This window comes from Podarcis tiliguerta (genome assembly GCF_965153285.1).
Source record: "Podarcis tiliguerta genome assembly, chromosome: 10".
NCBI lineage: Eukaryota > Metazoa > Chordata > Lepidosauria > Squamata > Lacertidae > Podarcis > Podarcis tiliguerta.
The window spans coordinates 11050197-11194375 of record NC_139543.1 but is presented as its reverse complement, the minus strand read 5'-3'; positions in this window follow the sequence as shown (position 1 = coordinate 11194375).

Here is a 144179-nt window from a genome sequence, read left to right as displayed (position 1 = left end):
AGTGAGATGGGCGCACAACCCTAGAGTCTGTCAAGACTGGCCCGTACGGGCAGGGGTACCTTTACCTTTTAATAGCCGCTAATAGCCGCTAATAGCGCTAATCCGCTAAGCCGCTAATAGGGTTGCTTTGCAAGACGAAAAAACCGCTAGACGAAGAGACTTGCGGAATGAATTAATTTCGTCTTGCGAGGCACCGCTGTATTTACATACAAATTTCTCCTGCCTCAACCCAATTGTTAGGGCATTTTCTCTTCTCTTCCCCCCCCCATCACCCCCCGCCCCCAGTGAAAGGTCAAAAACTGCTCAGCTGAAAAGATCAGTTTGGTGCTTTATGCAACACATCTCATCAGAAATTATGTGCATAGCCCTAAATGATCGGACCCCCCCCCCCATCATTCATTATACCAATACTGCTCTTCAAAGTGTAATTTCAAATATTTTATATGAATTTTTATCCTTTCATTTTTCAGCTGCTCACATAAACTGGTATCAACACAATACTTGCAGCATCTGAATGAAATGTACTTCTAGGAATAGCAAGCACTAGGCAATCTCTTGCTATTCTTAATAACCGTCCTTAAGTGACATTTTTAAAGAGTGCTCTCATCTGAGTGCTTTGCCGTTTATTGCCATCAAATTGCTCCTCTTTATATAGTATTATTCTACACGAGCCACTAAAAAGTGAGATGGTGATATAAACACTAATACACATATTTTCAGATATAGTATGGCATTGGGTTGAAAAAAAATGAGTTAAATATACCCTTTGGGCATTTGGCAAGGCTAATTAAATGCCAATTGCCTTGTAAAATACTCTGAGGATCATTCCAGGTTTAGAGCTTTTTAGAGGTCTCAGAGTGACACTCAATGGAAAATTGTACATGCTGGAGCACAACAGTGCTTTTTTTTCAGTTCATACTGTGCTGAAACCCCCTTGTAGTTTGGAATATATGTGAGAGCAAGTGTCCGTTTTGAACACAACCTGCAGCTGTCTAGATTTAATTGGCAAGTTTTATTAAGAGAGCTGTTACATAAGAGGGGAAGTGATAGCATCAAGACTAGAGGTGATCTGAAAGAAACACAACTCCACCCACAGAGAGTGTGACTGTGTGCCCCTGCTTCACAAAAGAGTGTCCTCTATTTGAAGAGCTGCCTAGTCTAAGTCTAATTAAAGAATACACTGCTGGAAAGAGAGATTTCGTACTCTCTCACAGCAGAGTTAAACAAAGTGGTGATTGCTGCAAACCCATTTGAATTTGATTAGATTTAATTTTGCCCTCACCCATCTTTAAGCAAACATTCCCTATAAAATACTTAGGCTAGAATAAATCACAGACACTTAGCTTTACTCAACCATTGAATGTTTTACTTACAGAATTACACCAAACCAGTCTCCATCTACTCCATCTATCAGAATCCCCAAACTGCAAACATGATCCTTTAGGGGGCATACAGTTCTGATCAGAAAAAAAGTTGAACTATGCTATGGAGAAGCATAGGTGAATATCAACAGTGTGCTGATTACACTTCACTCCAAATGGTCTCATATCATGGTTTTTTGGCTGGGTTAGGGAGCCTCTGGCCTGTAGACCAAACTTGGCCCACCAGACCATTTCTCCCAAGCCCCACCCACTTTTCCCACACCTGATGATATATGGGATGTCAGGTGTGGAGTAGATAAAGACACAGCTGCAGAAAGTACGATTAAACTCCCCGCACATCAGCTGAAAACAGGTCTGAAATGCAGGTGTTTGGGGAATATCTTCCCCAACCCTGCCGGCCAACTTTGACAGGTAGACAGGACAACCCACCTGACAATGTTGGCCCATGGGGGTGGCAAAGGTAAAGATCTGGTCCCAGCCCGTTTCATGTAAATATTTAAACTCATTGGAGAAAGGATAGAAGCCTCCTAACATAGATACTACAAGGCCAAACCTTAGTCTCTCAGCACAGTTTCTTGGAATCGCCATCCTAGCAGGAATGGATTCACTGAAACGCAATAGGCCCAACCATTGAAGGAAAGAGTGGTTGAGAGGTCCAAGAGAATTAACAGGGTTGCCCTTCCCCTACCCTTCTTCCAGAATTGGTCATTCTCAGGGCAGTCTCGGTGCCCAAATGCAGCTGGCAATCAGATTGAAGTGGGTCTGCCATTTTTCATACACTCAACTTCATGGACCACTGCAGTTATACTTCTCTTTAAGTATCTGTGTGTCAGTTAAAAAAGAAGCTAAATAGTGTTTCACTGAAGCTGGGCAAAAACTTTGTAAGAGAGCTAATAAGGCAGTCAGATGCTAAATAGATAAGAGCTATGCATCACAAATTCCCCCTGGAATTCCTAGCCTTTTATAAGTGCTTTCATTTTACAGTATATTAATGAGATATCACTGATCAAATTCAATATTGCATTCTTAATTACATTAGAAATACAGCTTTCAGATTTTTAATTATACAAATTATCCAAGGCATATTAAATGCACGTCTCCCATATAAGAATGATGTTCCACAGCCTATTGACTTACAATCAGTGTTGCGTCCTTGTTTAACATTCTGTTTCTTTATTAGGTTAAAATATCATGCAAATTTGATTTGTTTCCCACTAAACCTATGTTCTTGGTACACTGGCCTTAATCAAATCTGAAATGGCATAGTAGTAGAGTCCTAACTACCACTGAATAATGCAGTGAAAGCTTTCTGGACTTGTTTGTTTTGTCTCTGTTGATGATGCACCAAGAAGCATCATGTCATGCAATTCAGGCAGATGGATTCCTGGCCTCCTTCAGCAATACATTTTCCCCCAATCTGAAGGAAAACAGATCTGGAAACTTAAAAACAGGCAGTGAAACAGGATTGACTCTCAAATGCCATCAGGCCCCTAGGGCTGGGGCAATGCGCTGAGGGCAGACTGGCGTTTCCCTCACTGCGAGAAGTGAGGTTACAGGGAACCAGGCAAAAAACAGTTAAAATCAGCTGTAAAGAGAGGTTAAAAGATGTCAATAACTATGTGTCTGCATAGACTTGCCTGAACCAGGCAGAGGGCCTTCTCAGTAGTGGCGCCCGCCCTGTGGAACACCCTCCCATCAGATGTCAAGGAAATAAGCAACTATCTTACTTTTAAAAGACATCTGAAGGCAGCCCTGTTTAGGGAAGTTTTAAATGTTTGATACTGTATTGTGTTTTTAATATTTGTTTGGGAGCTGCCCAGAGTGGCTGGGGAAACCCAGCCAGATGAGCGAGGTATTTAATGATGATGATGATGATGTATTGTGTTTTTAATATTTGTTTGGGAGCTGCCCAGAGTGGCTGGGGAAACCCAGCCAGATGAGCGAGGTATTTATTATTATTATTATTATTATTATTATTATTATTATTATTAGTTGCATTCTCCAAACAGTGGACCTAATCGTACAGGGCCAGTTACTGACTCACAGCCACCCAGTTCAAGGACCATAGCTCCTGACATGAAGCTTATGGGTGAATATATCAGAGAGGATATGGATCTCCAGCAGGAAGCCCAGAGACCCAAACCTTCTCTGACTCCTTAGCTGGTGGCTCTGTAGCCTCCAACTCTGTGTCCAACTGCTGGACTCAGTGGTCATGATATTCTGGGGGGACCCAAATTAACTAAAATCTGAGATCGGGGGAAATTGAAAACCTCATACTAAGGGCCCTTAAGGAGAACCCACAAGAAAACCTACTGGAGAACAGAGCATTACTACATTATGTGTAAGGGACCCAGGTAACGCTGTGGTCTAAACCACTGAGCCTCTTGGGCTTGCTGATCAGAAGGTTGGTGGTTCGAATCCCTGCAATGGGGTGAGCTTCTGTTGCTCAGTCCCAGATCCTGCCAACCTAGCAGTTCGAAAGCACGTCAAAGCACAAGTAGATAAATAGGTACCGCTCCAGCGGGAAGGTAAACGGTGTTTCCGTGCGCTGCTCTGGTTTCAGTGTTCCATTGCGCCAGAAGCGGCTTAGTCATGCTGGCCACATGACCTCAAAAAACTGTCTGCGGACAAACACCAGCTCCCTCGGCCTGCAAAGTGAGATGAACGCTGTAACTCCAGAGTTGTCTGCGACTGGACTTAACTGTCAGGGGTCCTTTACCTTTACCTTTTTACATTATGTCTGCCATTACTCAGGTTGTATTTTACCTCCTACAGTATAATTCCCCAGGTTGAAAGAAGAGTGAGCCAAGAATGGTTCTGCCCATAGGGCCTTTTTTTCGCCCAGAGCAGTTGTCTGTTAACTAGCTGTACTTAGGAAGTCCTGCCCTGAGGTAATGCTATTGGGACATGTGCTAATGAGTTAGTAATTAGTGACTTACATAAGGTTTTTCTCCAGCCCCTTTTCTGTACTGCTGCTACTGTACAATCAGTCAAGGGAACCAAATCAGGCCCACCCATTTTTGAAGACCAAAGCTTGTGCATTTTTAACTCCTTCATTAAGACTGCACAGGTGGGGATAGACACACACCTAGGAGGTTACACATGGACAATTAATTTGATTTACTGTTCTATTAATTTTGTATTTAATGGGTTGCTTCACACTAATTGATCTTGTTTTCGGCAAGACACATACCATTTTCCTTTGTAATTAATAGCAATTGCTCTAACGATTTTATAAATCTTTTCATCCTTTAAATGACTTTCAGAGCTTGACTGATCGCCTCATGCTCCCAGCATGCCTCAGGAGGTGGGGGGAAACATTGCTTGCTGTGGAGCTGTTTCAACCTCAGATGTTTCAAAGCGGCGACCTAACTTTCAACCTTCACCATGGTCTCCTTTTCAAAAAATGTTGTTTCTTTTCTAAATATAAGGCCTGGCAGCCACCCCCAATGCAGAACCTCATGGCACACATGCATAAGACTTGACAAAGGCCAGTGTTGTACAGTAGATGTGTTTGTCATGGTTGCTTGTTCAGACCCAGAGACCTCCCCCTTAAACAAAGACGCATTTGACTCAAATTTTAGTTTTGGTTTTTGGCAGAATTTAGGCCACAACTTCATTGATTACAGAAAAGTGAGTGGTTGCATAGGCTCTGAGGGAGAAAGGTTGTTTTCTGCTGCTCCAGAGAAGCGGACACGGAGCAATGGATCCAAACTACAAGAAAGAAGATTCCACCTAAACATTAGGAAGAACTTCCTGACAGTAAGAGCTGTTCGACAGTGGAATTTGCTGCCAAGGAGTGTGGTGGAGACTCCTTCTTTGGAGGTCTTTAAGCAGAGGCTTGACAACCATATGTCAGGAGTGCTCTGATGGTGTTTCCTGCTTGGCAGGGGGTTGGACTCGATGGCCCTTGTGGTCTCTTCCAACTCTATGATTCTATGATTCTATGACTAGCTCCCTATACCCTTGCAGGTAGCGCTGACCCAGAGCTCTATCATAGGTCAGCTGAGGCAGGTGAAAAGCCTGGGAACAGACTCTGTTCACTCCCCTGGACTCAGGCACGGGCACAACCCCCTTTTGGGGGATGACCAAACCAAGTTGAGTCCTTGGATTCCTTCAACAAAATACCCTTCACATAGGGATGGCGGGACTGTTCTCCCATCCCTATCACATGAACCAGTGCCTAGCCACAACCTTACAAGTTGTGACGATTTGCTATGTGGCAGGCGAAACCCAATTGGCAACAGCCAATCAGCCAATGGGGATAATTCCTTGCCGTGCCCCTGTCCCAATGACAGACGACACACGACGGCATAACAAGGTCAAGCGCAAAATGCCCTAAAATTAGGGAGAGGTGGGTGGGTGTTCTGAATGCATGAGCTGAAAGAGGAAGCTCTGGGTCACATACATAGGTTTATATAGGTCCCTTGGCCCATCTAGGCAGCTTCCCATTGGCCAGATTAAACCCAGCAACAAGGGACCTACCAATCGGGTGTTGTGGCTATCCAATAGACCCACCCACAACCAGGAGGTCAGTCTCCAGGTCTCACCACAACATGTGCCCTCTTTTAGGGAGGATACGATTTATCAGAAACACTGGCTCACTGATCTCCTGATCGCCATGCCCTCCAAGTGTCCCTATTTTCCCTGGACAGTCCCGGAGTTACAGAAGCCATCCTGGCCTGTGATTTGATCCTGAAATGTCTCTGTTTCCCCCACCAATGCCTCCGTTGCCAAGCCTGCAGAGCAGGATGAGCTGGCACTTGTCCCAAGCAGTGATGGCTCCCATGGCCTTTCCATGGTCTCTCCGTGGCTGCTCTACTGGCTTCATTCCTTGGGCAGAATGTGCCAGGAGTCGGCTTCACCTGCTGAGCAGAAGCCTGAAGGAGCAGAAATCGAAGTGACTCCACCTGCTGCTGATCAGCCTTCTTGCTCCTGATGAGAGCCAGCTGGCTCCAGATTTCTTAAGCAGGGTTTCCATCCTCAGTCAGTTGCTGGAAACAACATTTGTTGTTCCTGGCCAGACCTTGCTGCCTCTTGCTTTTCGTGACCTTGGACTCTGTTTTCTTGACCCCTGGACCGTCTGACTGAACTGAGATGCTCCTTAGTTTAGGACTGGATGGAGTCTTGCATTTGGACTCTGCACCCAGGCAAGTAGCCCCCTGAGGCTTGGCTGGCCTCACCCGCCACTCAGTTCTGCCATGGCTGTGCTCAGGCACTACAACACAGAAGCACCATTTACCTTCCCACCGGAGAGGTACCTATTTATCTACTTGCACTTTTTGGCATGCTTTCAAACTGGTGAGTTGGCAGGAGCTGGGAACGAGGAATGGGAGCTCACCCCGTTGCGGGGATTCGAACCGCCATGGCTGTGCTCAGGAACTACAACAACCTGTAGTGGCTGCTAAAGAGTGGGTGAGGAGGAGGAGGAGGAGGAGGAGGAGAGGCTGTGGCTGCCGAGGCCCAGCCCTGTGTGATCCACGGACTCTAAGGGACAGGAAGAAGGTAGGGCCACTATGGGCAAAAAGAAATGGGGAGCTGAGTGCAATGTCTTGATATTTTTTTTTAATGCTTTGTACATCTGTATCTTTTCTTGCCCCTTTATAAAATGTATTTATAGATGTGTGTTTTTCATTTTATAAATGAAAAATAATAGAATAAAGAATAAAATAAAGTCAGGATTTAAAGGGTTTTCTCAGGGCGGTGGAAGAAGAAGAAGAGGAGTTTGGATTTGATATCCCGCCTTTCACTCCCTTTAAGGCGTCTCAAAGCGGCTAACATTCTCCTTTCCCTTCCTCCCCCACAACAAACACTCTGTGAGGTGAGTGGGGCTGAGAGACTTCAAAGAAGTGTGACTGGCCCAAGGTCACCCAGCAGCTGCATGTGGAGGAGCGGAGACGCGAACCTGGTTCCCCAGATTATGAGACTACCGCTCTTAACCACTACACCACACTGGCTCACAGTGGAGGGCGGTTGTCCTGTGTCCCGTTGGTGTAGTGATGGTGATACCTGCTCTTCTTCTCATAGGAAATGCTTCTATGGGAGAGGAGGGGAGATGACAAAAAATGAAGTTGAGGAGGGTCAGCTGTGGGCATAAGAAATGTTGGAGGAATGTTGGAGAATATGCCACTGTGTGTTTGTTAGGGATGATCCTAGACCTTTGTCGAATTCACAGCTGGCCTGTAAAGAGGACAGTTTTATTTCATGTCTTGGTGACATCAGGAAACTAACCTGTAGGTGGTCTCAGTGTCAAAGTGGCCTGAGGAGGCTTGGGGACACCAAGGTTTCAGCTCACGGGCCAAATCCAGTCCCTTCCCCCCACCCGACCCAGAGTAATTGTCCTAAGCTGTGGAATGATGTTAGATTTAATATCTCTAACTGTTGTACTAGGTAAAGGTAAGAGACCCTCAAGAGTTAAGTCCAGTCGCAGACGATTCTGGGGTTGTGGCGCTCATCTCACTTTACAGGCTGAGGGAGCCAGCGTTTGTCTGAAGACAGTTTTTCTGGGTCATGTGGACAGCATGACTAAGCCACTTCTGGCAAAATGGAACTCCGAATCCAGAACAGTGCACAGAAACGCCATTTAGCTTCCCACTGGAGAGGTACCTATTTATCTACTTGCACTTTTCAGCGTCTTTTGAACTGGTAGGTTGGCAGGAACTGGGACCGAGCAACGGGAGCTCACCCCGTCGCAGGTATTCAAACTGCTGACCTTCTGATCGACAAGCCCCAAAAGCTCAGTGCTTTAGACCACAGCGTCACCCACGTCCCTAACTGCTGTACTACCCTATGTATCAACAAAAGTTATGAATTGGCTACAATGTGCAACTATAACCCGGGAATGAAGTATCCATGGGTTAAATGAGGTCAAACAAATAGGGAAGCAACTGAGCAATGGAAAAAGAGAGAGAATGACTCACACTATGAAATTGTGATGTGCTAATATTTCAGAACAACATTTGACATTTCAGTGTACAACATTTTTTTAAAAGAAGCATATAGTTAATTACATGCACAGTGCTCTGCATAATGAGCCAGAAAGTTCAATTCCTTATAGTTGCCCTTTTGATACCTTAGAAGCATATTTTCTTGCAACTAATTTTCCAGTTTTCATTTTCTCACATCCCATCTTAAATCAGATTAGTCTTTTTTGAAACAGCAGATGCCATTAATTATGCAGTTGTAAAATTTTGACAGAACCTTTATGATGTGCTACCAGATCTGTTTGTGTGTGTGTGTGTGTTTGGGGTGGTGTCATTTTGCTGCATTTTTATTAGGTAATTTCACTAGGCAAACTTGTTAAAGATTCAGCAAGGAAAAAAGATACAGGGCCCTGCAAGAGCTTTGGAAAAATCTTTTATACTTTTAGGTAGCATTGTCCGTTGCAAGGCCTTTTGTCAGCCTTCACTTTTCAAAATACCCCACAACTCAAATATTATAGAAAAAAGGAAGAGTATGGAGTTTAGGCATATGTTTCTTTTGGAAATTCATAATATTTGTTCCAGAACCTGTATACCATGTGCTATGCATGTATGTGAAATAATGAACTGCTACTTCTGTATGCCACTGTATAGTAGATCTACCTTGGGACCTCATTAGTATATGACTTTTTTTTGCAGTCAATGAAAGCACATCTTAGAAAGTTAAAACTCTCTGAAGAATTTACTAAGTTAAAGTAAGAGCTTAATACTTTCCCTTTCATTTTTTCTCGTTTGTGCCAACTGCAGCGGGGCTAAATGCAAATTGGTCTTTTAGATCCCCAGTCGATACAAAAGAAGCACCTAAAAATAGCTTCGTACAACATACGGGGGTGCAGGCTTGTAATGCGAAATGAGTTACACCGCAGATGGAGCAAAAAAGGGCTCGGTGCACTTTGTGAACATTCACAGCTGTATCAAAAAAGCATCCCAACTTTTGCTATGTTTCTCTTTCTGTTTGTTGCTTTGAAAGGGTTTTCAAGAAACACTGGGTTGTAGCCAATGCTAGTCCTACTCAGAGCAGACCTTTTGAAGCTATTGACTAACTTAGACTCATTCATTTCAGTGTGTGTACTCTGAATATTGTATGCAACCTGCTTTGCTGTATCTCAGAAACAGTGTCCTTATTTTGAATTTACTTCACCTTTCTGGCAAAACATCAGGAAGAACTTTCTGACAGTGAGATCTGTTCAACCATGGAACAGACTCCCATGAAAGGCGCCGGGCTCTCCTGGAGGTTTTAAGCAGAGGCTGGGAGGGCATCTGTCATGTATAATATAAATAACTTTCATCATCACTGACAGCTGGTCATCACTGGTCTTGCTAGCTAGGGATGATGGGAGTTGTAGTTCAATAACAGCTGGATACCCAAGGTTGGGGAACACAGATATAGATGACCCTCAATGCCCAACTCTACAATTCCATGAGTCTATGGCTCAACCCCGATGTTTGTCTCATAACCAAAAACTGATTGGCTCTGCAAGAGTGTGACACCATCCTGTTTGCTACATGATCTCCCCTTGGTGGGGAATAGCAGTGACCAGGAATACTGAAACGATGAATATCATCAGAATTAATGGGACGTGGGTGGCGCTGTGGGTTAAACCACAGAGCCTAGGACTTGCTGATCAGAAGGTCGGCGGTTCTAATCCCCACGACGGGGTGAGCTCCCGTTGCTCGGTCCCTGCTCCTGCCAACCTAGCAGTTCGAAAGCACCTCAAAGTGCAAGTAGATAAATAGGTACCGCTCTGGCGGGAAGGTAAATGGCGTTTCCGTGCGCTGCTCTGGTTTGCCAGAAGCGTCTTAGTCATGCTGGCCACATGACTCGGAAGCTGTACGCCAGCTCCCTCGGCCAATAAAGCGAGATGAGCGCCGCAACCCCAGAGTCGGTCATGACTGGACCTAATGGTCAGGGGTCCCTTTACCTTTACTAAGGGGTTTTCAGAAAATGTTTTTGAACTCTGCCCTACTCTTCTTGCCATTACTATATATGGAAGCTAGAACATCAAACAGGAACTTGTTGGATGATCTGAGCAGAATTTTAGGGAGGATATGAATAAATAAACCTAAGATGAATGAATGAATCTTTATTTGTGTCACCCATCAGCCATAGCAACAAAACAGCAATGCAATATTCAAAGAACAGAAATAAAAAGTTGATTATACAAAACACACTTTAGGGTGCTGAATCAGCAGTCAAATAGTGGACTTTATTCTGATTGCCTCAGATAAAAACCTTGCACCCTTTGCTGTCACCTGCTCATCTTGATCTGCCAAGAGAAAGGACACTGTGGCAGTGGCTGGGCAACCCGGAATGGACAATAAGAGAGGGGCGATAATCTCATTCCTCAAGTCTGTATAAAGAGTGCAATCCAGAAGGGCATGCGCCATCTCCACAGGGACATAAGCGAAACCTAAGATCACTTCCTACTGCAGTCATTTGCTCCAAAAGAAGAGTGATGCTGGCACAGGAAGTAATCAAAGCATCTGCCTATCCAATGTGATTACCAGTTCCACACACTATAGCTATGGCATAATATTCCATCCACTTAAAATCAGTAACAATGCTGCAGACATATTAGAAATTCCTTGCAAACCTGGCTTGCAAATAGATCTTAAACATACTGACAGCATTAGGCCAACAGAGCGACTGAAATTCCCAAGTTCAAATGAAATTAGGAATTCAGTTTTGGAAATATTTAGGCTGGAAACGCAACAAATATTTCCTCCGGCTGTGCAAAAATGTTGCAGCCCTATGAAATCTTCTAAGAAAGCACATAATCACAGTGTCTGAGATGATGTCTTATTTCTTTACAGTGCTTGCTTCTTCATTACAGCTGTACCTTGGAAGTCGAACGGAATCTGTTCCGGGAGTCTGTTCGACTTCCAAAATGTTCAGAATCCAAAACACGGCTTCTGATTGGCTGAAGGAAGCGCCGTTGGACGTTCGGCATCCAAAAATAGTTCACAAACCAGAACAGTCACTTCCAGGTTTGTGACGTTCAGGAGCCAAAACATTCAAGAACTAAGCTGTTGGACTTCCAAGGTACGACTGTATATCCTGCAAATGCTGGTGTTCCCACAATGGTAAATAATAGGGATGTGTAACAGCTCTAGAACTGCCATTGGTTCTAGGTCCACCTAGGTAAGAAGAAGAAGAAGAAGAAGAAGAAGAAGAAGTTATTTATATGCCACCCATCTGGCTGAGTTTCCCAAGCCATTCTGGGCGGCTCCCAATTGAATATTAAAAACACAACATAGCATTAAACATTAAGAACTTCCCTTCAGATGTCTTTTAAAAGTCAGATAGTTGTTGACATCTGATGGGAGGGCATTCCACAGGGTAGGCGCCACCACCGAGAAGTCCCTCTGCCTGGTTTCCTGTAACCTCACTTCTCGCAGCGAGGGAGCCACCAGAAGGCCCTCAGCGCTGGATCTCAGTGTCTGGACTGAACGATGGGGGTGGATTATTTATACAATTGTAAAATTGTAGAGTTGGAAGGGACCACAAGGATAATCTTGTCCAATCCACTGTAATGCAGGAATCTCTCACCCAATATGGGACTTAAATCCACAACCCTGAGATTAAGAGTTTCATATGTGATGAACAAACAACATTTGTGGGATTTCAAGAAGCTCTGTGAAAGGTTGAGGAGTATTGTAAAAAGGAAAATAAGATTAGGAAGGCATATAAAAAGGCAGTATTAAATTTAGGAAATGCGTGACTAAGATTTAATTGCGGATGATTGGCAGATAAGCTGAAGGAACTCCATAATATATAACTTGTGATAAACCTTTGATATGGCATTATATGTATATTGTATTGAAAATTAATAAAAACTTTATAAAAAAAAGAGAGAGAGATTAAGAGTTTCATGCTCTACCGACTGAGCTAGACTTGGGGGCCCTACCAGTTCAAAGGGGCACCAGCCACCCCATGTTAAAAATGTGTGTTTTAGGGTAAAATATATTTAGAGATGTGTACGTTGAGGTGAGAAAAAATACGTATTTTGTGATAATGAAGACAGGAAATAGCATCATGCAGACACAAGGAGAACAGAGAGTCAATCAAGTTTTTCAGCTACAACCGGCTTCACAAAGCCTTAGACCTGAATTGTTGACATGTAAACATACATCTTGGCATCCAACCTACAGAAAAGGAATTCTTCATTGGGATAAAGATGCTCAGTCTTTCAATTCCATCGTCTCTTATTTAGCAGAGTAAAGAAACCGTCATGCAATACCTACAGATCTCTAGAGGTTATGCCTCAGATCTCGTATATTGTTCCCCTGTCTGTGTGCAAATAAATAAATAAAAGCCAGGAAATATAACACGGTATATCTTACTAATACACAAACAATCCACCCACACACATGATTTTTCATGAAGGCATTTCCCTACCCCCAGAAATCTCTGCCTGATCTGTTTCCTCACTGTTTGACTCCTTCTCTAATTATACTTTCAGGGTTTTGTGTGGGTTTTTTTTTTTTTTTTGGTTTTTTTTTGCCTTGAAAGCTAAATATAAAACTGGTGCACCCAAAAAATTGACAAGCTGTAGTCTCAAAGCCTTTTCCACAAGAAACATTCATTTCCTCACACTCCAGCGATTTTTACAGCCCTTATTAAGAGAACCGAGAATTCAGTCTATTTGATTTATAATTGGAAATCATAAACTATAACATTCACCTGCTGTTCTTATGTGCAGGGAAAAATTACACAGAGCAGTTTCATCCCTCACCATTGTAACAGGCGTGAAGCACAGCCTAGATGCATCTCACTCCCAAATAAACACTAACCAGTTGATCCGACAAAAGGGAACTGGATAATTAAAAGGGAGACAAAGGACAGAATCACACCATATATTGAAAGCACATCCAACATACATTTAAAGCACATGACAACCCCCCCCAAAGAATTCTGGGAACTGTAGTTTCTTCCTCTTAGAGAGCTACAGTTCTCGGTCCCCTTAATGTACTACTGCTCCCAGGGTTCTTTGGTGCAAGTCATAAATGCTGGGGTGCTTTAATGTATGAAGTGGATCTGCCCTTTATAGCAAGCAAGGTAACTTATGTGTCGATTTGGTCACCTCTAGGTCACCATTAGTTTGTGGGAGGGATTCAGTCTCATACCAGAAGTTTTGAGGTGCACCATTAAAGTGGATTAATGTCGCAACAAATTCACTTTAATGAATTAAAAAACCCCCCGTCTTTCTGCAGTTAGGAAAGTGATGTGCTCAAGAGATAATAATAATGACGCAGCAATGGTCAGATACTACTGTTAGAATTCCTGCTCCGTGATTGCAGTCATGGGATTGGTGTCTATCACATGACGATATATGTTTTGACTCCACAGAGTAGGAAGTGACGGAGACAGGATGTTTGTGTTACTGTGTTCCGTGAAGTGGGACTCTTGCCTTTGTTCTTTCTCTTTGTTGTCTGATGCTAGAGAGAGAGGGAGCAAGGTTGCAGTGTTCCGTGTGTGTTTATATGTAAATAAAGTAGATTAGCCAAAATGCTGAGTTGCTGAGGTCTGTCACGCAAGCTGCGAAGACTCTGTGGATCCCTAAGTGTGCCGATGTCTGTTGGCATCAGTCGCTGTGATGTTCAGACTGAAGAAAGCTTATGAAGCTCCTGAACGATCGACCAGGAGGAACAGAACATGCCAGTCAGGCATGTGTCTCTGCCAGGGTCCTACTCGAGTGTAGGACGAGCTCTTGACAATTACATCCACACCTGATACGCCACTTCCAGGGGGCCCCAGGGGCTCAGGCACCCACAACATGTTTGCTGTTGGGGCATGTGGGTACCCGGCCTCTGCCCCCTGCAGCTGTCACCTGCTGCCTCCACATGTCACACTCAGGGCTGGATTTAGGTTTGATGAGGCCCTAAACTAATGAACGTAATGGGGCCCTTTATATGTCCAGCTGTCCTTTGTCAACAACAAATTGTCACTGTTTTTTGTGTTGAATATATGTCATACGGTAATTTATGGACCTAATAGGTATCTAAAGCCATTTGCACATAACAAAATAGGTATTTTATCAAAGTAATGGTTGAACTTATATTTTGGAAATGTACATCCAGTTTTTTTCCTGCAATTTTTTTGGGGGCCCTCAAGAGAGTGGTGCCCTAAGCTATAGCTTGTTTAAAGGTAAAGGTACCCCTGCCCATACGAGCCAGTCTTGACAAACTCTAGGGTTGTGTGCCCATCTCACTCAAGAGGCCGGGGGCCAGCGCTGTCCGGAGACACTTCCGGGTCACGTGGCCAGCGTGACATCGCTGCTCTGGGGGGCCAGAGCCGCACACGGAAACGCTGTTTACCTTCCCGCTAGTAAGCGGTCCCTATTTATCTACTTGCACCTGGGAGTGCTTTCGAACTGCTAGGTTGGCAGGCGCTGGGACCGAACAACGGGAGTGCACCCCGCCGCGGGGATTCGAACCGCCGACCTTTCAATCGGCAAGCCCTAGGCACTGAGGCTTTTATCCACAGCGTCACCCGCATCCCTTATAGCTTGTTTAGCTTATACGTAAATCCAACACTGGTCACACGCCACCGCCAACAGAGAGGACATTCCTCGTTCAATCTTGTGCCTGAAACTGCATGGGATTATTCCTTAGATTCCTTTGTAGCCTTATTAGACTTTACCGATTGGTAGGGTGAGCGTTGCTCCTAGAATAGGGAGGAAGGAGTCAATTGACACTGAGGTTGATTCAGAGAAAGAGTTTATTCTGCTCTCCGGATAGCAGAAGGCACTTGCGTGGTCAGTTCACAGCAAGTCCAAAGAAATGAGAGATTCCATGCAGTATATTTATCCTCCAGGCACCCTCTCCCCCCTTCCCCAGGAATCCAGCCACGTAAGCTTATACACGTAAGTTGACATCACAGATGTTCCTGCCCCTGTACTCTTAAGCATAAAAGGGTGTTCCTGTTCCTGTATTCCTTATCTTGGGGTAAGAAGGTCACCAACTCTAAGAGTACTCCTAGCGCCATTCCCGGGGGGCTGACAAGGTCTGTGTGTCAGTGTGGTCAGGGGGTAAGATAAGACTCAGATGTGTCATCCCTGTTCCACTTTGGAACTGACAAGGCCATTCATTAGGCGTCATGGACTGATAAAGGAGAGAGCTTTGTTTATACAGCTGTGTTCTTCTTAAGCATTTGCTCAAGTGCTCAAGTTAATGGTTTTTAGCTAATGCACCCTTGGAGAAGGAAAAATGAGGATTTTGGAGCCTGTTTCAGACTGCCTGCACAGTCAGATTTTAGATTTTGGAAACCCATTCCTTCACCTTAATATGAATCTAGCCTGCTTCCCATTGCAATCTGATGACCACACGCAAACACCTCAACCTGAAATGGCACTTTTTCGTGGCATGCGTTAAGGCTTCTGGATCTATGGCAGGAATTGCTTTGAATAATATACTTAAATCTTTTGGACTTTGTAAGTTAAATTTATGCCATGACAATTGTCGGCCTAAGGACTTCTAGATGCAAATTGCAATTCTGATTAATCTCCAATGCTTTTTGACTTTTTTTTAATTATTAGTCATCGTCACAAATGTGTTGGCATTCCCTAGAAAGTGGGAATTCAATTTGCTTTAGAAAGTAGTGTCAGAAAAATGGGCTCCTTACTCAGCTTTCCTTGTTTATTTGCCTGTCTCCTGTTATTTTGTATCAAAAGAAACAAGTTTAGAACCACTGCACTTTGTGCAATAAACCCTTGGGGTTGTTTTGATCCGAGCTTAAGAAAGGAAACGTGTTGAGCTAACACATTTGCTGGAGTGATTCTCTGTCAATTGAGTTGCTGCCGGAATAACTTTGGCCCCTGATCCCTAAACAGCATTGTGGGTAAACAATGCCCATTGCTTTTGATCTCAGCAGGAACACGAAGAATATCTTTAAGCAAAAGATGTGTGAGTATCACTGATTCTCCTGTTATTTTTCCACTGTGGTGTGTGTGAGCACTTGCACTAATGCATCTGGAATCCTCTTTATCATCCCACAATCTTGAGAAAATAGCACAACTCCATTAAGAAGCCATCCTACTTTTATAGCATGCTGATTTTTTCTTATTTCTGTTTTATATGTACATTTTCTCATTGACTGCATTTCTTGCATACCTTAAAATGGAGAGAAAGAGGTGGAGTGAATGCAAAACAAATATGAGATTTCTCACCGATAAAATACTATATATTTTAGTGAGTTTTATAACGAAATTGGGACAAATGCTGCAAATAACAGCAGAAGCGTGTGTGTTTTGTTTTTGTTTTTTTTTAAAAAAAACATGCTTTCATTCTGTCTTGCTGAGAATTTCCATTTAAGACATACTGAGGGGTTTGCGTTTGATATTCCTCTGCTGGTAGGAGGCATTCATCAGTAGAACAAGAAAGGAGACAATTTTTTAGGGTTCTGCTCAGCGTAGACCTATGAAAAGTAATGACTAAGTTACATCCGTTAAGTTCAATGGGTCTACTCTAAGTAGAACTTAGTTGAATATAATTATCAGTGAAGCCCCTCTCTAAATCTGCTCCCAGGGTCCTCCACTCCTCCAGAACAGATGGAAATCTGCAGGTGAGAGAAGCAGTTGCTGAAAATTGAGTAAAGCCAAGTTAGCGGCCTATCAGCAGAGAGACACCAATTGTCCACCCAACTTTTCATTTTCTGGAAATGGAATGTGACCAGATCAAATGCAATAGTAACTGATGAGAAACTGAATTCTGTTCATTTAAAGTCTTTGATTTTGTTTCGATATTTTATACGAGTCTGTTTAAAAAATGTTGAATTCTAAGAACTTTAATAATAGTGACAAGATATTAAACAGAGCCAGCCTAACAGTTTGAAAGCATACCAACACGAGTAGATAAATGGGTACTGCTCCAGCGGGAAGGCAAATGGCGTATCTGTGTGCTCTGGTTTCTGTCATGGTGTTCCGTTGCACCAGAAGCAGTTTAGTCATGCTGACCACATGACTTGGACTTAACCATCCAGGGGTCCTTTAATAATAATAATAATAATAATAATAATAATACCCCACCAATCTGGCTGGGTCTCCCCAGCCACTCTGGGCGGCTTCCAACAAAAGATTAAAAATACATTAAAACACCAATCATTAAAAACATCCCTAAACAGGGCTGCCTTCAGATGTCTTCTAAACATTGTTTATTTCTTTGACATCTGATGGGAGGGCATTCCACAGGGCAGGTGCCACTACCAAGAAGGCCCTCTGCCTGGTTCAGGCAAGTCTATGCAGACACATAGTTACTGACATCTTTTAACCTCTCTTTACGGCTGATTTTAACTGTTTTTTGAACTTATCTTGAACTGTTCCATTGATCATTTTAGTATCTCTTGTAAGCCTCTTGGAAGTTTTGTTATCATCAAGTGGTATATACATCCTACTACATCATAGCACTCCATAATCATATGGTGTTTCTTGTCCACATCCATCTCTATGTGCATAGGTGCCCTTTTACATGCAAGAGGCAGGACCCACGGGCCGATTCCCTCCTTCTTCGTTTGGGGTGGGAGGGGAAGAAGGCTAATGTTTTGTTCTTTTTCACAACAGTATTCTGTTGCTCTTGCCGGTCCTTCTTTTTTAAAGAAACACCATCCGTCTTTCAGCCTACAGTTCAATCAATTGCCCAAAGATTAAGAGCTACTGACTGATAAGCCAGTGGTGCGTTTTTCAGTCGATTCGAGTCCTTGCAAAGTCTATCAGCCTACAGTCCCATGGTGGAAGCCACTGTGACAGACACATCAGTCCCAGCCATGCCTGGTGCCATCAAATCTACCATATCTTTTTAAAGAGCAGGATGCCGGGCTGAGTACATGTTAATTCACTTCTGTTACTTTGTATTCCTGTATTCACAGTCGTACTGCATGTTTCCCCCCCACACAGAGGAATCATCCAAATTCATTATGTATCTCCAGCAGGGCAAAACCATTCCTATGCATTTCTAATGCACGGTTGAAGTTGAGCAGGGCGTTTGTCTGGATTTTGTCCTGCTAGCTCTACGAATATCCTTAAATGCTAGCTGCTGCGGAGAGGAATGGGAACAGCTGGAGGAAGCAATGTGGCGGGTTAGACTCAAAGTACGCTGCTGCTAACGATTTATAAAGCAGGCCTCCATTTTTCATTTCATGTGTTGCTTTAGGAACAATGCCATGCTTAGAAAGGGTATAAGCTATGAGGCTGGATCTTCCCTTTTCAAATCTCATCTTTTCTTAAATAATTTTTTATTAAGTTTTCCATTTAACAATCCAATCATATCACATTAATTAATCCTAATTATACCAATACATATCATAAAATCATAAAATCCAAATATTTTGCTGAATTTCTAAAAATTTTGTTGGGGGTACCCATGCTTCGAGCTCAGTAAGGGTCCAATCATCTCACATTTCTGCTGCTTTGATGTTCACAAGTCCCATCTTCCAATCTTCTTGTTGTTATCATTTTTCTTCTTAATAACCTCTGAGTTGTTTCACAAGGGAGTTGAAGCAATCATTATTATGTTCCTGTTTGGCTTTCCACGCTGATCCAAAAGTCCTATTCGGGTGGCAGGCGCCATTTCAACAGTTCCGATGAAATAAAGTCTAAGCGTCTGCTCAAATCTCATCTTTTCAATGAGTTCCCTTGGTCATCTTAAGCAAGCCTCAATCCCTCCCTGGAATGTGGTCAGAGTTGGTGCCAGGGCCAAAGATGAGCTCACCACAGGGCATGACCCATCCTTGCTTTTGTTAGCCACAGTGGCAGCCAGCATGGTGTAGTGGTTAAGAGCGGTAGACTCGTAATCTGGTGAACAGGGTTCGCGTCTCCGCTCCTCCACATGCAGCTGCTGGGTGACCTTGGGCTAGTCACACTTCTCTGAAGTCTCTCAGCCCCAATCACCTCACAGAGTGTTTGTTGTGGGGGAGGAAGGGAAAGGAGAATGTTAGCCACTTTGAGACTCCTTCAGGTAATGATAAAGCGGGATATCAAATCCAAACTCTTCTTCTTTCTCTGCCATCACCACTTTAGGTGATGGTGCCACCCAATGCCCTTCATTGGGCCTTCAGACGAACTTCAGAAGTGGAAAGGTGGCAGTGCTTTTGAAGAAGAGCTGAGCCCAGTTCTCATCTGTAGTGGCTGCACACCAACTTAAGTTACCCACATAGCATGTATAGATCTATATAGATCTCACAAATCCAGGGCTTTTTTCCCCAGCCAGAACTCAGTTCCAGCACCTCTCAGGTGGGCACCATCATCATTCTAAGAGAACAAGGGTGGAGTTCTGACACCTTGTGCTTGCCGATCGGAAGGTCGGCGGTTCGAATCCCCATGACAGGGTGAGCTCCTGGTGTTCGGTCCTAGCTCCTGACAACGTAGCAGCTCGAAAGCACGTCAAAGTGCAAGTAGATAAATAGGTACCACTCCGGTGGGAAGGTAAATGGCGTTTCCGTGCGCTGCTCTGGTTTGCCAGAAGTGGCTTAGTCATGCTGGCCACATGACCCAGAAAAAACTGTCTGCGGACAAACGTCTGCTCCCTCGGCCTGTAAAGCAAGATGAGTGCCGCAACCCCAGAGTTGTAATATTTTATTAAGATTTTCCACAACATCACAAAAAGAAAAAAGAAAAATACAAAAATAAAAAACAATTGAAAACAGTTCAATCTTTCATAACATATCTTGCATTTGCTTGTTTCCCGGACCTCTCCACACCTCCCCTCTTTGTATTCCAGTTCAATTTATTTATTCAGCAAATCCTTTCCCTCTTTACCTTTATCCTTATCTTGATCTTAATATATTATAACTTTAACTTTTCACCTGTTAACATTCCATTTTTGCATATTCCTTCATAACATTATTACTAAAACCCGTTAACCTCAATCCAACATCATTCTAACATTCATTAATTTTGTAATATTTCTGTAGATAGTCTTTAAATTTCTTCCAATCTTCTTCCACCAACTCTTCTCCCTGGTCTCGGATTCTGCCGGTCATTTCCGCCAATTCCATATAGTCCATCACCTTCATCTTCCATTCTTCCAGAGTGGGTAGTTCTTGTGTCTTTCAATGTAAGGCTGTTTAGATGAGTACAGTATTTCTGTTGTTTTACTATTAACCACTTGTAGTTTCCAGCTCAAAAGCAGGATACCAAATCTCCAAAATAAAGAAACTCAACTGTAGCTCATGCTGCCTGTGGATTTTCCTGCACTACTGCTGTGGGAGGTCATGTCTGGAGCGCCTAGGATGTGACCCCTTTCCACAGCAATGTGTCTCCAGTCCCAGGAAGAAAAGCACAGAGGCAGGGAGCCATCCTGTTACCAGCTCATTCTAATGCAGCACCTCGAGGGCTGCTTAGTGCTGGCTATGTGTTATAATAGTTCCCCTTCACAAGTGGAGTGCTCATAGGTCCTGTTCTCAAGTCAGCACTCAGCAGAGACAGGTAGGCTCTCCAACAGACTATTCTTTTTTTGCAATTGTTTTTATTGATTTTCATAGTATATCTTTATACATTCTTACAATATTAGTAACCTAAAACTCTCAGGATTACCACTTCCCTCTACTCCTCTTCTGGTTTTCTTGTTTCCACACTATAATATTTACACATTGATTTATATCAGCATACTGTTCATATCTATACATGGCTCTTTCTATAATCTCATATAGAATGCTCCATCAATTATACGTTGTAAGGTTTATCTCAGACCTGCCAGTGTTCTTATATGTAAACAGTGTTTCTCAAGGTAAGTTATAAATTTCTTCCAGACTTTTTGGAATGTCTGGTTGTCCTGCTCATGAATTAGTCCCGTCATCCTGGCTAATTCTGCGTACTTTACCATCTTTGTTTGCCATTCCTCGATAGTCAGCAGATCTTGTTGTTTCCATCCTTGAGCTATCAAAACTCTGGCCGCCGTTGTCGCAAACAGAAATAGTTTTTCGTCTTATTTTTGTATCTCATCCCCAGACATTCCTAAAAGAAATGCCTCCGGCCTTTTAGGGAAGGTATATATAAACATTTTTATTATTATTATTCATTGTATATACTGTCCCAAAATGCCTTTGTTTTTTTTTACATAGCCACCACATGACTGTTCTTAATTTGGGAAAAGCCTTGGCAAAATACAGATAACCAAAAGCCAGTCAAAAAGAAAGTACCGTAGTTTTTGCTCTATAAGACTCACTTTTTCCCTCTTAAAAAGTCAGGGGAAATGTGTGTGCATCTTATGGAGCGAATGCAGGCTGCGCAGCTATCACAGAAGCCAGAACAGCAAGAGGGACTGCTGCTTTCACTGCACAGCGATCCTTCTTGCTGTTCTGGCTTCTGAGATTCAGAATATTTTTTTTCTTGTTTTCCTCCTCCAAAAACAAGGTGCTTCTTGTGGTCTGGTGCGTCTTATAGAGCGGAAAATACGGTAATACTTAATTATATTTGGAGAGAACGTTTCAGAACCACACCCAGTGGCACTAAGCTTTCCAGGAAAATGGCAAAGAGGAAATTGGACTGCTTCTTAAATAGCTAAATAGCTCAGTTGGTGGAGCATGAAACTCAAAAATCTCAAGGTTGTGGGTTCAAGCCCCATGTTGAGCAAAGAATTGCAGGGGGCTGGACTAGATGGTCCTTGTGGTCTCTTCTAACTCTACAATTCTATAATTCTTTAAAATAGCTATTAGATCTACCCGCCCATTCTCCAATTTCTGCTTTTTAAAGTGTCCCACCATTGTACATTTCTCACAACGCTCCACTGGAATAACGGTATGTGCGCCATTGTGGGCTATTTACAATGGTAGCTGTGGCTCACAGACACCCACTTGAGATTGCCCTGCTAAGACTGGCTGGGATTGGTGGAGTCCTACAGATGTTGGAGAATTCCATTGGAACACAAAATGCCACAATTCACATCTTTGTTGTAGGTCAGGAATAGAAACCACACAAGCAAATACAAGCATTTGTTATTGTTGGGGGGGGGTAGCCTGCAAACATTATGTAAATAATTGTGTTATTTTTCTCTGCTTTGTTTTTGAGGTTTCCCTTCCACTGAAATTCATTGACTAATTGATGAAGTAATTCATTACACTAGTTTTGACCACAGCACACAGCAAGATGAACAATGTAAGTTTCAGCAGAAGCTGAACTGCAGTGGAACGGAAGCAGAGCTGATTGTGACAAATACAGGGTGAAAATTGTTACCCCTTGTATCCTGGAGGGGGGAGGCTGCTGTTATTGCTAAGAAGGCTTAACAGGGGGTACTTTGCCAGGGTCCCCCTCACCTGGCATGAACCAGGAAAAGGGCACATGCTGCAGTTGCCCCATTGTCATTGAATACATGAGTAAGAATGGGTAGGCAAACTAAGGCCCGGGGGCGGATCCAGCCCAATCGCCTTCTAAATCTGGTCTGTGGATGGTCCAGGAATCAGCGTGTTTTTACATGAGTAGAATGTGTCCTTTTCTTTCAAATGCATCTCTGGGTTATTTGGGGGCATAGGAATTTGTTCATTATTATTATTTTTCAAAATATAGTCCGGCCCCCCACAAGGTCTGAGGGACAGTGGACCGGCCCCCTGCTGAAAAAGTTTGCTGACCCTGATCCAAAGAGTTTGTACCTTTAATACCTGTCTACAATATGTCCTGGATGTAAAAATAAGAATAAAAAACCCCAGATCCCTTATTTATATCCATTTTGACGTATTTAATGCTCAGAATTGACTGTTAGCAAACAAGGAAGAACAGAGTCTTTAGGATAAGTAATATCTCTCCAGTCGCAAAGTGACATCCTAGCTCATTATCCGTATTTTGCTTGGTGCAATTTCTGCTCTTCGTCTAAGTAATTAATAAACATAATGTTGTTGGTGCATTTAGTTGCTATGGAAATGACTACATCATTTTCAGGTCTCCAGAGAACTTTGAAGAAATCTGCTGTAAGTTTCACCTGACTTTCTCACCTTTTACTGTCTACAATGAAATAAGTTATGACTCCTGGGAGGGATGTTTGAATTTCTCTCCACCAGCAAAGTTCTATAAATCTGCATAGTAATTATCCCTATAGAGTGTTGCCAAATATAGTTCCAAGACCTTATTAATTATATTCCCCAAAGGAATATTATTAAGCTTTCCAGCATTACATAAAAACATTCTGCTTTGGAGAATGAAACATGATTCGCTTAAATTTCCTGTTAAGGTAAATTAAAGCATAAGAGATTGGTGACTTAAAACTGATAAAGGGGTATATTTAAATTCATTAGGCACCTTGGCATGGTAAATTAACCTAAACATTTGCATTGGTGTATCACCATATGACCCGGAAGCTGTACACTGACTCCCTCAGGCAGTAAAGCGAGATGAGCGCCGCAACCCCAGAGTCGTCTGCGACTGGACCTAACAGTCAGGGGTCCCTTTACCTTTATATCCCACAAACCTCCCCTTGGTTTGTGGGATAGTTGTGGTGCTTTAATTGGTGTGCCCTTGCTTAACCATTTAATAGCTGACACAGAAGGTCATTAGATCGAGTAATTTGTTCTGTGGAACTTAAGAGAGGTAAACTGATTTAACACCAGTAATTATTTAATCTTCTTGAGATAGAATGGTGAATACAAGATTTAAACTGATAATGACTGTGGCTATTTGTGTGTGTGTCTTACTACTACTGTAGAACAAGCAAAATGTATCCAACATTATACTAAGGACTCATTGCAATTAATGGTCATGATTAACATAGGTGCATTAATTTCAATGGGTCTAACTTTCAGAATTAACATAGTTTGGATGCAACCCACTGATAATAAAAACTGCGCAAATACCAGGATAATAAATGGATCTAGTGCAAAGATATGCACACCTGGGGTTTAAAACAACCAGCACATGTTAATGCCTTGTATCTGTACTTAATTTCAAATCCATTTGAAAGATCATTCTTCTTAGGTTTATGCCAAGGAAAAATATTGTGCCTGAAAAATGAACAATGAAGTTTTACTCAAAGCACAACCCTTGAAATGAACGAACTTGTGTTAGGTCCATGAATTTCGATGGGTCTGCATTGAGTAAAACTTAGTTGAATGCCATCTATAATTTTTGGTGAATTTTCAGAGAAGGGATATAGACCGGGGTGGAAAAGTCTGTGTATTCAGAATAAGGGCTGGAAGGATTTCGCTCATTGGATTTGGCTTCAGTTGGTACAATAAGCCTGTCAAGAGTGAGGTCAGAGTTTCTTGCCCTTACTGGTTCTGTTTTGTGACATTGTCATGTGGCTATGATGGGGGCCAACCCCAGGCCATCACATTTGAAGATGTCAAAATAAGCCCTGGTTATCTTAGGCAAGTGGGTTAATATTTTAAGCCCTGTCCCATGCCCAATAACCATAGGACGCCTTTGCCTGGTGCCGCTGTGGGCCATAGATTGCAGCAAAATACTGGTCAAGGTTTTGTCCCGTATCTTCTCTGTGTGATGGGCTCATGGGAAAAAGCTGTCCCATGAATCCCTGCTGAAGAAGGGAAGGGAGAGCCTATATAAGGCTGCTTCCCCTGGAGCTTACAGCCATTTTGCTTTGAGAGCTTCCCAACTGCCCTCAGGTTAGAGCCTTCACTGAGCAATTTTGGGTTGCAGGTTGACAGGACCAGAAATGACCCCCCCCCCAACCTGATTGGCACCTTGTTGGGGTTTTTTTCACCTTTCCCTCAGTGAAATTATGGCTTTCCTTTGTTAGATGGGAGAACATTGTTTGTATGAGGGCAGAAATGGCATTGGTCAGGATCAACATAGTAAGGGGACTGAGGGGAGGATTGACCACAGCAAAAGCCAAGATTGGGTTCGGTATCTGCCTGGATGGAATCTGCACCCTGGTCCCCCAGTGAGAGCTTGCTTGCTTGGCTTGCATCACAGCAACACTGGCCGACTCCCGACGTACAGACTTGGAGCGATCCAAACCCGGGGGGTCCATTCCATCAACATGGGTCTTGTGGAACGATGTTTTAATCCTGGGACACAATCCCATGCCAACCCTTGCCCAGCCTGCTGCTGTCAATAAAGATTGAGCCTCATTTTATCCCATCACCATCGTACAGTCTGGTTATTTTGCTGCTCTCATGGGTCACATCATTCTTGGGCAAAAAATGGCATTGAAGCTGTTTTTGACCTTTAAAGCCCTATGCTGCCTTAAGTGACGTTACGCTTTCTCTCTTCTTCCCCCTCTCCTTCCATTAGTCCTGTTAATTTGCTAAACAAAGAAAGAAAACTCCATCTTCTGCAGTTAGAAACTTTATAGAATAATTGATGTTGTTTCAGACGATGAGTCCATTGACAAGTACTTTATCCACGTGCATTTTTCATAAGATGTTGTTTCTATTTCTATCTTTCATACACAGAGTGAACTGAGGATTTGTGCAGGTCTCTGTATCACAGAGCAATTATCAGAGCATATAATGAAGTTCCTCCTTCTCCATCTCCCTATTAGTTTCGTTCTTTTCTTGGTTGAAGGAAGGCTTGGCTGTTCTGCCCCCGTGATCTTTTATGAATAATAGGTGATCTTTCCTCTCATTGTTTTATTTGTTTAAATGGGGAACGAGTATGACTGAATAGACATACCCTCCAAATAGACCCAAAATGTCATTATATCTGATGCTCTTGTCATCAGAGGCATGGTGTCATTTGAAACCAATAAATGAATAGTATATAGAAGGGCTTACATTAGATGGCACAAAACATCGTGAGGACGAGAAGGTTATTTTCATCTTTCCAAACAATGATTGAAATTACTGCTGGGGTCACAGGGTCAATTTTACATTGTTATTTCAGAGTTCATCATATTGAAGAATCTCTGCAGGAAGAACTCAGGAGATACATGTATTAGATCTGGCAAAAAAATGGTTATTGTTCAGCATAAAAATAAGACAATACTATAATCTTCCCAATTTCCTTCTAAATGCTATTACTATATCTACTGTTGTGATACTAAAGAATGAGATCACCTTCTGTGCTGTCAGGACTCTTCAAGGAGCCCAGTGAAATTCATCAGTCGAGCTATCAAACAGGACTAACTCAAAATCAAAGAATTTGATGGTAACTACTATGCAGGAATTATCTCCCAGTATGTTCTTATATACTTGCCATGGTACATATTCTGCCAGAGCAAGATAAAAAAAATGCAGGAATTAAATTTCTATGAGAAGAAATTTAACCAAGAAAAATCTAGCTGAAGTTGACTTAACTGTCGGCACCAAACTCTTGACATACCAAGTCAGATGCCAGATTGATTGATTGATTGATTGATTGATTTGAGGGAGGTGCCCTATCTTGGAGTTTGTGAAATAACCCCGGCCTGTTGTGCTGGAGTGATGATGTGGCAAATTAACCCAAACCTTAAGGCTTCAAGGAATGTTGTGTCACCAGTTATGTCATTTTGGGTGATGGTCCCAAAGAACCCAAACCATAAGTGCTCTTTTTCTAGAAAAAGAGGTGCCAGAACTCACAATGAATGCCTCCCTTGTTCTCTTGGTGCCCACCAGAGAGGTGCCAGAATTGAGTTCCAGGGAGTTCCAGCTGGAAAAAAGCACTGCTTCTTGGCTGGCTATGTCATCAGTGATGCCATAAAACATGGGAAGAAGCCTAGAGCCCAGGAATATAATCAATTTGGGCCCACAGTTGGATGAACTTATCCCTTCACGTGGAAGATCTCCACCATGACTGCACAGCTGTAGCAATTTGATCCGATTCATTATAGTGCCTCCAGGTACTATGAGCCAGCCATGAGACCAGCAATGATCCAGAACTAGTTTCATGCAATACTAGAACTGGAACTTGCTTTATTGAACTTTGCTTCTTCAGCTAGTAAGCTCTTTATTCACATGGTACTGTAGCTGCTCATTTCTCTCTTTTTGTAATTAGAAGTGGCTTGTTTTAATAACCCATTTTATTAATTTCATATTTTTTATCATTCTAATGATGGGATATTCACTTTGTTCCACAATGTAGTGGAATAAATAATGCAAAAGCAGATGAGGAATTAACTAAATGGGGGAAGGAAGGACGATCGAAAATCATAAGCCTGCCAGCTTGGCGCCAAATGAAAGTGTTTGGGGTCAGGTCACCCACAGTAGGAGGTCTGTGCCAGTGATATACCTAACTCTGCAGGGGTATTCTGGCGTTGTCTTGGGCTGCACTTAATGAAGGAGTCGAGCTGTGTGATTTAGTGGAAGAGAAGATCGAGGATTTGCAAACACAAAAGTCTTCCTCAAAGTTTTCTCCCCTCACACACACACTTTCGAGTCTCTGAGATGGTACTGTGATGGAAGTTCTAACCAAGCCTTGTAGATCAATTAGAATTCTGTGTGTTTTACCCTTAAGAATTGGGGCTCCATTGTTAAGAAAAAAGGGGGCCAAAAAGTAGGTCAAGGATTATTCTGTACCTATGTATGAGAAAAGTCGTCCATCCAATGAATTCTAATGTGTGAACAAGAAGATATTATATATAAGCACTATATATTTCTAGAACTTGCCTGCTTTTGGGGGGGGGGGGGGATAACCCTGGCCCTGTAATGCTAGCAACCCTATTATTACAATTTCCTGAATGTCATTATTCAAGGGTGTTTTTGGTTAACATTAAAGCTCCAGGTTGTTAAACTTACAGATTTTGTGAATGCACAAGCTGTCAAACTTGATATTGCAGTGGATCCCATGTGTGGGGCTGCGTTAGTAACCATTTTGCTCATCAGGACAAAAAATATTATTATAGATGTGCCATTTTTTAGTTACTTGGGAATCAACTTTATTTTCCTGTGTTAGCTCCGCAACATGACTGCCTGGCAGTGAGGTAATAAAATCTTGTTAATGGACTATAGCTAGGCAGTCATTGTAGCATCCTTTGGGTTTGGGAAGGATATTCACTCCATTGGGAAGTCTCACAATGGGTCTGCCAGGAAGCAGCAAGTGTCCGGAAAACATCACTTTTTGTTGTTTAATCATTTAGTCGTGTCCGACTCTTCGTGACGCCATGGACCAGAGCACGCCAGGCACTCCTGTCTTCCACTGCCTCCCGCAGTTTGGTCAAACTCATGCTGGTAGCTTCGAAAATACTGTCCCACCATCTCATCCTCTGTTGTCCCCTTCTCCTTGTGCCCTCAATCTTTCCCAACATCAGGGTCTTTTCCAGGGAGTCTTCTCTTCTCATGAGGTGGGCCAAAGTATTGGAGCCTCAGCTTCAGGATCTGTCCTTCCAGTGAGCATTCAGGGCTGATTTCCTTCAGAGTGGATAGGTTTGATCTTCCTGCAGTCCATGGGACTCTCAAGAGTCTTCTCCAGCACCATAATTCAAAAGCATCAATTCTTCGGCGATCAGCCTTCTTTATGGTCCAGCTCTCGCTTCCAGTGATGTATGGAAGCAAGAGCTGGACCATAGAGGACATCACTAGTTGTATTTATTGGTAAGCAACAGATTTCAAAGCAGCCAGGGCATGCTACATAGACAAGACTAAGACTCCAACTGGTCCTCACTGAGCTGTGGAAGGAGCCACACCCAGGGATGGAGGTTTCTGCTACAGACAAAGCATGTCTCTTAAAGAGGCAGGCTACAAACACTGCAGTTATGTTGGAGGTAGTCTAAGAAAATCTAAAATTTAGACTTTGGTCTGTCTGTGGTGTAGGTGGGGAAGCTTTGTAGATGATAAATTTTTCTAAGCCTTCCTTGGTGCATTGTGCCAACTGAGCTATCCCCAGACTGCCAGCTCATTCTTCTGCACATTTCTGTCCTCAATGTCTTGCCCAAAGTGCACCAACAGTTCACAAAACTATTTCACCTGGGAATAGCTCAGTTGGTAGAGCACGAGACTCTTAATCTCAAGGTCATGGATTTGAGCCCCACATTGGGAAAAGATTTCTGCATTGCTGGGGGTTGGACTAGAGCAGCGGTTCTCAACCTGTGGGTCCCCGGATGTTGTTGGACTACAACTCCCATCATCCCTGAGCTCTGGCCTTGTTAGCTAGGGGTGATGGGAGTTGTAGTTCAACACATCTGGGGACCCACAGGTTGAGAAAGGCTGGACTAGAGGATCCTTGTGGTCCCTTCCAACTCTATAATTCTCTGATTTATTCTACTCAGAGCTCACCAGATCCCTTACTTGTACTATTATCCCCAGACCAGAAAATTCCCACTTGTTAAATTTCCACTGCTGTCAAAGGCACAAGATGTGGATCAGTTAAAAAATAAGGGACCTTGACAACAGACACTTGAGTCAGTCCTCATCATTTATCACCCTCTCCACCTAGTTTCCTGAATTCTATCTGTGGAGGCCTTGTTGCTAATGATGATGTGCTGGTTCATCTTTAAATGTCAGACCATGTCCTTGACTTCATTCATGCTTGTATCTCAATAGCAGAAGCACAAGCAAATGGCTGGAATTCATTTCAGGGGGAAACTAATTGACTCACCTTGTCCACCACATGCCTGTTGCTTTTGTATTTTGTATTTAAATTCACCAGTGAGTCTCCAAAGGAAGCATCGCAAAATTGATCGGTATCCTAAAGATGCATGCTAGTTAGTTAGCTAATTAGTCAGTGTGCATGGTACTGACTTAACAAACATGGCACCTTCCATGGTATTTTAGTGCACATGGCTGTGTTGGACTAGTGGTAAATTTTTATTGATGCTTGTGATCTGTTTTAACTGATATAGGTTTGTCAAGGACGGTGAACACTGCTGCTACGGTTAATTTTTAGCAAATATGACTGAGCACTAGCATAGCATGGTTAGGTCTGTGAGGGACTACCACAGCCCTTGGTGTCTACCATACAGGTCCATTGGTTAGGAAGCTGATCAGTCCGGGACATAAAACAGCCTATCCGGCCCTTTGCCCTTTTCTCCACAGTGGCCAATCGGATGCCTATGGGAAGCCCAGGAGTGGAACATAAGGGCACTCTCCCTACTTTCCCTTACCTTTCCCACCCGACCTGGCCACAGTGATCCATGCGACGGTCACCTCCAGGCTTGACTACTGTAATTTGCTCTACGCGGGGCTGCCCTTGAACCTGTCCCAGAAACTCCAGGAGGTACAGAATGCTGCAGTGAGGCTCCTCACAGGGTCTCTGCCATGGCAGCATATTCACCCAGTGCTTTTCCAGCTGCACTGGCTCCCGGTGGTGTACAGGGTCAGATTTAAGGTGCTGATTTTGACCTTTAAAGCCCTTCACGGCTTAGGACCCTCGTACCTACGGGACCGCCTCTCCAGGTATGCCCCACAGAGAGCCTCAAGGTCCATAAATAGCGACACTCTAGAGGTCCTGGGCCCTAAGGAAGTCAGATTAGCCTCAACCAGAGCCAGGGCCTTTTCAACACCGGCTCTGGCCTGGTGGAACACTCTGCCTCATGTTTTTATATATATATATATTTTATTAAGGTTTTTAAGACAAAATAACAAAGAAATACAAAAAAAATACAAAAATACAAAACAACAGGAAAAACAACACGAGAAGAAAAAGAAACAGAAAAACAAATAAAAACAATTCCATTTCATAATATTCCTTGCATTTACTTATTTCCCAGACTTCCCCATACCTCCCTTCACTGTATTCCAATTCATATATTTGATCAGCAAATCCCTTCCCTCTATCTTACCTAATTTTTGTCTTAGTCTTAATATCCTAATATATCTTAATCTCCTTAATATCTTAACAAATCAAAGCCTTTTAATTTTACACTTTTTAATCTTTGAATTTTCTATACTCCTTCACCACTTTATTACTAATAACCTTTTACATTCAATCCGATGACATTCTAAGATTCATTAATCTTATAATATTTCTGTAGATAGTCTTTAAATTTCTTCCAATCTTCTTCCACCGTCTCTTCTCCCTGGTCTCTGATTCTGCCGGTCATTTCTGCCAGTTCCATGTAGTCCATCACCTTCATCTGCCATTCTTCCAGAGTGGGTAGTTCTTGTGTCTTCCAAAACTGTGCGATAAGTATTCTTGCTGTTGTTGTAGCATACATAAAGAAAGTTCTATCCTTCTTTCGCACCTGTTGGCCGACCATGCCCAGGAGAAAGGTCTCTGGTTTCTTCGGGAAGGTGTATTTAAACACCTTTTTCATTTCATTATAAATCATTTCCCAGAAGGTCTTAATCCTTGGGCATGTCCACCATAGGTGAAAGAATGTACCTTCGGCTTCTTTACATTTCCAACATTTATTATCGGGCAAATGATAGATTTTTGCTAGCTTGACTGGTGTCATGTACCACCTGTATATCATTTTCATAATATTCTCTCTTAAGGCATTACATGCCGTGAATTTCATACCAGTGGTCCATAACTGTTCCCAGTCAGCCATCATTATGTTATGTCCAACATCTTGTGCCCATTTTATCATAGCAGATTTTACTGTTTCATCCTGGGTATTCCATTTCAGCAGCAAGTTATACATTCTTGACAAAATCTTAGTTTTGGGTTCTAGCAATTCTGTTTCCAATTTTGATTTTTCGACCTGGAAGCCAATTTTTCTATCCAATTTGTATGCCTCCATTATCTGATGATAATGAAGCCAATCTCGCACCTTCCTTTTTAGTTTTTCAAAACTCTGCAATTTTAGTTTATCTCCCTCCTGCTCCAACGTTTTCGGTTGGCATGCATATTTATAGTATGAAAAGGTTAAAGTGCACAGAATGTTTAAAAATCACATTGTCAGGAAAGCATTGTTTAATGTTTGGACAAGGTATAAAGATCTGCTTGAAAATAAAACCCCAAGGTGGCTGTCACCAATGGAAGCAAAAGCTCTAAAAAAGCTTAATATGGAGGCCAAATGGCCAAAATATTGGGAAATTTTGGAACGCTCTGCCTCATGAGACCAGGGCCCTGCAGGATCTGCTTTCTTTCCGCAGGGCCTGTAAGACAGATTTGTTCCACCTGGCCTTTGGCTTGGAGCCAATTTGATTCCCTCCCTCTCTTTCTTTTTTCTTTTCCTTCTCCTCCTGCGAGGAGGCTACATTTTAATATTTAATGTTTCAATATTTTAATGTTGTATTTTAATTTTGTTTTTAAGTTGTATTCATTCAACTTGTTTTATTATTGCTTGTTAGCCACCCTGAGCCCGGCCTTGGCTGGGGAGGGTGGGGTATAAATAAAAATTATTATTATTATTATTATTATTATTATTATTATTATTACTTGAGTTCTCCAGCAACTGGAATTCAACAGTGTGTTCCCTCTGATCTTGAAGGTAGCATTGTCATCATGACTAGTACTTACTGGGGGAAAATTCCTGCATTGTGGTGGCGACTGAATTCTTTGATTTTTGGTTCTTAAGATCTTCTTCAGTGCTTCCAATCCCCCATCTCAAAAGTCTTTGGGGACCACTGTACTTACGGTTTAGGGAAATTGGCCACTTCCCTTGCATCTGCCAAATTACTCCCGTCCTGTTGCTTCAGGCTTCTGCATTTGAAAAGGTGCTGAAAGAACTCACTAAGAAAGGAGAGAATAATCCCATTAGTTACAAGGTCATCTCTGTTTTCTCAGATAATTGGAATGGTTCTGAAGCTCATGGGACATTGCAAGCAGCCATGCTAAAAATGTTCTCCCTTTAAATCCTGAGCTGTACACTTTTGTTCTGAAAACTTGGCATCTTTCTTTAGTCAAAACTTTTTCACATGTCGCAGAGTGCCACAACATCGTTAGCCGAGTGGAGGAGCATTTTATTTTGAAGTTATTGGATAGATATATTGAAATGAGTGTGGGGAGGGGCTGGACATAAATTGCCCCCCATAAAATATGACTACCCTGTGGTCTGCTTGGTGAGATATATTGAAGTGGCAGCACCTTCTAGATTAAATTTTTAATGCTGTCTCTCCTCATATTCTAACATTCAGATCATCTGCAACTTAGGAAAATTCCTGACATCAGTCGTCCTCTGTCCATTGGAAGAAGGTATCATATTGACCAAAGGGGTTTTATTTGTTTGTTCGCTTGTTTAATTTGTATACCATCCAAATATCCCAGGGTAGTTCACAACACAAAAATACAAAATGAGAATTCAAAACACGTACTGTAATAAAACAAAAACAAACCAATAACCTCTTTCACACAAAAACATTTTAAAAACCATAGACTATTAACTGATTGAATGCCTACTCAAAGAGAAATGTTTTCACCCTGACACCTAAAGATATGTAATGAAAGTGCCAGGTAATCTCGACATCCATAAAGATTCTTGCTTAACTATGTATAAATTAATACATATCAGGGGTTCCCAAACTGTGGTCCTTGGACCACCAGTGATGCACAAACTTCATGCAGGTGGTCCATGGCATGTTTGCAAATTTGTGGCTGAAGATGGGAGATAGCACGTCCATCATATTAAACATTTTTGCTACTTTTTAATTGTATTTTTAATTGCTTCTTTTATTTCTTATATTTCTTACATTGAATTCTATGGAATACAAATTGTAATATGCTAAAGCAGTCTATATGAGTGCTTTGCACAGCCGGACAGATAATAGCTCTGGGTCCCATGTACTGCTTCAGGTGATGCTGAGAACTTCTGGACCTGGTACCAGCATTAACGGCCCTAAATCTATTCTTATTCCATGACAAAGAGACCACTGGGGTTACTTACACAGCTGGATTGGCTCTATAGATCAGCAGGGAAAACACTTCATTACTCCTTCTACTTTTCCTGTCAGTTTATAACTCTACCTATGCCATGCTCAGATGTTAGTCCAAGATGATGATGATGATGATGATGATTGATTAGATTTTTATTCTGCTTTTCCTCCCCAAGGAGCCTATGATAGCAAACAGCTAAACAATAAGTGATACATTTTTTTTTTCTTTAAAGCAACAGCAACATTGAAAACATTGTGGTATATGAAGCATAAAAGGTAAAGGGACCCCTGGCAGTTAAGTCCAGTTGCGGACAACTCTGGGATTGCGGTGCTAATCTCGCTTTACTGGCTGAGGGAGCCAACGTTTGTCCGCAGACAGTTTTCACAGGTCATGTGGCCAGCATGACTAAGCCTCTTCTGTCGAAACCAGAGCAGCGCACGCAAACACTGTTTACCTTCCCGCCAGAGCGGTACCTATTTATCTACTTGCACTTGATGTGCTTTCGAACTGCTATGTTGGCAGGAGCTGGGACCCAGCAATGGGAGCTCAACCCGTAGCGGGGATTCGAACCGCCAACCTTCTGATCGGCAAGCCCTAGGCTCTGTGGTTTAGACTACAGTGCCACCATCACCTCATATGAAATATACCCTCCACCATTTCTCTGATGAACGTTCCATTCCATAATGTTAATTTTACTATTTATACCCCGCACATTTTACTGGGTTGCCCCAGCCAATGAAAATAGGGATGTCCTAAGGAAAAGCAGGACATTTGGGTATCAAATCGGAAACCAGGAGGGATTCTCTAAATCAGGGACATCTCTGGAAAATAGGGACACTTGGAGGGTCGCTGTGAAGATGTGATCACACATTCCTCCCTCACCTTATCCTGTCTTATCACCCTGCTTTGTTAAACAGCATCAAGCCAGAGATTTTAATTGGGGAACCTATGGCTTAATGCAAGATAGGAGCAAAGCACTGAAGCTGTTTCTAATAATGGAAGCAGGAAAGAGGAAACAAGGGGGACACATGTGGCCAAGTTTGTGTGACCCACAAACCGCGGTTGATGCTGCTGTAGATGAATGCATGGACCCAGCCCTCATTATCAGAACAGCCTAATGCAAATTATTGACTTCTGTGAAGGATAAATGCTGCTCCTTTCTGCCTCTGTGAAACCACTGCCTTTAGAATCAAACATATGGAGCCTGAATTTTGTGCTTTGTGCTTTGATGACTAACTTGTTCCCTGCTTCCTCCTTACACCCCTCGCCTTTGCAGAAGGAATATTTCACCTGAGAAATTACAAACGCAATGTCTGCTGTATGTGGCAAGGACATTTAACGCAAGGGGGCGGGGAATCGGCAATATCTGTACAACCGCTAATGAAATCAATCTGGCAGTGTTCCTGTTAGGCGTGCGATGAATTAGCGCTAAACCGACGTGACATACTTTTCAGCATTGGCTGTTAGCTGAGGTAACACATTTATCTCTTAGGTGAAGACAATCTACACCTCTTTGACTGAATGGGTTTTTTTTAGTACTACACTCTCAAATTCATGATTGCTCCGGGTGTAACTTACCAATCCCTTCTCTTTCCTATTAGTAGGACTGAAGTTTTAATATAGCTCGCTGCCCTCTGGTCAATTGAAATTCCCAGCTGTTATCCATCGTTGTGGCTCAGTGATGGACTTCTCCTTTAAAGAGAGGGGGGGGGAAGGGAAAGCACATTCTTCCTTTATGGACCAGTGGCACGCCATTCACAAACTGGGATCCTGTCGTTTAAGAGTGCTGGTGGAAGGGGGGACCATTAATGTTACAGCAAGCAGCAGAGAACTCTCGCTTTCCCTCGCACCTTTACAAAAGCACGGTTTGAAGCTTATCAACCCACAGCACTGCTCAACTTAAAATGGAGCAGCTACTGCCAACAGATTTTCAAAGCCAGCAACGGATGAAGGTCTCTAGCTATGAATTTAACATTTCGTTGCAGTGTCTTTTTTTTTTTTTAAAGAATAAATGTGAAGCCACCCTGCTGGCCCGGTACTGCAACTTCAAATTGATTATTTTTCTTTAATGTGCTGCCTGATATTCATGGTTATTGCAAGCCTTATATCTGAAGCAGCGTGTTTTGGGTTTTTTTAAAAAAGTTAGTCAGCATGTCTGGTGAGCTCTGAAACATTCCCTCTTTACTTTGAACAACTAGGCTAAGTCATTGGGGGAGGGAGTGCTTCAGCACATGTCTTTTGATCCGACCAAACAACTCTCTCACCTGCGTGAAATAAAAGGATATCAGCATGCATTGTTCTTTATAGAGAAGCCAGGTAAGAGTAATTTAAATTCCACCAAAAAAAGAAAATGGTATATTATTGTTGAAGGGGCTCCAAGCCTTATTGGTCTTTAATTGTAACAGAAATGTTCCTTTTTCTCCAGAATTGTCTCCCCATCCAGCATGGTGCCTTCATTATATAGTTTCAGATAAGAGGCAAAAACGTCCATCTTCAACCAGGCCTTGGGCTGATTAATATTCTACAGCCTTTTAAATGTGTCCGTGGGAAGGGGGATTATTGTTTTGCTGTTTTGGTTTACTTGTTTTCATGTTTTATCTTCTATTTTATTCTGTGAACCACCCTAAGATCTTATGATGAAGGGCAGTTTATAGATTTAATGAACGGATAAATGAAATAAAGGTATATAAGGCCATAGCTCAGGGTAGACCACCCAGCTTGCATACAGAAGGTGTCAGGTTCAATCTCTTGCATCTCCAGATATTATTGGGAGAGACCCTTGTTTGAAACAGTGGAGAGCCACTGCCAGTCAGTGTAAGCAGAACTGGACTAGATGGACCCATGGTCTTAACTTGGTATAAAGCGCCTTCCTGGGTCAATATCCAGGGCTGTGCAACTGATTTGTCCCAAATCCTGAACCAAATCGGCACAATTTGTGCCAAATCCAGTTGGGGTCGAGGCAGCTACAGAGCGGGTCGGGTGAATCCAAACTGAATTGTAATGATTTGTGTCAATGTGGAACTAAAAAAAGGAAGTCTCTCTAAAGCCAGACAGACTGTCTTCATAATGTTTCAATTATTAAAACACCATATAAGGGGAACACCAAGGTGGTGAGAGAGGAAGAAGAGGAGGAAGAGGAGGAGAGCTGGACTTCACCCATTGAGATCTCTAGGTTCCAATCCAGGACTAAAATCTCACAGAACCCTCTCCAATCACAATGCTTCGTTGTTCTATTGCACACAGTCTTTTCATAACTATATTCCTTTTTTACAAAAGCAAAACTTAAAGGTGGCTAGCACAAATATCCCTGGAGCTGCCTGTCCAAAGTTTGGCAAGTTTAATCCACTCTGTAGGCGTGACCATGTTTCCTAATTTCATGCACATCCATAAAGAGACCAAAAAAAAAAGGCTATGGCTGTTTTGGTTTCCCAATGTAAATTGATGGGATTTCTGAACATTGCTTTTTCTTTGTTGCAAGGGTTAGGTTGTGCCAGGGCCAGGTCATTCCCAATTGGGCTGGGGCTGATCTGAATTGCTGAACTGGTCCCCAGTGAGATTGAATGTGGGCATGCACAGCCCTAGTAATAATAGCCACAAATTCCTCCTCCTTGTGCAAAAAGCAAAGAAAGAGGTAGCAGAGATGAATTCTCAAGATAAGCTTATTTCAAAAAGTTGGAAGAATGACAAGAGGGAAAAGGCACACACATTCGCCCACCCCAAATCCTCAGAAGTCATTATCTGACATTGCAATGCAGAACTGATCTTATGCAGTCGGGTCTTGGAAATTGATAGTCAATGAGTCACAGCTACAGGGAGCTTTTTGCATATGAAGCTGAATGTGACAGAATCCTCACAGGAACTAAATATTTCAAGGAAACATTTGAACCTTGTGTTGTTAAAGTAATGTCAAATGTTTAGCTGGCAAAGGACAAGCAACTCAGAGGGGAGGAGGTAATCCTATAAGCTGTTCTCTTTTGGTCTTCTCCAACAAATGTAGCTTACATGCACCAATGCTAGCAAAATATATATATTTCCATTATGCAAACAGAATGTCACTATTGATTTAGGATCATTTGTATGACAGCTGCCCGGTAAGGGTATGACATGAACTCTGAAGCTCTCCTTCCCCACAGGAGAATTTATTTAATTGCAGCCATTAAGTTAGAAATCTCTGAAGAGTACTTGAATAAGTTATTCCAATAGAGCTCTCCCATTGATTTCGGTAGAGGATTATCTGCTTAAATTGGTGTGGGGGACCTGTGGCTCTCTAGATGGTGTTGGATTGCAACTCCCATCAGCTGTAGTCTGCATGACCAATGGTTAGGAATGATGGACGTTGTAGTCCATCTACAAAAACATCTAGAGGGACATAGGTTCTCCATGTCTGTTTTAACTGGGCTAGGAATTCTCCCACCCCCCAATAAATCACACATTTGTTGTTGTTGTTTAGTCGTTTAGTCATGTCCGACTCTTCATGACCCCTTGGACCAGAGCACGCCAGGCACTCCTGTCTTCCACTGCCTCCCACAGTTTAGTCAAACTCATGCTGGTAGCTTCGAGAACACTATCCAACCATCTCGTCCTATGTTGTCCCCTTCTCCTTGTGCCCTCCATCTTTCCCAACATCAGGGTCTTTTCCAGGGAGTCTTCTCTTCTCATGAGGTGGCCAAAGTATTGGAGTCTCACCTTCAGGATCTGTCCTTCCAGTGAGCACTCAGGGCTGATTTCCTTCAGAATGGAGAGGTTTGATCTTCTTGCAGTCCATGGGACTCTCAAGAGTCTCCTCCATGGATCACTGCCTTGCTGTGGCGAAGGGGCTTGAATAACTCAGAGAAGCTATGAACTATGCTGAGCAGGGCACCCAAGATGGACAGGTCATAGTGGAGAGTTTTGACCAAACGTGATTCACCTGGAGGAGGAACCGGCAAGCCACTCCAGTATCCCTGCCAAGAAAACTCCATGGACAAAGACAACAGGCATATAAATCACTCATAGAACTTTGTAAATATTCAAACTATCAGACTTCCATATTGAAATTTCCTTTCAAAACAACAACAATATAGGCTTTGTCCAAATGGTGGCTGGATTTAAAAGCCATCCCCATTCCAGAGCAGGAAGAGAAGTGGTCAATAAAAGGTTGAAGGACAGCTGCTGATTGGTTTGCAAAGCAACAAAATTCAATGTTTTAATCCTCAAAGCAGCTTTTCCATTTTATGAAGTAGCAAAAACAACAACCCACACCTAGGATACAAGTCGTTTCCATGTCTGAAAAGCAATGTTGGGTAGAGGAAGAGATGAGAATCTATTAGAGAGAAAGGATAGATAACCTGAGAATCCAGAAATACCTGAGACAAAAGCTATTCAGAGAACTTTTGTTTCAGCACCAAAACAGGGAGCTGGGAGTGGGATGGAGAGAAATGTTCATTAAGCCAAGGCTCCCTGCTTCTCTCTTTTTCAGTTATATTCTATTATTATTATTATTATTATTATTATTATTATTAATTTTAAAAATCACATACATTGCAATACATAATATTTTTTTCTTTTCTTTTGTCGACTCCCCACCCCATTTTCCATGCTGTGTTTTATTACTCCTCCATGCTGCACCCTATCTTCTTTCTTTTATGTCATAACAATAATACAATAATCTCTAAATCCTTCTGTTGCTCATAGTTCAAATCCTGCTCATGAATTCATCATACTATAATATTTCTTTAAATAGTCCAAAAAGGGCTTCCATTCTTACGCAAAACAATTGCCATTGGGTTTTCTTATTTCAGCTGTTAACTTTGCCAATTCTGCACTTTACTTATCCTTTCTTCCTTGGTGAGAAATCCTTCCTTCCATTTTTATGCGTGCATAAAGAATCCTGGCTGTTGCTGTTACATACATAAAAGGTGTAATCATCCTTTTTGGAACTTCAATCTCTCTACTTCCCAAGAGAAAAGCTTCAGATTTGTTCACCCCACTACCTGCTTCTCATGTTAGCTGTAACCACTGAAATGTAGGTGGGTTCCCACAAAGGAAGACTCAGTGATAACAGCAAGAACCTTTATTGAAGTAACAGAACTAGGCAATACTGGCAAAGCGTGTTCTCATTAAAAGAGAGCATGTGTTGCGGTGGGGGCAGCCAAGACACCCTTCTGTTGCCAGGCAGTTTGGGATGGGATACCTCTGGCAGGGATTGGTAGCCTGAATTGCTGGTGTAATTTTGATGTCGCCAATTTGGGGGTGGGAACATAGGTTTTTTAAACAGTGCTCGCAGTGATCTGCTTTCTCTTTCGCTGCGTGCACCGGATCACCTGCCCACCCTCCCTTAATTTGGGTCTTGTGCGTTGACCTTGCTATGCCTGTCATAGGGTTGTCTGCTTTTGGGGCAGGGGCCTGGTAGGAATTTTGTCCATTTGGCTGATTGGCTGTTGCCATTTGGTTTTTGCCTACTGCGTAGCAAATCGTCACAACTTGTAGGCATTGGTTAAAATTGGTTGGAGGAGGGGTAAGGATAGGCTGTGCCTGCCCCTCCAGTGCTGCTGCTGCAAGGGAATTCCATTAAAGGAACTCAGGGGCTTGCCATCCTTTCATCTAAACCCCTGGAATCGGGTTCAGGCTGTGTAAGCCCCTGGGAGCATGCAGGGAAAAGCTGAGGGTCTGTGTCGCAGCTCCAGTTATCCCCAACGTTGTTTCACCTCACTGACTTTCGCTGGAATCCAGAAGTCAGTTCTGTCCCCAGGCGGAGGGACAGATAGTCCTAACCAATGCCTAAGCGACAACTCACATCCATGTACATTAATAAAGTTGTGGCCAAAATTATGCCAAAAACCTTAAATAAAAATTCTGCGTGAAGTGTGTGTTATTGGGGTGGGGGTGTCTTGGGGACCTCGACATAAAAAGCAACTGCTGATATACATTTCTGAAGGCCTGGGCCACTCCCACTCTCAACGTGATTGGCTGTCCAAACTTCCAAGCTGCGAGTCATAAATCAGAGTTTAGAGGTCAATGGCAGCGGCCACAATCCTGAAATGTACTGGGATTGGATATCATGTGTCGAATCAGAACACAGGGGCTCAGAATCCTTAGTCCAGACTCAAGCTCAGGCAAACACAGGCCACGCAATACATAACACCAGTCCTGAAAGATCTTCATTGGCTCCCAGTATGTTTCCAAGCACAATTCAAAGTGTTGGTGCTGGACCTTGAAAGCCCTAAACGGCCCAGTATACCTGAAGGAGCGTCTCCACCTCCATCATCCAGCCCGGAAACTGAGGTCCAGTGCCAAGGGCCTTCTGGTGGTTCCCTCGCTGCGAGAAGTGAGGTTACAGGGAACCAGGCAGAGGGCCTTCTTGGTAGTGGTGCCTGCCCTGTGGAACGCCCTCCCACCAGATGTCAAGGCAATAAACAACTATTTTACTTTTAAAAGACAACTGAAGGCGGCCCTGTTTAGGGAAGTTATCAATGTCTGATGCTGTATTGCTTTTAATACTCAGTTGGAAGCCGCCCAGTGTGGCTGGGGAAACCCAGCCAGATGGGTGGGGTATAAATAATAAATTATTATTATTACAGTGGTACCTTGGGTTACATACACTTCAGCTTACATACGCTTCAGGTTACACATTCCGCTAACCCAGAAATAGTACCTCAGGTTAAGAACTTTGCTTCAGGATGAGAACAGAAATCGTGCTCTGGCGGCACGGCGGCAGCAGGAGGCCCAATTAGCTAAAGTGGTGCTTCAGGTTAAGAACAGTTTCAGGTTAAGAACGGACCTCCGGAACAAATTAAGTACTTAACCTGAGGTACCACTGTATTAAGGGACGCGGGTGGCGCTGTGAATTAAACCACAGAGCCTAGGACTTGCCGAGCAGAAGGTCGGCGGTTTGAATCCCCGCAACGGGGTGAGCTCCCATTGCTCGGTCCCTGCTCCTGCCAACCTAGCAATTCGAAAGCACACCAAAGTGCAAGTAGATAAATAGGTACCGCTCTGGCAGGAAGGTAAACGGCGTTTCCGTGTGCTGCTCTGGTTCGCCAGAAGCGGCTTAGTCATGCTGGCCACATGACCCGGAAGCTGTATGCCGGCTCCCTCGGCCAATAAAGTGAGATGAGCGCCGCAACCCCGGAGTCAGTCATGACTGGACCTAATGGTCAGGGGTCCCTTTACCTTTACCTACTTTACTACTACTACTACTACTACTACTACAAACAACAACAACAACTGCTGTCTCTTCTTTGCCAGCTTGATTGGTCATGGGTAGCAAGCACCTTGATTCGGAGGTGTCTTGCTTCAGGCAGCAAAATGTCTTGGGCTGGCCATATGAGTGCGTGCTGTATATGTGTTTGGCACCACTGACTGCTGGCACACCCCCCCCAAAAAAATATATATATAGCTCAGCTATGTGGGACCGTGATCTTCGAGCTGAAAAAGATTCCCGGTGTGAAGTATCGAAAAAGCATTGCATTTCTCCGCCTGCCTTCCTTTTACAAGTGCTTTACCTTGTCATCACATTGACCTTTGCTCTTCTCATGTAAATGCTGTGATTTTATGAACTGGAAGGAGCAGGTTTATTATGCTAGCCCTGTGTCTAATGACACTTGGATAATTGGCTGGCAGATAGCACCTGATCTTGCAAGATTCTGCACAGCTCCTCTCTTTCGGAGCTTCCTGGGGCTAGTTCAGCATTAATCTTTTTCAAAAAGTGTTACAGTCAACTGCCCTTTCCAAGCTGCAGCCATTAGCCTTAATTCCATAAGCAAGTCCTCCTGGAAGATGTTTAGTGTGGGATGTTAACTGCACACACAGCTTTAAATCCCTTTCCTCCCTGTCTTCACAGCAGGGACACCTCCTATCTAAATTAGTGGACTGGGGTCTAGGGAAGGTCAAAGAACTTTCTGTAATTTTTTTTCCAGGTTTATTGCCTGTCCTGCCCCTGAGGGCTTGGGGCAGGTAATAGAATTTTTAATTGAAGATGACAGATCTTTGTCCCCCCCAGGCTTCCCCAGAACAGAAAGAGCCAGCTCATGCAACGATTTTGGACTGCCAGGAAATCTAAATTGCTTCTTTGTTCGTGAGGAAGGAGCACACTGCACTCTTTCTGCTGGGGGTTGCAAACGATGCAATTTATGGAGGCTCAGATTGCTTGGGTAGGAAATGGTGGAGGAGGAGACTTAGGGAGCTGTGGGAAGGTTGAGACCTTCGGTCTTCACAGCTGCCTCGTAGGGGCTGGGCAAGTTTTGCCAGGAAAGCTTCTGTGTTTTCAAATCAGATGGAAGCTAGTTTGGGGAAAATGCATCAAACAGGAGTATTTCTCAAGAAATTTCAGGATAGATATGGACTGTGGTGCTGGAGGAGACTCTTGAGAGTCCCATGGACTGCAAGAAGATCAAACCTATCCATTCTTAAGGAAATCAGCCCTGAGTGCTCACTGGAAGGACAGATCGTGAAGCTGAGGCTCCAATACTTTGGCCACCTCATGAGAAGAGAAGACTCCCTGGAAAAGACCCTGATGTTGGGAAAGATGGAGGGCACAAGGAGAAGGGGACGACAGAGGACGAGATGGTTGGATAGTGTTCTCGAAGCTACCAGCATGAGTTTGACTAAACTGTAGGAGGCAGTGGAAGACAGAAGTGCCTGGTGTGCTCTGGTCCATGGGTTCAAGAAGAGTCGGGCACGACTAAACAACTAAACAACAACATTGACTGTGGCTAACATAATGTGTTCTCTTCTTCAGACACCAGTGGTGGGAATGCACTGGAGCCAGAATAAACTAATGTGTGCACAGTCTAAATCAAGCTATCATGGCATTTTTCGTAGGTAAACATGAAAGTGTTAATTGAGATTATTGTCTCGCAGCTGGTTTTGTTGATATTATTTTGGCCAGAACGTTCCTTGGAAAGCATCCGTTTCCTGCCATGTCTTCTGAATGCTCCTTTACGCTCTTGAAATGTTTTAATGAGGATTTCTGGTTTATTTTCACGTAATGGAAGAAAAACAACTCGAATGGAGAAAACATGACTTGAATGTTGAGTGGATCCATCATGGTACAATATTATTTCTGGCAAACATTTTCTGCCCGAGGGCATTCCTCTTTCAGATCACTTGATGAATCCAAACACCCCCCCCCCCCCCAGAGATCCATTTCCTGGCAGAGCTGTCAACTTTTCCCTTTTCTTGTGAGGAATCCTATTCGGAATAAGGGAATGTCCCTTAAAAAAAGGGGAAAGTTGACAGCTATGTTTCCTGGTGGACTACACATCGCTGAAAACTGACAGGAATCCTAAACAGTTGTTCACTTCCATTGCAAACAATGGAGAAAGAGAGAGTTTCCATCCGCCCTTCCCAACAGGTGGGCGGGGTTTGTGACACTGAGTGGGCTTACCTGGTCCAGTACCTCCCACCTGGGTCAGGGTGGCTATCGTCCCGCCCCCGGCCTGGGAGGACAATGGATGGCCGGCAGGGGGCACGGTGAGGGCCAGGAGAAAGAGGCCGACCCCTTTGGCCAAACCTCACTTTGTTTCCTCCTCTTCCAGGTTCACCCACCCATCCCTCCCAAATTAATGATATTTTCTTGCAGCCTAATATTTTGCTGCGGGTACTGCTATGGTCGTAAGATGGTTGCTGTACAGTCATACGTCGGGTTACAGACGCTTCGGGTTGCGCGATTTCGGTTGAGCACCGCACCGAACCCAGAAGTACCGGAACTGGTTACTTCCAGGTTTCAGCACTTGAACATGCGCAGAAGCACTAAATCACGCTTTGCGCATGTGCAGAAGACCAAATCATGACCTGCGCATGCACAGATGCGGCCCTGTGGGTTGCGAACGCTGCGGATTGCGAACGTGCTTCCCGCACAGATCACATTCACACCCTAAGCGTCCACTGTATTCAGAACCAGAAAGGAATTTTCCCTGCATTGGCAGGTTTCACCTTCCCAGTAGCATTTCGTCAGAACTTTGGCAGCTTTTAGGCCTTGGCGAGGTATCCTTTAGTCTATCTATCTTCAAGATGGGGGGTGACATCGTCACACACACACCCCACGCGGCAGCATTTGCAGGGCCCATTAAAGGGTTGATTGCGGCAGTCCCTGGCCCTAGAGCATTGGCATGCAGGTCACACTCCCGGCTGAGGTAAGGTAGGAGGGCACACTGTGTAAGTTTATGTTTTACAGTCCCCTCTGAGTACACCTCATTGCCCTGAACATCCTCAGTCCTGGACAGACTGAGGGGGTTATGTTGCTGGGGACCACAGTCCAGAGCAACAGGATCCACCACAGGGACAGAGTCCAAGGCAGGGACAGCTCAGGATCCCTCAGAGGGGGGAACCTAGAACACCTCCTCAGGCAAGTTTGAGCCAAAGAGTGAGCCTTTTTCACCTGCTGAACCAGCTGCATTGTGTGGTAGCAGAGGATGGGGCTTTCAGTCAGCCCTAGGGAGTTTGTTGTACTTGTCCCAGTGGAGCAGACCTGATATAGCGTTTGCTGTCAATCTGCTCAGCAGGGAAGCTTCAAACCCTAGTGTGCAAGCCTGGAATGGCATCAAGAGAGTTCTGAGGTATTTGCAGGAGACCAAAGACTTTTGTCTTAGGTTACCAGCAGAAGAAACGTTTTGGGAACTGCTCTTTCAATCACGCGCCTGCTACGCTACTTTGCTAATTGCTTTACGACCTGCAGAGGCTCGCAGGGGGAAGCGTGCTGGACGCCGAACAATAAAGCAATAAATCTATCCAAGAGGTCATGGAACAGGTTACATGCCAAGGCCTATGCCAAGTTTCCCACATTCTGAAGTTGAAGAAAGTTGTGGCCAATTTTTACCCATACTTGGGTCTCTGGTCTCATTCTTTGTGGAGGTAGGCTCCATGGACAGGGTTCAGAGCATGTGCTCACAATGTGAATAGCACTGCTTCTCTGGGTAACAAGGACAGAAGTACTTTTGCAGTATTCTGGGCATGTTGGTGCCATTCCATATTTCTTCTAATAAAGCCACTACAGGTGACTAGGTAGATTATTTGTTGTTGTGGTGTGGTGGTTGTGGTTGTGGTTGTTTTCAAATCAAAGCACGCTAGGATGGTTTTGTCTTGCCTATGAACATCAAACAGTATCACCTACACAATTAGTCAGTAGGAGATCATGCATTGAATATGAAGCTTCAGCTTTCAAAAATAGAGATCTTTTGAATTGATGGAAGATGACTCAACTTTCTTTTGATTATAAAGGTTTTTGCATCCTTAGAGCAACTTATGCTTCATTTGGTTTGCTTTGCTGGATTTCTTTTTCCTCCTTTTCTTTTTTGTCCTGTCCAAGTCCGATACTATCCATCATGGGTAAAAAAAATTCAGTTTAATTCATGACATACTAATATCTCCCTCCATAGAAACATAGAATTATAGAGTTTGATCAAAACTCTGCTGAGTTGCATTCCTCAGTAGTGTGGTTTTTTGAAAATAATAAGAATAAGGAAAAAAAACCTTGATAAATGCTTTAGGTGGCAATCATGTTTTGTTACTTAAGAGTAAGCCTAAGAGTAAGCCTCAGTCAAGCTTACCTGAGTAGACATATATAAGACTACACTGTTGGAAAAACGCCTGGGAAGGCCACCACCTTCCCAAGACACTGGAGCGCCTCTCCAGTGTTCACTCTCTGGCTGTAAATCTTCCTCAGTCCAGAGAGACCGGTGATAAGCGACCCCTCCTTCCTGAGAGGAGCATGCTCGTCTTCTGGCATCTCATTGCAGAAGAAAAAGACAATCAGTAGCTATAAACTACTTTATTTACAGTCCATATATACAGAGAACCCACCAGCATGTCTGTTCTCTCTCAGCAGCAGTACAGAACAAATTCTCACACAAAAGTGAAAGTACCGTATTTTTCGCCCTATAGGACGCACCGTCCCATAAGGCGCACCTAGTTTTTTGGGGGGGAAATAAAGGAAAAAAATTATTTCCCCCCCAGGCGCGGGGTTGGGGAAGCCCGAGCTTCCCCCGACCCCAGCCCCCAAACAGGCAGCTCTCTGCAAGCCGTGGGAGCCCAGTGCTGGCTCCCGCTGCTAGCGGAGAGGTCCGCGAAGCCTGGACGTGCTGAGCTCAGCGCGCGCAGGCTTCGGCATGCAGGCACCTCTCCGCCAGCAGCGGGAGCGCTCCCGCTGCTAGCGGAGAGGTCCGCGAAGCCTGGGCGCGCTGAGCTCAGCGCGCGCAGGCTTCCGCATGCAGGCACCTCTCCGTCAGCAGCGGGAGCGTTCCCGCTGCTAGCGGAGAGGTCCGCGAAGCCTGGGCGCGCTGAGCTCAGCGCGCGCAGGCTTCGGCATGCAGGCACCTCTCCGCCAGCAGCGGGAGCGCTCCCGCTGCTAGCGGAGAGGTCCGCGAAGCCTGGGCGCGCTGAGCTCAGCGCGCGCAGGCTTCGGCATGCAGGCACCTCTCCGCCAGCAGCGGGAGCGCTCCCGCTGCTAGCGGAGAGGTCCGTGAAGCCTGGGCGCGCTGAGCTCAGCGCGCGCAGGCTTCGGCATGCAGGCACGTCTCCGCCAGCAGCGGGAGCGCTCCCGCTGCTAGCGGAGAGGTCCGCGAAGCCTGGGCGCGCTGAGCTCAGCGCGCGCAGGCTTCCGCATGCAGGCACCTCTCCGCCAGCAGCGGGAGCGTTCCCGCTGCTAGCGGAGAGGTCCGCGAAGCCTGGGCGCGCTGAGCTCAGCGCGCGCAGGCTTCAGCATGCAGGCACCTCTCCGCCAGCAGCGGGAGCGCTCCTGCTGTTTGCGGAGAGGTCCGCGAAGCCTGCATTCGCCCCATAGGACGCACCCAGATTTCCCCTTCATTTTTGGAGGGGGAAAAGTGCGTCCTATAGGGCGAAAAATACGGTAACTTCTCTCAGTACTCCAACAGAAATGTGACTTCCTACCAGAGGCCTTTCTCTTGGGCATGGTCGGCCAATTGGTGTCAAAGAAGGATAGAACTTTCTTTATGTATGCCACAACAGCAGCAAGAATACTTATCGCGCAGTATTGGAAGACACAAGAACTACCCACTCTGGAAGAATGGCAGATGAAGGTGATGGACTACATGGAATTGGCAGAAATGACTGGCAGAAGCAGAGACCAGGGAGAAGAGACGGTGGAAGAAGATTGGAAGAAATTTAAAGACTACTTACAGAAATATTGTAAGATTAATGAATGTTAGAATGACATCGGATTGAGGTTAAAAGGTTATTAGCAACAAAGTGGTGAAGGAGTATGGAAAATTCGAAGGTTAAAAAGGGTAAAATTAAAAGGTTTAATATATTAAGATATTAAGAAAAGATTAGGATACATTAAGATATTAAGATAAAGATTAAGTTAAGATAGAGGGAAGGGATTTGCTGAATAAATATTTGATATGGAATACAGTGAGGGGAGGTGTGGGGAAGTCTGGGAAATAAGTAAATGCAAGGAATATTATGATATATAGTGCTATTTGCTGAGCAGCTGGTGAGATAAAAATCCTAACATACACTGCCAATATTATGAGGAATCTGATGGAATGCATTATCTCAAACTTTTGCTGTCACTTATAGCAAGACATCCATGGGGAGGAGACAACTTTATTGCTCAAGAACTCCAAAGAAGACTAGATAACAGCAGACTTGATGGGAACTTCAGAGTAGTTTTTAATGTTTGATGTCGTATTGTGTTTTAATTTGTTGGAAGCTGCCAAGGGTGGGTCAGTCAGATGGGTGGCATATAAATAAATTAAATGTTGTTGTTGCTGAAGCAACTTAATTGCACAGCCTGAATTTGCCAATTTCTGACTTGAACCCCCTCCTGACACACACACACAAAATAGTGACAATTTGGAATTGCCCTAAGATTCAGCTGCTAGCCTTGATCACTCTAGTACCTGAGATGTGGGGAGGTGCAGCTGTGCCCATTGCACAACTACCATACAACAACCATGAAACTATGCTAGTATCTGTAGGGACACGGGTGGCGCTGTGGTCTAAACCACTGAGCTTCTTGGGGATGCCAATCGGAAAGTCAGCGGTTCAAATCCCCACAACAGAATGAGCTCCTGTTACTCTGTCCCAGTTCCTGCCAACCTAGCAGTTCGAAAGCACACCAGTGCAAGTAGATAAATAGTTACCAATGTGGCAGGAAGATAAACCGCGTTTCTGTGTGCTCTGGCTTCCGTCACAGTGTTCCGTTGCGCCAGAAGCGATTTAGTCATTTTGGCCACATGAGTCAGAAAGCTGCCTATGGACAAACGCCGGCTCCCTCGGCCTGAAAGCGAGATGAGCGTCGCAACCCCATAGTCGCCTTTGACTGGACTTAACTGTCCAGGGGTCCTTTACCTTTATCTTTTAACTATGCTAGTAACAATTCCTCAAACTTGTCCTGTTAAATGTAGCTAGAGGAGTTTGTTTGTTTGTTTGTTTGTTTGTTTATTATTAATACACATGGCCTTGTGGCTCCCACTCCCACCCCCATCCTAATCCGACGCAATCCCAGTTCATTTTCCTTTGTTTGTTGTTGGGTAGATAATGATAAAGAAACTGTGCTGCCAGAACTGACAAATGCTAATGAAGACTACTTAGCCAGTTTATGCAATGTAGCAGGAAGCATTGCTGGAATGCATAGCTTCAAAAATGCAGAGACGTACAATGTAGGCCAGTTGTTTAGTTGCTACCGGCATGCCAGTGAACAACTCGGCTATTTTTATCCACCAGCTCAGCCGTAGAAGACTGTAGCAGTTCTAAATGATCAAACCTTACAGTTCCGGGGAGATGCCAATTACAGGCAGGCAGGCAATAAGTACACATGCCACAAAACAACCACCCCTGTCCAAATGCCTGTTTGAACTTCCTGTATCAACACATCCTTTGGCTCTTTTTGAAATTTTATTTCACAAAAGGGAAATTGCAATATCACAATGTTGAGTACTTCCCCATAAAAACTCCATTCCAGCTCTTTTTTTTATTGTCATCCATCTTGGATCTAGTACATGGGTAGGCAATCCCCATCTAAATCTGGCCCGTGGTTGGTCTGGGAATCAGTGTGTTTTTACATGAGTAGAATGTGTGTTTTTATTTAAAAATGCATCTCTGGGTTATTTGTGGGGCATAGGAATTCGTTCATTTCCCCCCCAAAATATAGCCCAGTCCCCAACAAGGTCTGAGGGACAGTGGACCCGCCCCCTGCTGAAAAAGTTTGCTGACCCCTGATCTAGTAGCAAGGTTCATTACATATTTATGTTCTGCTTTTCTGTGAAGGTAGTTTACAGCCATAGAACAATGAAGTCTCCGTACAAAATAAACAGAACAATAAAAAGAGTAACACAGTCGTAAAGATGGATTAAAAGAGCAGATAGAAGCAAACCCAGCCAGAAGCAGGAGTAATTAATTCAGAAATAATGTCAAAACGCCAAGAAAGCCCAATGAAAGAAAGTTGCCTTCACTGCCTAATTAAAGTGGGCAGGAATTGGGTACTTGAGGTCTGTTTCAGGTAGGAATGAAGACAAAAGAGCCACAGCTCAGTGGTTGAGAATACATTTTGCAGGGAGAAGGTTGATGCTTTAATCCCCGGCAACTCCAGGTAGGGCTGGAAACAGCTTTGATATGAAACCACAGAGAGTTATTGCCAGTAGCTGGACGACCAGTGGGAAACCTCTCTCCCCTGGGTCAAATTAGGCCAAATTTTGCTCATCTCCCCCAAACTATGTTTATCAGTCCCATACCTGACATCACATGGTAAAGACTTGGCTGCAAAGGAGCAATTAGGAGCATAAGGCATGCCCTGAGTTGGCCTTGCTGACCAAAGTGGAAGGCAAGCCCCTTTGAAGTACAGTGGTACCTCGGGTTACATATGCTTCAGGTTACATACGCTTCAGGTTACAGACTCCGCTAACCCAGAAATAGTGCTTCAGGTTAAGAACTTTGCTTCAGGATAAGAACAGAAATCGTGCTCCGGCAGCATGGCGGCAGCAGGAGGCGCCAATAGCTAAAGTGGTACTTCAGGTTAAGAACAGTTTCAGGTTAAGAACGGACCTCCGGAATGAATTAAGTACTTAACCTGAGGTACCACTGTAATCCTTTTGCTAGTCTGCAAAGGAAAAAAAATCTTGATTTCAGCCACAGTTTGAATCCAAGCTGCACCTGCTAATGAACCAATGGTCTGACTTGGGTAAAAGGCAGCTTCCAAAATTCATAAATGACTACAGTGGTACCTTGGTTCTTGAACATAATCTGTTCCAGAAGTCCGTTCCAAAACCAAAACATTCCAAAACCAAGGCACACTTTCCCATAGAAAGTAATGCAAAACGGATTAATCTGTTCCAGACTGTTGAAAACTACATCTAAAATTCTTTCTTTTTTTTAATAAAATTTTTATTAGGTATTTTATAATTAAAAGAAAAAAACAATGAGAGGGGAAAAAACAATACATAAATTCAACAAACAGTACATTGACAACAAAAAAAGAAAAAAAAGAAAACAATACAACATAAGAAAAAACAAAACAAAAACACACATCCAAATTTTTATATCCAAATCTTTCGTTAGCTTATTTCCTCAACTTCCTCGCACCTCCCTTTTTTGTATTCTAGTTCTAATTATCTAATTCGACAAATCCTTTCCCTCTTCTCCAATTTTTGTTCTATAATTTATCTTAACACAATTTAACTTTCAATTTTCCAATTTAACACATTAGCACTTAATATTCAAATTCTTAAATAACCCTTCTGCTAAAACCATATAACTTCATTCCAAAATACTTCTAACATTCATTAATTTTGCAATATTTCTGTAAATATACTTTAATTTTTTTCCAATCTTCTTCCATTGACTCTTCTCCCTGGTCTCAGATTCTGCCAGTCATTTCCGCCGTTTCCATGTAGTCCAACAGTTTCATCTGCCATTCTTCCCGGGTGGGTAGTTCTTGTGTCTTCCAGTACTTTGCAATAAGTATTCTTGCTGCTGTTGTAGCATACATAAAAAAGGTTCTATCTTTCTTTAACTGAAAACTACATCTAAAATTCTTCTCCCCACTGCCCCAATCAGCACAATCTTTTGAGATCTCTCTTTCTCTCTCATGTCAAAGCAGCTGGGCTGCAGAGCACTGAGAGCCAGCGTGGTGTAGTGGTTAAGAGCGATAGACTCATAATCTGGTGAACCAGGTTCGGGTCTCCGCTCCTCCACATGCAGCTGCTGGGGGACCTTGGGCTAGTCACACTTCTCTGAAGTCTCTCAGCCTCACTCACCTCACAGAGTGTTTGTTGTAGGGGAAGAAGGAAAAGGAGAATGTTAGCCGCTTTGAGACTCCTTTGGGTAGTGATAAAGCAGGATATCAAATCCAAACTCTTCTCTTCTTCTTCTCCCCACCTCCCAAATCAGTGTGATCTCTCACACTGGGCTGCAGATAGGTAGAGCGCTAGTTAGCAGCACAACACTAAAAACGGAAGCCAAACACTTTGTTTAAAATGGTAGGATGCTAATTAGTAAAAGGTAAAGGGACCCCTGACCATTAGGTCCAGTCGTGGCCGACTCTGGGGTTGCGGCGCTCATCTCGCTTTATTGAGGGAGCCAGCATACAGCTTCTAGGTCATGTGGCCAGCATGACTAAGCAGCTTCTGACGAACCAGAGCAGCACACAGAAACGCTGTTTACCTTCCTGCTGGAGCGGTACCTATTTATCTACTTGCACTTCGGCGTGTTTTCGAACTGCTAGGTTGGCAGGAGCAGGGACTGAGCAACGGGAGCTCACCCCGTCGCGGGGACCCCACCGACCTTCTGATCAGCAAGTCCTAGGTTCTGTGGTTTAACCCACAGCGCTAATTAGTAGCGCAACTCAAAACAAAGTGTTTTCGACTTCCAAAAAAATTATAATTGAGAACCAGAACGCACACTTCAGTGCTTGCGATGTTTGGGTTCAAAGTTGTTCATGAACTAGGCTGTTTGAGAAGCAAGGTACTACTGTAATCCAGGGGTGTGGAGCCTGTTGACTACAACTCCCATCATCCCATTAGTTGAGGCTGATGGGGATTGGATTCCAGCGTCATATCTGGAATTTCACACGACAGATTTCACACTCCTGGGCTAAGTCAAAACTTCCTGGCAGGTTTTAAAGGAGAAGGGAATGTGGTCTCACATAAGTTTTCTAGGAAGAGGGTAACATTTGAAGATTTTAATTTCAGAAACACTTTTGAAACATGAGGCCCTGTTAGCATATGAGTCGCTAATGAGATAATGAATCCTCTCTTATTGTTCCTTCTGTCTATCTTCACTTTTATTATTGTTCTGGAGGACGTGCAAGGGACCAAATTCTGAAATTTATAGACGGCATATTTATAGCACATGTCAGTGAACAAGCATCAGGAAACATCAATTTTATAGAGGAATTAAATGAGGTTGTTATAGTCAAATTTATTGTTTAATCTGTGGAAGCACCATAGACCTATCTAAAGGTTAGACCACCGAGTCATAAAGAAAGAACATCACAATCATCATCTCAATAAGCACTATAACATGGCTGTAAAATAAGACAGGACAGGAAGTGATAGAAATGTCCTAGAAATGCACCACACACAATTTACACTTTCAAAGGCTTTGTCAGGGAATTTAAGATTACAAAATTACAGAGAAGCTATACCAAATGTTAATACAGGCTTGGCTGTTTGTTTGTTTCTTCCGTTTCCTGAAATACTGATGTGAAAGTATGCTGTCCTATCCAGGGTTGTTTTTTTTTTTTTGCAAGAACACTCTTGGAACAGTTTCTTTAACTGTAGTGAAATTACGGCTACTGGACAACCTGTCAGATTTTTATTATGCTCCAAGCTAGGCAGTATAGAGTGCCCTATAGATCATTATGAGCATGATCCTTGGTAACCAATATAAATTATGTCCATTATATGAAATACAAAAAGTAGTCAGACTTTCTTTTAAAATAAGACATTTTGAGATATACCAAAGATCAAGTTCCTGCCATTCAAGCTGCTCAGAACATGCTGAATTAAAAAGGCTACTCAGTTACACTGTGCCACAGGAAAGCACTTCAGGAGTATACCATTCATTTGGTGATAATAATAATAATAATAACAATAATAATAATAATTTATGAGTTTTACCCTGCCCATCTGGCTAGGTTTCCCCAGCCACTCTTCCCTAAACAGGGAACTTCCCTAAACAGGGCTGCCTTCAGATGTCTTCTGAATGTCAGATAGTTGTTTATTTCTTTGACATCTGATGGGAGGGCGTTCCACAGGGCAGGCGCCACAGCCGAGAAAGCCCTCTGCCTGGTTCCCTGTAACCTCACTTCTCACAGTGAGGGAACTGCCAGAAGGCTCTTGGTGCTGGACCGCAGTGTCTGGGCAGAACGATGGTGGTGGAGACGCTTCTTCAGGTATACTGGGCCGAGGCCATTTAGGGCTTTAAAGGTCAGCACCAACACATTGAATTGTGCTTGGAAACGTACTGGGAGCCAATGTAGGTCTTTCAAGACCGGTCTTATGTGTATAATATTCCAAATAAATAACTGTGGTAGTCTAGTTAGACAGTACACATCCATCTAGCTGCAATCTGTTTGACCCAAAGTCAAGACAATGGGCATGATCCAGCCATTGATTTGAAATATAGAAATTTAAGTACATGCTGAACTTACACCTAGAAGTCAATGGGGCCTAGAAATGTTGATTTTGCCTTCATTTCCCATTTCCAACCTTTATATTATACACTCCCTACTTTTACCTTGTTGAACCAAAAAAAGGGGGGCATTGTAGCATTTCTTCCAGCAAGAGATGAAACTGAAAAGCACAGTATGTTTCTCTGAAAACTGGAAGAAGAAACAAATGGAGGATTGCTTAAAAGTGAGAAACAATGTAAGAATAATGTACTGCACCTCTAGTCTATGAATATTACAACACCCAAAGGTAAAAATAATAAAATGTATAAAACATGGGTTTGGGAAAGACTTTCATCTGACTGAATATTTTTGTATGAATTAAGCGCCTACAATTATATAGGCTTAAAGGCAACAAATACAAGCCGATATAAATAGAGTTCATTTGTTGGGCTTTTAAAATGAATCCCACCTTAGAAATTCATGGCACAGGCAGAGATTTCTAGTTGTAACAACTAAATAATAATAATAATAGAATAATCTATTAGGTTGGATCCAGTCTAGTCATGCTCAGAGTAGACCCACTGAAAACAAGGGGAGATTTTTTTTAAAAGTTTTTATTGACTATTTCAATATAACAAATTATCAAAACATATCATATTCATTATTTTCCCCCTTTTTCCCCATCCCCCCTTCAAACCCTCCCCCCCCCGAGACTTTCCCTCAGGTCCTCTCTCTGATTTCTCAGCACATATTATTCTCTGCATGTTATAAAATTATACATATCCTTACATTATCTATCTACCATGTTATCAACCAATAAATTTGTGTTCGTTTATTCAAAACCTGCGAAGGAGTCCAATTCATTTTGTTGTCTTTTTAGATAAATTGTAAAAAGCCCCCATACTTTCTTGAAGTCACAGTTGTCCTTGTCCCACAATTTGTATGTCAATTCAGCCAGCTCTGCATAGCTTGTCAGTTTTTCTTGCCACTGTTTTTTCGTTGGGATTTCCTCATTTTTCCATCCTTGTGCTATCAAGACTCTTGCCGCTATTGTAGCATACATAAATAAGGGGAGATTTAAGCCTTGTTGATTTTAATGAACCTAATGACTAACTGTGCAGTCCTACCTGACCATGCCTTCACGTTACAACAAAGGAGATTCCGACTAAACATCAGGAAGAACTTTCTGACAATACCGTTGAAATATACTCAGAGTCGCAAAGTGATTTCATGCTCTTTATTCAGCTCATAGTGGTGAGGAGGAATGAATGAAAGTCCCCTCAAAGTATCTGCTTTATATACATTATTTACACAATGGGCTGCACATGATTGGCTAATTCTGGAATTCTACTGTAAGCCAATCAGGTTGTGGATTCACTTAGATCTGGAGCATGATTGGGTGGTTCCTGCCAACCAATCATACTGCTGCATTGTTCTAGGACCAATCAGACTGCTGCATTCTGAATCCTATTGTTCTAGGACCAATCAGACTGCTGCAATTTGGATCCTATTGTTCTAGGACCAATCAGACTGCTGCAGTTTGGATCCTATTCAACTCAGTACATAACACCTGTATTGGCCCGAATATAATCCGCACCCAAATATAATCCACGCCTTTAAAATTCATGGGGGGGGGGGGGTGAGAGAATACCTGAATATAAGCCATTCCCTTAAAAGTCCGCAGGCACTCACACCCGTTCCATTTTACCATTTGTCTGTTTCAGCAGCGATATCGTGAAAGCCCATTTTTGTAAGGTTGCGAATTTAAGCCGCACTTTTCACGGTCGGAATTTGGGTGGGGGAGAGTGAGGCTTATATTCAGGCCAATACAGTAAGAAGTGTTCGACAGTGGAATGGCCTCCTTCCAGAGGTTGTGGACTCTCCTTCCTTGGAGGTTTCTAAGCAGAGGTTGGACGGCCATCTGTCATGAATGGTTCAGCTGAGATTCCTGCAGTGCAGGCGGGTTGGACTAGATGACGCTTGGGTAAGGTTACCAGATGTCCCCGGATTTACAAATCAGTCCCCATACAAAATCCATTGAAGCTGAAAAGTGTCCCTGGATTCATTGAAAAAAATCTGGTCACCTTACGCTTGGGGTTCCTTCCAACTCTACAATTCTATGATTCTATGTCTATTCAGAAGCCATATTGGATACATTGCATTTACTTCCAATGTATCCTGAGCCTGGATCGAACCCACTGGCTTCTTGTACTAACTCATCCCACAACAAGATAGAACTACATATTTCAAAGGAACAAAGAGGCTCTCAATACTATATTTTTCTCTCAGGACGCTCCCCATAAGCACAGTGACCCTGAAAATGCCGAAGGAAGTAGCATCCACTGTAAACAGAAGTAAGATTCTGCAACACAACTGAATGCATGTAAATTGGTTTAATTTGCATATTTAAAGGGCCTGCATAATCCAAAGCATCTCATTTTAACTTAATGCTCAGATTTCCCTGGCTGCAAAAGACCTCATTAAAACAATGTCTTAAAACTATTACTGGAAACGTGCTGCTAAGTTTTATTATTAAATTTAAGTTTTTTTCTCCTGTGTTTTGTATGAATTGTAGTTTGAGTGTTTTATCGCCTTTTTAATGTCTTAGGCCAGAATGGGGAAACTAGTTCATCTCAAAGCCACATTTCTTTCTGGGTAATGGGGAGATGGGCACTTGTCGGTGGTGGGTGGGGCTAGTTACAAAAGCAAGCAGGGCACGGCATGGAATTTTTCATATTTTTACAGTAGGCTAGTTTATACACAAGCACTAACACACCTCTCTCTGTTCTCCATCCAGACAAGTAAAGGGCATTATCAGAGTTCAAGGACACATCCTGACCAAGCAAAAACGCTCAAGGAGGGTTTGAGGCTGAGCAGTAGGGAAGGAGGCATAGCCTTGAGAGAATTGCAAGGGTCAAACTGAGAAGCTTGGAGGGTTGCCTTTAGTCCTCAGGCCTGACTGTTCACCTCCTTGTCTTAGGCTGTTCTGCTACTAGTGGAGTGGTACATCATACAGTGGTACCTCGGGTTACAGACGCTTCAGGTTACAGACTCCGCTAACCCAGAAATAGTACCTCGGGTTAAGAACTTTGCTTCAGGATGAGAACAGAAATCGTGCTCCAGTGGCGCGGCGGCAGCAGGAGGCCCCCATTAGCTAAAGTGGTGCTTCAGGTTAAGAACAGTTTCATGTTAAGAACGGATCTCAGGAATGAATTAAGTTCTTAACCCGAGGTACCACTGTATATATTTTTAATAAAACAAATGACTTTGCTTCTATCTTTGCTACACCACCAATCCTTTGATAAAGAAATGCCAGCCAAAATTGCATTTTTTGAGTCCTCACAAATATCTGAAGTGTCTTAGCATACAACATATACTGAGAACTTACAGAGTAACATCTGGTAGCTAAACGTAGGGTACTATAAATGGAGTAAAGAGCTTCCTCGTTATTCAACCCACCTTTTGCTTTAGTGGAAGAAGCAGATGTCTTTGTTCATTCCTTTGGGTGCCCAAGTTTGCAGACCATCCAAGTGTCCCAGATTTCTGATTTGATCCCAGAATGTCCCACTTTCCCTTAAAGGTAAAGGGACCCCTGACCATTAGGTCCAGTCAAGGATGACTCTGGGGTTGCAGCGCTCATCTCGCTTTACTGGCTGAGGGAGCCAGCGTAGAGCTTCCGGGTCATGTGGCCAGCAGGACTAAGCCGCTTCTGGTGAACCAGAGCAGCACACGGAAACACCGTTTACCTTCCTGCCAGAGCGGTACCTATTTATCTACTTGCACTTTGACGTGCTTTCGAACTGCTAGGTGGGCAGGAGCAGGGAATGAGCAACAGGAGCTCACCCCATCGTGGGGATTCGAACTGCCAACCTTCTGATTGGCAAGTCCTAGGCTCTGTGGTTTAGACCACAGCATCACCCGCATCCTACTTTTCCTTAGGACATGCCTATTTTCATTGGAGAAATGTTGGAGAGTATGGAGCTATGTGACCCTTGAGCCAAGTAGATAAGTAACTATACAACCAGTAGAAGACACCTAGGCAGTTCTGTATAGGGAAGTTTTTAAATGTTTAATGTTTAATTATTTTTATATACAATGGTACCTTGGGTTACATACATTTCAGGTTACATACGCTTCAGGTTACAGACTCCACTAACCCAGAAATAGAACCTTGGGTTAAGAACTTTGCTTCAGTATGAGAACAGAAATTGCGCACTGGCGGCGCGGCAGCAGTGGGAGGCCCCATTAGCTGAAGTGGTGCTTCAGGTTAAGAACAGTTTCAGGTTAAGAACAGACCTCCAGAATGAATTAAGTTCTTAACCTGAGGTACCACTGTATATTGGAAGCCACCCAGAGTGGCTGGGGCAAACCAGACAGATGGGCAGGGTATAAATAATAAACTTTTATTTTATTATTATTATTATTACTACTACTACTACTACTACTACTACTACTATTGAATAGGACGTCCTTATTTTCATCAGAAAAATGTAGAAGTTTGCTCTGTCTCTCTGAAAGTGAGCAGGCAGGCCCTTTAAGAGTGAGTTCTGCGTGTCCACCGTCATTATGGATCGGTAAGGTTGCAATTTGCAAATGAGAATGGGATTCTTTACAAGACAAAAACAGGCAAAGCATTTTTAACAACTCTGCTCTGCCTTGAATGTCAGCTATCTTAAATCTTAAGCAATCCTGTCCTTTTTATGCTAATCATAGAAAAAGACACACAGAAGAGTTTGAGTGAAAGACAAAGACTGAAGTCAAGAAAAAGACTTTCCATAAAGAATGGAGAAAGACCCTCAGACAGGGAATGAATGGAAGAACGTACATCAATCAAAAGTGATAGAAGCAGTAAGATGTTAGGGCAAGAAGAGGAGAGATGAAGTCCTCTCCACAGAGGTCAGGCAAAGTCAATCTCTTCCCTTCTAAACAATCACTACGCCAAGTAAGCCAATTGAAGGAGAAATTTAGACCCACAAATTTATGGCTTTTCAACAACACTGGGACTTCGGTCTTATATTTATTTCACATTTACAGCAAAGTGCTGGCTGTCCCAGGAAAGAAAGCTATGGGTAGGCTTGAGCAAGAATGGGAAAACAGGAACAAACAGAGCAAGATATAGAGGGAGTCTGCACATGCTTGTGTTCTAAATAGACATGGAACCCAGACAGAAAGGTGATGTCAACATCTAGGGACAGGCTAGAATATTTGACTCATAGATGGTACATTCATTTGGCATCTGGAGTGTTGGTCAAAATCACATGTGGTGTAAGGGAAACTGTCAAGGGGCCAATGGCATTTGAGTTATATCACCTCATATGGGATCCAACGGTTAAGAGCTGAGGTGATAGATAGATAGATAGATAGATAGATAGATAGATAGATGATAAATAGAGAGATAGAGAGATAGAGAGATGTATTAAATTTTCTATTTTACAATTTAGAATATTCATTTAGACAACCTTAAGATATCAATGACTTCCCTTCTTCTCTTTCCATGGTTCATTTTGCATAGCATAAATCCCTGCATATTTTATATAAACTAAAAACCACTCAGTATTCCATTATTACTTCCATCAAAACTTTTTTACACTGTTGAATTTATCTTAATGCTGCTATCGTTTTCAGGTGTACACAATTTCCCCCCATATATTCAATAAACATTTTCCAATCACCTTTAAATGAATGTTCTTCTTGTTCTCTTATTCTGTAAGTTAGATCCGCAAGCTGCGCATATTACATCAGTTCAAGTTGCCATTCTTCTTTGGTTGGGACCTCACTCGTTTTCCATTTTGGGGCTTACAAAACACGGGCCGCTGGGTGTGGATGATCCTTTTGGATGTGGACCACCACCAGTCCTGTGGGCTATGGGCTGGAGAGTATGACAAGGTTGTTACTTCAACATTAGGAATGTAGGAATGTAAGACGTGTCTGTTTTGGGGTATACTTTATATGCTTTGTGGCTTTATTCTTTTAAATGTATGTGCAAAGCTGTGCACGTTATGTTCCAATAACACTGCCAAGGACCAGGTAAAAGTGGCAACAAAGTTTTGTAGGGGGTTCCTGAGCAAACTTCTGTTACCTAATTAAAAGAAATTAAATTCTTGCAGGGCCAGCATGTTCCACTGGGTCAGGTTTGGACATCACAGTAAACCATGGTTTATTATGACAGGAATAAGCAACAGAGAGGGATGAGGGTGGCACTGTGGGTTAAACCACAGAGCCCAGGGCTTGCCAATCAGAAGGTCGGCAGTTTGAATCCCTGCGACGGGGTGAGCTCCCGTTGCTCGGTCCCTGCTCCTGCCAACCTAGCAGTTTGAAAGCATGTCAAAGTGCAAGTAGATAAATAGGTACCACTCCGGCAGGAAGGTAAACGGTGTTTCCGTGCTCTGCTCTGGTTCGCCAGAAGCAGCTTAGTCATGCTGGCCACATGACCCAGAAGCTGTACACCGGCTCCCTCGGCCAGTAAAGCGAGATGAGTGCTGCAACCCCAGAGTCGGTCACGACTGGACCTAATGGTCAGGGGTCCCTTTACGTTTACCTTTAAGCAACAGAAAGCCTTGACATCCCATACTTCCCCCACCTCTTCCTTCTCTACCATGGCTGCAGTGAGGAGATTGAACACTTTTCATTCCATTTTTTAAATCAGTTCCTACCAAGGTAATCAAGGTTAAATTATTAAGCATACAAAAATGGAATGGAATATCAGAGGTGAGAAAAGAAATGTACTGCAAAAAAGCATTCCTTTTTTGCAGTCTTTTGCTTTACTGCAGTGCAGCATCAAAGCTTTTCGTTGAATATCTGCAGCTGATTATTTCGCACCTCTTTTTTACATTTCTTTGTAGCAGCTTAGAAGGATTAAACAAGAGCTATTTACACCCTTGCGCCATTGCAGCGTGCTCTCTGAACTAATTAAAGGACCTCAGAAAGCAATCCGAGTCTCCTGATTTTGTAACACAGTTCAGTCAAAAGTTCATCTGTTTGAAGAGGCGCAGTTAATATAAATCCATTTTTAAAAATCCATTTTTATTTAGCTTTACAGCTGAGGACAACAGGTCAACGGTGCACGCAGATAAACCTTCCAGGTACCCAAAGACATTGAACGAAGAGAGTCAATGTTGGAAATACTTCATCAGCCCATGGGGAACTGCAGTCATTTCCATGTTTGGAATAAGAAAGAAAGAAAGAAAGAAAGAAAGAAAGAAAGAAAGAAAGAAAGAAAGAAAGAAAGAATTTAACAATTCTCCCCTGATTCATTTGGGGAAGGGTTGGGTGATCGATGGCTCTCCAATGGCTAATCAATGGGCTCCGATTGCCACCAGCCCCAGCAAGCATGGCAAAAGTCCATGGTGGAAGTTGTAGTCTAGTAAGTTCTGGACCAGAAAGCTGCACATTAGATCTAGGGATGCACCAAGCTGCACCAAGATCTAGGGATGAATTACACCTGGAACATCTTCTGCCTGCATATCCTCAGTAAGATGAGGAAGCATTTGGCACCAGCATATGTGATATGTGTGGTCCTAGCTGCATTCATAGAACTCAGGTTGGGTTCAGCTGTTTGAAATGTGTCCCCTCTCTTCGCTAAACACTCAGAACTTCACTGAACTGATTAGTATGATGCCTGCTTTTATAACAGGCCTCTGAATCTGTGCGATTTCATCAGGGCCTTCTAGGCTGCTGTTTGCCCTGCTTTGTTTGTAACGTATTTCGAGGCAAAATTTGAAATATTCATGTCTCAGTCAAATGCCTTCTAGAACACAGTCGATGGCATGCATACATGAAAGTAGCTGGGCAGAAGAAGAGACATCCACATTCAAATATTTTTGAGATGAACATTTGACTTTTGAGGCATGTGAAAGAATTTTTTGAATAGCCACATACATCAATGGGTCTTTTGTGGCTTCACTGCAATTCGTATGATTTCTTACTTCTCTGTGATGCAAAGCCAGATTATATGGAATCATGTTGTGGCTGTGATAAGCTCATGGTGCCATACAGCCAATCAGATCTGGCTATGTGACAACACAGAGCTAGGACTAATTATGACCTTACATTACCCTCACTTTTCACTGAGAGATACTATCCTTCTTGCCAAGATGTGTTGTATGATACTATTGGTTCCATTATTCACCTGAACTGAACAGAAAGATTTTCACCTTGATCCACCCCCAGATATACATAGCTATGCATTACTAGCTACAGCCATGGATAGGGATGGAAACTGGTTGTGCATCTGAATTATCATCCCATTGAAAGATTGCAGATGGGTGACATCTGCATTTGATGTTCATTCAAATGTGGATGCTGTCTTTGTGCTGCCTTAATTTCAGAAGGATGATCATTTTGATATACCTCTAAATGCACATTCCCACCCACGCTCTGTCATAATTAGTTAACTAGCCACGATGACACTGTCACAATTTCTGCATGTGTGTGCTCCCTCCCTTTGATACCCAGAGCATGACCTGAACTCTGAAGTTACTTGAAACTCCCACCTGGTTGTAGCTAAACAGATCTAGGCCTGGATGTGAGATGATGTGAGAACCACGTGGATATTACCTTGGGTTCAAGGATGAAATAAAAGTGGGCATATAAACCCAATCAGTTAATTAAATAAACAAATTATTTTTTAACAAAAGAAAAGAAGTGTGTGACATATACCCCAAAAGAGCCCGGCACGTTGCACTGGAGGTCAGTTGGTCTATATGCAATGTACCCCCTTTTCATTTCCGTACTATATTCAACATTTTGTACAAGTCAAAGCTTAAGTACTAATTATAGAAGCTTATCTACTTCCTGGATTCCAATATCAAGCATTGTTTTGTGGTACAAAACGAACAATCCCCTTTCCAAAAGATGAAAGGACACACAGGGGTTTTAATCATTAGATAGTTACATCAAATCATTTAAAACAGTGGGGCGCCCGAGTAAGTAAACAACCCCTCTCCAAGAATAATTTTAACTGGAGCAGCCTTTCTTCAACGGAGAGGTGTATAGATTTTCTTTTTTAATTACAGAAATTGATTACTCATTTTTCATTAGCCCCTGTTCTTTTCAACACAGCTTTTCAAGAGGGAACAATAATGAAGGAGCAATTAATGTGAGATGAGAGAGAAACGCAACACATCACTGTGGGGATAGATATACTGGACAAAAGACACAATAGGTCCAGTGCAACATTTAAGAAATCGAGTCAATGCTCTCAAAAGCGTTAGGGCGATAGGTTACGTTTGCCACCTTCTGCAGATGAGCAGACCTTTCGGCTGTGGCTGCGGCACAAAGGAGCTAGCAAAAAAGTTGGATAAATTCCTCTGGTAAGCAAATAATTTTTTTGTACTCACTGAGTGAACCATGGTTCCCTCTGAAGGCATAAGGCAAAGCAGAGCAGAACCCTTGGCATTTTATTTCCAATAAAATGTCCATGGTCCTTCTATCCTGGAGTCTTCCCCCCCCCCAAAGGTGGCAGCTGCTTCTGCTGTTGTTATATTTTATTATATTCATATCCCACATATCCTCCAAGGAGCTCAAGGTGGCGTACATTATTCTCTCCCACTCCATTTTATCCTCATAAATACTCTATGTGGTAAGTTTGGCTGAGGCAGTGGTTGGCCGAAGGTCACCAGGTGCCCTTCATGGCTTGCACATTGTTTCTGCTCAAACCCAAATGAGCCTGAATTAAAACTGGTCTTGAAGTGAATTGGGGATGTACACTTCGCTCCTGAAAGTGACCATTTAGTGACAGACAGTTCTTCAATTTGAAGCAGAACGATCTGGCACCTTCCACTAATGGTGAGGAGCGATCACCAAGCTAAGCATGCAAATTGATCTGCTGTGTCCTGACCATATATTGGTGACAGGTTATGGAAGTTTAGCTTTAAGGTTCCATCCTGAATGCTCCTTAGCTTGGAAAATAAACACCTATGTTCAGATTTGATGGGCAGACAGTGGGAGGAGATGTTGCTCAAAAGATGTCCTTCAGTCATCCCTTTCTAGATGTTCCAACCTGCGGTGGCAGTAGTTCTCCTCCTCCTCCCCTGATTCTCCTCTCCCATCTCTAAGGGTGTTATGGTCACATTATGTTTTTGCATTACTGGCAACACTGGTCCTTGTAGCTCATTATTCGGTTGAATTCAAAGTGCTTTTCTGCCCTTCATGGCTTAGGATGAGGATACAAGAAGGGATGCTTTTCTCCTCAGATACCTGCCATTCTTTGCCTGCTTCTGCCACCTGAGATGTGTTAAGTGGCTATGGACAAAGGCCCACTTGGTGGTGGCAAAGCCTGACAATGGGTGCTCTCCCAGAGAATGCTCACCTGGCATGTATTTCGATGTCATTTTGATGCCAGGAAAAGACCTTTGTCTCTTCCTACCCATTTAAATCCTGTCTACGTTGCTGTTATTCTAAGGTGCTTGATTTTCTGCTTGTATTGTCTGCTGGTTTTATATTGCTCTTTTATTTTGCAGCATTACAATGTCTGTTTTAGTCTGTTTATACTCTAGGGACATGGGTGGCGCTGTGGGTTAAACCACGGAGCCAAGGGCTTGCCGATCAGAAGGTTGGCGGTTCAAATCCCCGTGATGGAGTTAGCTCCCGTTGCTCGGTCCCTGCTCCTGCCAACCTAGCAGTTCAAAAGCACGTCAAAGTGCAAGTAGATAAACGGGAAGGTAAACGGCTTTTCTGTGCGCTGCTCTGGTTCGCCAGAAGCGGCTTAGTCATGCTGACCACATGACCCGGAAGCTGTATGCCGGCTCCCTCGGCCAATAAAGCGAGATGAGCGCCACAACCCCAGAGTCGTCTGCGACTGGACCTAATGGTCAGGGGTCCCTTTACCTTTATACTCTGGAGATAAATCAGAGAGAGACGGTGGCGACTGATTCATCTCCAGAGTAGGAATGCTGGAGAATTCCATTGGAAATGGTCATGAGAGTGGAAATTCACATGTTCACCTGCGGTCAGGAATGAAAATCACACAAGTGAATAAAAGCAGTATTCACTATCGTTTTTTAGTTCACAAACATTACATAAATAATTACAGTCATTTTCTGCATTGTTTTTCCCCACATTTTCTGTCCACTGAAATGCACTGAAGTTAATTACATTAGTGTCAGATAGCAAAAAAATGAATAGCACAGGTTATATTGGAAATCGAACTGCAGTGGAACAGAAGCATCGCTGGTGGGATAGAAATCACTGCCCCCTTGCATCCCTAGCCCAATTGTTTCAGCCCTCAGCAGCACTCCCCAAACACGTATTTCTAGGAGTCTCCTCTATGGCCAGGGATGGCTTAGCTCCTCCCTATTGTCAACCCATCCCTGAGTCCTGAAAGAGTCCACTTTTGGTGGCTGAGCAGGATTTGCCCCCCACCTTTGTGGAGGAGAAGGAGATAACACTAGCAGAAGGGGTGAAAGTGTCATCATGGATGGCAGCATGAGAGGGCAGCAGCTAGGGGGCAGTGCTGGGTCACCTGCCAAATTGTGCTGCCTGGCGCTGCTGTGCCCGAGTGGGCCCTATAGTGATATTGGGACATTTGCACCTGCCCCACATTGCCAACCCCTGTTGCTGGACCTGCAGTCAGCACCACAATAAACTCTCATGCTAATGAACATTCTCATTAAAAAATGCTTGGGTGGGAAAGGAGTAGCCTTTGTTATTAAAGGGTTTTGTTTTTTTAAATATAACAATAACATAGGGAACCTTTTTTATTATATGCATTTTTATAAAGGTTAAATTAGTAGAGCTCTACCATAAAGAACACCTGCCCACTTTATGCACTGAGAAATTAATATGGCCTCTTCATATCAGTATATTATTTCTGGAGGTTGGATAGGAAGAAGAGATATTTTCCCTTCATAAAGCTGCAGTTTAGCTGGAGGTGAGGAGAGACTTTAATAAATGGCAGTTTCATAAACATGTCCCAGCTAACTCGCTCAGGCTTCAATCAAAGCCTTAAGGTACGAGTGGATTAGTTCAGATCAAGTTAGGCTTGTGAGGAGCTGTAAGAGTGAGAAATATGAAAAGCGGGAGAACATACAGGGTGGATTAACTATATTGTTCTTGTTTATGAAGAACTTTGTATAGCAGGATTCAGATAGATACACACGTCTTTGGAGTAGCTTTGACACTTCTATGAGTAGGCACAGGATGCAACTTGAGAACGACAGCAGGAATAAATGCATGAGTAAAGGTAAAGGTAAAGGGACGTGGGTGGCACTGTGGGTAAAAGCCTCAGCGCCTAGGGCTTGCTGATCGAAAGGTCGGCGGTTCGAATCCCCTCGGCGGGGTGCGCTCCCGTTGTTCAGTCCCAGCGCCTGCCAACCTAGCAGTTCGAAAGCACTCCCGGGTGCAAGTAGATAAATAGGGACCGCTTACTAGCGGGAAGGTAAACGGCGTTTCCGTGTGCGGCTCTGGCTCGCCAGAGCAGCGATGTCACGCTGGCCACGTGACCCGGAAGTGTCTCCAGACAGTGCTGGCCCCCGGCCTCTTGAGTGAGATGGGCGCACAACCCTAGAGTCTGTCAAGACTGGCCCGTACGGGCAGAGGTACCTTTACCTTTTAAAGGTAAAGGTAAAGGGACCCCAGACAATTAAGTCCAGTCGCAAACGACTCTGGGGTTGCGGCGCTCATCTCGCTTTAAAGGCCGAGGAAGCCAGCGTTTGTCCGCTTCCACAGACAGTTTTTTCTGGGTCATGTGACCAGCATGACTAAGCCGCTTCTGGCAAAGCCAGAGCAGCACATGGAAATGCCGTTTCCCTTTCCGCCGGAGCAGTACCTATTTATCTACTTGCACTGTGCACTTTCGAACTGCTAGGTTGGCAGGAGCTGGGACCAAACAATGAGAGCTCACTCCGCCGCAGGGATTTCAACCGCCAACCTTTTGATTAGCAAGCCCAAACGGCACAGTGGTTTAACCCACAGCGCCACCCATGTCCCCTTAAAGTGCATGATTAAAGCTAAAGGTAAAGGGACCCCTGACCATTATGTCCAGTCATTGCCAACTCTGGGGTTGCAGAGCTCATCTTGCTTTATTGGCAGAGGGATCTGGTGTACAGCTTCCGGGTCATGTGGCCAGCATGACTAAGCTGCTTCTGGCGAACCAGAACAGCGCACAGAAATGCCGTTAGCACTCTGTAACTGGTGTTGTTTGCTCTGTAGGCACCATCAGATTTGAAGGATGGTCTGGCTATTGACCAATGAAATGGAAGTGCATCATCCGAAAAGGGAGCACAAATTTGCAAAAAATGCATATGCTAATTCATATGTATAGGTGCCCATTTAGATATAGCCACTAGAATTACCACACATCTCATCGCAATGGAGTAAGAATGTGACCCGGTAACCTGTGTGTATGTTCAGTTTGTTGTCCTGGTGAGAACTGATAACGGCAACTACAAGCCTCCTGCTTTTCCATTGTGTTCTTCCTTTATGGTTTCAGGAACTAAAGAGACAAAGATGAGGTCTTTCCAAAATTGAGGAGGTCTTGTCCTCTTCACTTCAAACCTATCTCACAAAATACTAGAAGAAACAAACCACATTTCAAAGGATTCAGTGTCCTGTTATTCACTCACTAAGGAAGTCCCCTTCCTTCGTAATAGAAAGAATCAAAGTATACTTAAAGCCCAGGTTTTCAGTGGTTAGTTAGTTCCAATGGGACCCCCTCTTTGCTCCTCAATGAACTAAAGCATCATCTCTACACTTCATTGGACCATGGACCCAAAGAAAGGGTGAAAGACTCTGTTGCCTTTGGCATAGGATTTTGAAGGAGAGAGCTTAACTCTTGCAGATAGCACAGATCTCAAATCCCTGACTTAGCACTCTGCTTATGCTAAGATCAGGCATACCGCTATTTTCCCTTATTTTTCTTTTTTTAGTGTGAGTATTGTGACTCGCCTTTTCTTGGCGTTGAGTAGTTAGGGACTCTTTTACTATATAGAATTAAGGAGTGTATATTAAGTGAATGATTATTTGCTGCCTATATATTTGTAAGCTAATAGAAGTTTTCTACATAGAAAAGAGAGCAAGCAATAAACAAAGGAAATCATATATTTGAAGGCTAGTACTGGCAATACATTTCCCCCTATCAAAATTTAAGATACGGAAGGTTTTTGACACATTAGACTGGAGAAAGCAAATGTGTTCTAGGCATTCAACCTGGGTTCTATGCCTATTAATTATCCCTTTAATTTTTCCTGTTATTCTACAGGTGTGTGTGAGAGAGAGAAAGAATGGGTAATAACTGTGCTCAGTTAATCCACTAGGGACAGGCTACCCATTGTAGGATTAAAGAAAAACATTTTTGAAATCTGTCGAGCAAAAGCAAAACCTTAGAAACCAGGACTGTGGCAAGCATCTTTGGTGAAGTGCCTTCTGCCTTTTGTTTCCATTGCAGTTCACTTATGTATTTTCCATATATGCTGATACTGTGTTAACCAACTCCAAAGTCTTTCTTTCCAAACACACAGCTTCTGTTTTTGACACAATGCAATTTGCATTTATTTCCAAAAGCCTAAACTGTTTTCTTTGATCATCTCAACGCTCGAGCTATGCAACTGTCAATTATACAAGTGAAACACGGCAAAATTGTGTCGTGCCTGCTCTTCGCAGAAGAATTTGGCACAAAGGAAGAAATGAAGGGTGGAGGGATTAGAAAATGCCATTGCAACCATGGGAAGACCCCCCCCCCCAGCCAAAGTCACACTTCCATTATTACAGAGTAAAAGTTGCAAAGCTTCAGAACTCCCTCCCCTATTGTATTAAAAAATAAATAAAACTAGCAGCAGCTGCAATGGGATCTGACCTGGATCAGGGCAGTGGTGTTGGGGGGAGGAGGGCATGGTTTAATAATTCCCCCCTTGATGTTTTCTGATTTTCAGCAGGTTCCATGAGGGTTTGATTTTGTGTGGGGAGTGGTACAAGAATTACACTCCGTCTCAGAGATCAGGATTGTCTTCTGCACGGCTACTAATAGTTAAAAGAAGAAGAAAGGGACCCAAAGATGTGTTTAGTTTCACATCTAGTTTAATTCTGACATTGGAGTTAGCACTTAGATCTTGGGAATCAATATATTAGTTTTTATCTCATTTCTGGTTTTCGCAAGTTACCAATTTCACATCCCGGAACAATGAAGGATTTTTCTCCATGTATCTGAAAAGGAGTTACTGCTTATTCAATGCTAAATTTTCGGATAGATAAACAGTTGCACACTTCAACTGGTTTCTCGCTTCAGCCCCTCCCACCCACTCAAAAAAGCTGCAGCTCTAGTATAATAAAAGGAGGGAAATTGACATCCTATTGACAACAAGAACAACAAAACATTGATAGGACCGTAGAGGTCCACCCAGCATGCTTTTCTTCACTTCTGTATATCTCAGAGACTTCATATGCTATGAACATTATGTGACTGTTTACAAGGCTGGACATTTATTAGCTAACTGAATAGCTATGTCAAGGTAGCAGAGGCAGAAAAGCAGAAAATTAAATGCTCCCAGGTTATCTTATTGAAATTTCAGTTCCGACTTTATGCAGAAAGCAATGCAGGAATTTCAGAACTGCATTATGAACCTAGGATTTTATTTTTTTTATGGAGTTCCTCCGCCTGACTACTCAAAGCTGAAATTACCACAATAAAACTGCAGGAGGAGATGCCAATATAACGCCTTTTGTGCCAATGTCCCAAGATATATTCTAGAAATAAACTCAACTAGACTTGTGCAGATTAATCTGCTTCTACTGTATAATAGAGTCGGAAGCTATTTCGGCAGGAGCTAGATGCTTCTGTGCTTAAAAAAACAGGGGAACTTGTGGTCTTCCATGCTTTGCTGGGATATAACTCTGGCCAACCCTAGACAGGATGGCCAGTGGTGAGGATTGGTGAAGTGCAACTCCAGGGCTGTAGCTCAATGGGTAGGGTATCTGCTCTGCATATAGAAGATCCCAGGTTTAATCACTGGCTGGCAATGTCTCTTGTCTGAAACCCTGGAGAGGTTGTCAACAATACTGAACTAGATAGATCAATAGCTGTCAACTGTCCCTTATTTGGCGGGAAAGTCCCTTATCCCAGCGCCGTGTCCCGCTGCTGTCCCTTATTGATGATGTCCCTTAAATTTCCCGGGTTTCAAAGGAAGCAGCTCCTCTCCCTCCCTCCCTGCCGGGCAGGGAGGAGGGAGGCTCCAACTGTGTTGCTTGGCTGCATTGCTCACCCAATAAGGAGTCTAAGAATGACTGGGGGGTGGAGCTTCCATGCCTTGTGCCAATCAAATCGGCCGCGTTGCCTGGGAACTCGCCTTTGCTTAGCGCTTCCCAGCGGAGAGGTGACTGTGGTTTTCCTTGCTGCATCCCCTTTGCCGGGTTGCTGTGCTGTGCTGTGGGAACCACCGCTTGAGGCTTTGTTTGGCTGCTGGCTGGGCTTTCTGCCTTTGGCTCAGAGGGGCTCAGAAGTTGAACATACCTGTGCTAGGAAAATCCCTTATTTTGGCTGCTGATCCCTTATTTTCGAGGCTGCTGGTCCCTTATTTTCAAATCTGTAAGTTGACAGCTATGGATGGATCAATGATCCAATTCAGCGCAAAGTAGCTTCCTATGTTCCGATCTGAGAGCCACAGGCTCCTCATCTCTGCTTTAACATGTGGACATGTAGTTTGCAAAATGCTATAGAGTAGTACCTTGGTCTCAAACTAATCAGTTCCTGAAATCTGTTCCTAAACCAAAGAGTTGTAAAACCAAGGCGTGCTTTCCCATAGAAAGTAATGCAAAATGGATTAATCCATTCCAGACTTTAAAAAACAACCCCTAAAAAAGCAATTTAACATGAAATTTGCTATCTAATGAGACCATTGATCCATAAAATGAAAGCAATAATCAATGTAAAGGTAAAGGTACCCCCTGACTATTTGGTCCAGTCACGGACGACTCAGGTTGCGGTGCTCATTACACTCTATAGGGTAAGGGAGCCAGTGTTTGTCTGCAGACAGCTTCCGGGTCATGTGGCCAGCATGACTAAGCCACTTCTGGCAAACCAGAGCAGTGCATGGAAGCACCGTTTACCTTCCCGTTGGAGCGGTACCTATTTATCTACTTGCACTTTGACGTGCTTTTGAACTGCTATGTTGGCAGGAGCTGGGACCAAACAACAGGAACTCACCCCGTTGCGGGGATTCGAACCGCCGACCTTCTGATTGGCAAGCCCTAGGCTCTGTGGTTTAGACCACAGCACCACCCACGTCCCTAATAATCAATGTACTGTACTATAAAATAAATAAGACAGTATTATAGATGATAAAAAGTAAAGTAAAGAAAAGAAAATTCTTATGTGCACTGATGGTAGTCATTGTTTGAATGGGGGGCTTTTATCCATTTCTGCAGTCACACAGTCAACCAGTAGCTGAACTGGGTTCCACACAGTCACAAAAACAAGTCACAAAAATGAAGTCACAAGCCACAGGCACAAAAACGAAGTCACAAGCCACAGCCACAAGTCAGTCCCATGAAACGAAGATGTCACAGTCAAAAAAACAAAAAAGCCACACAAACAAAAATGCAAAAAATAATAATAGCAAAAACAAAAGCTCCAAATATCACCTCTGTGTTGTTTGGGTGCTCGTGTCTCAACCGCCGACAGACTCAACAGAAAGCCTCTGATTAGCAGTGGGGGACTCAATTTACAAATGGAACACACTCAACAGGAAACGGAACATGTTCAGATTCCAAGGCACCTACTTCTGGGTTTGCAGCGTTCTTTTTCCAAGTTGTTCATAAACTAAGCTGCTCTAAAACCAAAGTGCCACTATACCTTTAAAGCACATTCAAAGCACTGTTTTCTCCTCAAATAATTCCAGGCACTGAAGTTTGTTAAGGGTACCTGTGAACTGTAACTTTGTGAAGTGTCCAGAATTTTTCGAGGGACAGAAAGTGCTTCAAGTGTGCTTTAAAAATTTGTGTGCAGCCACAGAAAGGCTTGGGCTGTTTTCTAGAAATAATTATAATTATTAAGTTAGTATCACACACAACATTTTTTTTTTCTGTAGAAGCCACATAAATATGTATACTCTCCTTTTATTTACAAAAAAGGGAAATTATATATTAATAAATTCTTTAATCAGAATATTGAAGTGGTTTAATAACATCCACAAATTATAGCTGATTGGGAAATTAAAAGAGAAGGGACACTTCACATTTTAAAATAGGGGGGAGAGTATTACTTAATGCCAATCAAATTAAGGGAAAATCCAAAGCAGAAAGGATGCCACATTTTGAAATATCTTTAAGGGTTTGGGCTTCTACCCTTTTGGAAAATGGAATGCAAAAGGACAAACAATGACATTAAAGCTCAAATGCATATAAAATAATTATAGTGACCATCCACAAAGCACTCTAGATGCACCCTGGGATTGGTGTGCTAATTAACCCCTGGAGTGGCAAAAAAAACCTCCCAACCCAACCCATTATTTCAATTCAGGCCACAGGCAATAGAACTAAACTTCTTAACTTATAATTCATCAGTTTCATGCTGGAGACTTTGTTTGAAGTTCTTTTGTTCAAACTCTCTACTTTAAGGTCAGCAGGAGTGTCTCCTGGGAGGTTGAAATGTTCTCCTGCTGGTTTCTGAATATCGCCCTTTCTGCCCATTTATTCTTGTGTATAGAGGCTGGCTTGTTTCTCCTATGTGGAATGTGGAAGGGCATTGCTGTAGATCACCTTGGGAAATGAGCAGGTGTAGGAACCCTTGATGTTGTGGCTGACATCATTAGGTCCTGTAATCGTGCTGCCTGAGGACATAGGAGGGCAGAATTGGTTTGTTGCAAGGTCTAAAATTCCTGTTGGTATTTTACACATCACTTGGGAAGACAGGGGAACTAATACCAGTGTACTGGAAGAAGCACAGATCACCAGTGTCGAAACAATGATTCTTCAACATCAACTTCGTTGGACTGGTCATGTTGGGCAGATGCCTGATGATCTTCCAAAGCAACTACTCTATTCCGAACTTAAAAATGGAAAGCGTAATGCTGATGGTCAACAAAAGAAGTTTAAAGACTGTCTCAAGGCAAATCTAAAAAAAGGTAGTATAAACACTGACAACTGGGAAACACTGGCCTGTGAACGCTCCAGTTGGAGAACAGCCTTTACCAAAGGTGTCATGGACTTTGAAGACACTCATACTCAGGACAAAAGGGAGAAACGTACTAAGAGGATGGTACACTTGGCAAATTCACACTGTGATCAACTCCCGCCTGGAAACCAATGTCCCCACTGTGGAAGGACGTGTGGATCCAGAATTGGCCTCCACAGTCACTTATGGACTCATTCTTAAAACCATGTTTATGGGTGTCAATCTTACTCTGCTACAAGTGATCGCCAAAAAAAGAGATGTAGCCTCATTTTCCTGGTGGGTAGCACCCAATGAAAATATTAGCATTCAGGTTCTGTGGGAGAGAATTCTCATTGCTGAGGGTGGGCTGCAGATCCTTATTTATTTTCAATTATTGATTGCTTATGTTTAAATACCACCCTTCCTTTATAAAGATTCTGGGGCAATTTACAACTCAGTGAAAATACCACTACAGTCATACCTTGGCTCCCGAACGTCTTGGGAGTAAAACATTCTAGCTCCTGAATGATTGAAAACAGGAAGTGAGTCTTCTGGTTTCTGAACTTATTTTGGAAGCTGAACGCCCGGCGCGGCTTCCACAATTGTTTCCAGGGTGCCTGCACAATCGGAAACCAATTGGAAGCCACACCTCAGTTTCAGAATATTTCGGAAGTCGAATGGACTTCCAGAATGGATTCCATTTGACTTCTGAGGTATGACTATATTCGCAATAATAATTGAACACTGCAAAACTGCAATAAGCAATATAGCACAAGAACCACTAAATTCAGATCCGATCAATCTGGGAGCTATAGGTGATGACAAGTGGTGTTCTGTCACTTCCTGATTCTGTCCAGTATTCTGTCCTGTAGTAGATTATTCCTGGATACGAGTCTGGCCTTGCTAATATACTTTTTCACTCAATTGGATTGGTGTTGTAAACTAAGACATGTTTGGCGCAAATTCTTAAGTAATCCTGGTGCCCAACAAACTGGAACAGTTGCAATGCATCATAAGGCTTTTCTGTAGGCAATTGATTTTGTAGTATATTCTGTCAGGAGCTCGTCCTACACTCAAGTAGGACCCTGGCAGAAACACATGCCCGACTGGCATGTTCTCTCCCTCCTGGTTGATCGTTCGGGAGCTTCATAAGCTTTCTTCAGCCCGAACTTCACAGCGACTGATGCCAACAGACATTGGCACACTTAGGGATCCACAGAGTCTTTGCAGCTTGCGTAACAGACCTCAGCAACTCAGTATTTTGGCTAATCTACTTTATTTACATATAAACACACTCAGAGCACTGCAACATGGCTCCCTCTCGCTCTATCATCAGACAGCAAAGAGAAAAAGAACAAAGGACAATAGTCCCACTTCACGGAACACAGTAACACAAACATCCTGTCTCTGTCACTTCCCACTCTGTGGAGTCAAAACATACACTGTCATGTGATAGACAACAATCCTATGACTGCAATCATGGAGCAGGAATTCTAACACTGGTGTTGGTGCTGTAAACTAAGACTTGTTTGGTGCAAATACTTAAGTAATCCTGGTGCCCAACAAGCTGGAGCAGTTGCAATGCATCATAAGGCTTTTCTGTAGACAATTGATTTTGTAGTGTATTCTGGGTGGAAGCTAGCAGCCTTCGGATTTCAGTAGTGGTCAATAAGCTTTCGATGTAAGGTGGTGCTTCTATCTCTATTGTGTAATTGCAGAGTAATGTCCAGGAATGAGCCTGCTCTGTGGACTGGTCTAGGCTCAACTTGATGATGGAGTGGAAGTTGTTTACCTGGTTGAATTTCTCAGTGGCCTCCTTCCCATGCTAAAGACGTTATCAGTATATTTCATGTAGAGGAGAGGCTCTTGGGAAGAGGGTCTGGAAAACTTATTCATAAAATTTGGAAGAATTTGTACAAAAGGATACTGCTAGATAGGCTTGCCAGCTTGAAATCAGAGAATGAGGAGTTTGTCACCACCTTATATCTTGGGTTCATATTCTGATCCATAGCCGATCCTTAAACATCATATAGATATTCAGAGGTACTGCTTAGCCACAGTAAAAGAAAACAAACCATGGTTTAGTGTGAGATCTGCACAATCAAATCTGCCCTAGAAGGAGATGATTTCACAGAGGTGGTAAGTTACTTTAGAAATGTGTACCCCACTTTTCTTTCAAAACACAAATTTGAAGCAGGTTACAAATTAATTGTGGGACTTGTATTACTCAATCCTTGTAATACTTTTGAGACCAGGTATTTAAAACTAGTCGAATCCTTGATGTAGAAGCTACCCATCCATCTTCTCTTTACTCCCTTGTGTATTTCACAATTACAAGCACTGTTGATTTCGAGGATAGCAGCAGTGGCACACAGTAGGGATCAAATATTTTGCCCCCTAAAATAAATAGCACGTATCCGGTAGCTGATTTCTGCACAGAAAAACACTGAGGCCAGGACTCCCTGCAAGATACATCTCCTGAACTAGAAGTCCTGATTTTTTAATCCAAATATAGGTCAGACTGTCATGGGTTGTGTTGCCCATGAAGAAAATGTTCTTTCCTGAAAATTAAAGGATTATAGCAGTTCATACTATTAAATTGTTTCCTAGCAGATCTCTCCTCCTTATTCCTGCTAATATTTTGCTGGCCTTTATTACTTCTTCGCTTCCCATTTAATGTCCCAGTACAAATGTTTATGTTACAGTAGCTCCTTTATTGGGTGACAGGCAATTGCCCTATTAAGCGAACCACAAGCCCTTTATGTGACCCTATTTCTTTGAACCATATAAAGTTCTCTCTTGAAAATGAACAAACTGGCCCACTTCTTAGCAATGGTGGAAGTTGTCCACCTTCAGTCCAACTTTGCAAGGGTTTGGGACTCTCAGGGAAAGTGATAGCAAGTATCAGAGCTTCTCCCAATCAGGGTGCAGTCAGGTTAAATCCAGGAAAGGAAAGACTCTGGGCCTTGCTGGCTGAACTATGAAAGATGTTGCCTCAGCAAAGGACTGGAGTCATCTGAAAGCTTAATATAACTGGCAAGTCCCTCAAAGAGCTGTCTGCGATCCTTAAAAAGGGCCCTCAGCCCTGAAGTTGAATGTTTCTACTTGGCTGTGGGGCAGGAGAAACTACAGAGGAGTCTTCCTCAGAGCCTGAAGACAAGGGTGCTTGGGTTGGGCAGTGTAGAAGAAGGTGTTCAGGGTCCCCGGTCCCCCCCAATCTTCTGGAAATGGGATGCCATATGAGTCATCAAAGTCTGTGTCCTGGACCTGAATGTTGGGCAAATGGCATCATTTTGTATCAGACCATTGGTTCATCTGGCCTGTCTGTGTACTCCAACCAGTGCTAATTCTCCAAGTCCTCGAAAGGTGGTCTGAATCCTGCAATCTGTAATTATTTTAAACTGTATGTTCCAGAAACAAAGCCTGGAACCTTCTGCATGCAATTGTTTGTGTTTCACCACTGACACCTGCCCTGACCATGCTGGCCATTGGACTTGGAGGGATCACAGTTTTTCTCCCACTTTCACCCCCCTCTAGTCTTCACCAGGCTTGTTGTGAAATGTTGACCTTTGAATAGTTTTGAGTCCCAAGTGTCACAAATAGAAAGTGTGGGAAATGGAACCATCCAAACTTCTATGGCAAGCCAAGTTCAATCCTAACTGGGCCACATCAGTACAACAGTGCACCGAGAATCAGTTTGAAAAGTGATCTGAACAACAAGCACAAGCAATGTCAATGTAGTCTCGGCCGTAGGAGCCAATCTCCCTTAAAAATCGTACCCTGCGTCACCTTAGATTAGGCACTCAGATATAGCTTGTTATGCTGGTTGTAGCTTTCCGGTGTAGCAATGGAAAGGATCCAGTCTTTAGGGGATATCTTCAAGTACCATAGCTACTCAATCCTTGCCCCCTTGTGTTATGTAACATCCATTTCAGAAATGGTGACATCTGCTACTAATGCAGCATATGTTGCACTGAGAATACTTGAAGAGAGATTATATTAGCACCATAATGTTTACTGATTAGCAGCAATACATTATGCCTCCTCTCCTGTCATGCTCCAACTAGGCAGTCTAATTAGCAGTTGCTATAATATTACTACGGGCATGGCTGCATTTCTGCAGGTCAAACAATGGAGACTTCCTTGCTGATGCTATTCCAGGAATTCAGTCTGATGAATCCGGCAGCCTGTAGAGGTGGTGCCTCATCATAAAGGTCTGATTGATGGGGAGCAGAGTGCTGGTTGGAAGTTGGTTTGACAATCTCCATGAGGCTGGCTGTCATCTCCTGACAGCCAACATTTGAGGCGGTTTCCAGTAAGCCAGGATCTCAATGTGTGTCCCCGAAGTGTCAAAGTTTACATGCAAACAGACAGTATGACAAAATGTGAAGCAGGGGGGCAAATAGTGTGTCTTTGAGAAGAGTAATGAAATATCAGTTTGCCTGGGTGCGTTGGACCTCACAGAGGATCTGATGAGCACTTTGTGCTGATGACCACTTGGCAGAAGGAGAGGGAGCAAATTGAGGAGCTGAAGGAAGATATGTAGGACTAGGGGCATCACAAAGAGCCTAGGAACTGGGAAGCATTGGTGCTATACTTGGGAGGGTGGACTTGACCAGCAAGCAGTTTAAAGGCTGGGAACTGTGATGTGATAGCTGGGACTCAGGCTCGGACTCGGAACCAGAGGAGTCTCAGTCCACACCAGATACTCTGCCTCAGGCACATCAGAACCAAGTCTGGGGCCTGATTCTGAAGAGCCCCAGTCTGCACAGGTTCCCCTGCAACAAGCATCAGCTGGGCCGAGTGAGGGGCCTGAACCTGCCCTGGCTCCAGATGTGGGGATTACCTCATTGCCTTCAGCTGGGCAATCACTTACAGCTGCTCCACTACCAGCTGGGTCAGGAGAGGCTGAGGCGGCCTCTGGGTCTAGTAACCCACCAACATCTCCCAAGCTGCAGAGGCTTAGGTCTGAGAGAAGGAGAGACCTGAGTACTCGCAGGAGGATGCTCACCTTTGGGCGAGACAGGGAGGTGAGTCACTGGGGGATCAGGACTGGCTGTTACCCCGACAGAGATAAAAGGCTGTCGGACCCCGCCCCAGGTTGCGGGAGCAACATTGCTGTTTGTTAGAACCTGCCTGTGACCCTGTGCCTGACCTTGCCTGGTTTCCTGCCTTGACCCTGTTGGACTGACTCTTCGCAGAACCCTTGGATTTGGGACTGGACCTGGACCTCGTTGCTTGGGTTTACCCCTGGGTCCAGCACATGTGATCATGTATCAAGTTGGTTTGTCTAGGCCAAAGGGATGGGCTAAACTGAATTTCCTGTAGCATATTGTTGAAGAGCAATCAAGAAAATTCAGGCATTTGGTTCTGTGGTGACATCACTAAGAACAAACAAAGTCAAATCAGGGTGTGGTCAATAGGCCTTTGTAGACTTTTGAAGCATTGTCAAAGCATTTGCTGAGCAGGGCCCCTGAAGGGTGATAACATGTGCCAGATCTCTTGCAGAATGAACAAGGACAAGTTATGCCAGTTTAAAGAGGATCTGTTTCCCTTAGTTTGATCCAAGCATCAACACTGGGCTTGGCACACCACCATGGACAGCAACGCTATGATTATTCAACCAAATGCACCCATCTGCCGTGCAGATCATGCAAATCAGCTGAACACTTGAAATTCAGCAGAAGTGCAGATTGGATCAGAGAAGGGCAAAGTAATGGTGCTGGAGAGAGAGAGAGAGAGAGAGAGAGAGAGAGAGAGAGAGAGAGAGAGCACATATAATGGAAAAGCCATAGCTCAGTAATACAGCACATGCTTAGAGACATGGGGCATGATTCACCTAACCCGCCCCATAAGCAGAAGCCCTGTGCAAGAACTTCCACTTGCACAATGAGGCTTCCCCCCAGCCCTCCTCTGGGTATAAGCAACCCTTCATGCTCCCAGTTAATAGAGGGCAGGGTTGAGACTAATGGAACCCCTGACCATTAGGTCCAGTCATGGCCGACTCTGGGGTTGTGGCGCTCATCTCGCTTTATTGGCCGAGGGAGCCAGCGTACAGCTTTGGGGTTATATGGTAGAATGACTAAGCCGCTTCTGGCGAATAAGAGCAGCGCACGGAAATGCTGTTTACCTTCCCACCAGAGCGGTACCTATTTATCTACTTGCACTTTGACGTGCTTTCGAACTACTAGGTTGGCAGAAGGAGACTAATGGATAGTTTGGGGAAATTACACATTATTACACATTATTACACTAAATCTCCAAAATCCACTCCTTCCTTTTGCGTTATCTATCGTTTTCTCTGTCTGTCTCTCATGCACAAGGCAGCCATGAAAAAGCTTCCACCATGTAGGTTTAGAATCCAAACCATCCTTGTAAAGAGGAAGAAACTGTGATTGTAACTTGTTTCCCTTTAGCAATGGGACCTCTGTGTGTTTTATTTACTCCTTTTAAGCAATGCTAGTCAGACGTGGGTGGCGCTGTGGTCTAACCCACAGAGCCTCTTGGGCTTGCCGATCAGAAGGTCAGCGGTTTGAATCCCCACAACGGGGTGAGCTCCCGGTGCTCGGTCCCTGCTCCTGCCCACCTAGCAGTTCGAAAGCACATCAAAGTGCAAGTAGATAAATAGGTACTGCTCTAGCAGGAAGGTAAACAGCATTTCCGTGTGCTGCTCTGGTTTGCCAGAAGCGGCTTTGTCATGTTGGCCACATGACCCGGAAGCTGTACGCCGGCTCCCTCAGCCAATAAAGCGAGATGAGCGCCGCAATCCCAGAGTCGGTCACGACTGGACCTAATGGTCAGGGGTCCCTTTACCTTTACCTTTACCTTTAGTGAGACAAAACAGGTGGTGGAGGGGCTGTATAGATCCAGCTTCCAAGGTAGTAACTCTGCTATAAACCAACCAATTTTGTTGTTTCTAAACTCTCCCCCTGCACGGCCACCCAAAATTGGCTATTGGGAGGTTGGGGGTGGGGCAGAACAGCACATGAGGAAGGAAGGGGGTATCATTCCATCCAGCAAGGTGGAACGCTTGTGCAGATGGAACAATGGAAAGAATGTGATACTGAATTCCACCTATAGGTAATAAAATACCGTAAATAAATGTGTTGCCTTCAAAAGGTTCCAGGTTCAGTCGCCAAGAACTCAGGAAAGTCTGGGGAAGAGTCTTATCTAAAACTTTGGGAGCCCTTGCCAGTGTAGACAATACAGAGTGAAATGGACTAGTGGTCTCACCTGGTCTTAGTATAAGACAGCTTCCTATAATTTATTGGTGATGTGGAACAGGAGCAGTTGTGGTACCTGACCTGTTGATTACCCTGGTGAGAGATACCCATTTATCCACTTCACCAGAATTTTCAAATATCTGATTTATTTATTTTTCTAATTTCAGACTTGTTTTATTGGCTGGTGTCAGTGCTGATATGTTTTATTTGTTGGGTCTATTGCTTATTGGATTTTATCATTTTGAGTGTTCATTTAACCTTTACTGTGGCTCAACCCCATATTTGTGAAAATCTGCATATGGCCCCATTAATTGAAGCCTTCAAACAGGCTCCAGGGACACATTTGTTTCATTTTATTTTAGACAGCTATTGGGTGCTTTTGTGTTGAATTGGTTTTACATCAGCTGGCAATATTTTAAATCATTTTTAAGTTTATTATGATGCTCGCTGATCATTTTATTGTTGTCAAACTCTCCTGTTTTATGGGGTAGCATAATATTTGATGTGTTCTGATGTTAATGATGATTTGTGCTTTAGATATCAGAAGCTGCCCTGTGATTCCTAAGAGGTGAGCCAGAAACCTCTTAAATAAACTAATTGCTTTAATAGGTTTTATCCTACTATCAGACGCTGAGGAAACCAGTAGTGAGGTTACCTACAGCAAAAGGGAAATACAGTAAGGGTGCAGAATTGTCGACGCAGGGGGTAAAAATCCTTTACTGGGCTTTGATACCATGGTTTATTATTATTATTATTATTATTATTATTATTATTATTATTATTAATGCTCCACCCTTCAGGCTGGCTTTCCCCAGCCACTCTGGGTGGCTCCCAATAGAATATTAAAAACACAATAAAACATTAAACATTAAAAACTTCCCTAAACAGGGCTGCCTTCAGATGTTTTCTAAAAGTCAGGTAGTTGTTTATTTCCTTGACATCGGATGGGAGGGCATTCCCCAGGGCGGGCACCACTACCGAGAAGGCCCTCTGCTTGGTTCCCTGTAACCTCACTTCTTGCAATGAGGGAACCACCAGAATGCCCTCGGAGCTGGACCTCAGTGTCCGGGCTGAACGATGGGGGTGGAGACGCTCCTTCAGGTATACTGGGCCAAGGCCGTTTAGGGCTTTCAAGCTCAGCACCAACACTTTGAATTGTGCTCAGAAACGTACTGGGAGCCAATGAAAGTCTTTCATAGGGAAACCTATGAATCAAAAAGTGTTCCATCAGGAACAGGGAATATCAGGATGTGAATCCTAAGATCTGAAGGAGAACCTTTTCTCCAGGCAGATAATACAAACAGATTTTATTTTATTTTAATTGTCTTGATTTCCTGTCCTTCTTCTAAAGAATTCTGGGCAACATCTATATTGATACTATCCATCCATTCACAATGGAGTGAGTGTCTCAGGACTACCGAGTGAACTTCATTCCATGAGCCTAGATACAGACTCAGGTCTCCCAGGTTCTTGAACAGTCCAGTACACCATACTGGCAAGCAACATCATAGGGCAAGAAAGACTTGTGTAAGTAAGTGAATATGGAAAAGATGGTGAGTCAGAGCAGAGAACAATTATAATCAATAGAATATGACTAGCAGGGTTATAACGTGTTATTTTGGCTGTGGACTCCATGCTGTTAGACTGCTGCATAATTATAGCTTTCAAGCTGCTTTATGATGAGTGGCATACTGTCAAATTTCTCATACTAGCAGGTCTAAAGTCACACAGGGAGCAGATAAAGACTAACGCACTGTAAAAAGACAGAACTCATCCTCAGAAGAAATGAACTGTTTTATTCTTATTAGGCTAATTGATTTAATTTGGGGTCAAAGTCACCAAACATTTTTCAGAGCATGCATTATTTCCTAACAAAGATGTTGTTCCATTGCAGGTCATCCCCTTAAAAGGGGGCAGCAGTAGCTATGAAACGATCTAGGCTAACAGAGCGTCTTTTGCAGTAGCAGATGAAATGGATTTTCCTTCTCCAGAGCTGCCTGGATACTGAGTTAGTACTATTCAGGAACAGCTAGAATGAAGGAAAACCAGACAGCCTTATGCTGTGGGCTAACGATGAATGACACAAGGATAGGAGAGAGAGCCGCCACCCCCAGCCCAGTTTCTGGACAATATGTTGAGTACTGGCCCATATTGGACCAGTTACGGATAAAATTGGGGAGTATGCAAGTCAACAAGATCTTGTTTTTGTCAGCCTGCAAGTCAAAGCAGGCCTAATCAATCAGAATCAGGCTCAGTCACGCGTGTTGTGTTGTTGTTAATGTTGTTAATGTTGTTAATCAGATTATACCAAGGCAGGCCAGGAGAGTCAGGTTACAGTAAAGCAAGTCCACTCAACTAGGTCTGGTTGAAGTCAGATAATAATAATAATAATAATAATTATTATTATTATTATTTATTTATTTATACCCTGCCCATCTGGCTGGCTTTCCCCAGCCAATCTGGGCGGCTTCCAACTGAATATTAAAAACAATACAGCATCAGACATTAAAAACTTCCCTAAACAGGGCAGCCTTCAGTTGTCTTTTAAAAGTAAAATAGTTGTTTATTGCCTTGACATCTGCTGGGAAGGTGTTCCACAGGGCAGCCGCCACTACCGAGAAGGCCCTTTGCCTGGTTCCCTGTAACCTCACTTCTCACAGGGAACCGCCAGAAGGCCCTCGGCGCTGGACCTCAGAGTCTGGGCTGGATGATGAGGGTGGAGATGCTCCTTCAGGTATACAGAACCGAGGCCGTTTAGGGCTTTAAAGGTCAGACCAACACTTTGAATTGTGCTCAGAAACGTACTGGGAGTCAATGAAGGTCTTTCAGGACTGGTGTTATATGGTCTCGGCGGCCGCTCCCAGTCACCAGTCTAGCTGCCCATTCTTGGGTTGGGATAAGTCATAGAATGATAGAATAGTAGAGTTGGAAGGTACCCCCAAGGGACAGCTACTCCACCCCGCTGCAATGCAGGAATCCCCCATTCAATCTCAAACCAAGCTTAGCTTTGCAAACGTACCAGCAGTTTTATTACTGCACCACTAGGAGGATGCAGAAGTCCAAGATGACATGGCATCATTACTGGCTTAGTCACATAAGGTTCTTGTTTTCAGCAGTCAGCACCTTGGACAGCTCCACTAGTTTTCAAATTATGTTTGCTCAGTAAGTGACTAGAGCAACGGTTCTCAACCTGTGGGTCCCCGGATGTTGTTGGACTACAACTCCCATCATCCCTGAGCTCTGGCCTTGCTAGCTAGGGGTGATGGGAGTTGTAGTTCAACAACATCTGGGGACCCACAGGTTGAAAAAGGCTGGACTAGAGGCATCTGAGGCCTCAAAAGGGCTTCAGTGCCTTCCAGTGACAGACAAAAAATTCAGCAGCACTCGGTGTGACACCAAAATTTTGCGTGCCATCTCTCAGAACCTTCTGTTGTTTGTCATTGTGCCCAGTGCCCAGTGCAGGTGAACCAGTCACACTCCCCTAATCCACCTCTGCTCCCACTCCATCAGAAGAACTCTACCATCTTAAGGAGTCTGTAAAGAAATCTGCAGTTGTGTTCTTTTATGTGGCTGTGGAACAGGGGAGGCATTCCTGGAGTCTGTGGATGATGGAAGAGCCACGTCCTCAGACTAGGAAGGTGTGAAGAGGGGCTCCCAGGGCTTCCTCATGACTGTGGTGATTTATCTGATTCTGAATCCTCCTTGGGGTGATGCTGTGGCTCAGATGTAGGAGACATGGCAATCAATAATAGGACCGAGAACTTCTGGGGACTCTTGCAGAGAGCCTGGGGAAATCATTCAAGAGATATAAGGGGTCAAAAGTCCATCAATTTCTATCATGTCTTGAAGCAAATAGACATCTGCATTCAAATTGACCTATTCAAACCCGCAGAGTGAAGTGACACAACTTAAAGGTGTCAGTTTGTGGAATACATTAGCAAAAGCTTATTCCAGCCAAAACCTATCACTTCCTAGAGTTGAGGAGCAACTGCTATGAGCTCCAGTTCTGCCAGCCTTTGTGAAGTACATAGAAGTCTAGGGCTAGCTACTTCAGTGAAAAACCGCTGCATAAAATCCGCCATTCTTCTAAGCTCAAGCTCTTACCTCTGCTTTTTACTAATGTGGGTGGGGAGAGGGAGAAGGAGAGTCCTGCTTTACTTACTCCAAATAAAGATTATTTCATACACCTTTATATGTTCAAGAACTTTCCATCTTTAAAACTGAAGGAAGGCCCTTTTTGGGGGTAATACAAAACTCACAACGATGCAATTACGTGACAAGGAACTTTGTTCACGTTAGGAAGAATGAAATCAGCCGCAGGGATAAAAGGCCTTTTGTGACCTGGCGAAAAATATGACACTGCCAAAAGCCACATTAAGCCGTGACATTGTCAGATTCTACAAGCCCAGCAGGGCTAGGGGAATCAGTACCTGAAGAAAGCGACTTTGGAGAAAACCCAAGGGAGCAGTGGAACATAAGATGTATTGCTAATGAGCAACAGGCAGAGCGTTTCTCCCTTTATTGAAGGCAGTGTTGGAGGGCATCATGTTGCCACTTTGGGGATGAGACATTAAATCAAGGTCTTCAGCACTGTGCTCATTAAATACAAAATCTCCTCCAAAAGTATTTGCAAAGGGGTATCTTGGCCAGGATCCAATTTGTGGACCTAAATTATACCAACCTAGATTCCTTTGCTGCTGTAAAAAAGGAAGTATGCAGGAGGAAATAAAGCACTGATATATATCTAGACCAAGGTTATTTATTCACCCGAACATCCTCTGTTCTACAGTTCCTCAGATACTTTATCTTGTATAATCATGTTGCACACTTTGGCAAGTCGCTTTGTCCAATTCCTTTAGCTGAATTTTGGAGTTGCCACACTCTGCAGTTCTCTTTGACGAAGCACACAGAGAATATTCTTGGAATGTTTGACAGCGTTTGACTGTGGTCAAACAAAAGATGATCAACCAGCCATCTATGTGCAATATTTCGCATGCTCATTGACCAGAAACTTCATCAGCCAATTGACAATGTGACCTGTCAATTGGCCAATATGCTGTGACGGGCAGCAGAGCCAGACCAGAGTCTGGTGATTCTACCAGACTGCTGGAATCTTTTGCTATGGAGCCAGCTTGCCACAGAGGGGGAAGGACATCACTTTGGGGGGAATAATAAAAGGAGCAGTTTTTGAGGGAGAGAGTTAGATCGGGCTGGAAGATGAGAGATCGGGTTTGGTTTTGAGGTAGGGCTAAGGTCCGGGTTAAGAGTTATGGTTTGACTGGAGTTGGGCATTAGGGAGTGAGATAAGGAGAACTGGTTCTGAGTGAAGTTAAACATATAAACTGTGGAGAGTATCCATAGCGAAAGGACAGAGCCTCGCAGCTTGGATAGGGAGACCGGGTTGAGGGTTTGGGAAAGGTATACAGACATGAATGTTCTGGGAGGGCTGTGATTGAACTGGGAGAGGTAGAAGCAGTGGCGTAGTGTGGGGGGTGCAGGGGGGGCTGGCCGCACCGGGCACAACAGCTGGGGGGGGGGCGCTCGCACTCGCAGCTCTCTGCCCCTACCTGGCTCACTCACTCTCTCTCACTGCAGTGCTGGCTGTGCGAATCCGATCCGAGCCGCCGGGTCGCTGCCCACTGTGGAGGGGAGGGTGCCAGGCGTGCGGTGCGGTGCGGAGAGAGAGCGAGGGACTATCTGGGGGAGGGACAGTGTAGCGGGGGGGGGGCGCAAATTACTTGTCTTGCCCTGGGTTAGGGGGTGCAAATTACTTGCCTTGCCCCAGGTGCTGACAACCCACGCTACGCCACTGGGTAGAAGTCAGGATACCTGAGTCTCAGAATAGCCAGGAGGGGAGGTACTGAAAACTCCCAAACCAGTAACAAGGGGTGAGGTGATTCCCTGGGTCTGTTACACCATTTAGAATACCTCAGGTACAGGATTGTTAAGAGGAAACTGAGGAGACGGGCCCCTCGCTCCTGAACCAAAGTATTAAGCTGTGAAGGAAACTGTATGGCGTTGAAAGTATTTAACTGTAATAACTAAGTGACAGAAAGTGAGTTGAGCATTCTATCACCTGTTCTAGAAAGCCGAACATCTAAGTGTAACAACTGATTTTTTTAGTAACAGAAGTTTAAGATTTAAAAGAAGTTTTAAAGATTTAGTAACAGAAGTTTAAGTTTAACACTATGTACTTTGCCTATTGTGTTGTGTTTACTTTTAACCATGAGGTGGGTGCACCAAATTTAATTGGGGAAAGTTAGCGAGAGTGGATCCGCCGCATTATTAATTGGGTGGTATTAAGTGGTGGGTCTGCTATACATGCCAATCCTAATTTCCACCATTTTATGGACATGTTGCTACTATCTTTCTATTGGGGAAAAAAACCCCCACAAAATAACTAACCCATTTTCTTTCCCACTGAAGGGAACATGTAGCTGTCATTTTCCAAAAAAGCCCCTCAAATTACAAAGCAATGTATGTTAATACCTCAGCTTATTGCTACACACATTACCCTATTCACACATTTATGAAGTTATTCCTCTGTATAGGTTTTACCTTTAAATCCTTCATTTTATGTTAGCATCTCTTTTGCTGTATCCTCCTCAGAGTAGAGCTGTCTTTATTTATTTTGTTCCATTTGGTATCAAACGCACAGCCGCCACTTAAGAGACTTGCATATACTTTGATTAATAATTGTGATTGAGTTACGATTGTCGAAAACAAATGAACAAAGCGCTTTTAAAAGATGACTCAGCCTCTACTTCATTCATTTGATGGTTGGCAAAAGCCATTTATTTCCCAGGGGCTCTCATCTTTAATGCAAATGAACCAGTGCCTGGTGTACACAACTTGATCTTCATCCGTGGTATACTGGCTATGTGGAAGTTTTTCTTTGGATATTTCTCTCTTTAAATCTGAATTTAACCAACTTTTTCTCCCAACTCTCAGAATGCAAAAAAAGAGAGATCTGATTCCTATTTTAGTGGGGGGTTTTAGTGTTTGTTATAAATATAAATATAAGGGACGCGGGTGGCGCTGTGGGTAAAACCTCAGCGCCTAGGACTTGCCAATCGCATGGTCGGTGGTTCGAATCCCCGCGGCGGGGTGAGCTCCTGTCGTTCAGTCCCAGCGCCTGCCAACCTAACAGTTCGAAAGCACCCCCGGGTGCAAGTAGATAAATAGGGACCGCTTACCAGCGGGAAGGTAAACGACGTTCTGTGTGCTGCGCTGGCTCGCCAGATGCAGCTTGTCACGCTGGCCACGTGACCCGGAAGTGTCTGCGGACAGCGCTGGCTCCCGGCCTATAGAGTGAGATGAGCGCACAACCCTAGAGTCTGGCAAGACTGGCCCGTACGGGCAGGGGTACCTTTACCTTTTTTACTATAAATATGTATTCTGGGGGGGGGGGGTGGTATAGGTGCTTAAAATGTGTTTGCCTAGATCAGGGGTCAGCAACCTTTTTCAGCCGTGGGCCTGTCCACCGTCCCTCAGACCATGTGGTTGGCTGGACTATATTTTGAGGGGGGGATGAACGAATTCCTATGCCCCACAAATAACCCAGAGATTTTAAATAAAAGGACACATTCTACTCATGTAAAAACATGATGATTCCCAGACCATCCACGGGCCGGATTGGCCTAGATACCTCAGTTGGTTAGAGCATGGTGCTGATAATATCAAGGTAGAAGGTAGCAGGTTTGATCCGTGCATGGGACTTCTGCATATTCCTGCATTTCAGGTCTAAATGATCCTCATGGTCCCTCCAGCTTTACAATTCTATGATCCCTATGACCTATGATCTCTATGATCTGGGCCTGTCAAGCCAGGGAACCATCAACTGTGTAAATTACCTTCCCACAGTAAATTATCTCAAATTACCTCAACACTGTGTAAATCACCTTTTCTAGAAAATAGTGTAAGAATCTAAGAAACTGCTGGATCAGGCCGATGGCCCATCTAAGCCAGCATCCTGTTCTTACATTGACCAATCAGATGCTTGGAAAACTTTCAAAGCAGGACTTGAGGCCAGTTTCTAGCAACTGCAGTTTCCATCAACTGGTATTCAGAGGGATACTGCCTCTGAGTAGCATCCATGGATATGATATTAAGTAAAGGTAAAGGGGCCCCTGACCATTAGGTCCATTAGGGAGTGGGACGCGGGTGGCGCTGTGGGTAAAACCTCAGTGCCTAGGACTTGCCGATCGCATGGTCGGCGGTCGAATCCCTGCGGCGGGGTGCGCTCCCACCGTTCGGTCCCAGCGCCTGCCAACCTAGCAGTTCGAAAGCACCTTCGGGTGCAAGTAGATAAATAGGGACCACTTACCAGCGGGAAGGTAAACGGCATTCCGTGTGCTGCGCTGGTTCGCCAGATGCAGCTTGTCACACTGGCCATGTGACCCAGAAGTGTCTGCGGACAGCGCTGGCTCCCGGCCTATAGAGTGAGATGAGCGCACAACCCTAGAGTCTGGCAAGACTGGCCCATACAGGCAGGGGTACCTTTACCTTTACCTTTAAAGGTAAAGGGGCCCCTGACCATTAGGTCCAGTCGTGACCTACTCTGGGGTTGCGGCGCTCACCTCGCTTTATTGGCCGAGGGAGCCGGTGTACAGCTTCCAGGTCATGTAGCCGGCATGACTAAGCTGCTTCTGGAGAACCAGAGCAGCACACAGAAATGCCGTTTACCTTCCCGCTGGAGTGGTACCTATTTATCTACTTGCACTTTGACGTGCTTTCGAACTGCTAGGTAGGCAGGTGCTGGGATCAAACAAAGGGAGCTCACCCCATTGAGGGGATTGGAACCGCCGACCTTCTGAGCAGCAAGCCCTAGGCTCTGTGGTTTAGACCACACTACCCGCATTCCTATGATATTACGTAGGCCCACATAATTAAGAAAACACGTGACTACAAGCTCTGATCTGCATATGGAGCAGAACAAAGAAAGCTGCCATATACTGAATCAGTCCACTAAGGCAGTGTTCCCCAACCTTGGGCCTCCAGCTGGAAGCCCAAGGTTGGGGAACACTGCACTAAGGCATGTAGTTCAGTATTGTCCACACCTATTGTTAGCAGCTCTCCATCCCTTCCTGAAGATGTTCCACATGGCACATGGGGCTTTCTGAATGGAAATGAGGTGCCAGGATTCTGAGGTGGTAGAATGAACTGTGCCACTCCAGCCCTCAAGCGAGAACCACATGTTTGAATGTTTCCTCACATAAAAATTCCCTGAAAGCTGAAAAGTAGGGCATCAATAAGTGGGCTGTGATCATTTCTTTCTCCCCAGAGTGCTGGCTTTTTTTGTTTAGTAAATTTGGGGAAATCTTTTGCATGGAGGAACACTCAATGCAGAGATCTCCTGCTTGCATCCCCAAGTGGCACATGTAGGCTCACTGCAGCTGGACCCCCAAACTTTTGGAGGGTGGCATATTGGGGAAAGTTTGTCCTTGTGTAGACATAACTAGGACTACAGATGTCTAAAGGTAAAGGAAAAGGAACCCCTGACCATTAGCTCCAGTCATGGCTGACTCTGGGGTTGCGGCGCTCATCTCGCTTCATTGGCCGAGGGAGCTGGTGTACAGCTTCCGGGTCATGTGGCCAGCATCACTAAGCCGCTTCTGGCGAACCAGAGCAGCGCACAGAAATGCCATTTACCTTCCCACCGTAGCGGTACCTATTTATCTACTTGCACTTTGAGGTGCTTTCGAACTGCTACGTTGGCAGGAGCAGGGAGCAAGCAACGGGAGCTCACCCCTTCGCGGGGATTCGAACTGCCGACCTTTTGATTGGCAAGTCCTAGGCTCTGTGGTTTAACCCACAGCGCCACCCGCATCCCACAGATGTCTAGTTCTATTCATTTTAAACAAGCTCTGCTATCTGGTGACTAGCTGAAAAAAAACTGCACTTCTGTTCTGGCAGCTGGAGTTTTGGACTCTCTGTGTGAAAGAGAGTAACATTACATTTCCTTTCAACAGGAGACGGGCATTATGAGCTGCCTGATATGATTAACACCTTAATAAAACTCCATGAGTTAGTTAATAGCAATAGATGACCAGCTTGAGGAGAATGCTGAGATATTTAGTACTTAATCTCAAAATTCATTTTGAGCTTTGTGTAGAAAGTTAAAAATATCTTTATATTATGTTAAACATGGCCTTAAAATCGTAAATGGTGAAGAGTAGTACAGTTGTGAACCCAAGCCCAGTGAAGCCCAGGTGGGGGCATATACCTACATACAAATGAGACTCAGGACAGCAATAATTTTGTATTAAATCAGGCCACAACTTTATTGATTGCAGAGGCAAGAAGGTTTAGGCATAGGCATTGAGTGTGTATCCATAAATCAACCAGCTTATCTCCTGGTTGATGGGGGTTGTCCAAGGTTAAGGGTGGTGAGGCATGCACTGCATCCAGGCAGCCCCCATGGCCACCAGTAGGGGGCACTGAGGCCTGCCAGCTCCCGAGCTGGGTATCTGGATATAAGCAACCCCTCCTGGTCCATACCACCCCAAACCACACAGACTAAGGATCCAACCCAATGTCTTATCCGCCAACAAGTTGCGATGATTGCTATGAGGTAGACAAAACGTGGTGATGGGATCAATTAATCTGCAAGAGAAATTCCTCCCTGCTGAATACAGCAACTGATATAAAAGGTCCGTGATGGCATGCATGCCTGCTTACATCCAGGCAGCCCGAAAACCAATGACAAAGAGAGAGGGTGTGTGGGAAATCCTGTGACAACTGAAGCCTGAGCTCAGTGGGGCCAGGCTTCTATGGCCAGGGAGAAGAGCAGAGGGAAGAAGTTCCCCCTCTGGTCCGCTCCTAGGCCACACCCACCCGCCCACATTCATGATTGGTTGTAGAGCCCTGTGGGTGTGTCCCAGTCAGCAATCCAGCAAGAAGAGAAGCAGTGTCCCTTCCCAATGCTCCACAGCCAGGTAAGGACGCTCCGCCCCACTGAAGCCATGTCAGGCTGCAACTGCTGCTCTCCACGATTGCAGGAGACAGGACAGGCATTATTAGCCCCTGATCCAACTAATGTTAGCCAGCGCTAAGGTGGTAATCCTACACAATCAACTATGAAGTCAGGCCCGTCTTACCCATAGAGGCTAGTGGCATGGGGTGCCAGGGCGCCAAGTTCTGGAGGGTGCCAGGCGAGAGTCCGGGGAACACTGAACAAGCACCCTGAGCGTCGGCTCAGGTTTTTCCCTTTTTTAGCCTGCAGGTGCTGAATTCTGAGGGGTGCCAGAAGGCTAAAAGGGGGAAAAAACCGAGCCGAAGCTTGGTGGGCGTGGCGCACATGCCCTCGCTCGGTGCAGGCCCGCTTGCTCAGCATGCTGCCTGCCGTGGCCACCACGGCATGAAGCAGCCAGCTGAGCCAGGAAGCGCCACGTCCACCCCCGCTAGAGGAGCCACCCTCCAGCCGCTGTTTACTTCCTCTAGCCCTAAAAAAAGGTCAACAACTCTGGGAAAGGGGGGGTGGCACTGAAGGGATCTTTGCACCACAGCACCGAATATGCTTAAGACAGCCCTGTATAAAGTCAGTACCTAGAGGCCTCAAAAATCGCCATGAATCTGTATCTCTGCATTTGGAAGTGGGAGGAAGCATCCTATTAGTTTCTGAGTCACTCAATCTGCTGAAATCTATACAGTGGTACCTCAGGTTAAGTAGTTAATTCGTTCCGGAGGTCTGTTCTTAACCTGAAACTGTTCTTAACCTGAAGCACCACTTTAGCTAATGGGACCTCCTGCTGCCGCCGCGCTGCCAGAACATGATTTTTGTTCTCATCCTGCAGCAACGTTCTTAACCTGAAGCACTATTTCTGGGTTAGCGGAGTCTGTAACCTGAAGCATATGTAACCTGAAGCGTACGTAACCTGAGGTACCACTGTGATTTCGTTTCTGAGTCTCTCTGTATAAAATTAAGTAATGATAGTGCTTTGAGTAATGGATTTATCCTGGGCAACCTGCATATCATTCCACTTCATTAGCTGTTATCGGATGCGTCCCCCAATGTTATCACATTGTTGCCATCTGGAGGGGCAGTCCTGCACTATAGTACAACAAAAACATGACCCATAAACCAACCAACCAACAAAAACCATAGGCATATTTGTGGCATAGATACTTATAAGAAGAAGAAGAAGAGTTTGGATTTGATATCCTGCTTTATCACTACCCAAAGGAGTCTCAAAGCGGCTAACAATCTCCTTTCCCCTCCTCCCCCACAACAAACACTCTGTGAGGTGAGTGGGGCTGAGAGACTTCAGAGAAGTGTGACTGGCCCAAGGACACCCAGCAGCTGCATGTGGAGGAGCGGGGAAGCGAACCTGGTTCACCAGATTACAAGACTACCGCTCTTAACCACTACACCACAGGACCTGCACTGTAGAAAACAAAGCAATATGCCAGCCCCTAAAACCTTTGCAGTTGCAAACAGTATTGAAAGAGGAATTGCATATAACTGGCCCAATTTTGTTGGGTGAGAGGGAGGAAAACGCACAGTGTACATATGCACATTCAGCGGCATATGGGTCACCCAGGAAATTGTAGCTGCAGAATGGAGATATTGTTGCCCTGCTGAGAAGGAATAAAATCATCTTTAGGTGGGAGTTTCCCCAAGGACTATCTTTCAGTTTTAAAGGAAGGAAAATAAAAATAAGATCAGTAGAGGACAAAGTAAAGTTTTTCTTTAAATACGAAGAAGGTTGATGGACTATATGGAATTGGCGGAAAGGACTGGCAGAATCCGAGACCAGGGAGAAGAGTCGGTGGAAGAAGACTGGAAAAGGTTTAAAGACTATTTATAGAAATATTGTAAAATTATGAATGTTAGAAAAATGTTGGAATGAAGTTATATGGCTTTAGTAGAAATGCTATAAGGAATTAAGTATAAATAGATTAATAGAGTATTAAAGGGAAGAATAAGGTTAGAATGTGTTAAGATAATTATAGGATAGAAAACAGAGGAAGATGGAAAGGAATTGCTGAAACAATTAACAGAAGTGGAATACAAAAAGGGAGGTGTGATGAGGTCGTTGAAATAAGTGAATGAAAGATAAGATATTGAAACTGTTGGGTGTGTTTGATGTGTTTTAAATTGTTTTTGTTTTGTTTTGTTAGTTTAATGTGTTAGTGGTATGTAGTGTTTTTGTATTGTATTGTATTGTTCTTTTCTTTTTTATCTTTTTTGTAATGTTTAAACTGTTGGAAAAGTAATAAATATTATTTAAAAAAAAAGAAATTGTAGCTGCAGAGATTTAAAAGAAGAGTTGTTCTGTTGTCTGAAGAGGTGACTTCTTGTTTCGCATGGAGAAGTACTGTATTTTTTGCTCTATAAGACTCACTTTTTCCCTTCTAAAATGTAAGGGGGAAAGTGTGTGCGTCTTATGGAGCGAATGCAGGCTGCGCAGCTATCCCAGAAGCCAGAACAGCAGGAGGGATTGCTGCTTTCACTGCACAGCGATCCCTCTTGCTGTTCTGGCTTCTGAGATTCAGAATATTTTTTTTCTTGATTTCCTCCTCCAAAAACTAGGTGCGTCTTGTGGTCCGGTGCGTCTTATAGAGTGAAAAATACGGTAGTTTGCAATGGACCCCTGCAACAGAAGCACACAGCTTTACTGAGGCAGCACTGAGTGCTGAAATGTTGTGCCCCCTAACAATTTTGTGCCCGGGGCAACTACCCCTGTGCTACACCACTGATTATACAATGGACTCAAGGTACATTTAGACTAGCACATATTTCAGTGTGAGATGGAAAGAACAGAAAGAGGGGGGTGTTGTACTTTCTTGCCTTGTGTGATATACACATGAATGAGGGAAAGGTGAGAAGGAAAACAATTAAACAAAGCCCTTCAGATGATAAACAAGAGGTCAAACATCAGATCACAGAGGCAGCATGTGTATATATGTGTGTGTGTAACTTACTTCTTGAGACGCGGGTGGCGCTGTGGGTAAAACCTCAGCGCCTAGGACTTGCCGATCGCATGGTCGGCGGTTCGAATCCCCGCAGCGGGGTGCGCTCCCATCGTTCGGTCCCAGCGCCTGCCAACCTAGCAGTTCGAAAGCACCCCCGGGTGCAAGTAGATAAATAGGGGCCACTTACTAGCGGGAAGGTAAACGGCGTTCCGTGTGCTGCGCTGGCTCGCCAGATGCAGCTTGTCACACTGGCCACGTGACCCGGAAGTGTCTGTGGACAACGCTGGCTCCCGGCCTATAGAGTGAGATGAGCGCACAACCCTAGAATCTGGCAAGACTGGCCCGAACGGGCAGGGGTACCTTTACCTTTTAACTTACTTCTTATGTAGGGGTAATGTTACAGGTCAGCGTGCGTATAAGCAAAAATGCGCAAAGTCAGAAACCTCCAGAACCACCCCCACCCCCATCCATAAGATAGAGGGCTGCTAACCCAACTTTGGGAAGGCTGTGTGACGGCCAGAGCTTTTGTGCTGTCTTCTCAATAGGTTGCAAGTTGCCTGTATATGAGATAAACATGGAAGTGGATCATAGGGAAAGATACTTTCCGATATGGACGGGGGGGATTCATTCCAATCAACCTGATTGTTAGTGCTATTTTTCTATTTAAAAAAAAAGGTGCCTAAACTCACCATGAAATGCAGATTTTGCAGGTGCTCTCTTTGTAACTCTGCAAAAAAAAGGGGGGGGGGAGAAGGATGGGATAGACCTGTGATTGAACACTAGCAAACTTTACACAGAAGACACTTAACCTGGTCCATTCACTTCCAGTTTCAGATTATTTTTCAACAGACAACTGTTAAATATAGCAATACTCTCAACATCACAGTGACTCATAGGCCTGGTTTATATATCTCAACTGTTAGGCTGGTGGTATGGGTCTCCAGATCCAGATGGTATTTACATTTAAGATAAATTAATATGCACTATTTAGAACAAAATAAAAAAGGGATTTTTAAAAAAGATTTAATAGCTGCGTTTAACATCTGGCAACTGTTGTTTTCCTTCTTCTCCCTTTTTTGAATCTTGTAAAAGTCTGATAATGGGTCTATGTGCTTGGAATAGCCAGGTTTTTTGGTCATGTATTTTAGGTAAAGGTAAAGGACCCCTGAGGGACGCGGGTGGCGCTGTGGGTAAAAGCCTCAGTGCCTAGGGCTTGCCAATTGAAAGGTCGGCGGTTCAAATCCCCGCGGTGGGGTGCGCTCCCGTTGCTCGGTCCCAGCGCCTGCCAACCTAGCAGTTCGAAAGCACCCCAGGTGCAAGTAGATAAATAGGGACCGCTTACTAGCGGGAAGGTAAACGGCGTTTCCGTGTGCGGCTCTGGCTCGCCAGAGCAGCGATGTCACGCTGGCCACGTGACCCGGAAGTGTCTTCGGACAGCGCTGGCCCCCGGCCTCTTGAGTGAGATGGGCGCACAACCCTAGAGTCTGTCAAGACTGGCCCGTACTGGCAGGGGTACCTTTACCTTTACCTTTTTAAAGGACCCCTGGATGGTTAAGTCCAGTCAAAGGTGACAATGGGGTGCGGTGCTCATCTCGCTTTCAGGCTGAGGGAGCCGCGGTTTGTCCACAGACAGCTTTCCAGGTCATGTAGCCAGCAGGACTAGACCACTTCTGGTGCAACGGGACCAGACAGAAGCCAGAGTGCACGGAAACGCTGTTTATCTTACCGCTGCAGTGGCACCTATTGATCTACTTGCACGGGCGTGCTTTCGAACTGCTAGATTGGCTGGAGCTGGGACAGACCAATGGGAGCTCACTCCATCACGGGCATTTGAACCGCTGACCTTCCGATTGGCAAGCCCAAGAGGCTCAGTGGTTTTACACCACCACTCTCTCAATTTCCAGGAACAATAATACAGTGGTACCTCGGGTTAAGTACTTAATTCGTTCCGGAGGTCTGTTCTTAACCTGAAACTGTTCTTAACCTGAAGCGCCACTTTAGCTAATGGAGCCTCCCGCAGCCGCCGTGCCACCACCATGCGATTTCTGTTCTTATCCTGAAGCAAAGTTCTTAACCCGAGGTACTATTTCTGGGTTAGCGGAGTGTGTAACCTGAAGCGTATGTAACCTGAGGTACCACTGTACTGCTGTGGGAAGGAGCTATATCACCATGATCTCATAAGGTTTCTGATATTTCCAGAGCAACATAGGCAGGACTCAGTAACTTGAGCAGCACTCCTTAGAATGCAAGTACCGTATTTTTTGCTCTATAAGACTCACTTTTTCCCTCCTAAAAAGTAAGGGGAAATGTGTGTGCATCTTATGGAGCGAATGCAGGCTGCGCAGCTATCCCAGAAGCCAGAACAGCAAGAGGGATTGCTGCTTTCACTGTGTAGCGATCCCTCTTGTTGTTCTGGCTTCTGAGATTCAGAATATTTTTTTTCTTGTTTTCCTCCTCCAAAAACTAGGTGCGTCTTGTGGTCTGGTGCATCTTATAGAGCGAAAAATACGGTATATTAGAGAGGAGAAGCATTTGTTCCAGAATATTGGCACTGTCAGGGAATGTTCTGTGTTATTCAGTTGAAATCAATGAGCATATCTGCCTTTACCAAATGGTGTGTTTTTTTGCCATTTAACACATTTTGTTCTGACACTGGCCAAAGTGACCTCTTTACTTTAGCACTTGGAGTCTTTGCAGAAGCAAAGTTTGATTTAGTCTAATTTTCTTCCCAGCTTGGCACTTTCTTCTACCATCATGCCTCTGTCCCATTAATTTAACTCTCCCCACCTGCAGGAGTTTCATTTAAGCCTTAGATTTGAACGGGCGAATCAATACGAGCACATATTCCATTTCTACCAGTTTTTAACAAGAGCTGTCTGCGAAAGTTAAACATCCTAGCAATTTGCTCCAACAAGCTCTTAAAAGGTTAAACACTGCTCTGAAATCCCTCTCCTCCCCCCATCCTCTTATTAAGCCAAGTTGTCATCAGCTTTCAGAATAAGCCCACAAAGAGGGAGACGGGCTTAAATTTAGCAATCTATTACAATTAGTAGTTCAGTTACTATGGCTGTGATGGCGAGTTGCGAACCAAACATCCATCATCCTATTTATTAGCAGCCACCATTATACTGCTTGCATCACACACATACACTTACTGCAGATGGGGTCTCTCATTTCTAAAATGTTGCTATATTCATCTATTGATCTTTTAAAAAAAATAATAATAATTCTGCAAAAATCTCTTCACAGAAGTTTTGTTTGCAGATGCTCTGTTCCCATCTCCTGCAAACTGTTCCATATATATCAATCTGTGCATTATCATCTTCATTGCTTGTAAGCCAGCCAGATGGGCAGGGTATAAATAATTATAGAATCAGAGAGAGAGAGAGAGAGAGAGAGAGAGATGATAGATAGAGATAGATAGATAGATAGATAGATAGATAGATAGATGATAGATAGATTAGATGATAGATAGATAGATGATAGATAGATAGATAGATAGATAGATAGATAGATAGATAGAGATAGCTAGATGATAGATGATAGATAGATAGATAGATGATAGATAGATAGATAGATGATAGATAGATAGATAGATAGATAGATAGATAGATAGATGATAGATGATAGATGATAGATAGATAGATAGATAGATAGATAGATAGATAGATAGATAGATGATAGATAGATACATACGTTTCAGGTTACATACGCTTCAGGTTACCGAATCCACTAACCCAGAAATAGTGCTTCAGGTTAAGAACTTTGCTTCAGGATGAGAACAGAAATCGTGCTCCGGCGGCGCAGCAGCAGTGGGAGGCCCCATTAGCTAAAGTGGTGCTTCAGGTTAAGAACAGTTTCAACTTAAGTACGGACCTCCGGAACGAATTAAGTACTTAACCCTAGGTACCACTGTAGATAGATAGATAATTTATTACAGTCGGAGACCAGCTTATAAAACACACTTGGGGGTACAATCCCCAAAGGAAAACAAACATTTAAAACAATGTAGAACAATAAATTTAAAATTTATAAATGCGATAAACATATAGACACTTAAAACTTTGAGATAAGCTACTGCAGAGAGATGACCCAGAGTCACCCATAGAACCGAGTTTGGAGATTTTCTTAACAAACTAGTTTGAGTCAGGCGATGGTCCGCGCCTACTGATCTTTACACAGAATCTGGCGACCATCTGGGTCGTCTTATGATCTTTCCCTAACAGGAAAAGGTCGAATTTTTGCTTTTCCGGGAGGTCAGTGAGCCTCACCAGCAGGAGATCAATGGTCTCACTACGTGCCTCTTCATAAAAGGAACATCTAAAGAACAAGTGCTCTGGGCTTCCTATCTCCACCAATGAACAGGCGCAAAGTCTCTGAGCATATAGGACTTTTTAAAAGGATCCTTCCAGGACCGGCGAGGGCAGAGCCAAGCTTCTGGTGAGAGAATCATATAGTTGGAAGGGACCCCAAGGGTCATTCAGTCCAACCCCCTGCAATGCAGGAATCTCAGATAAAGCATCCATGGCAGGTGGCTATCCAACCTTTGCTAAAAAACCTCCAAGGAAGGAGAGCCCACAACCTCCTAAAGGAGACCATTCCATTGTCAAACAAGTCTTACGGTCAGGAAGGTTTTCCTGATGTTTTATAGTTATAAAAAACAAAAAACAATACATACATTCAACAGACAATACATCAACAATACAATACAACAATACAACAATACAACAACAAAAAACAAAAACATTCAAACACACATTCAAATTTCATATCTATATCTTTCATTTGCTTATTTCCTTGACTTCCTCACACCTCCCTTTTTTGTATTCTAGTTCAAATTAGCTGGTTCAACAAATCCTTTCCCTCTTCTTCAATTTTTTGTTCTATAATTTATCCTAACACAATTTAACTTTAAATTTTCCACTTTAACACATTAACAATTAATGTTCATATAATTCTTAATAGCACTTCTGCTAAGACCATGTAATTTCATTCCAATATTCTTCTAACATTCATTAATTTTGCAATATTTCTGTAAATATACTTTAATTTTTTTCCAATCTTCCTCCATCGACTCTTCTCCCTGGTCTCGGATTCTGCCAGTCATTTCCGCCATTTCCATATAGTCCATCAGCTTCATCTGCCAGGTTTTCCTGATGTTTAGTCAGAATCTCCTTTCTTGCAACTTGAAGCCATCGAGTCCTACCCTCCAGAACAGAAAAAAAACAAGCTTGCTCCATTTTCTTGTGACAGCCCTTGAGATATCTGAAAATGGCTTTCATATTTCCTCTCAGTCTCCTCCTTTCCAGGCCAGACATACCTAGCAACTTCAACTGTTCCTCATAAGTCTTGGTTTCCAGACCCTCAATCATCTTGGGCGCCCTCTTCTCCACATGGTCCACCTTCTCAACATACTTCTTCAATTGTGGTGCCAAAAACTAACTATCTATCTATCTATCTATCTATCTATCTATTGTTATTATGAAGTGCCATACAGGTAATAAAAATTAAGTTAGTTACGGCCTGCAAGCTTAAAGGTAAAGGGACCCCTGACCGTTAAGTCGCAGACAACTCTGGGGTTGCAGCGCTCATCTCGCTTTACTGTCCGAGGGAGCCGGCGTTTGTCCGCAGATAGCTTCCGGGTCATGTGGCCAGCATGACTAAGCCCCTTCTGGCAAACCAGAACAGCACACGGAAACGTCGTTTACCTTCCCGCCAGAGTGGTACCTATTTATCTACTTGTACTTTGATGTGCTTTTGAACTGCTAGGTTGGCAGGAGCAGGGACCGAGCAATGGGAGCTCACCCCGTCGTGGGGATTCGAACCGCCGATCTTCTGATCGGCAAGCCCTAGGCTCTGTAGTTTAACCCACAGCGCCACCTGCAAGCTTACAATATAATAACAAAATACAAAAGGAAAGAGGAATAGGAAGGGGAAAGGATAAGAAAGAAAGCAGGCTGCATGCTCTCCCATTTGCCATGATGTTCTTCCTGAGAGGCAGGAGGTACAATGGCCCAGCAATTTTTGGTGACAGAAGGCAATAGATAACTCCCTTGAACTCTGCCAGGGAACTGACAATTGGAGCAGACCTGTGTCAAAACATTATCCAGCAGATGTGAACCAAAGCTTCTTGGATTGGACCTTCAGGGTTGTTATTTTTAAAAAAATGCATTCAAGAACCAATGCATTTCACCAAATAACATCCCAAAGTTCTCGTTGCTCTAGAATCATAGAATCATAGAGTTGGAAGAGACCACAAGGGCCATCGAGTCCAACCCCCTGCCAAGCAGGAAACACCATCAGAGCACTCCTATAGAATCATAGAATCATAGAATCAAATCTCTAATTTGTAGTAACTGCGTAATAGCCAGTTAGACAAAGTAGAGAACTGAATTTAGCACTTTTCACCACTGGCAAATTCTGTTTGGGACAACATAAAGTGAAATATCTTCGTAACAGCATGCCATAACTAAAAAGACTGCAATGCATGGACAACATAGGTATTTCTGAAGGTTTTTTTTTGCTCTCAGACAAATCACATCATGAGTTGTACGTATGCACATTTTGTTCTAGGAAAATGTTTTATTGGGGGGCACATTTCAAAATCTTGAAGCTTCTTTAGGCAGCATGAAATATCAGTTTCACAGAATAAAATTGGGCGATGCTAATAATCCCCCCAAAGAAACACAGGCAGAACAGCTACTCCCACAACAAAGCAGAAAAAAGCAAGAAACCTCTGCTCAAGTTTTCCCAAAACAAAAAAAGGAAAGGGCAAGGGTCTTGAGAGGAGGTGTCCGAAACACTACATTGGGGACCCAGCTCCAGGGCATACAACTTAACGTATTTTGTAGTCTTTCTCTCAACTGTATAAATGCTTGATATTTGTTGCACAAGTTCATTTTAACCTGGATCACATGAAAAGCCTCAAAGTATTACAAGAAGACTAGTATCGCAAGAAAACACAACTCCTGTTCATGAATGCAGGACCATAGTACAACTTGTCGGAATTGGGGGTCGAAAAGCCAGCTGGCTCAGCCCCAGCTGGAGCGTCTTCCCTCTTCTCAGCTTTTCCGCTGCGGAGATGCATCAACCTCTGCTCCCACATGCATCTGTGACTCAAGCTTGCAGGCTTGAGCACACATCACTTAGCAGTGTAAACTGTGCAACAGAAGAGGCTTGAGGCTGTAGACACATACTAAACTACGCATTTATTATACATAAATCAGGACAAAGAAAACATGGCATCTCTCCTTGCCGTCTTCTCAGAGAGAGACTGAAAAGCATAAGCAATACAGAGTGGAAGTTCCGCCCACGCCAGCAATCTGTGCTGGAATGTAAACAGACATGTGACGTGCAACAATCCACATATCTGCAGCAAAAGGTGGAATGGAATCCCAACACAACTTCCTGGACCAGGGTCTATGTGCAGTAGTCTTGTCAAGAAATAGCAGGATTCAATAAGGACACTAGGATGTAGAACTGTTGGGTAAGTGGATTTTGCTAGGAAGGCTGAATCCATTCTGCAAAAGTACACAACATCCTTTTTTTATTCCATTGTATAACTAGCATTTTTTAAATTAGTATTAAACCCAGTATCATCCCAAGATGCTGCAAACAGAAAGCATGAGTTTTCTTTTATTAAGTCAACATTCAATTCCATCTTCCACTTACAATCTACCCTAGGATAGCAAAAACTCTTGGTTTCACATTGCGCATTATAATGCTCCCCACGTAGGTGGCAATAAAACAGTGGATGCACAACCTGGTGTGGCTCATTCCTTAATTATGGACTTTAATCAGCGCTTCACTCAGTAATAAGTAATTCTACAGTTCTTCCATGCAAATAATCTAAGAAGCAAAAGCATTCCATTCAGTCTGGCGTGAGTGAAAAGAAACCAAATAAACACTCCAGAAGAAGAAAAATAAAATTTAATTAAAATTCTGATTTTAAGTAGAATAATTGTGGAGGAGGCAAAAAAAAAAAAAGTTTAAGCACAGCATGTAATAAACAATTAAGCATCTAATAAACAACCCTCTGTGTTGGTAGTTAGAAGCACACTGAAGTTATATGCATATATAAAGTCTAATCTGTACCAAGAAAAAGTAAATTCGGTAATCTGAATCATTTCAGATTATATTGTATGCATAGCCCTGTTTAGGGAAGCTTTTAATATTTGATGTATTATTGTATTTTATTATTTTGCTGGAAGCCGCCCAGAGTGGCTGGGGAAACCTAGCCAGATGGGCTGGGTACATATAAATTATTATTATTATTATTATTATTATTATTATTATTATTATTATTATTATTATTATTATTGCAATGTAAGATCTTATTGCTGAAGAAGAGCAGCTTCGCACATTGCATTGCATAAAATCAAGTATCCCTTTGATAGCAAGAAATAATAACAACAAAAACAGAACAAGTGAAAATGAAGAATGAGGATACCATGCCTTTTCTTCTGTATAATACAATGCTTTCAATGATCAGAATCTCCTTATGTCATGCAAGATGAGTAAAAGCTCTATTTGCTTTTATTAAGGCCACAGGCCTTAAAGCAAAGATGAGACATCTGACCTTGGTGCTGAAGAAAAGGAGGAGGAAATAACATGGCTGTCGCTGTTAAAGACAAGAGGGCCTTAACAAAAAGAATTTAACACCCTAGGCACATTGAAAATAAAGCAAAGGCAACTATCACATCTGACCACAGTCAGATGTCCACAGTCTTTAGAGGAAGCAGGTGTTTGCTGTGCAAGTTGAATTTGCCAGTAAGAATTTGTCTGTATTTGTATTCTGTGGAAAATAATGATAGTCTGGAAGTGTCCTGCTTGTTCCCATTGTGCTATTTGCTTTGCCAAGAGCTGTGCATAGAAATCTTCTCAAATTCTGCCTCCCATTTGTGGGCAGTGCAAATACGGGGAAGGGCTGATTGCCGAAAAACTGATGCTTTTGAAGTATGGTGCTAGGGGAGACTCTTGAGAGTCCCATGGACTGCAAGAAGATCAAACCTCTCCATTCTGAAGGAAATCAGCCCTGAGTGCTCACTGGAAGGCCAGATCCTGAAGCTGAGGCTCCAATTCTTTGGCCACCTCATGAGAAGAGAAGACTCCCTGGAAAAGACCCTGATGTTGGGAAAGTTTGAGGGTACAAGGAGAAGGGGACGGCAGAGGACGAGATGGTTGGACAGTGTTCTCGAAGCTACCAGCATGAGTTTGACCAATTTGCAGGAGGCAGTGGAAGACAGGAGTGCCTGGCGTGCTCTGGTCCATGGGGTCACGAAGAGTCGGACATGACTAAACGACTAAGCAACAACAATTAGCAAATTATACCCAAAGCATCTTTACAATAAGCTAGTTGATTGGATAACCGATGAAGCTATTCTTGCTGAAAAGCAAGCAGGATTTCGACAAGGCAGATGTACTACAGACCATTGCTTTGTACTAGCCCATTTTATAGATAAGTACCGTATTTTTCTGTGTATAACACGCCCCTGTGTATAAGATGATCCCTATTTTTTGGACCCCAAAATAAGTAAATGGGGGGAGATGGCCTAGAGTTGTTAAGCTTGGGGGGGGGGATACAGCAGCAGCCAATCGCCATCAGGCCTTGCCACAGCCACCAATTGCCCATCCCCCCTCTGCACTATCCATGTATAAGACGGCCCCCAATTTTAAACATTTTTTATAATAATAAAAATTGTCTTATACACAAAAAATATGGTATGTTAATAAACCAGGTGGTGTGCTATATGCTATATGATCTGAAAGCTGCATTCAATTCAATATCTCAAGTAAGACTGTGGGGGTAAGGTGATTTCCTAACTTCTGAGAAATTTCAGCTAGTAGGAACAGCTAATAAAAGGTAAAGGGACCCCTGACCATTAGGTCCTGTCAGGGAACTGCCATCGGAGCTGGAGGCGGAGAGCAGGCTCCAGAGGGATGCCGGAGAGGGTCCCAGTAGGGAGAGAGGCAGCCCATCCGCTGGGGAAGGAAATCAGCGTAACACCAGTGGAGAAGGGGGCAGATGGGGGAATCGGAGAGGTGGCTCCAGGACTCCTCGCCGGAGACCAGCGGAGAGAGTATGGGTACTCCGCTGCCCACACCCTCCCTGCGCAGAAGACTTCCGCGCAGGGAGAGTAGGAGAAGACTGGGCGTCAAACAGCTTTTATGCTGGAAGAGGTTCAAGAAACGCCCACTGATGGATTCTGCCAGCGACTGAGGCAGCCACGAAACTTGAGGCTGTCCAGACAGAAAGGGTTCAACCAGGTAACCTGGACAGGAGTGGCGGCAACTTACGCACGAGCAACCCCTAGAACCATTACAGGTCCAGTCATGGCCAACTCTGGGGTTGTGGCGCTCATCTCACTTTATTGCCCGAGGGAGCCAGCACACAGCTTCCGGGTAGGCGCCACCCGCATCCTATGGAACAACTAATAGGAACAGGCTATTATTATTATTATTATTATTATTATTATTATTATTATTATTTTATGACAAGCGACATACTGAAGGGTACCATCTTAGCTGTTGCTCCTAAAACAACTGTTTGCGCTACAGCAGCAGCAATGCCAGATTTACAGGAATGGGAAAATAGTACCTTGTATGTATAACATTAATATTAAAAAAATTAAATGGGAATAGGATTCCACATACTCTCTCTTGCATCTGTTTGATGGCGTAAAGAAGTGTTCACATTTATAACTACGCCAGTTAAACTTACTTTTAAAGTTCTCATTGTCTGTTTCAATCCAATAATTTTATATTCCAGTTTATTAGCCTAATCATCAGTCGACCTGATCTTTCCTTCAAGGTTAGGAATGTTTCAGTTTTATGAGCCCAGTCATGCTGAGCCAAGGCCAGGGCCAGTTTGGGATATTAAAAGAAAAATAGAAGTAATTTTAAATAAAAATTGACACCATCCTGGGATCTTTTGATAAAGGATGGTATAAAAATCAAATAAATAATAATAATGATAATGTGATCCTGCAGCATATAGCTCTAATGCGCAGCTGATTAAGAATGAAGATTCCAATATGAGCTATGGGTGCTTAATTTCTGAAATGAAAGGTCCTGGGGCTGCCACTTGCCTTCAAATCATGTTGAGGTGCATGTGGGTAACATAACCCCTACTTGGCTGCATAAAACTACAAGATCTCTCCAAGTCCATCATCCTATTTGGCTAGCCAGATAACTCTGGGAAACCAATAAGCAGGCTATGGGAGCAAATTATTATTTATTATTATTTACTGAATTAATATACCGCCCTATAGGGATGCGGGTGGCGCTGTGGGTAAAAGCCTCAGTGCCTAGGGCTTGCCGATCGAAAGGTCGGTGGTTCGAATCCCCGCGGCGGGGTGCGCTCCCGTCGTTCGGTCCCAGCGCCTGCCAACCTAGCAGTTCGAAAGCACTCCCGGGTGCAAGTAGATAAATAGGTACCGCTTACTAGCGGGAAGGTAAACGGCGTTTCCGTGTGCTGCGCTGGCTCGCCAGATGCAGCTTTGTCACGCTGGCCACGTGACCTGGAAGTATCTCCGGACAGCGCTGGCCCCCGGCCTCTTGAGTGAGATGGGCGCACAACCCTAGAGTCTGTCAAGACTGGCCCGTACGGGCAGGGGTACTTTTACCTTTATACCGCCCTATACTCGGAGTAGTAGTAATAATAGTAATAATAATAATTTACACCCCGCCCATCTGGCTGGGTTTCCCCAGCCACTCTGGGTGGCTCCCAACAGTATATTAAAAACACGATAAAACATCAAACATTAAAAACTTCCCTAAACAGCGCTGCCTTCAGATGTCTTTTAAAAGCCAGGTAGTTGTTTATTTCCTTGACATCTGGTGGCAGGGCGTTCCACAGGGTGGGCACCACTACCGAGAAGGCCCTCTGCCTGGTTCCCTGTAACCTCACTTCTTGCAGGGAGGGAACCTCCAGAAGGCCCTCGGCGCTGGATCTCAGTGGATGATGGGGGTGGAGATGGCTCCTTCAGGTATACTGAGCCAAGGTCATTTAGGGTTTTAAAGGTCAGCACCAACACTTTGAATTGTGCTCGGAAACATACTGGGAGCCAGTTTTCTCTGCAAGGAGGGAGGGGGTGAGGGAACCTTCCCATTTTCTCAGGAATTGGGTAATCACCATCTCAAAGGAATGGCCAGACTACCAGGAAAGGCAATCAGATAAGGCATTATCAGATAACCTGGCAGACAGCAGAAACAACAACAATCAAATTTCTTTTGTAGACCGCCTTTTCTGTGATGTAGGTATGATGTTTCTAGGGGGTGGTCTTGGGTTACACCCCTTCTGTGATGTATGTATGGAGGGGTGGTCTTAAGCTCCAGGGCATTGAATTTAAAATGTCTATATAAGGGCAGGCACACTTTGGTTCTCCATCCTCCTGCGTGAGAGGGGAGCACCCCGTTGCAACAGCTTTAATAAAGATCAGGCTTACTAGCTGCTTTGATTCTCAATCTTCTCTGGCTGGCCTCTGTTATTTTCTTCTACCGATAGGGCTCAGGACTCTATACGGGCTCTTGGATACCCCATAAGGGAAGAAGGGCAGATTTTGTTTACAACAGATACTCTCATTTTGACTCAAATGAGGCAGGCCCCACAAATAACCCAGAGATGCATTTTTAAGAAAAGGACACATTCTACTCATGTAAAAGACGCTAATTCTTGGACCGTGTGTGGGTTGGATTTAGAAGGCAATTGGCCCAGATCTGGCCCCCGGGCCTTAGTTTTCCTACCAATGATCTAAAGAATGTAACTGATCTAAACAAAGGTTAGAACATCATTGAGTGTTTGATTAAAGGACCTAGAAGTTGCCTACCACACTTCTTTATCTGCACCACTCTGATGTGTATTGAAAAGAAAGATCTGGCAGAATTAACAGCTCATGATTGCTCGCCATTCCAAGGCCACTTTAACACATTTTCTGCTTTAAAGCTAAATGCCTGAGATTTATACAGTGAGCTAAAAGGGAAGATCTGGAATCATTAGCATTGTCAAACTAAAATAGCAAGGTTATCCTGACTCCTGATAATGGCAAATCAACTCAGACATAATTGTGTGAACAAGACTCTGAGATAAAATGCTCTGTGTTGACTCCTCACAAAAGCTTTCCTATGCAGCAGCTCGTCTTGGGTTTTCATGACTCAAAAGAGAAAAACTTCACAGTCCTTAAAGAGATGGAAATATCCTGTTTAGCTAGACCCAGAGCTTCCCCCCCCCCCCAGGGGAACACAGGAGTACCCATACCCCTAAACGTTTTGTGAATCTTTTTACTTTTGTCCATTTACTGTATTTATTTATTTTTTCCAGATTTGAATTATAAAACAGTGATTTCTTGAGTCAAAATGGGAACCTATGTAAGGACTCTATATGGGCTCTTGGATACCCTATAAGGGAAAAAGGGCAGCCATTTTGTTTACAACAGGGGTGAGCTCGCGTTGCTCTGTTCCAGCTCTTGCCAACCTAGCAGTTTGAAAGCAAGCCAGTGCAAGTAGATAAATAGGTACCGCTGCGGCAGGAAGGTAAATGGCGTTTCCGTGAGCTCTGGTTTCCATCATGGTGTTCCGTTGCACCAGAAGCAGTTTAGTCATGTTGGCCACATGATCTGGAAAGCTGTCTGTGGACAAACGCCGGCTCCCTCAGCCTGAAAGCAAGATGAGCGCCGCAACCCCATAGTCGCCTTTGACTGGACTTAACCATCCAGGGGTCATTTACCTTTTGTTTTAACCTTTAATGGTGAATTTTGGACACAATGGAGAGGTAAAAGATTTGGATTAACAGCAGTACCCACAAAGGGAGGAGGGAAGTACCAGAGATGCCTTGGAATCTTATTCTTATATTGTATGTTGGATATGTAGCTGTAAATTTTTAATCTGAAAAATCAAATAAATAAATAATTTAAAAAAGGAATGAGGGGTGAAATTCAATTCTGCTTTATCTCAATGAGAACCTACCTAATTTTCCCATCTGGAACCAACACGTGAAATGAAACACATTTATCTTTCGAAATTCACAAATCTCTCCAAATTTTGCTACGCAGTTCCCCAACCAACCAATGTGTACAAAAATCCACATCTCAGGGGGAATTGAGGATAACTATACAAACATTAGTGAGAAAAGAAAAATGCATTATATTAGAGATTGTTGCTTGCAAAAGAAAAATGTGTATATTAGTGAAAGATGCATAAAATAAAAATGTTGGAAGAAATTTGCACAAAAATGTGGGCGCATCTTTGTGGGGATCTTTTTGAAAATTCTTGAAAATGAAAAATCACAAATGGCTGCAGAAATAAAATAAAATAAATCCTTCCAGTAGCACCTTAGAGACCAACTAAGTTTGTTATTGGTATGGGCTTTTGTGTGTATGCACACTTCTGTGAGCTGAATTTAAGATTGGAAAAAGGAGAGACTAAAATCCATAGATTGTTCCAACCAATAAATATTATTGTATAAGTACACTTTCCCTCAAGTACCAGTGAGATCATGTCAAAACCTACGTCTCCTAGTTCCCAGCACAGCTAGATCACAATGAGTTTGGAGACCATTTTCCTCCCATGGGATTTTTGCAACCATTGAACATCCATTCACTTCAAAACTGAGTAGAACACGACGTTCTTCTCACTGTTTAGGAACATCACTGCTTATTTTTGCTCTGTGGTGCTAGAAGTTCCACACATGCTAAGAGCAAAGTCATCATTGAAGGGAGAGGAGCACAGGAGCAAACTTACCATTACATTCTGCTATTTCTCCCTTCTCTCCTTCATTTTTTCCAAAAGTCAGGACCAAGGGGGAAACCTCGGGAACCACCCTTGTTCCTTGATGTTCCTCTCCATTATCACTTTCCAGCAGAGATTATCAGTGGCGTAGCGTGGGTTGTCAGCACCCGGGGCAAGGCAAGTAATTTGCACCCCCCCACTGCACTGTCCCTCCCCCAGATAGTCCCTCGCTCTCTCTCCGCACCGCACCGCACGCCTGGCACCCTCCCCTCCACAGTGGGCGGCGACCCGGCGGCTCGGATCAGATTCGCACAGCCAGCACTGCAGTGAGAGAGAGTGAGTGAGCCAGGTAGGGGCAGAGAGCTGCGAGTGCGAGCACGCCCCCCCCCCAGATGTTGCGCCCGGTGTGGCTGGCCCCCCCTGCACCCCCCACGCTACGCCACTGGAGATTATCAATATCCTATTCACAGCGGATTTGATTTTCTACTCTTGCTTGGAGGTTTCACACTAAAGTATACGCTGCATCTGGGGACTTTCTGAAGAAACTGGCTGGGATGGAAAGACTGTTCAGAGGGTGACAACGGCAGCTGTTTTCAAAGTAAACAAATGGATCTGGGTCGTTTTGTCTTCCTTCCTTTTATTTATCCCTTGGAAGAAAGAGAGAGAATCAGACTAGCTTTTCATGCACACACACACACACACACACACACAAATACTCTGGAAAAAAATTTGCTTGCACAAAAAAAGCAGCATTTATGTCTGAATCAACCCAGAGGTTGCGGAGACTCCCTGCCGATACTTTAATAGAGAGGGGATCTGAATTCACTCCTCATGAATAAAAGAGCATAATGGGATAAGTATTTGCTTTCTACAAACAGAAGAAGAAAAGAAATGGAAAGAAGAGGAGAGAAGGAAAGGGGGCCTTATTAAAAGACAGTATGTACCAGTTTCCTCAAGAGAAAACAGAATGTCTACATGGGTAGGCAAAAGTATATGTGCATGGGAAAAAAATCTTTTGCTCAGCTATAGATGGTGGAATCCTAGAAACAGACATAAAATGTTAGGGATAAGGTGTTTTTTTTAATATGTTCATCAATCTGCTAAATAAAGGAAAGCCCTGTTCCTAACACACATGACATTTGATATAAATTCTGTCACAGTTGGTGGTGCTTAAATTTCCACAGAACAGTGAAATCTGAAAGCAGTTGCATGATTAATTAAGATTCATTGCTGTAAGAGAGAATTTAGCTCCCATAATGTCTGGGGAGACTGTGGTAGAATGTATATATTCAATTAACAAACAAACAAAAACACCCTTTTGGTTTAACATGTTCCAGGGTTTCCCTGTTCACTCAATGAAAATGGCAGCTGTTAAGGGCCATGTTATATGGTGTGGCATCTTATGTTCTGGTTAATTCAAATTTCATATAGCTGGAGAGCTCTCAGTGGTGGTGAGGTTGTCCTAGGTCCCAGATTTGTCTGCTCACTGGGATAGATGCATTGCATCTAGGCAGCTGAGGACAACACTTTACAAAGCGTGTTTTCATTAAAGGAGAGCACGTGTTGCGGATGGGGCCGAGCAAAGCACCCTATGGTTGCCAGGCAGGATAGATTGAAGGGGCTTGGATCGGATTGGTGGTTGGTGTTACTGGGGTAAATTTGATGTTGCCAATTTAGGGGTGGGAACAGAGGTTATTTAAACAAGGCTCACAGCATATTCCTTTCTCTTTCTCTCACCCGCCCGCCCTCCCTTGACTGGGCTTGTGCTTTGACCTTGCTATGCCTGTCATGGGGTCGTCCGCATTGGTGCGGGGGCCTGGTAGGAATTTTTCCTTTTGGCTGATTAGTGTGTGCCAATTGGGTTTTGCCTACTGCGTAGCAAATCGTCACAACTTGTAAGGTTGGCGGTTAGGCATTGGTTTAAATTGGTTGGTGGAGGGGTATGGATTGGCTGTGCCTGCCCCTCCAATGCTGCTGCAGCACAGGAATTCCGTTAAAGGAATTCAGGGGCTTACCATCCTCTCGTCCAAACCCCTGGAATCGGGTTTGGGCCGCGTAAGCTTCTGGGAGCATGCGGGGAGAAGCTGAGGGTCTGCGTCGCAGCTCCAGTTATCCCTGATCTTGTTCCTCCACACTGGCTCTCGCTGGAATCCGGGAGTCAGTGCTGTCCCCCAAGGCGGGGGGGGGGGGGACAGCTAGTCATAACCAATGCCTAAGCAACCACTCACAATTTGTATTTTAATAAAGTTGTGGCCAAAATTATGCCAAAAACCTTAAACAAAATTATGTGTGATGTGTGAGTTATTGGGATAGGGGTGTTTTGGGGACCTCAGCATGCAAATACTCATCTGTCAATCAATACCATCCACATAGAATGATAGAGTTGAAAGTGACATTGAGGAACATCTAATCCAGCTTTCTGCTTAGTGCAGCACAGCCAGGGGTGAAGCATTCATCCTTTCTCCTTTGGTACATCTCCTATATGGGGTTGTGGTCAGTTTTGTAACCCTGGAACAAAAATCCTGTACAGTAGGTTAATATTTCCCAAAGTGAAGAATGAGCCATGGTATACAGTTATGGAATCCTATTGGCTAACATGGGCCACAAACATTACGTTTTGAAAAACTGCAAATATTCTTCATGAGTAATGTCACATCCTAGACATTCCTCTTGACCCAAAACAGGAAACAGTTTTCCAAAAGACATGGTTATTGTTGTTTAGTTGTTTAATCATGTCCGACTCTTCGTGACCCCATGGACCAGAGCACGCCAGGCACTCCTGTCTTCCACTGCCTCCCGCAGTTTGGTCAAACTCATGTTAGTAGCTTTGAGAACATTGTCCAGCCATCTCATCCTCTGTCATCCCCTTCTCCTTGTGCCCTCCATCTTTCCCAACATCAGGGTCTTTTCCAGGGAGTCTTCTCTTCTCATGAGGTGGCATCAGCTTCAGGATCTGTCCTTCCAGTGAGCACTCAGGGCTGATTTCTTTCATAATGGATAGGTTTGATCTTCTTGCAGTCCATGGGACTCTCAAGAGTCTCCTCCAGCACCATAATTCAAAAGCAACAATCAGCCTTTTTTATGGTCCAGCTATCCTTCATGGGTCACTGCCTTGTCATGGCGAAGGGGCTTGAATAACTCAGAGAAGCTATGAGCTATGCCATGCAGGGCCACCCAAGACAGACAGATCATAGTGGAGAGTTCTGGCTAAATGTGATCCACCTGGAGCAGGAACCAGCAAGCCACTACAGTATCCCTGCCAAGAAAACTCCATGGACAAAAACAACAGGCATCTAAAAGACGTGATACAGACCCCTAAAACCATCCCAGCAAACAGTGGCAGGTAGGGGGATATGCACAACTTCCCAAAGTCAATTCATCACACATTTAATTCACTCAAGATAAGCCATTTCTTGTCCTTTCTTCCCTAAATTTGGCATGGACCATCCTCAAATGTACCTTTCCTCCATTGCCAAGTTTCAAATCTGCCTATTTTTCTACCTACAAACCATAGAACCTACCACCTCCTGATTTCTCGTTATAATAACAGAACATTATTCAGCCGACTCTGCCTTAACATAGGGCCAGCACTGTGGTTCTATAAATTTTGCACTTCCAAGAGCTTGATCTAAGCAGGGTTTCACCAGTCAGCGAATGTTCTGTACACCCCATTGCAAGCTGACTCCAGGGTAGTGACTATGAAATCACAGGTCCTCATTGCGTAATTGATTTTTGTATTCCAGCCTAACAGCCTGATCACAAGCCATTTAAGATAGATTACTTGGCTGTAAACAGAGGACATTTTCACACCAGATTGTAAAACATTGTGTTTCATTCCATTTTTATTTTTTTTTACATTTATGCCCTTTGCTGCTAGAATGCCTATATTGACCAGAACATCCTATTGGTTTTAAAAATGTCTCTCTTCCAGGTTCTGTTTCTTAGTAACAAGAACCAAACATGCAGAAGAGAATTCTATACTAACTCCATTGACCAGCTCCCAGCCACTGGATTAGAGACTCCTGCAGCTGTTTGATCAAGGCAGAGCTTGAAATGAAGAAACCGAATTTTACATCTAAGCCTAAACAAATATATAGATACCACACACACATGCAGCAGACTAATATTATATATCAGTCTTATTTTAGTAGACATCTGAAGGCAGCTCTGTATAGGGAAGCTTTTTAAGGTTTAAGGTTTTACTACATCTTTATATATGTTGGAAGCCACCCAAAGTGGCTGGGGCAACCCAGTCAAATGGGCAGGATACAAATAACAAATTATTATTATTAGTGTTGCAATGCTAGAATGACATAATACTGTACTAGTCCAGAAGCAGTTGTTTTTTGTACAGGGCCTCTGGCCCCATTGCATTAAAAAATAAAGTCAACCCTTAATACTTTATTTAATTATAAGAATAGGGGAAGCACATGGTTCCAACAAAATGGGGCTGGTATGAGGATATTAGACACATCGGTCCAGGCTTCCAAGACATTTTAAATTCTTCTGTGGAATTCTCTCAGGCTGGTGGGAATAATGTCACAATGCCAAGCGAACTCTATTTGTGGAAGATTTCTTTCCTCCTGAAGGAGGCCACTCGCCTTGACAGAATAAACTTTTTCCATCAGAGGAAGCTTCCATTGTGGATCCCAGTGCTGACACCAATTTGTAGCAGATCCCACTGATCTGGCTACCAATTGCAGTAGATCCCACCTACGAATGCACTCTATATGTCAGGGACCGTGCTGAGGAGGAATGGTGGGAGCTCCCCCTCCCCTCCCCCCGCTCCTTCTCAGGTGCCTGAATCTTCCCAGGAGCAGGAAGACAGTATAGATTTGGAACAGTGGTTTGCAGAGGGGCACAGTTCAGAAGGCAGACGCTGGGAAATACTGTGTGTGTATGAGAGAGAGAGAGAGTTAACAGATTCACTGTCTCTGGAAAGCATTCATTCGCCCAGCCCAAGGTCACGAAGAGCTGTTAAAGTGGCAGCACAGAAAGCACAGTGGTTACAAGATCAGGTTACAAGATGCGGTAGTGACATGGGTGACTAGGAAGGAAGTGGGTAGAACCCTTCATTGGGAGCACCTCATTCCTAGGGAATGGATTTCTTGTTCTCTTGCTGTGATCATTAAAATTTCTAACCGGTCAGAAGATTCCTTTTCCTTTGTTCTGCTTAAAAGGTAAAGGCAAAGGATCCCTGACACTTAAGTCCAGTCGCAAACGACTCTGGGGTTGCGGCGCTCATCTCGCTTTACTGGCCGAGGGAGCCGCCGTTTGTCCGCAGACAGTTTTTCCGAGTCATGTGGCCAGCATGACTAAGCCGCTTCTGGCAAAGACAGAGCAGCACACGGAAACACCGTTTACCTTGCCGCCGGAGCGGTACCTATTTATCTACTTGTATTTTGACATGCTTTCGAACTGCTAGGTTGGCAGGAGCAGGGACCAAGCAATGGGAGCTCACCCTGTCGCGGGGATTTGAACTGCCGACCTTCTGATCAGAAAGCCCTAGTCTCAGTGGTTTAGACCACAGCACCATCCGCATCCCTTGTTCTGCTTATCTACTTCCAAAGGGGGAAGGAAGCTGATTCCCTGAAGCCTGACACTATATAACAGCCATGGGTTATCGTATTGGTTTTTGTGAGAGGGTAAACTTAGATACTTAGAGACGTTGAACAAATAAGAAAAGATTAATTTTACAGAGCAAAGTTGATGTGTCAGGAGATAATGTTCTTCCAGGAATCAGTTAACTTATTAATGTTGTTGTTTAGTCGTTCAGTCGTGTCCGACTCTTCGTGACCCCATGGACCAGAGCACGCCAGGCACTCCTGTCTTCCACTGCCACCCGCAGTTTGGTCAGGTTCATGTTTGTAGCTTCGAGAACACTGTCTAACCATCTCATCCTCTGTCGTCCCCTTCTCCTTGTGCCCTCCATCTTTCCCAACATCAGGGTCTTTTCCAGGGAGTCTTCTCTTCTCATGAGGTGGCCAAAGTATTGGAGCCTCAGCTTCACGATCTGTCCTTCCAGAGAGCACTCAGGGCTGATTTCCTTCAGAATGGATGCGTTTGATCTTCTTGCAGTCCATGGGACTCTCAAGAGTCTCCTCCAGCACCATAATTCAAAAGCGTCAATTCTTCGGCGATCAACCTTCTTTATGGTCCAGCTCTCACTTCCATACATCACTACTGGGAAAACCATAGCTTATTAATACTTATACTAAATCTAGTGGATGTTACAAGCTTCTAAAGAAGGTAGTAAGCACACAGTTTCTTTTAAAGTTCAGTTGCTTAATTTGGTTATTACTCCTCACTATTATGACTCTCCCAATGCCATTCCTCTTCCCCTCTTGCTCCTGAAACAACAGCAGCCCATCTGCCTGGAACCTGGCCTAGAGGCTGTGTCCCATGTGGCAACCCATGCCTGCTCCTTAGCGTCAGCAAAATGGCGGCCTCCTGTACGTTCAGACCATACCTCTTGGTCTTGTTGGTCAGAAGGTTGGCGGTTGAAATCCGCACAATGGGGTGAGCTCCTGTTGCTCTGTTCCAACTCCTGCCCACCTAGAAGTTTGAAAGCACACCAGTGCAAGCAGATAAATAGGTACCGCTGTGGTGGGAAGTTAAACAGCATTTCCATGCGCTCTGGCTTCCGTCACAGTGTCCCGTTGCACCAGAAGCTGTTTAGTCATGCTGGCCACATGACCTGGAAAGCTGTCTGTAGACAAACACCGGCTTCCTCAGCCTGAAGCGAGATGAGCGCCGCAACCCCATAGTTGCCTTTGACTGGACTTAACCATCTAGAGGTCATTTACCTTTTGTTTTAACCTTTAATGGTGAATTTTGGACACAATGGTGAGGTAAAAGATTTGGATTACCTTTACCTTTTTACCTTACTGAATATGCATTTCCCTTGCTGTATTCTTGTTCACAAAGCATTCTGACATTTGATTCAGAAAACAAATCATGCAAATTGCTTTAACAGAGAATAGCCCATATCAACCATGCTACAGTAGTTACACTAATTAGAGTATAGCTGTTGTTCAGCTACTTGAGAAGGCCAAGTATACTGAATAAGTCAACGTTTTCTTTTTTAGTGGCTATAAAAATAAGCACATTATAAAGTAAAAAAACAGTTTTCAAATTCTTCAAATCTATTCCTACACAATTTTGCCTTTACTGCAGTGTCAAATGTAATAATAGGTATATTCGTAATAATCTTTTGTTTGTAAGAAATGCTAGAGAAAGCTGTCAGTCATAAATGTTTTTAAAGTAAGGGTAGGAAAATGTGTTTTTTATGGATAAAGAGCCAATCTATGCCAATAAACTTTGATGATCAACTTCCACTGTCAGAGAAATGGCAGAGCCAAACTAAGTCCGTCGCTGCTATTTAAAACTAGTCTTGTTTTAGTTAAGAATATCCTCATGCAACTTGGATTCCAAAAACATTTGCATGGAAGGGAAATCTGTGCATTGAAGTATTTAAATCCCAGTGACATAATTAACAGATAATATTAAGATAGATGATAAGATAGGACAGATAACAGATAATATTAGGCTTAACACAATGAATTCACTGCTGGCTGGAATTGGCACACGAAGATCTTCCTGATGGCCACTTCTGGACAGAGGTTGTCTGGTCGTACTTATTCATGTGGAGATAATTTCCTCCTTGGATTACTCGCTTTGCACAAGGCATGGCCTAATCTGTCCATTTCAATTCCTCCCAATTCCTCATTTTTCTTTTAAGTTCTGTTTGCCATATTTCCATTTTATTTCTGGGGGGAAAGGTACTGGAAGTTCTCAGAATTTTCGTGTATTATGGATATATTTCTGCCAATATACATATTTTAATGCAGTTTTGCAATCAATTTTCCATACTCCAATACATTTCTGTATATTACTTTAACTGATACACACACTTTTCCTACACATTTTTTCCCTAACATACACATATCTGTACACTTTTTTGGGTTGGAGATCTGCATTGCAAAATTCAAAGAAGTACACATGTGAAGGATAGCTGCATTTCTGTCTTGGGAAGCGTGAATTAGGTGGGTTCACACGGTCCCTTAGCATGAATGAATGTGTGCTGGCCCTAAATTGTCATTGTAAGATAACTGTAATAATCTGTTGTTCAAGAATCAGCACTCTTGTGATGTTTTGCTATAACTTGCAGGTGACTGTGACTGTGATCCTAAATCTTGACCACTGATTTCAGGGGAGCTCTGCAATCACAAATGCATTTGGATTTGCAGACTTCAGTTCATTTCTGTAATCCTATTGCCCACAAGCAAACCACTCAGAAAGATTTTCTATGGATTTTGTTAGTTCTGCTTTGCCTCCATTATACTATATAAATATTGGTAGCAAATTGCTTTGCTTTGAAGCTGCTGTTTAGTCTGAATATCTCCTCCATTTACTTCCCTTTTTTAAAACATAGTGTAGTTACCAAAAGGTGAGTTTTATTCACCTTTTATTCCCCAGTCATACAATTCTTTATCTTAAGAAGAAAGGGAAGAAATCCTCCATCTCTCAGTAAAGAAAGCAAGGGGCGAGCAAAGCAGAATTGTAATATGTTTACAGTCTCCTTGTTAGCATGCAAACATCCAAAGCATAGTTTTACCTTAGGACAATTTTATAAGGCTACACTAAACAAAATCAATAATTAATTGGTAAATTACACACTGTGAGTAAAAGCTCCTTACATTTTAAAAATTGGTTTTCAAAGTAATGAAAGCCTAGAAGATGTTTTTTTTTCTTCTGCAGTATATGCAGTATTGTATTGAAGAGGATTGGAGAACAGATGGCATACAGTTTTCTTTTGAAAAAATAAAACTTCGCGTACAAATGATGCAAAGGGTTTGAACTTTTAACAGCATACACAGCAAATTCAAAAAGTTCTTGCAAATACGTTGTTTACTTTGGAGACCATTGTGTGGGACTTCCCTTGAGGTGGGGCCAGACACTGCATCTACTGGTGGCTGAACTGCTCACTAGGTCAGGATAGCACCAGACTCTCCAAATGTCCCTATTTTCCAGGGACAGTCCTGGATTTACAGAAGGCATCCTGGTGTCAGCCTGACTCATCCAGTGAAGAGGAGGCCAGTATAGATTTACAACAGTGGTTTGTGGGAGATCGTAGCTAAGAGGCAGATGAGGGGGGAAGGTGGGAAATAGTGGGAGAGGAGCAGGAAGAAGAAGAAGCACCAGGGGAAAGACAGCTGGCAGACACAGTGTCTTTAGAAAGCATTCCAGACCCCTCCATTCTCCCAGAACCTGGCAGACATTGAAAGTAGGAGAGCAGAGAACGCAGAGGCAGAAGGCACCGATCAGCCACCGTAGGGATGATGTACAATGGGAGAGATGGAGGGGGTGGGGTTTCACTTGGAGCAATGCCATTACTCCAAGAGGCAGCATTTCTAAGCCTCTAGAATCATAGAATCATAGAGTTGGAAGAGACCACAAGGGCCATCGAGTCCAACCCCCTGCCAAGCAGGAAACACCATCAGAGCACTCCTGACATATGGTTGTCAAGCCTCTGCTTAAAGACCTCCAAAGAAGGAGACTCCACCACACTCCTTGGCAGCAAATTCCACTGTCGAACAGCTCTTACTGTCAGGAAGTTCTTCCTAATGTTTAGGTGGAATCTTCTTTCTTGTAGTTTGGATCCATTGCTCCGTGTCCGCTTCTCTGGAGCAGCAGAAAACAACCTTTCTCCCTCCTCTATGTGACATCCTTTTATATATTTGAACATGGCTATCATATCACCCCTTAACCTCCTCTTCTCCAGGCTAAACATGCCCAGCTCCCTTAGCCGTTCCTCATAAGGCATCGTTTCCAGGCCTTTGACCATTTTGGTTGCCCTCCTCTGGACACGTTCCAGTTTGTCAGTGTCCTTCTTGAACTGTGGTGCCCAGAACTGGACACAGTACTCCAGGTGAGGTCTGACCAGAGCAGAATACAGTGGCACTATTACTTCCCTTGATCTAGAATATTAAATAAAAGGCATTGGTAAGAACCGTGTTTGCCTATTCCTGGCAATCTACGGGGGGGGGGGGGGTCGGATTCCCTGAAAAATGACACCTGGCTTCTTATTTGATCCTGGAATGCCTCGCTTTTCCTTAGGATGTCCCTGTTTTCACTGGAGAATTGTTGGAGGGTATGTTGCACAGTCCTATAACATCACTGTTGAAAGAAACCGCACTGGCTGCCAATCAGCTACCAGAATAAGTTCACGGTGCTGTTTTTGGAGTAGAATTCCCCATACAACTTGGTTCATCTCACGTCTTATATAGCAAATCAATCACTGCACTCTGCAGGGGTGGGCCTCCTGTAGATACCATCTTCTCAGGAAGTTCACGCCACCCAATATTGGAATTGGGTCTTTAGTGTTGTGGCACCCTCCCTTTGGAATTCCATTCTGTTAACTCTTATACACGTGTCAACTCTTGTCTTTTAGGTGCCTACTGAAGTCCTTCACCTTTCAACAAACCTTTTAAAGTAGAGAACTTTTCCATTCTGCATCTGTACTGGAGTTCCTTTCCATATTTTTTGTATCACTTGTGTTTGCTGACCTGGGCTCCTCTGGGGGGGAGGTGGGATACTGATAATAATAATAATAATACAGTGGTACCCCGCAAGACGAATGCCTCGGAAGATGAAAAACTCGCTAGACGAAAGGGTTTTTCGTTTTCTGAGGTGCTTCGCAAGACTGATTTTCCTAAGGGCTTGCTTCACTAGACGAAACGGCCCTGCCTCTCGTGTCATGGCGACGGTCACTGCACGCACGCACGCTCGCTTCCCCGCTCCTCCGGCTCCCTCCGACCTTCCGGCTGACGGCTCCTCCGGCTCCCTACGGCCTTCCGGCTGATGGCCGACCTTCCGGCTGCCTCGCGCCGCTGCCCACCCCCCTCGCGCGCTCCCCTCAGAGAGCCGCTGCCGCCAGCAGCCAGCGTTGCAGCCAGAGTCGCGCTCCTGAGCCCTGCCGCCCTCCAGCAGCCGCGTCGCGCGGTGACCACAACGCGCGGGTGAGTCTGAGGTACCGGCTGCGGCAGCTGTCCTGCTTCTCCCCCTCTCCCCGCCATTGTTAGTGTTTAAATGCAGTGGTGCTTCGCAAGACGAAAAAAACTCGCGGAACGAATTAATTTCGTCTTGCGAGGCACCACTGTATTAAGAAGAAGAAGAAGAAGAAGAAGAAGACACCATTAACACACAGTCACCATTCTCATCTTTAATATATATGACGTCATTTCCGACACAGCAGAAAACAATTTTCCAGCAACTGCTGCTTTATGTGTGGCATTGGCAAACTCTTGAACTCACCCATGCCCCTTTCCTCATGTTTCTTGTATACTAAGGAAGATCTAAAGCATCCACTCTTGATGTTGACTTAACCACAGTTCCCACTGCATCTAAACTGAGGGAACTCTGGTTAGTTTAAAATCTTGGTAGTTCAAAATACCATGCCCTACAATATATTTCTCCGGTGAAAATAGGGACATCCCATTCCATAATGATAATTTTACTATACCCTACACATCTTACTCGGTTGCCCCAGCCACTCTGGGCAGCTTCCAACATATGTAAAAACATAATCGAATATAAACATTTAAAGAAGCTTTCAGCTATGATGATGGCTCGGGGGGTTGGATAACTCCATACTCCATTGTGCTGGATCCGGCCCCCAGGCCTTAGTTTGCCTACTCCATACCCTCCAAAATTTCTCCAAAATAGGAACATCCTAAGGAAAAGTGGGACATTCTGGGATCAAATCAGAAACTGGGGCAGCTTCTCTAAATCAGGGACACCCCTGGAAAATAGGAACACTTGGAGGGTCTGAAATACCCAGGACTTTGCAAACCACTGTTTGACCCTGGCTTCTTTGAACTAACTGCGGAGGTCAGCAAACCTTTAAAGCAGGGGGCCAGTCCACTGTCCCTGAGACCTTGTGGGGGGGCTGGACTATATTCTGAAGGGGGGGAATTAAACGAATTCTTATGCCCCACAAATAACCCAGAGATGCATTTTAAATAAAAGCACACATTCTACTCATGTAAAAACACACTGATTCCCGGACCATTCGCGAGTCGGATTGAGAAGGCGATTGGGCTGGATCCGGCCCCTGGGCCTTAGTTTGCTTACCCATGAACTAGAGTTTAAATGAAGCACAAGATTTCTCCACATTTAGGAACTTTTTAAAAAATTAAAAAGTGAAAGCTTTTGATCTGCTTGGGTATACAAAAGTGGAGGGAAGAAAAGGAAAAGAAAGGGAGAGGACTGTGTGAGCCCAAGGCTTGCTATGGTTCATATATGTAACACTAAGCAGGGCTTTCCTAAGACATCCAGATCCATTTTCTTACCATCTTCAGGCCCAACAACTAAAAGACATTACATGGGTCAATTTTATTTTTATTTTTTTATATAATGTTTTTATTAAGTACAAATTAGAAAACATACATATTTACAACAAAAGAAAATACAAAAGAAAAAGAAAATACATATAACTAAGGAAAAAAAATAGAGTATTTTGTCTCTTTTCATATTTACAGTTATTTATACCTCTATAAAATGCTATTCACAATAAAGGAGTGAAATGAAAGATAAGATATCAGAAAAAAGAAAAAAGAACAAAGAAAAAATAAAGAAGTAAAAGAAAAAGATCATAGGCGAAAATTTTTAAAAGTAGATAAGAACTCACTATGCATAGCTATTTCCCATCTATATTTATATTCAATTGTATAATTTCATCTTGTCCTTACATAGGTCAATTTTAATGTGGTATTCTGAGTTTTCTTTTTCTTTTAATTGCTATTACACTTTGTAAAGGGTGGAATAGAAACAGAAAGAAAACTTTTAATTCATATTCATCCCTGAAGTTCAAATTCCAGTACAATGTTATTGGAGTACAACATTATCGGCAAACACGCATAATCCTCTTTCTTCGCTGGAGAGTGGGAGATGTTCTTGGACCTCATGCAGGAATCACCCATAGTTGAAATGAATTGACCCTCTCTCAAAATACAATGCCCAAAGTTAACTCCGCACTATTTGAATGTCTCTTCAAAATGCCCTTGTGCTATTTTTTTTTTTATTGCTTTCTTTTTGCAAAATAGCAGAATGGGATTAGGTTCAGTATTATCCTATCTGTAATATTTATTTGAAATTTTTATAACGTGGCCAATTATGAGCTGCCTAAGGGTGTTCAGCAAATGCTTCATCAACCCCTCTGAAGCTGGGCCAATTAAGCGTGAATGAGTCAAAACTGGACTGGTTATTTTGCTAGTCTCTGTAGCTTCTCAGTGGGCCTCTGAGAGGAAAAGCAATGATCAGACAGTAGGTGGTAGCCTTAATAGCGGCAAGACAAGTAAACAAACAAACAAGCTGAGCCTACAGCCTAGTCTATCATTTTTTATATTTTGGCACCTAACTCTACTCTCCCCTCCAGAACCATAACAAATGGTGTGAGGATTGGGGGTGGGGGAGTGAAATAAACAGTTGGAAGAGCTTTACAAATAAGAGGCATATACGAAAAAAACAGTCAGTAAAAGGCAAAGCAGCTCCTCAGTGGACCTGCCTTAGATTAACTTGAATAAAAAACATGTAAACTATGGAGAAAAAATAAGAAAATGTTTCTCCAAACTTCCTACCATTGGGGGACAAAGAAGAATACACATATTTTTAATCCTGAGCCTTAGTTGGTAAGATCTTGACCAGTCGACATTCCTTCTGCAAACGAAGGCCATAAAGTAAGACTCTAGAACATATGGGTGTGCTGAAATTGAGATAAAATCCATCTATGCTAAGCAACGTTCTGCTTTAGCATGTAATTAAAGGCAAGCTGGAAGTGCTATGTACATCGTAGGCAGAGCAACCCAATCCTATTCCGATAAGCAGCTATCAGCGTAGACTCCCAGTGCTGGTAGTACCAGGGGAGAAGAGGCCAGCTGTTCTGAGACTAATTGCCTGCCATGAAACGGATCAAGTTAATCAGGGCAGATGCCCTACCCATTCATGCTGTAGGATTCCTCTTGTATGGTTACCAGACGTCCCTGTCTCCCGGGCACAGTCTGTCCCCGGACAAAATCCGTCCCCGGAATGTCCCTGGATTTCATTTACTGTCCCCGGATTTATATTTTAAGTGTTGTAGATTTATCAGTAGGGAATGAATGTTGCGTGATTGGTTCAACAGCACAAGACACATCATATGGGGACTTCCAGCGAGGCAAAATGGCGGGCGTCGCGGCAGCAAGCAGCTCCTGAAGCCAGCCAGAGCCAACTGCACTACTAGTCTGGCTCCAGGCTGCTGAGACTGCTAATGCCGCCGCCACTGCCAAGGGGGGACTGGGGAAGCCCGGCACATCAACTGGGGGAATCGCTGACCCTCCCCCCATGATCCAAATTGACCACCCAACCAACTGCCCAGAAGTGCTCCAGGGCCAGGAAAACCCTGGAGCTGATGCAGGGATAAAGGGGAGAGGAGAAGGAGAAGAAAGCTAGAGAAAGAAGAAGGAGAAAAAAGAGGGGAGCCCCGACCTTGCCACGCCGCTGCTGAGGAGGAGAGATAGGAGAGCACCGGGAGGGCAAGGACACATGGCCGAGCCCAGGCCCGACCCGAGCCTACTCCATGGCAGCTACCACTCCAAGAGAGCAGGCCGAGGCCCAGAGGAAGGCCGTGCGACAGAGGGGACCACAGAAGAGAAAATATTACTTCTTTTTAAAAGAAAAATAACTTTTTTAAAAATAAGTTTTTTTCTCTTTTCAAAAAAAGAAAAGTGTCTCCAGATTCTTTGAAAAAAGTCTGGTAACCTTATATCCCAGCTCTCAAGACGATGCTCCTCCAATGCACCTCAGAAGCGGTGTGGGGAGGCTAGCTGATGCTCACAATTTGATCCTGTTTTTGCTAACAAATGTTTTCCATTTAGTTGATTGTGCTCAATGGTATTCATTAAGTGATGTTTTCTTATCCCATTCCTTGGTGTCAGCTCCATCACAGGTGTGGCTGGGGAAGCTTACAGTTGTTGTTGTTTAGGCGTCTAGTCGTGTCCGACTCTTCGTGACCCCATGGACCAGAGCACGCCAGGCACTCCTGTCTTCCACTGCCTCCCGCAGTTTGGTCAAACTCATGCTGGTAGCTTCAAGAACACTGTCCCGCCATCTCGTCCTCTGTCGTCCCCTTCTCCTTGCACCCTCCATCTTTCCCAACATCAGGGTCTATTCCAGGGAGTCTTCTCTTCTCATGAGGTGGCCAAAGTCTTGGAGTCTCAGCTTCAGGATCTGTCCTTCCAGTGAGCACTCTGGGCTGATTTCCTTCAGAATGGATCTTCTTGCAGTCCATGGGACTCTCCAGAGTCTCCTCCAGCACCATAATTCAAAAGCATCAATTCTTTGGCGATCAGCCTTCTTTATGGTCCAGCTCTCACTTCCATACATCACTGCTGGGAAAACCATAGCTTTTACTATACGGACCTTTGTTGGCAAGGTGATGTCTCTGCTTTTTAAGATGCTGTCTAGGTTTGGATTATGCAATGCCAAATAAGGATTATGCAACACTGTAAATCAGGACTCGGAAATGTTGTTGGGTTTTTTTTGGCAACCTTTTTGGCAACTTTCCAGGGACCCCATGCCAGGGGTGAGCAGAGCAACAAATGTTAATGTTTCCTTTGTAAAATTGGCTTGCTCCTACATACTCACACATCTAAACAAACAAGAAGCAAAAACATTCAAGTTGTACAAAGCAGGGCTGCTGCGACCTGAGCCCCGGGGATAAGAGGTTGTGGCCAGGAAGGAACCCGAGGGCCAAATAAAGATATTTGGGGGCTGCATTTGGCCCCAGGGTCTGACGTCCCCCTTCTCTGCTGTAAATGATCACTTGACATTATTATTTTTTGTGTTTATCGTGAATTTTTGTTGTAATTTTTTTGCTTTGAAAACTATACCTGAATTTTCTATTCAAAAAAAGTATTGCCCTTTGTAGCCACCCCATGAAAACCATCTGCTGTTTATCTAGTGATAATCTAAAAGAGCCTCTTCAGAAGTATTAAAGTCCTTTGATACCACTACGTATGTTTCAGAAAACGAAAGAGCTATCATGTTTTATTAGTCTTAAAGCCAAACTTTGAACTGGATTACCCCAAAATGGCATTGAACTATGAAAGTAGGGCACATTTGCACTCCAATATTCCTTCCCTAGCCATTTCGTATTCCCCCCTGTTAATGACTCCTCCGTTCTCCCTTCCCCAATTATTCAAGAATTTTTGTGCTCAAAAATCTTAATAGCCGTTGGCATGGCTTCACGTTTTATACATCCTTAATTGAAGATCTTGCCCCAATCATTTGCTGCCGAATACATATGCATTTGATGTAAAATGTAAGTAACTAGAACAGTTATTAACTACAGAACAAATGCAAATGGATTGCTTAATGTACTTCTGTAATGCATGTATTTGGAGCCAAAAAGATGACCTTTGGATGTTATGAAGAACTGTGGAAAAGCCATTTACTGGAATTTTTTTTAAGGGGGGGGGGGACACTAAAAATGTGAACTGTCGACAATTTCTAAAAATTGCAAAAGTAGTAGCTGTGTGAGGTGTTAAGGTGTATCATCTATCTATCATCATCTATCATCTATCTATCATCTATCTATCATCTATCAATCATCTATCATCTCTTTCTATCCATCTGTCTATCTAGCTATCATCTATCTATCTATCTATCCCCTTGATATCATGTATATGTCGGTTTTATAGGTCGCCTCTCAGCCTAAAAATACCCCAAGATGCTATCCAGACCATAGCACTATAAGAAGTTTATGGCATCTTGAATGGGACTTCGGTGGGTCTCTCATCTATGAAGCTGGATAGCTCAGGGTTTTGGAGTGTCATGCTGACAATGACAAGGCTGCAGGTTCGATCCCCATGAGGGACAGCTCCATATTCCTGCATCGCAGGTGGTTGGACCAGATCAGGCTTCCTCAACCTCGGCCCACCAGATGTTTTTGGCCTACAACTCCCATGATCCCTAGCTAGCAGGACCAGTGGTCAGGGATGATGGGAATTGTAGTCTCAAAACATCTGGGGGGCCAAGGTTGAGGAAGGCTGGACTACATGATCCTCAGGTTCCCTTACAACTCTATGGTTCTACGATTCTATGTGGCAAAACACTATTCAGATGCACATCCGTGTCCTAAGCCAACTCCTTGGGGCTGAGGTCACTTCAGCCCCCCATTGAGGGGGCCTTTGCCTCCCCCCCCCCCAAGTTGATGGGCATTGCTATTCAAATCACCTGTCTGTGCACTGTGTCTTGTGATCGATTACGCAGGGTGAGGCTTACTTGAGCTTCCCCCACCCCAGTATTTATTCAAGTTGGCATCCCTGCCTGTGTCTCTTATTTATTATTTCTTTATCAAATCTGTGACCTGACCTTACGCTCTAGTTTTCTTCTGGCTTACATCACAGCTGAAAGCTTCTCCAGAATACAAAGCTTCTCAGGCTTCACAGTAGTGGAGAGGACACTCAGGAGAAATTGTATGGATCAACCACACATTTCATCTCTCCATTCCAGGGCTTCAACAGCCTCATCTTTCTCCTCTGGAAAATCTCCAGGAGAATTCAGGAACATATCAGATTCCATCCGTCTTCTAAGGCTGGCCATTCAAATAGACCCACCATGCTTACGGGAATGGTCGGATTTGCATCCACCAGTCCAAAGAATGCCAAAGGAAAATAAAATCTCACACATAAATGCCAAAAATGTAAATATAAAATAAGGTTACCAGATCTTTTTCAATGAATCCGGGGACACTTTCAACTTCAGTTGATGGGGATGTATTTTGTCAGGGGACTTATTTGTAAATCTGGGGACATCTGGTAACCTTAATATAAAATTATGATGAGAGCAGAAAATCGCGATCTCTACTGTAATCAGTATCATTTTCATTAATCTCAGAACGAGTTGGTAGTGTTTGAGTGAGACATGTAACATACTTGTCACTGTCTTTTAGTGGGAACAGCAACTTATTTCTGCAAAATAATACCATTTTAGAAGCTAGTAACAGATAGATGTATTAAATACAAAGATATTTATGCACCTCACATTCAAGTATATAGCGAACAATGGTCTGAGGGTTACAAAAAATATATACCAGATTCAACTTCCCTTACATAACTGGGTGTTGCATGGGGTAAGAGTGCAAGATCTTGACAGATCGATGTTTCAAATGACCAGCTGCATTTAATAGTTCCAGATGCCATACACAATCTCTTCAAAGCCAGTTACGAAAGTACCAGATTGAAAATAATCTTTATCCAGAAATTTCTTTCTGTTTCAGTGCCATAACCTCCAATCAGTACGAATGGTTGGCAGTTTGAGGTTGGTACTAACAATATCCTTCAAAGAAATTTATTTTGCACCTTTTCCAGGGGATCTACGGTTATCCATAATGAGGCGTAGTAGAATATCTGAGGGCAAATCAATTTATTTTGCACTTTTTCCAGGGGATCTACGGTTATCCATAATGAGGCATAGTAGAATATCTGAGGGCAAATTCTTCATCTATATAATTTCAGGACTAGATTCGTAATAATCCCATTCTTAGTTGGATAAAGATGAAGGAGGCCCTTAAGAATAATAGATTCTGAGGCTGACAGAATCTTCCTTGAGAATTCAACAAGATTGGCAGGTCGCTCTTCCACTAAATTGCACGGATGAGTGTCAGATTGATTGTCAAGAACTGAAGTGGAAACATTGCATGAGTGAAATACTGCCGGTCCTAACTCAAAAATTCCAGCTTATCTCAAAATTCCTGCAACATTTTGCCTAAGCAGGAAGCTCCCAAGTTTTCCTCAAAAGTCTGATTTGCACAATACTTGGTAGCAAGTGTCAGAGAAATCCTCCAGCTTTTTACAACTCTCCCTTTGCTTCCACCCAAGCTCTGCATGTTTTGTCCAAGCACAATAAACCTCCTCTTTGCCTCTGAAACTTTGCTTTAAGCAAAATCTGGTGGTAATTCTTGTTTATTAGCTCACCCTTCATTGGTACACCATGGCTGATCTTGCAGAAATGTCATAACTGAGGAGCTTTTCCACCTTAATAAAGACTGCATCTATTTTGCAGTCCTTCTTTCTATGTGAACACCTTCCCCCTCCTCATTCTCACAATATTTTGGCACCCAGACCAGGGTAAAAAGAAAAAGAAAGAAAGAAAAAGGGATTTATAAAGCATGTGTGACAATAATTTAAACCCTCTCACCCTTTTAGCTACGAAGGCACAATACCTCATTTCCCTCCCAACCTCATGCTAGCAATTCAAACTTAGGGTGAGCACCACTGAGGGTAGTGGAAATGTTATATTTCTTCAACTCCAATGCAGCAGTCTTAATTACAGATTCACTGACCTTTGCAACGTGTTTAATAGGATGCGGCTGATGAACGAATGAGGCAATAAATGGTTAATGGTTTAAATGTCTCCCCCAGCATCTTACCTAAATTGGCTTCTGCGGCATTCTGACCCGAATAATTTTATCGGCTCAGTTCATCAACTAGTGAATCAGCTGTTCTGTAGCATGTGCTTGAAGAGGAACTATGGACATTGGTTAGAGCCAGTGGCTGTTATTAAAACTAGATAAAGCACATTGTTATTAAAACTAGATAAAGCACATTGTGTTTTAGGAATATGGGTACTTTAGATATTTATGAATTCTGATACAGAGCCAGTGTGGTGCAGTGGTTAAGAGTGGTAGTCTCGTAATCTGGGGAACCGGGTTCGCGTCTCCGCTCCTCCACATGCAGCTGCTGGGTGACCTTGGGCCAGTCACACTTCTTTGAAGTCTCTCAGCCCCACTCACCTCACAGAGTGTTTGTTGTGGGGGAGGAAGGGAAAGGAGAATGTTAGCCGCTTTGAGACTCCTGAAGGGGAGTGAAAGGCGGGATATCAAATCCAAACTCCAACTCCTCTTCTTCTTCTTCTTCTTCTTCTTCTTCTTCTTCTTCTTCTTCTTCCCTCCTGGAGCAATGAGCAGGTCAGAATGTAGCTGGCCCATTGGTGTTCTTCTCCAGATGTTGTGCCACAGTTCTCAGTTCAATAAACATAGCAAAATGTGTGTCAAATGATTTTTTTTTTTAAAAAAAATTATCTTTATTGGTTTAATATACAAACATAAACATAAAAGATCATTTACAGTGGTACCTCGGGTTAAGTACTTAATTCGTTCCGGAGGTCCGTTCTTAACCTGAAACTGTTCTTAACCTGAAGCACCACTTTAGGTAATGGGGCCTCCCACTGCTGCCGCACCGCCGGAGCACGATTTCTGTTCTCATCCTGAAGCAAAGTTCTTAACCCGAGGTAATATTTCTGGGTTAGCGGAGTCTGTAACCTGAAGCGTATGTAACCTGAAGCATATGTAACCCGAGGTACTACTGTACAACCAAAACAAAGAAGAAAAGAAAAGAAAGGTAAAGATGAAGAAAAGAAATAAAAAAACTGTGTATAAAAAGAAGCTGCATCTTCTCAAATATCAATTAAATAAAAATTATGGATATGAAAATTCCAGTCATTCTCGTTATACTGTTTATACTGTCATTGTTTTCTCGCACAGCTTTATGTTATATCATATTATTTTCATATAATCCAAAAAGATATCTATTACATTTTTTCAAAACTTACAGGTATCATTCAAGTTCTGCTAGTATGGTATTATTTGTACAAAACGGTGTTTTTTTAATATGTGATAATTGGAGGCCCTGACTCACTGCCGAAACCCAATAAATTAATGAATGTCAGGATCTAGCTAATATTGGAAGACAACATTCCAGGCCAGTGGAAAACTATAGGCTGAAATTGGGGGGGGTTGCCAAATGTGGGAGACTGCATGAGCTGTCTTGGCGTGCAGAACTGTGGCTAGGGAGGAGAAGGAAGAAGGTCTGAAGACATCTTGATGGACACATTACTTGAAAGGAACAAGCTGTTACTGCACTTGTTAATAGTGTAATTGTGTTTTATTATCTGATTTTGATTGAGTTCTGATGCCTTCGCATGTTATTTTTCTACAGGGAAGCTGTATTTTTCTGCTGGTTTGTACATCTGGGGACAGATGTCTTGTTTTCCGGGGATAGTGTTATGAGTTGTGAGAGGAAGGAGGCAGTATGTGAGATCCTTCTAGCCCCTGGATCCAGCAAGTGTTAAAATATAAACAAGGCTAGTTTCATGTATTGAGGTGATCGATCGCCTGGGTGATGGGCCATTAAGAAGAGGAGACTCTGTGTGAGAAGACAAGTGGATGGGGCCCCATCCACCAGCTCACAGTTAGTTAGAATATAAAGCCAGAGTTAAGAGGAGAGGAGAGATGTGACTTAGGGATAAAGCAGAAAGCTGGAGAGAATGTGAGCAGCATTTGAGAGCAATGTCTGATTTCGGGTTGAATCCAAGGCTGCAACTTTGGGAGAAACAAGACCCTTTTGGAGTGTTGATGCTGTGAACCCCTCCATCATAGGCTCAGGTTGTATATATGTGTGTAAATAAACCATATATCACAACCATATATCCTGACCGTCTCTGTTGTGCTTCATTTCCAACCCTGGATGAGTGCTGGGAACCCTTGGAATCTTTCACTGCTTGGAGATTGGGGTTGTGTGTGTGTGTGTGTGTGTGTGTGTCAGGTTCCAGAGACTCGGCTTCCTCCCTGCCCGCCCCCTTGGATGTGGATAAGCAGGACAAAGCGAAAAGAGTCCCTTACCATTTAAAGAGTCTTTAATGATCACAGCAAAAGAACAAAGCATCCATTTCGGAATGAAGGTGCTCCCAATTAAGGTTTCCACCCACTTCCCCGCTAGTCACTTCCGCTGCTTGTAACCTGATCAAGCAATCACTGTGCTTTTTGTGTAGCCACCTTAGCAGCTCTACGTGACCTTGGACTGATATGCTGGATACTTTCCAGCGAGAGAGTCTGTTAGCTCTCTCTCTCCCTGTTCTTCTTCACTTTGCTGTTCAACCCCAGTTCTTCCCAACTTTTGTCTTCAGAACTATGCCCCTCCGCAAACCATTGTTCCGAATCTATACTGCTCCACAGCTCCCGGGCCACTTCAGGATCCTGGTCAGGAGCAGAGGGAGGGGGAGGCTCCCACCATTCCTTATCAGAGCTGTACTCCTCAGCCTGGTCTCTGACATCGCATATGTACACACACACACACACACACACACACACACATAGAGTAACTGAAAGCTGCAGAAGCAAGGGGGTGGTGGGCAATTTTTTTTTGGGGGGGGGGGAACCATAGCTGTCAACTTACAGATTTGAAAATAAGGTACCATCAGCCTTGAAAATAAGGGATCAGCAGCCAAAATAAGGGATTTTTCGGGCACAGGTATGTTCAACTTCTGAGCCCCTCCGAGCCAAAGGCAAAAAGCCCAGCCAGCAGCCAAACGAAGCCTCAAGCGGTGTTTCCCACAGCGCAGCAACCCGGCAAAGGGGATGCAGCAAGGAAAAACACCATCACCTCTCCGCTGGGAAGTGCTGAGCAAAGGTGAGTCCCCAGGCAATGCGGCCGATTTGATCAACACAAGGCATGCAAGCTCCACCCCCCAGTCATTCTTAGACTCCTTATTGGGTGAGCAATGCAGCCAAGCGACACAGTTGGAGCCTCCCTCCTCCCTGGAAGCCAGGGAGGGAGGGAGAGGAGCTACTTCCTTTGAAACCCAGGAAATTTAAGTGACATCATCAATAAGGGACAGCAGTGGGACACGGCACTAGGATGAGGGAGTTTCCCGCCAAATAAGGGACGGTTGACAGCTATGGGGGGGAAACACCTGCCACCTCTTGCTACCCCCTTAGAATCACTCCCGTGGCTCTTCATATAAAAGGTAGTAAGTCAAAGGTATTTGGGTACGTGGAAACAATTCCATTCTCACCACATTGCAACAGCATAATCGGCTCATTGCATTTGCTAAAAGAGATTTTAAAACCGCAGCGATGCTTGCGCAGCTAGCAAAACACGAGCTCTTCATTGGTACTGTTATGGAAATACAGATAGAGTAAATGCAACGAGAAAGGGGAAAGATTAATTCTTCTCCCAAATAACAAGATAATGCTGCTTGCTGTCCTTGCAGTTCACGTGTAGAATTCTTCATTTATTCCACCTTATTACTGGTGACAAATGTTGCTAGGATTCTGAATACCAATACAAAGCAATGGCCATTTGTCAGCGCAGTCTGTAAGGGTATTATAATTTGTTTCATGGCATCAGCAGATGCCAGAGACACGCTAAAAAAAAATGCTGTCCTCAAACAGAGGCAACCAGCATTTCTGCATTTTACGATTTAGGTACAAAAAGACAGATTTGGACTCATTCACTCAAAGGCACCAGTATTTCTCTGCCATGGTTTAAGATCAGTGCTGGACTGCAAAGCATTAGGGCAGAGCTTTCCATACTGTGTGTCGTGAAACATTAGTGTGTTGGCTGCAGTATGTAGTGTCAGTATTTCCATCCCTCCCATTGCAAGGATCACCAGATCATGTTTGTTTTACTTTCTGTCTGTGAGAATCATAGCATCATAGAATCATAGAGTTGGAAGAGACCACAAGGGCCATCGAGTCCAGCCCCCTGCCAAGCAGGAAACACCATCAGAGCACTCCTGACATATGGTTGTCAAGCCTCTGCTTAAAGACCTCCAAAGAAGGAGACTCCACCACACTCCTTGGCAGCAAATTCCACTGTCGAACAGCTCTTCCTGTCAGGAAGTTCTTCCTAATGTTTAGGTGGAATCTTCTTTCTTGTAGTTTGGATCCATTGCTCCGTGTCCGCTTCTCTGGAGCAGCAGAAAACAACCTTTCTCCCTCCTCTATATGACATCCTTTTATATATTTGAACATGGCTATCATATCACCCCTTAACCTCCTCTTCTCCAGGCTAAACATGCCCAGCTCCCTTAGCCGTTCCTCATAAGACATTGTTTCCAGGCCTTTGACCATTTTGGTTGCCCTCCTCTGGACACATTCCAGTTTGTCAGTGTCCTTCTTGAACTGTGGTGCCCAGAACTGGACACAGTACTCCAGGTGAGGTCTGACCAGAGCAGAATACAGTGGCACTATTACTTCCCTTGATCTAGATGCTATACTCCTATTGATGCAGCCCAGAATTGCATTGGCTCTTTTAGCTGCCGCGCCACACTGTTGGCTCATGTCAAGTTTGTGGTCAACCAAGACTCCTAGATCCTTTTCACGTGTACTGCTCTCAAGCCAGGTATCACCCATCTTGTATTTGTGCCTCTCATTTTTTTTGCCCAAGTGCAATACTTTACATTTCTCCCTGTTAAAATTCATCTTGTTTGTTTTGGCCCAGTTCTCTAATCTGTCAAGGTCGTTTTGAAGTGTGATCCTGTCCTCTGGGGTGTTAGCCACCCCTCCCAGCTTGGTGTCATCTGCAAAATTGATCAGGATGCCCTTGAGTCCATCATCCAAGTCGTTGATAAAGATGTTGAATAAGACTGGGCCCAAGACAGAACCCTGTGGCACCCCACAGGGAGAGTGCAGACTTCCGTCCCTAGTACTGTGGTGGTTTTCTTTGAACTGTCTAGAGACAAGATGACAGTATGAGAGAGCTGTATCTCTCGTATTGTTTGCTATGTTCTTTTATCTCTTTAATCAGTAGAAATAAATTAGGTGTGCAACAAAACCTCCACAGCTTTGCTTCTGTTACTCTGCTGCTTTTGAGGTGCTCACAACAGCAAATGTGAGTCCACTGCACCAGGACTTGGGATCCTTGGGAATGCTGTGGTGCTGTACCTGCATTCCTGTGATCAGAAGGTTGGAGAAGGTGCTCCTGACACCCAGCCCATGGAGGAGCTGAAGACATGGGCTGTACATGGGTGTACGGAAATGTAGCTGTGTCAGGCAAATGCTCCCCACGCTCCTCCTGAGACTGGAAAGGGGTTAGTTTAACCTCTGCTTTGCTAGTAAAGGGACGCGGGTGGCCCTGTGGGTTAAACCACAGAGCCTAGGACTTGCCAATCAGAAGGTCAGCGGTTCAAATCCCTGTGACGGGGTGAGCTCCCGTTGCTCCGTCCTTGCTCCTGCAGTTCGAAAGCATGTCAAAGTGCAAGTAGATAAATAGGTACCACTCCGGTGGGAAGGTAAACGGCGTTTCCGTGTGCTGCTCTGGTTCGCCAGAAGTGGCTTAGTCATGCTGGCCACATGACCCGGCTCCCTCGACCAATAAAGCGAGATGAGCACCGCAACCCCAGAGTCGGTCACGACTGAACCTAATGGTCAGGGGTCCCTTTACCTTTATTGCTAGTAAAACTGAAATACAGTCATACCTTGGATCCTGAACGCCTTGGTACTCAGACGCTTTGGCTCCCAAATGCCGCAAACCCGGAAGTGAGTGTTCCGGTTTGCGAACGTTCTTTGGAAGCATCTGACGGGGCTTACATGGCTTCCCATTAGCTGCAGGAGCTTCCTGCAGCCAATCAGAAGCCAGTCTTTGGTTTCCAAAGGTTTTGGAAGTCGAACGGACTTCCGGAATGGATTCCATTCGACTTCCAAGGTACGACTGTACTGTGTCACGAAATGATGCACATCTAAAAAGTGTGTCACCAACATGGAAAGTTTGGAAAGCTCTGCTTGAAGGGAAGAGTTTTCTCCGCAATTGCCTGTCTTGCCAAAGGGCAAGGGACTCTTTATGGATGAAGTCCCCCTTAAACAGGAGTATTACTGGGATTTATATACTAATTTTGGTGTCCAAAAATGTATAGTTTGCTTCTTCATTTGGAGTATGTCAAAAGGTCTCAAGACTCCCTAGTTTAAAAAAAGCTATTTAATGGATATGTTTTAGAACATGCTGTTGGCTTGTTGTTAGCATGGTGGCTTTGGAAAAGGTTTTATACTGGCTAAATTATATTTTTATTGCATTATGGGGGGGCTGCATACCTGAATGAGTGCTTTCACCTCCATCATCCAGCCCAGACACTGAGGTCCAGCTTTGAAGCCCTTCTAGTGGTTTCCTCAGTGCGAGACGTGAAGCTACAGGGAACCTGGCAGAGGGCCTTCTCAGTAGTGGCCCCTGGCCTGTGGAATGCCCTGCCATCAAATGTCAAACAGGCAAAAACTATTTCACTTTTAGAAGGCATTTGAAGGCAACCCTGTTCAGGGAAGTTTTTAATGGTTGATGTTTTACAGTGTTTTGCTATTTTGTTGGCTGAGGCAACCCAGACAGATAGGTGGCATATAAATTTGTTTGTTTGATGGTTGGTTTATTATTAAAGTTTTAGTATAATGTTATGCTATATTCAGGCTTTCTTGAGGTTATATTTCTGTTTGCAACTTTGGGTGCAGATTGCCCAGAAAGATGGAAAATAAATTAGAATGTTTTTCTACCCGAATAGAGCTAATTTTACCATTATTAAGGAAATTACTTGGCCGCTCGGAGGAAACTTATGTTAAATACCTTCTTGTCAATAAAGATTCTTTGCAAAAATTCTATTTGGTAGCAACAAGGACAAGACAGGCTGTGGTGATAGCGATGGCTGGTGAATGATTACTGATTTTAATCTCTGGAATACAGATTTGAGCTGAAGGAGTGTTATTTTAAATGTTAATAAGTTTATAGGGAATTTTTAATTACACCTGCTTCTTTGTGTTGATGTTGTTAACTTTGCTGTCTGGTCTTTGACCGCAATAAAGATTGATTGATTGTTTTCTACTAGCTGAAGTATAGGCATTCTCCAAATGGTCATGTGACTGATATTTCAGTTAACTTGGGGGCAGCTAACCTGTGGCCTCCCAGATGTTGTTGGACTACAACTCCAATTATCCCTGATCACTCACCATGTTGGCTGAGTTTGATGGGAGTTGTAGTTCAGTAACATCTGGAGAGCTACATATTAGCCTCCACCAGACCCTTGAGTTAAACTGCAAGCAGGGCAACTGTGAAGATAAGTTAACAGATTTCGTAGTTAAGATCTCAACACAGGAGGCTGGCTGGGGATTTACAAGGTACTGTAACAATTTAGGGAGCTGGGAGCTGGGCATGTTTAGCCTGGCGAAGAGGAGGTTAAGGGGTGATATGATAGCCATGTTCAAATATATAAAAGGATGTCACATAGAGGAGGGAGAAAGGTTGTTTTCTGCTGCTCCAGAGAAGCGGACACGGAGCAATGGATCCAAACTACAAGAAAGAAGATTCCACCTAAACATTAGGAAGAACTTCCTGACAGTAAGAGCTGTTCGACAGTGGAATTTGCTGCCAAGGAGTGTGGTGGAGTCTCCTTCTTTGGAGGTCTTTAAGCAGAGGCTTGACAACCATATGTCAGGAGTGCTCTGATGGTGTTTCCTGCTTGGCAGGGGGTTGGACTCGATGGCCCTTGTGGTCTCTTCCAACTCTATGATTCTATGATTCTATGATTCTATGATTCTAATTCAGTTTCCCAAGTTCATACTTGAGAAGCAAGCATTCAGATTTATTTTTCCTTCAGGCAACTTCTAACTTTGTCTTGGCCACATCTCAAGCAAGAATGTCTTGAGTCCATAAATCTGAATCTGTACCACAACAGAAGCAGGTTCCTTTTATATCGCAAAGGCTTACAGATGATGTTACCACTAAGGTCCCATTATGTCAAACTCATTATTCAAGTCTCTTCATTATAGGAATCCATAACTTGTTAATGTAGCACACTGGAACAGAAGTAGACCTAGCTCACTTGATCAGTGTCACACACATATTCGAACTAGAAGAATGTAAATCAAATTCCTAAGACAGCTATGGAGATCATAGACTTGATTTGAAACTGGTGGTTTTAAGAAGTCAGTGGAAGGCTAGGGCATTGGGAACAAGCTGGGGTGGAACTGGGCAGGTTTCAAAGAGCTGAACTAGATGGCAAGAAAAGGAATCAGCAGCCACCATTGCCAAGATAAAAAGTTACTTGTCCCATCGGATAAGAGGAGCTTAGGGGACACACCAATCAGTAAACTTGAAAAGGTCTTCATTTGTGTGATTTCCATTCCTGCCCTCCAGGGAACATGCTCATCGAGGCAATTTCCATTCCTGCTTCTATTTCTGATGAAATTCTCCAACATCTCTAGTTAGGGCTCCTTCATAATTTCACCCAGCCTTGTGGGAGCCACTTCTTATAGCATTCTCCATGCTGCTGCAGCAAAACCACGAAGACTGCACCTTTGGCAGGTCACCATTTTTAGTAGAAAAGATCCATATGCTCACACAAATATGCATACACATGCCACAGCGGTGTGAGATACTAGCTCCCCCCAGGTGTCAAAGTTGTTGAGCATTTTTTTTTTTTGGAAGGAAAGCCCCTTTTGCCTGTCCTATTCCATCATCATCATCATTTTATTATTTATACCCCGCCCATCAGACTGGGTTGCTCCAAGCCCTCTGGGCAGCTTCCAACATATATAACAACATAATATGAAATGTTTTTAAACTTCCCTGTACAAGGCTGCCTTCAGATGTCTTCTAAAGGTTGTATAGTTGTATGTTCTTGACTCAGGGGTCACATAACTCCAAACCCTCTAACATTTCTCCAATGAAAATTGGGATATCCTAAGGAAAAGTGGGACATTCCATGATCAAATCAGAAACTGGGATGGCTCCTATAAATCCAGGACTGTCCCTGGAAGACAGGCACACTTGGAGGGTCTGTAGATTGCAGATTCTATAGATTCTATAGTTATATTTTAATAAATACAAGCTGTTTCTTGTCTCAAGTCTTCTTGGGTGTGTTGGCAAATGGGTAATCTTGATAACATAGTGCTACAAAGGTGTTATATTGAAAAGACCTCATTTTAATGAGAAATTCCTACTTCTTCAGGCAGATAGCATTACTGAAAAGCTCTTACGTTATACGACATTTCAATTTTTCTTGCTATGCAATGTGTTCGGGCTCTGGAGCAAACACACAAACACACCCACTTGAAAATAGCAAGATAGGCAGAGTACAGGTCCAACAATGACTCAAAGCTGAAACCTTTCTTGCATCTCGTATTCAAGCAGCAATTAGCTACCAATTAGTCAAAGCTGGCAGCCTGCGTTGAAGAGTCTAAAGACCAAGAAAAGATGTCAGGCAGAAATGCTAATCATTAAGGGGGGGAAATAAGACACAAGTAGGAAAGCTTTTTTTTCCCTTTTCTTAAGTTCTTGCTAACTTTTTCACACAGTATTGATTTATTCAGCTCTTTTAGCTTCTATGCAGCAGCAAGAAACCGTGGCTATTTGAAATTTGGAAGGGTTTTGAGTCAAGGACAGGTTGATAATCCTCCAGAATTTAACAGGCCTCCCCAGCCCCCAGAAAATCACCCATCATTATAGGTTTCCTTTAAAAACACTGACAGGTGTACTCTTCAGGCAAAAGAGCAGTATGGTTTCTGTGTGTGAGAGAGAGAGAGTGTGTGTGCTTGCCATGCTTTTGGGCATAAGGAAGCATCTGACACAGAGATTTTTATCTTTCATTTTTTAAAGGCAGTCAGCAGTTGTTAAGGCCAAAGACTTGATTGCCTTATCTCTCACTTCACAAGTGTCAGATGGCCTAGCTGTTAGGAGAATTAAAGAACTTGTTTTTAAATCGTGTCTTTAAACTGCTGGAAATTCCACAGAAGTTTTCAGGATAAATTTTGGGTTGAACCTTTGCGACTTCCCGTCCCCATTCCTCCTCCTGGGTAAGCCTTCAATTTTTCTACGTGATTTCTGACATACACAAAGACGCTATTACTAGTTAAAGCTGCATTCCCTGCTCCGGGCTTTACTATTCCCCAAATGTAAAATTATTGCCTCCCTATAGAAAAAAAATCTCTCTCCATGGCAGAAGCATGTAAATATTAGCTTTCATCACCATGCGACTTAGTTCCTGTGAACTCATCTTGACATTAAAAAAACAAGATGTGATTTATTCATTGCTACTGTTCAGCCAAACAAATATTATACAAGTTCTGCTCCATAGTCAAGGCACTGGAATGAAAACCGAAAATAATGTTTGTTCAAATAATTTAGCCACTGAAACAGAAATGAAAGCCTAACGTCTTAGAGTGCTGGTACCCAAATCTTTTTGCTTGGAAAACCTCTTGGTGGGGGAGGGGTAAAGGAGGGGCTGTTTTTGAAACTACAAAGGGGGGGATTTTGAATCTCTCTATGCATTTTCTGAGTACTTCAAATGCTGTCTTGCACCTCCCCTTTAAAGTTAACGGTCAAGCATTTTTGCAGGGTGACCCACACACCTTGTACTTTTTTCTAAAGGCCACCTGAACAGGGGAGAAAGGACACAATGGTGTGTTTGGCTGATGCCAGATCATTTCAACAGATACAGCATGACCGCCAACATTCTGAGTCATGTGCTTATGAACTGATGCTATCATCTCTTAAGAACACCATGGTCTGGCATTTATCTAGGTGCATTTTCCTAAGACAAAAAAAAAAAAAAAGGATTAAAAAAATAGCTTTGAAATGTAGCTGGTCTTTCTCTAAAAATCCTTTTTATCCTTATTTTAATATGTAAACAGAAATTGCTTTTTAAAAGAAATATAATGGGCATGGATTGGCTCTTTCGGTTGCCAATAAGCCACTAGAGTCTCTAAATCACTAACAGGCTTTTAATAATGAACAAATGCTTATTTACAATATATCATTTGTGACAGCTGCTCAGCAGCGGTCCATGTTGCATTGCCAACTCAATAACCTGCCATTTTAGATGCCTCTCATTTGCATTATTAGCCATTGATAGGGAACAGCTATCTCACTAGCTGTGTACCATTTAATGTTCCCTAAAGGCTTTCAAGTACCACTCTTATCTCAAGGCAACTGAAAATGAGGCTTGTTGTTGTTTAAGATCAGACTCTACTGCATTATATACAGAATATAGAAATTCAATATTCATTTGGAAGGTCAGGCTACAAGAACTCAGGCAATGTTAAATATCTGCCCATTTGCTTGAAAACTCCTACTATTCATCACATAGTCCAGCAGAGGCTGCTATCTAGCCTACAGTAATGTTTCCACAAGCCCCATTGGTTTTCAGGCATCTATAATTTAAAATGGTGGGCCACCCATTTATCTTCTTTGAGGGAGCACAGTAGACTAAGGGTCAGTGGCACATATAATCATACAACTGGAAGGTACATTGGAGAAGTTATCTAGTCAAACTCACTGATCAATGTAACATCTACAGTGAAGGATGCATTTGTGTAAACACAGAAAATATGCACTAGTTTGTCTTACGTGCCCACAGACAACTGACAGATGGATAGTTGGAAGTCCTTTTCGCTTATTTCTTTTTCTTTCTTCCTTTCTTTTGCATAACTTTGATTAAATTTTCTGTTTTACATTTCAGAACATTCATTTAAACAACCTTAAAATATCAATGACTTCCCTTCTTCTCTTTCCATGGTTCATTTTGCATAACATAAATCCCTGCGTATTTTATATAAACTAAACAATTCACTATTCCATTATTACATCCATCCAAACTTTTGTACACTGTTGAATTTATCTTAATGCTGCCCACGTTTTCATATGTACACAATCTCCGCCCACATATTCAATAAACATTTTCCAATCTTCTTTAAACCTATGTTCTTCTTGTTCTCTTTTTCTATATGTTAAGTCTACAAGCTGCGCATATTCCATCAGTTTAAGTTGCCATTCGTCTTCAAATGGTCGAGAAGCGAGTTCCTGTGTGTGTGTGTGTGTGTGTGTGTTTTGTTATCCTCTACTCGGGGTTCATGAGGGTTTTGAATACAGATGAAGGTGACCAATGTTTGCGTGTCGAGGTCCCCAAGCCACCCCCCAAATAACTCACAACGCACACTTAATTTTTGTTTAAGGTTTTTGACATAATTTTGGCCACAACTTTATTTAAATACAAAACCATGAGTGGTTGTTTAGGCATTGGTTAAGACTATCTGTCCCCCCGCCTGGGGACAGAACTGACTTCCGGGCACCACCGAAAGACAGTGCGGGGGAAAGCAAGTCGGGGAGGAATTGGAGCTGAGACACAGACCCTCAACTCTCACCCGCCTGCTCCCCGAAGGCTTGCCGGCCCTAGTCCCATTCCAGGGATTGGATGAAAAGATGGCAAGCCCCAGGATTCCTTTAACGGAATTCCCTTTCCGCAGCAATCATGGAGGGGCAGGCACAGCCTATCCTAACCCCTCCTCCACCAATTTATAACCAATGCCTAACCGCAACCTTACAAGTTGTGACGATTTGCTATGCAGTAGGCAAAAACCAAATGGCCCAGCCAATCAGCCAGATGGACAAAATTCCTACCAGGCCCCTGCCCCAACAGCAGACGACCCCATGACAGGCATAGCAAGGTCAATGCAACAACCCTTTACTCTAGGGCGGGTGGGCGGGTGATCCGTTGCACGCAGCAAAGAGAAAGCTCCAGGCTGTGTGCAGAGTATTTAAACATTTTAACCCCCCCCCACCAGAATTGCAACATAACTTTTACCCCAGCAACCCAGTGAACCAATCACTGCCCCAGGCCATCTTTAGAGACCCTGCCTGGTAACAGAGGGGTGGCTCAGCAGACCCCACCGCAACACGTGCTCTCCCTGAAGGAGAACACGCTTTGGTGAAAGACCCTGTGTGAGAAGCAGCGAAGGGAAGATCTCCCAGGCTGGGAGAAGAAAGGGGCAGGAGAAAAGATCAGAAAGAGGAAAGCAAGTCTTCAAACATCAGTTATGTCCGTGTCTCATCCAGAAAGTATAGCCAGAGACATCTTGGCAAATTTAAAAAATCCACCCGGATGGAAATTTCACCCCTGAAAAAGAGGACATGTCCTGGAAAAAGAGGATACATGGGAACCCTACTAAGTGACCTACGTTTAACTAGTAATCCACCAGGACAATCCTAATTTTACCATATTATAAAATACTGTGATGTTGCCTGATGTAGTTTGTTCAACATACCTAGGATGAAGCTCAGCTGAATGGTTAATAGACAAATTGCTGACTCGCTCAGTCACAGAATTCATGTATATTCTAAGCTTTGATGTGAATAACAATCCTCGCGGCTAGATTTCTGTACATCAGAGGATAGGGTGTAACCTCTGCAGTTAATAAGAAGCCCATACTGACAGCAATTGATGCAGTTCAGCTATTTATAAGTATGGATAAAGCTCAAAGGATAATAGTGTTTGGTACATATATTTGCTTTTCCATAATCTTACTGAATCAATTTATTTTTCACTCTTCATCATCCACCATCATTATAGCTTGCATTACCCTGAAAAAACATGAAATTCATAAGCATCCAATATGATAGTTGCAATGGGAAAACATGCCAGGAAATATATGATATCCATTATAGCAAAGATATATTTGATTTAGTGGCAGACTGACAAAGGGAAGCAAAATAATATTAGTCTTTCTATAGGCAGCAATTTGTTTGCATTTTGCAAGCTTTTCCCTCTGCTCCATTACTGATGAAAGTCTGTTGTGTCAATAGTAAAAAAATAATAATGCTTAAATTCTGACATATATAGTCAATGTGCCACAGAAACATAGCTCAAACAACCAGTGTTTTCAAACAAACAAAATCTGGGCGCTCATCATGTAAGCTGTTTTTATTGTATTGAGCTGCTAATTGACTGTATTTCACTCTGCCAAAAAATAAATAAATGGAAGTTTATTGTTTCTGTATATGCTTTTAATTATTACCTTCTACCCTAGTGCTTAGCCCTGTAAGCCTCCCTGGGAAATGTGTTGATGAGAGGCAATATAAATCTGATAATAAGATCCATCTGTAACCAAGCTTAATGCATATTCCATTGAGTGCAATGCTGTGCAGATAGACTGCATGAACACTTCAAGGTGCCTGAAAATTGCAAATTCCAATCGGCCATCTATGGAGATTCCCCACACCGTTCCAAATTTTCTGTGTTTCCTGTTACGCATACACATGGTAAGAGACTCACAGAGAGTGGAGGGAAAAGAGGAAACAAGGAGTTTGTTTTGTTTCTCTTGCTCACCTTTGTAATACATTTTTCAGCCAGACGTTCGCAGCTTTCCATAAACATTCATCTTCGAGCAAAGACCAAGGCTGGAAATTTTCATCCTCCCAGGTGAAAACTTCAGAAAGATTTAAGAGCAACCTCATTGCCAAGGCATCCCTAAACTGCTTATTACAGGAAGCTGGGGTTGAACGACAGGGAATGATGGATCACTCCATTACTGCCCTGTGACTTCTCATTCATTTCTTCCAAAGCCTCCGGTTCTGGCCACTGTCAGAGGTGGAAATCTGGGCTCGACGGACCATTGGGCAGACCCAGAATGGCAGCTCTTTGGTTATCTTCTTAATCGATCTGATACAGAGAGCTAAACGGCACACTTAGTGTAGTTTAATGGGCAATATTGCCATTCACTTCAATGAAGCTAGGTTTCCACTCCAGAAATTAACTGCAGTCGTAACTACACTTGCCTCCGGCACTCTGCCATTTAAGGTAAAGACCAGAAAGCGAAGGAACTATGAATGGTCACTGCTAGAAGTTGCTACGGAAGCTGCCGCACACTAAAGAAACAAGCTTGCTATAACTCCCTATAATATTGTGTCCAACTCTTAAAAGCGTTTGTGCTATGAATTACTCCTTACTGCCTTGAAATTTATTTAAAGGGGAAAGTTCCTGAGTAGATTTAGAAAGATTTACAGGCTGCTTGGTTTCGTACACAGGAAAAGAAAGCAACCAGTCCCCACAAGGGATTTTGCTTTCTGAAGCAAAGCAGCAGATTTACAAAAACGTGACGCTTGGCGGTCCTAGCAGATTCCCTGACCCATCATGTACCATG